The 116,501-nt window shown below is 43.2% G+C and overlaps 2 protein-coding genes, 1 long non-coding RNA gene and 1 pseudogene across 5 annotated transcripts; 3 read left to right on the top strand and 1 right to left on the bottom strand.

Annotated features, from left to right (window-relative positions):
• Positions 1–1,220: 1,220 nt before the first annotated feature.
• LOC113182590 (uncharacterized protein KIAA1143 homolog pseudogene) lies at positions 1,221–1,688 on the top strand (annotated as a pseudogene).
• A 1,434-nt stretch (positions 1,689–3,122) lies between these two features.
• Capn7 (calpain 7) lies at positions 3,123–41,483 on the top strand. 3 transcript variants are annotated; one of them, XM_026388578.2, is made up of 22 exons: positions 3,395–3,455; positions 5,710–5,784; positions 6,758–6,866; positions 11,794–11,951; positions 13,401–13,468; positions 16,406–16,606; positions 18,506–18,592; positions 21,169–21,295; positions 21,767–21,852; positions 23,543–23,636; positions 25,359–25,505; positions 26,442–26,548; positions 27,271–27,391; positions 32,202–32,346; positions 32,672–32,771; positions 33,038–33,173; positions 34,086–34,161; positions 37,787–37,932; positions 38,868–38,930; positions 39,277–39,407; positions 40,123–40,215; positions 40,301–41,481. In XM_026388578.2, exons 3-22 carry the CDS (start codon positions 6,788–6,790, stop codon positions 40,443–40,445), a joined length of 2,310 nt encoding a protein of 769 aa, XP_026244363.1. In that variant the 5' UTR covers positions 3,395–3,455; positions 5,710–5,784; positions 6,758–6,787; the 3' UTR covers positions 40,446–41,481. The 3 variants fall into 3 exon arrangements, with proteins under 3 accessions (XP_026244362.1, XP_077651765.1, XP_026244363.1); XM_026388577.2 differs by lacking the exon at positions 5,710–5,784 and having other exon boundaries at positions 3,123–3,455; XM_077795639.1 differs by lacking the exons at positions 5,710–5,784; positions 33,038–33,173; positions 37,787–37,932 and having other exon boundaries at positions 3,123–3,455; positions 40,301–41,483.
• A 2,976-nt stretch (positions 41,484–44,459) lies between these two features.
• On the bottom strand, positions 44,460–114,725 carry Sh3bp5 (SH3 domain binding protein 5). Its single transcript, XM_026388567.2, has 9 exons — positions 114,350–114,725; positions 112,556–112,618; positions 90,854–90,982; positions 57,508–57,672; positions 50,190–50,320; positions 49,280–49,322; positions 48,394–48,613; positions 45,981–46,241; positions 44,460–45,502 (listed from the first exon to the last, which is right to left on the bottom strand). Exons 1-9 carry the CDS (start codon positions 114,488–114,490, stop codon positions 45,285–45,287), a joined length of 1,371 nt encoding a protein of 456 aa, XP_026244352.2. The 5' UTR covers positions 114,491–114,725; the 3' UTR covers positions 44,460–45,284.
• LOC113182619 (uncharacterized) lies at positions 98,041–100,775 on the top strand. The gene is made up of 3 exons (XR_003300766.1): positions 98,041–98,142; positions 99,450–99,642; positions 100,373–100,775. It is a non-coding gene; the product is annotated as an uncharacterized LOC113182619 (long non-coding RNA).
• Positions 114,726–116,501: the final 1,776 nt, after the last annotated feature.

The raw sequence follows: 116,501 nt of genomic DNA, 5'->3' as shown, positions 1-116,501 counted from the left end.
ACTAAATAGGTGTTCAGTGTTCACTGAATTAGAAATAAGTATTAAAGTTCTTATAGGGAATATATGAAAAAGTATAAGAAAGGGTCACAACTACCTGGGAGTGCTGTAAAAGGCCTGCTTGGAGATGGACTACAAATTCTACAAGGAAAGAGGAACATTAAACACTGAAGTTCTGTTATGAAAAAAACTGCATTCATAGCTTGAGGGTGAGTTTATTCAAGGCAGTGACTAAAACACTGGGAAAATGGCCTGAGCTCACAAACTGAAGGGAATTTTACATTGTACCAAGGAATTTAGATTTCATTCTTCAGAACCAAGAGAGGGAAGATTTAAGTATATATGAGTAGGAGAGTTTACTATTTCAACATTTACAAATGTGTGCAATACTTGCTCTGGACCAAGGCTTGTTCTCAATGTTGGGATCAAACTGGCAAAGACAAAAAACCATCCCTGCTTCAATTATAAAACTGTTCTAGCTAATTCTGAGAACCATGTTAGTGCCAGGTGCAGAGTCAGATTCTTTACCTGTGTTCTTTACCATAGCTTGATGAGACAGTAGTTGTTTTGGTTATTATTAACTTCTGCTTTGCTCTTATTCTGTCTGTGAACAGAGAGTGTTATGGTTTGGATGTGAGGTGTCCCCCACATTTTCATGCGTGAAAATGCAAGAAGGTTCAGAGAAGAAATGATTTGGATAATGAGAGCCTTAGCCCAATCAGTGAGTTAATCACATGATGGGATCAACTGAGTGGTAACTGAAGGCAGGTGGAGTGTGGCTGGAGGGGTGGGGCATCGAGGGCGTGGCTTTGGGGTATATATTTGTATCTGGTAAGTAGTGGTCTTTCTCTCTGCTTCCTGATCATGGTGTGAGCTGCTTCTTCCACCACACCCTTCCACCATGATTTTCTGCCTCTCCTGGAGCCCCAAAGAATGGAGCCAGTCTTCTATGGACTAAGACCTCTGAAATCGTGAGTCCCTAAATAAACTTTTCCTCTTCTACAATTGTTCTGGTTGGGTCCTTTAGTCACAGCAGTGAAAAAGCTAACTAAAACAGAGAGAAATTAAGAAATGAAAATCCAATTTAAATGCAGTCCAAATGACTTAAATTTTTTATTGAGGTATAATTAACAAAAATTAAACTCACATTTAGGTCACCTGTGAACACCGTTGCCTCTGGGCACTGTAAGGGGGCCCTGGAATGGGTTTTTCCCAGATCTACCATGAGCAAGTGGAATCAGGTGTTGTACAGGAGGCCTGCTGAACCCACCTTCCTGTCCTGCTTTAAGGAGCAAGTCTGGTACAGGGAAGGGCCCATCATAGAGACCAAGAGAATCCAGCCTCAGCTCCTGGATGAAGATGTTGATCACAGTGACAGCGATGAACAGCCCCAAGAGGTGGTTTTAAAAAAGGAAGACCTGACAGCTGAAGAAGTCATGAAATTAAAGCAGAAATAAACGCTGCAAAAACAGATGAAGAACCAGCTCCAATTCATAGAAGAATCATGTATCAAAAACCAGTCAAGCGTCTCTCAGATGAAAAATATTCAGGTTTAACAGCAAGCTCAAAAAAGATGACAAATGAAGAAAGTCATTTCTTCAAATAAGCAGGACTCAGTAAAAAAGAACTTACAAAAGCAAATCTAAAACACCTGCCTCCTTTCTTTTGACAATGAAGAGGAAAAGGAGTAGTCTTCTTTGAAAGTATATAAGGTATTTTTTAAAAAAATATTCTCCCCATGTCTTTTAAAATGACTTTTTTTTCCTGTTATACAAGTTCACCATAGAAAATTTAGAAAATACAGAAAAAGCTGGGCATCGTGGTTCACACCTGTAATCCCAGCAGCTTGATAGATTGAGGTAGGAGGATCACAAGTTCAAAGCCAGTGTCAGCAACTTAGTGAGGCCCTAAGCAACATCTCCAGCCATATTTTGTATTTTATTTAGAGACCCTGTCAGGGTCTAAATAAAATACAAAATATGCCTGGAGATGTGGCTCATGGTTGAGTGCCTCTGAGTTCAATCCCCAGTACCTTGCCCCCCCAAAAAATATACAAAAAAAATTTAATAAAACAAAATCTATGTCTATCCATCAATAATCCTGACTGTAAATGTCAACTTTGTAGATATTAACATTTTGTTACTTGCTTGCGTGCATATATGTATGTAAAATAAACCTCACATTTAATATGTAGTTTGACAAGTTTTGACAAATGTAGTTTGACATTTTGACACTGTCATCAAGATATAAAACATTTCTATCATCCCCTAAAGATTCCTTTGTATCCCTTCTCAACCATTAATCTTCTAACATTACAGATTTTGTCTTTTCTAATGTTTCTTATAAATGGAATCATATGGTTTATAATCTTGTCAGGGCTTGCTTCTTTGAATCAGCACAAATTTTTAGATTCATCGAAGTTTGTTTTTATTGCTGAATTCAGGTTTTTAAGGAAGAGAACATATTAATCAAGTAATCACTTAATTGTTTAATTACTGCAACATTAAATTAAAGATAGGTAAATGTCCCCAGCACTGCAAAAACCAAACAACAAAAGCCCACAATTGAGGAAAATAAATCTGGGAAAAATCTGAGCAATTCTTTAAAAAGGAAAATATATCATTTGGTTTGTTGACAATTCAAATACCAGACATAGATCTACAGGGTAATGATCGTGGGGAAAAAAATGTTATCAGTGCAACTCAAAAGAACCTTAAATCCTCATTTTACGTTCCTAACTTCTTTTTAATCTGGTCCTGCAGATAATGGGGAGACGCTCCTTATGGGCTCACTACGTCTACCCTTTACACTTTAAGAATCCGAACAGCGCAGGCTCCTCTCCCGTCCAATGTCAACAGCAACAGCCTGCCCCCTCACTGCCACCTTCACTCAGATGGCGAAGACGCCCAGAGGTCAGATGTGACACCTGCCTACGTTCACCCAATCCCGGGCGACGAGGTGGTCATGTGCGCAGCGACAGGGCATCTCCACGCTAATGGTCAGGCCCCACCCACCGCCCGCGCACGTCCGTGATATCCACACGAGAAGGGACAGCTCTGGAGGTTCGCCAGAGGGTCGGGCTGCGCCTGCGTGCTGCGGCTGGTGGGCGGGGCTAGGGACGCCAAGAGAGGCGGCCCCTAGGGCTGCTAACCCTGTCTGCGCCTAGCTGGCGCGGTGCTACCGCGGGCCCGAGTGGAGAAAGCTGGCTTTCCTTCCTCCACCCCGCAAAGTAAACTCTCCTGCTCCTTCCGCGGCGCCCCGGCCTCCCGGCGTCCTTTCCCCAGCTCCCCGCGGCCCGCGGAGAGTCGTCCTGCGTCAGGGCCCGGTTCCCTCCTCTGGCGCGGGACGCCGGCGCCATGGACGCGACGGCGCTGGAGCGGGACGCCGTGCAGTTCGCTCGGCTGGCGGTGCAGCGCGACCACGAAGGCCGCTACTCCGAGGCGGTGTTTTACTATAAGGTAGGGCCCAGCACTCCGCTCGGGCCCAGTCTCGGAGTCGGGGTCTGGCAGAGCCTGAGGCCGAGGGGCGGGGTCCAGGTGCGGACGCCCAAGCCCCCTGGCTTCGCTTTTCCCACGCCCCCCCTGGGCTCTGGCCTCTGTGCGGAGCCTGAGTCGCCGCGTAGGAGCTAGCCCTTCTCTCCCGCTGCGGTCTTTGCTGGCAAATGCCCACCACTGAGCTGTTTGTGCCGGGAGTAGTTAGGGATGGGAGTCAGTGGCTGTTTATCGCCGTCCCTTGGCTCTGATTAATGGCTGGCAGGAAGTAGTTTGTGATATATACAAAAATAATGCATGGTCGATGAAGAACATATGTTAAAGAATAAACCCATCTTTTATTCTAAGTACGTGATGTGCATCCTTGTGTTTTTTCTATGCACATATGTGTATATATATTTTTTACAAACTTGAGTCGTACTATTTTTTTTTTTTTTTTTTTTTTTGCGGTGCTGGGGATTGACCCCAAGGCCTCTCACGTGCTAGGCAAAAGCTCTACCTTTGAAGCTGCATCCCCAGCCCTAGTATGCTATTTTTTAAACCTCTTCTTATTAGAATGTTTTCCCAAATCACTTTAAAAATAGCTGCATAGTATTTTATGTGTTCATGTATTTTAATTTATTTACAATCTATTAGGCATTTAGTTTCCTTTTGATTTTTCAGCATCTTAACTAGTGGTGCGGTTAATATCCTTGTAACTAAGGCTTTGCACATTTATTAATATTTCTTTTGGATGAATTATTGGAGGCAGAATTGCTAAATTAAAGGTTATGAGCTTCTGTAGTCCATTCTCTGCTCTCCAGTCCTGAGGATTTGCAAACACTTCTCCAGCCCTAGCCAAATGAGGAAGGTAGCTGTATTCTCATGATATTGTCATCCCTTCTAGAAAGAATGTCGGGTTTTGATAATACAGTAGTCTTTTTCTCATAAGCATATGTGCTATCAGTAAAGCATGGTTTGCTTCTAATAATTTATTGCCTTCATTTTATAATTTCATATTTAAAGACTTTTGGTGTGTTTCAGAAACATTCTTTTCCGACTTTTTACAATATCATATGGTGATACTTCTTTAAAAGAAAACTTTTTAGTTTTGTGAAATAACGTTGACAGATTTTTAAAAATATTTTTTAGTTGTAGATGGACTCAGTGCCTTTATTTTATTTTATGTGGTGCTGAGGTTCGAACCCATTGCCTTTCACATGCAAGGTGAGCACTCTATCACTGAGCTATAACTCCAGCCCAAGTTGACAAATATTAATACTTTAAAATAGTGCCATATAAAAAAAGCTTTTTCTTTTCTTTTTTTATTTTTTAGTTGTAGTTGGACACAATACTTTTATTTGTAGGTGGTGCTGAGGATTGAACCCAAGGCCTCGGTGTGCTAGGCCAGCGCTCTACCAAGGAGCCACAACCCCAGCGCAAAATAGCTTTTTCTAAAGAGAAATTCTGCAGTACTTTGTATTTTCCTGTAGAATTAGTACATGGTCACTTAGGAAGAATATTTCATCCTTAAAAAGTACAAAAAAAAAAAAAGTAGTTGTACGTTCAGAAACTGTTTATGAAAACTTGATCAGTTTAGTTTTTTTTTTTGCCCTGATGCTGTTCGCTAAGCAAGTTCTTAGTCACCTTTGAATATAAATGAAATGAGTAAAACAAGATTTGATAAGAACAATTTTAATGTGTATTCTGCATTTTTTTTTTGGTGCAATATTTTATGTTAATCCAGGGTCATTTATCTACAGAGCCACATCCCCAGTCCTTTTTATTTATATTGAGACAGGGTCTCTGCTAAGTTGCTGAAGCTGACTTTGAACTCGTGATCCTTCAACTTGGGAGTCAGTTGGTCTCCCAAGTTGCTGGGATTATATAGTTGTGTGCCACTGAGCTGGGCCTAAAATTTGGCTTTTTTTTAAAAGCAAAATAATTATTTTAAAAAATCAGGATTTACATGCAAGACAACTGAAAGGGTAATATATAATATATAATTTATAGATAAAACAAGTTTATTGAAGTTAGGTTTAACTTTGTATTTAGATAATAATGGTTTATAAGATACAATATTTAATGTTTGCATATAAAGATTTGAAGTTTTTTTTTCCTTCCCCCCTTGAAATTCATGTAAGTTATGAAATCCAAAGAAGTCCTTCTGTTTCTACCCCACAGCCTTTAGGTTGAATTTCCAATAGGGTCAAACCTGCACTTTTCTCATTGATTTCATTAGGTTCAGTGAAACAACGTCTGCTCAAATAACAGGATTAAATAAGTGATGCTCTGAACATGGCTTCTTTGGAAGCAGGTATGAGGCCCCATGAAGTATAGTATCTGCTTGGGTAATTGCAGAAAAGGTGCTGTGACTAGAGAAACTGTCTGCTCTTTCTAGGTGGTAGCATTGGTAGCTTTCCTGGGACAGTGATGGGGAGATTGGAAACTCTTTCTCATAACCATAGCATAACTAGTTGTGAAGGTTATGAAATAATTGGAAGAAAAGTTGAGGTTTTCTTAATTAAAAGTTTATTTCATATAAGTGAAATCTGCTTTTGACAGTATTTTCTATGGAGAAAAATATTTTGTTCTTCTGAGATATTTAACCTTTATAATTTTTTGCAATCTCTTTTTGACATTTAATTTTATTTTGGTGGTTATTGTTCAGATGCTTTTGTTTTGACTTTGGCAGTGTTAGGGATTGAACCCAGGGCCTCACACATGTTAGGCAAGCATTCTGCCAAAGGTACATCCCCAACCTTTGTGTAATGCTTTTAAGGTTTATATCTTTTCCAGGTATATAATTTTAAATATGATCTATGCATAAGGAAAATATAAAACATGTGAACCACAGCTATTCTAAAAAAAGTTTGTCGTAAATCCCTCATACTTGAGTTCTTAAATTTTTAATAGTCAAGACAGTCACAGTGGCACATGCCTGTAATCCCAGCACCTTGGGAGGCTGAGGCAGGAAGATCATGAGTTCAAAACAACACAGCATTGAGCAACTTAGTGAGAGCCTATCTCCAAATAAAAATACAAAATAGGACTGGGGATGTGGCTCAGTGGTCCAGTGCCCCTGAGCTCAATCCCCAGTACCACCCCCCCACCCCCCCAATTTTAATAATATATGAAAATTGTGAGAGCACTGAAGCTGGTAGAAAAGGTATTTTAGAGGATTATGTAAATTGTTTTATTGAAAAATAATGAATTAGAAAGTAATGGTGGAAATTGAAATTGTAATGCATCTGTTAGATTCCTTTGGATTTTTATTTTTTTATTTTTAGGAAGCTGCACAAGCCTTAATTTATGCTGAGATGGCAGGATCAAGCCTAGAACATATTCAAGAAAAAATAAATGAGTATCTGGAAAGAGTTCAGGCTCTACATTCAGCAGGTTAGTAAAAGACTACTAAACTTGTTACTGCTTTTTTTTTTTTTTTCCTTCTCTGCCACTACATCTATTCTTCCTGTATTTCTCTCCTGTTCTTCATCTATGGATCTTGGTCTTCATACTCTTTTTGCTCATTCCTCTTGAAAAATTATAATATGTAAATAAATGATAGATCTATAAGAGAAGCCTTAAAGATAATAAACTCCAGTCTCCCAACTTGCTAGATGTGCAGAGATAGTGGATTATCTACTTTCAAACAATTTGTCATTGGCAAAGTTAGATGGGGTCCTGTTAGAATTTGGCTTTTTAAATCTCTGACATATGCCCTCTTTTGATATTAAAATTAAGTGACTAATCTTAAGTGTTTAAATATTTCAGCAATATATATAGTCTCTATCATTGTTTTCTACCACCAATCCTTGGCTGAAGTTTAAAAAAAAAATCATAACTTGGAAAAGTGACATATAAGCAGAGATCTAGAATAGCTCGTGCGTTAATCAGCTTTTTGTTGCTGTGACCAAAATACCTTACAAGAACAATTTGGAAGAGGGAAGGTTTATTTTGACTCACAGTTCCAGAGGTTTAGTTCATGGTCAGCCTAGTCTATTGCTATGGGACCAAGGTGAGATAGAACATCATGGCTGAAGAGTGTGGTGAAGGAGCGCTGCTCTGTTCATAGCAGCCAGGAAGCAGAGAGAAGGAAGGGGTAAGTAGTTGCAGGGAAAAATGAACCTCCAGGACATGCCCCCCATGACCACCTCCATTCATGTCCCACCTGCCTACATTTACCACCCAGGCAGTCCATTCAAACTAGAATGGACTGATCAGATTACAGTTCTTTTAATCTAGTCATTTTGCTTGGGAATATTCATGTGTTAACACAGGAGGTTTTCGGAGGGCTATCTCCTATCCAAACCATAGTAGCTTTTATTTATTTTTGTAAACAGCATGGCAAGTGCTCTGATAGAAGTACACATAGACTTAATGACCGTGGTTTTGTTAGAGATAAGGGGTTGATTCTTGTCAAAATCTGCTGTTCACATGAGTGGAAAAGAAAATACTTTCTTTTTGACATTTTGTTTTAGTATGCATTAATCTCTCTGGGGAAATTTTTAAATTATTTTTTCTGTTGCTGAATAATAAATACACAGGCAGACAAATCTTTACCGTGATGAACTTTGTATTACTTTCTGCTACTCATTTTGAATAGAATGAACAGTTATAAGCATATGATTAGGATAAAGTAGAATTGATCTACTTTTGATTCCATTACAACCTTTGTTATAGATTACTTTAAGACAGTGCCCAGAAATCTCATGTATTGAAAAGTGGATTGCCTGTGTATTAGGCTTCACTTTATAGAAAGTTATACTGATTCTTGTGTTCAGAATATTTTATGTGGATTGGGGGTGTAGCTCAATGGTAGAGCTCTTGTCTAGGATGTGCAAGGACCTTGGTCCATCCCCAATACTTCAAAAACAACTACAACAATAATAATAATACAGTGTGATTGAGAGTAATTTCATTTTCCTAACCAAGTAAATGAAATTCTTGATTTAATGGCTTGGTTTAATGGCTTGGTTTCATGAATAGCACACCTTATTTCATAACCTGTTTTCAAATAAAATTACCTTTAAAGTTGAGAAATCAATCTTTCATGTCTACTTCCACGATATTCCTGTTTTTTCCATAGATATTTTCTTATTTCAACAAACATTTATCAAGTGAATGTTTGGGCTATATGGTAAGCACTGGGTGGTAGATGAACCCTTAGGAAGCCCTCAGTCAGGTGTGGAGAGAAATGTATAAACATTGCATTATAATGGCATTCCCTTTCAGAAATATGTGTGACTAAATGATAAAGAAGACATACTCTATAAGGGAAAAATTATATGATGGCTATGCCACTGGCATCTAAGGTAGAGACATGGGATATTGTTAAAAATTCACAATACACAGGACATTTCTCCACAACAATGAATTATTCAGCTCAAAATGTCAATAATGCCAAGGCTGAGATATACTGGCTATGTAGTTTAATAGTTTTGAGCTTTGATGTCTTTATTTTATGAATGGGATTAGCACATATGTCAGATATTAATGAAGGTCAAAGTTTAAAAACATCAGCACATACCCTTAAGAAACTAACAAAGCTGGGCACAATGGCACACGCCTGTAATCCCAGTGTCTCAGGAGGCTGAGGCAGGAGGACAAGTTCAAGGCCAACCTCAATGATTCAGCAAGGCCCTAAGCAATTTATCAAGAACTTGTCTCAAAATCACAAATAAAAAGGGACCCTGGATTTAACTTCATAGTAAAGCACCCCTGGGTTCAATCCCCTATGCCAAACCAAGCAAAACAAAAAAACTAAGAAAAATATTAAAAACTTAAAAAAATGGGTTTATTGAGATATAATTAGTATACCATAAAGTTCATCTTTAAATGATAAAATTCATTGATTTTTAGTGTATTTCCAGAGTTGTTTAAGCATCACCACTATTTAATTTTAGAACATTTTGTAACCTTAAAAGGAATTCCATATCCTTTATAGTTAGTTACTCCCCATTCCTTCAACCCTTCACCCCTAGCAACCACTAATCTACTTCCTGTCTCTCTAGGTTTGCCTCTTCAGGATTTTTTCATATAAATGGATTTGTGCAATACGGAATCATTTAATCTCTTTTGTTGTCTGGCTTCTTTCACTTAGTTTAATATTTGTAATGTTTATCAGTGTTGTAGAATATGGCAGGCCTTCATTCTTTTTTATGGATGAATTGTATTTCATTGTATTGATTTACTACATTTTGTTTATCTATTCATCAATTGATAGGTATTTGGGGGTCCCCCCCCACCTTTTGGCTATTATGAATAATACTATTATAATCATTTTTATACAGGTTTTTGTGTGGAAGTGTGCTGCTTTCAGTTCTCTTAGATATATACCCAGGAATGGAATTGCTGAGTAATAGGATTACTCTAAGATTAACTGCTACATTGTTTTCCAAAGCTGCTAACAGATTTTATAGTTCTACCAGAAGCATAGAAGGATTCTAGTTCCTTAACATCTTCATGGATAGTTGTTATTGTCTTTTTTATTTTAGCCATGCTGATAGGTACAAAGCATCTCATTGTGGTTTTGATTTGCATTTGTTTGATGGATGATGATGATAAACATCTTCTCATGTGCTACTTAGTTATTTGCATGTCTTCATTGGAGAGATGTCTATTGAGATACTTTGTCCACTTTTTAATTGGGTTGTCTCTTTGTTTTTGTAGCAGATCTTTATTTTTTCTGGTTATAAATTTCTTATAGAGACATATCTTTCCATTACAAACAAATGGAAGAGGGAAATATTGGAATGAAATGGAGAAAACTGTTATATGCATTTATGAATATGTCAGAATGAACCCCACTGTTACAATAATGCACTAAAAATAAGAAATAAACAGTAAACACTAAACCAGAACAAAACAAATGGAAAGGAGCTGGGGGTGTGGTTCAATAGCAGAGCACTTACTTGCCTTGCATGCACAAGGCCCTAGGTTCAATTCCCAGTACTGCAAAATAAATAAATACAAATGGATATAATTGTTTCAAAGAGCAGTAAGACTATATGGTAGTTTATTTTGGACTCAAATGAATAGAAAAGCAGAAACTTTGTCATTAGGGCCTAACATATCATATTATACAAATATTGTCCATATTGAAAAAAATTTAATTGCCTTAAAATATAATGGGGTTTCTTAAGATGTAGTATTTTCCAGGTTCTTGTTTTGTTTTTAGGATGGGAGGGGAATGTGAAGACGACTAATATTTTATTTTGTAGATGAAGGAAGTGCTGTAGGGAGACAAATTCAGGGAAAATGGTTTTTTGATAAAAGGTTTTTAATTTTTCTGGTTTCTGGTGTCTATCATGTGATGAATCAAATAGCTGCATCTCCCTTCATCCTCCAATGCTTTGTTTTGTTTGCCCTAAAATTAAGATTATAAAGAGAGCCTGGCACAGTGGCACACACCATAATTCCAGCGGCTCTGGAGTCTGAGGCAGGAGGATCACGAATTCAAAGCCAGCCTCAGCAAAAGCACAGCACTAAGCAACTCATTGAGACCCTGTCACTGAGTTGTGGCTTAGTGATCAAGTGCCCCTGCATTCAGTCCCTGGTATCCCAGCAACAACAACAACAACAAAAGATTAAAAAGGGGCTGTGGCTGTGGCTCACTGGTAGAGTGCTTGCTAGCACGTGTGAGGCACTGGGTTTGATCCTCAGCACCACATAAAAGATAGTAGAGGATAGGAAAGGTAGCAGAATACAACAGTTACTAATAGGGCATTATGTAAAAATGTGGATGCGTAACAGATGTGATTCTGCAATCTGTATTTGGGGTAAAAATGGGAGTTCATAACTAACTTGAATCTAATGTATGAAACATGATATGTCAAGAGCTTTGTAATGTTTTGAACAACCAATAAAAATAAAAAAAAAGATAAACAAAAAAAGGTATTGTGTTCATTAAAAAAAAAAAAAAAAAAAAAAAGATTAAAAAGAGAAAGGCCTATAATCCCAGAAGTTTGGGAGGCTGAGACAAGGAGATCGCAAATTCAAGGCCAGCCTCAGCAACTTAGCAAGGCTTTAAGCAACTTAACAAAGCCCCATCTCAAAAATAAAATAAAGGGCTGAGGATATAGTTCAGTGGTATTATAAGTGCCTCTGAGTCAAATCACTAATACCAAGAAAAGGGATAAGTGGGGATTAGTACTTTTTTAAGGATTTTTTAAAAATACCTTGTTAAGCTTTTTAAATGAAAGAGTGTAGTGTGTTGGTAAAGAACATCAAATGAATTAAAATGGTATTTTGTCCTCTGTCTATATTTAAGTAATATTTCTTATTTACATATGTTTTCTCCCCCCCCCACGCCTCATCATCCTAGTTCAGTCAAAGAGTGCTGATCCTTTGAAATCAAAACATCAGTTGGACCTAGAGCGTGCCCATTTCCTCGTTACACAAGCTTTTGATGAAGATGAGAAAGGGAATGTTGAAGATGCTATAGAATTGTATACAGAAGCTGTGGATCTCTGTCTGAAAACTGTATGTATAGCTTCAAGTTAAACTTGTAGAATTATGTTCAGAAATTTCTTCCTTTATTGCTGAGCACATACCTGTAATCCTAGCCACTCAGGAGGGTGAAGCAGGAGGATCACAAGTTAGAGGCCAGCCTCAGCAACTTAGGAAGACCCTGTCTGAAATACAAAATGAAAAGGGATGTGGTGTCATGTACATGTAATTTCCAAGATTCAGGAGGCTAAGGCAGGAAGATTCTAAGTTCCATGTCAGCCTCAGCAACTTAGTGAGGCCCTTAGCAGCTTAATGAGACCCTGTCTTAAAATAAAACCTAAAAAGGGTTGGGGATGTAGCTCAGTGGTAAAGCAGCCTGGGTTTAATTCCAGTAACAAAAAAAGGAAAGAAGAAATTTCTTCCTTTACTAATGAGTTCTGGTTAATTCCTCAAAGAAAAGAATTTTTCCATCATTATAAATGGAACTAAATTAAATTAATCATCTAAAAGATGATGAAGAATAGAAAGTTAGAAATGGGTTTTTACACAGCTTGCTATAATTTTTACTATTAAGATTGAGTCACTTAGGCAATTGCTTTATAAATTACAGGTACTATTTTTTTTTACCTTTATTTTTGTTTGTTTTCATTTTATGTGGTGTGGGGATTGAACCCAGTGCCTCACGCATGGGAGGTAAGCGCTCCACCACTGAGCCATAATCTCGGTCCCCCCGGGTACTATTTTTTTAAATGTTTATACTCTAGTAGTTAACTTAATATAGGAAGAATTCATCACAAATCTATGATTTGGAATAAACTCTTATTTTTTTCAATTTTATGCAGTAAAAAATAAGGTAGTGGTTTGGGAGCATTTTACTAATTTTTAATGTCAAATGTATATGCTTGGGTGGTTTTTATTGTTCCCTAGAGAGCCTTGGTTCGGGCTCTGCTTCAGGGGGCATGTGGTGCTTAAGAGTACAGTGTATTTGGAAGGAAGAGGTAAAGTGGTAAAGACTAGTGTTCAGTGTCTTACACAGTGCCAGCTTTTCAGTAAGTGTTCAGAGAAACCATCTAGCCTGATTTCTGTAAGTGTTTGAGACCATAGGTAAGAATTCTAAGTTTCCTATCACTCAGCCTTTCATGGCACAGTGGTTGTACAATTATGGTCTATTTAGCACTTGTCCACATTCAGTATTTTTAAATTTTTTTTGTGATGCTGGGGATTGAACCAAGGGCCTTGTGCATGCAAGGCAAGCACTCTACCAACTGAGCTATAGCCCCAGCTCACATTCAGTCGTTTTTAAGTTCACCTCAGTGACAAATTTCAACACTTTTTAAAATCATAATTTTTAAAGAGAAAACTAAAAATGTCATTTTTCCTCAATTTCAAGAACTATAATGTGCATTGCATTTTTTTGCATAGAAATATGGGTCAATTAAAAATTAATTAAGCTTTAAAATGTTTCTTTTTTCTCCTCTTAAGTCTTATGAAACTGCTGATAAAACCTTGCAAAATAAACTGAAACAGTTGGCTCGACAAGCACTAGATAGGTGAGTTTTGATCTCTCAAGTTCTTATCCTAGATAGAATGTGATGTTACTTATTACATAAAATATTTATCTTAATGAATGGTAGAGATCATAGTAAAAAAAACCTTTGTTTAAACTGAGATCCAGATGTCCTATCTTATTCCTCTAGTTCTTTGCTTTAAACTCAAGAAATAACCAGTTAATCAGTCAAGAAGTGTTTTTGATTTTTTATATACAGAGTACAGAAATGACTGATACTTACAATGAGAAACTTCCAAAGAGGAAAACTTTCAGAAAACCTTCTAGAGCTACTGAGAAATATAGGTTGAGAACAATCCTGCTTTTAGCCATACTCATTCCCCAAATTATGCCATATATGTAGCTCTTTCACCTCGAGCTCAAATATCAACTTTTCAGTGAGGCCAGCACTATCTATTGTATTTAAAACCAAATCTTCCCCAGCACTTTATCCGGCTTATTCTCTTCAAAAATTCTTTCCCACAGCTCTTTCTAAACTGAAATACACAAGTTTATCCTATTTGTTACTAATGTATATGTCTCTTTGAATGCTTATTCCCTAAATGTAAGTTCAGTGCTATCACTAAGCACCTCACCCGACACATAGTGTGTGCTTATTAGATACCTGTTGAAAGAATGAGTAGATTTGCACAAGATAATTATACCTTTTGAAAGAGGGTTGTAGATAAAGGAAAAGGATGGAGATTGCTTTTATGAATTATTAAACTATTTCCTTTTGAACTCTGAATAGCTATATAATTTTCAGTTTTTTTAATTGAGGTATATCAGTCATTCCTATTTTCCTCATCACCATCAACCTTTAGTTTGTTTCCATAAATTCTTGAAAATGAGCATTTGACACATAGTTGTCTTTTCCATCTTGACTTATTTCACCAGTCAGAATCTTAGCCTACTTTTATTACCTGTATATGCCGTGACCATCGCTGCCAAACTAACAGGTGCGGCGAGGGGTGATGGGAGATTGGAAAAAATAAAGAGTCACACATGCAGATCTTGAAGATAAAAAAGCTGGGATCAGGTGGAGCACTGCTCTCTGATGGAGAAGCAGGTCTAAAGAATGACACCAGCTATCTTTGTTATATATGTCTCATTAATCAGATTAAAGACTATGCAAGCATTATTCTTTGTGTTCATGAAAGTTACAGAGTTAGCAATAGTAAGCAGCTATTTCCTCAGTTACATTCAACAGTTGCAATGTGCAATGTTAGGAGCATTGTGCAGCTCTCAAAGTCCTAATTTGCAGGCAGATGCAAGAGCAGCATAACTGGTGAAACATTGTGGTTATCTTAGCAAGGCAGCTCCTTCATTCCCAGGACCTGTGTGCCTGATAATTAGGTCAAAGCTGATAAGAGTCTTGAACAGAGTCTCTTCACAGAGAGCATTGCCATAGCAACCGGGCATCCAACACCTTTGCATAGAAACTTTCCCAGTCACCAAGCATGCCACAGCCATGAAGTCATAAGGGACCCCAATCTCAGACACTGGTCTCCCAGTTACTGTCACTGCTCTCCACATGTGTAGATAACCCATCATCCAGTATTCCCAAGTGCATCTTCTAAGCAAAGGGTGTGTGTGCGACAGTCATGGGTTCTTTTGAGGATCTGTTGAAAATTATCAGTCCATTTTGTAGGAAAATGTACATAAGCATTTTTTAACATGTAATTTCATAGTATTCACAAGATTATTTTATTTATTTATTTATTTTTAATTTTTTGGTACTGAGGATTGAACCCAGGGGTGCTTAACCACTGAGTACGTCTTCAGCCCATTTTATATTATATTTAGAGACAGGGTCTTGCTAAGTTGCTTAGGGGCTCACTAATTTGCTGAGGCTGGCTTTGAACTTGAAATCCTCCTGCCTCAGCCTCCCAAGCTGCAGGGATCACAGGTGTGCACCTCTGTGCCTGGCTGAGTATTCACAGGATTCTAGAAGTTCATATATGGATTTTAGGTTAAGAACTTTTATTTTTTACCTTGTTCTTTGACAGAAGAAAGTCAAAATTCACTTGCATATCATGTAGGCCTTCTGTAAGCCAAGCCCTGCCTTCCTCTTGTCTCATCACCTGCTGCCTCTCGTTTGTACCTTTTTTAAGGGCTATATCCATTCTCTTGAAATTACCTCAACTCTCTCTGCTATTTCATACTTCTGCATATTTTGTACATGCTCAGTAAGAATGCATTCTTACTGAGTACAGTGGCACATGCATGTTATTCCAGCTACTTGGGAGGCTGAAGGAACACAATTGCAAGTTCAAGGCCAGCCTTGTTAACTTAGTGAGACCCTGTCTCAAAGTAAAAAGGACTGAGGATGTAGCTCAGTTGAGATCATCCCAAAGTTCAATACCCAATACTACCCCCCCCAAAAAAAGGGCAATTTTACTTACTGATGCAGGTAATTTTACTCTTATTAGGTTTGCTGAATTGTTAAAAAAAAAAAAAAAAAAAGCTTACTCCCTAGGTGAATAATTCTGTGGCTCAGGCATTGATTCAAAGCAACCTTCCCTTATTCAGCCTCTCTTCTCAATCAGAAAATCTGTAATTTCTGTTATGCATATAATACTTATTTCTTGGCATCTGTCATTTTGATGCAGTTCTTTTTCTCCTGTGGAAAACCATGAACATCTTTAGGGTAGAGATTGTTTTATACATTCTTGTATACTCCTTACCTTGCATAGTATCTGGTGTAAGTGTTCAATTGATGTTGACAATTTAATAATATTTGCAAAAATATTTACTTAAATATTTACAAGGGATTAGCTTTAGTAGTTAAAATTTGACTACTATGTACAAATTTTATATTCCAGTTTTCCATTGGGGTGCTTGACTATTCTTGGAGTAAATTTTATTTCCTAAAGGCTTAGTTTGAAAAGAAAAACTAGAACTTTTTTTTTTTGTATGTGTATGTGCACCTCTGTTATAGAGCAGAAGCATTGAGTGAGCCTTTGACAAAACCATTTTGCAAGATCAAGTCCACAAGTAATAAACCAAAGCCACCACCAGTGAGAACACATTTTCCATTAGGACCTAATCCATTCCTTGAAAAACCTCAGCCATTCATAAGTCAACAGTCATGTGATGCACAAGGACAGAGATACACAGCGGAAGAAATAGAAGTGCTCAGGTAAATCCATTTATACTTCATTGCAATGAAGAATTTTGTTAACATCTCGATGCAGGCAATTTTACTCTCATTAGGTTTGCTGAATTGTATTCAGACTTTTGTTATATGTTGTAATATAAATGTAAATTAGAGTCACAACTTGAAATTATTAAAATTTATTGATTCTAATATATCTTTGTATTTAATATTTTTTTTAGTAGACATAATGTGTTTTTCTGTAAGTCCTGGTATTTTGCAAAATTGAATCTTAAAGGTTAAGGAGCAAAACAGACCTATGGCAGAGTATGATAGTCTGTGTAACTTTGTAACTAAAGCCCTAATGGGGGAAAAATGTTATGTTGAAATAGCACTCTAGACCAGCAAATAGAAGTCTTGAGCTATGAATAGTTTTTCAGTTCTTTTTTTCTTTTTAAGAAAATGAAACAGAAGAATATGTTTGACAGAAACCACAAAACCTACATTGTATTCCATCCAGCCCTTTACAAAAAGCATTTCCATACCTCTGGTCTAGATAGACAGCTCAGTGTCCCTGAAAGCAGACTCAGGGCATATTAAAAGTGTGAAACACAGTAATGTGGAAACCCTGGACTGCCTGCTGAAGCAGTGTAAGTTAGATAAATCTTTGAGCCATTGTGGTTATTCTCAAAGGAGACACAGGAAGTACATAGTTAACATATGCAAACATGTATGTATACAAAACAAGGAGAAAATATGCAAAGCTACTCAAACCTTCTTTGTCAACAGACCATACCTGATACCTGTAACACTTTCTTCTAACACTACCTGTTCCACATTCCCATAACCAGAAAATGAGGAGAGCATATTTTTTTTTCAGAATTGTAAATGCTATCTATATTTTTTAGATTTCAAAATAACTTTGGGCTCAGTATAGAATTAGCTCTATGTCCTGTTAAGGGACAAAAAGGAGACTTTCATCACCTCTAGAAAGGCCTATCTTGACACTGGTTTTGTGAGGTTTTTGTTTTATTTTGTTTTTGTTTTGGTAAAGGGGTTGAACCCAGGGGTGCTTAACCACTGAGCCACATCCTTAGCCCTTTTTAATTTTTGAGACAGGGTCTCACTGAGTTGCTGAGGCTGGCCTGGAACTTGTAAGCCTCCTACCTCAGCCTCCCAAATTTCTAGGATTACAGGAGTGTTCCACTGTGCCTACTTGACACTGAAGTTTTGTTGTGAAGGATGTTGAGTCTTTTTTTAGAGCGCTCCCGTAGCATGTGTGAGATGCTGGGTTCGATCCTCAGCACCACATAAAAAATAAATAAATAAAGTTATTAAAATATTTGTAGTTGTAGATGGACACAGTACCTTTATTTTATTAATTTATTTTTATGTGGTGCTGGGGAACAAACCCAGTGGGATGTTAAGTCTGTTTTTTAATGTTTTAGTTGTAGATGAACAATACCTTTATTCATCTTTATGTGGTGCTGAGGCTTGAACCCAGTGCCTCACACATGCTAGGCTAGTGCTTTCCCACTGAGCCACAACCCCAGCCCCGGGATGTTAAGTCTTTAAAGAAAACTCTCATTAAATTTAATTGCATTATTTTTTTGGGTGATATTTAATTATTTTATGAAAATTTTGTCCAAATATATTTAACAACATGAGGTGTCAGTTTAATTTCAATGTAGTACTATACCTTGTCATTTAAATTTTAGAGAGTTTAAGATTATGATTAAGGGGGCTGGGGATGTGGCTCAAGCAGTAGCGCACTCGCCTGGCATGCGTGAGGCCCGGGTTCGATCCTCAGCACCACATACAAACAAAGATGTTGTGTCCACTGAAAACTAAAAAATAATAAATATAAAATTCTTTAAAAAAAAAAGATTATGATTAAGGTAGACTTGAACATTTACCTTGGATTTTTTTTATTGTGTTTTATAGGACAACATCAAAAATAAATGGTATAGAATATGTTCCTTTCATGAGTGTTGATCTGAGGGAACGTTTTGCTTACCCAATGCCTTTTTGGTAAGTAAGCACTGTTGTAATTTTTACTTTCAAGGCCATTTTTAAAAATGTCAGTACTGTATTAGTTCTCTGAAATTTGATTTAATTCATAGGCTTGTAACTAAAATTTTTAATAAGGAAAATTGTTGGGCGATGTGTCTGTGGGAAAGAGGTGAGATAACAGTAGGAGCCCTTTGTTTTCAGTTCCCTTGTCATGGCTTATGTTGACTTCCTTTGACCTAACAAACATACTCATAGTGACTAGTACAGGTCTGGCACAAAGTAAGTACTCAGTAACAGTTGTCCCGTTGGCTGATTGAATCACAACAGAAATACAAGCCAGTAAAATAATTGAATGGAAAAGTGGCACAGAATAACGGTATCATTGTTTACTAAAAGGATCCAACTTAAGGAAGAATTATAAAAGGTATTAAATTGACACAGCCTTTCAGAAAGGACAATGGCAGTTTGTCAAGAACCTTAAAAATATTGCTCCGTTCAGGACTCCCCAGCTTCTGGTCCTAATGAAATCAATATTCAGTTCAAAGGTGTATGTAGTAAGAGCATTCATTAAAGAATCTTTTTTTAAAACTTGGTGCATTATAATTATACATAATAGTAGGATTTGTCATTACATATTGGTGCATGCATACCAGCGGTAAGTTTTGTTTCCAAGTGTCTCGCCTTTCCTTCTCTTCCTCTATCCTCCTGACCCCCTTCCTCTACTCTCCTCATCTTCCTTCTGTTTTCATGAGATTCCCCAATCTACATACCAGTCTTTCCTTTTTTCTCACTTGCTTCAACAGTATGAGAGAAAACATAAGACCCTTACAAAAGCGTCTGTTAGAGCAAAAAAATTATTGAGACAAAATATTTAGGGCTATGGCAATAATTCAATAATGGTACATCCATACAATATATATGCTACCCAAATAAAAAGTCTTTTTAAAAATATAGGAAAAATGCTTACATTATTATAAATTAAAAAAATAGAACAATAGGGCTGCTTTTCATTTTCCAGTGTTTTGCTATTCTTAAATGGCCAAGAATTAGATATCTGACTGCTAATAAGTCAACCTAATTTTTTCCCTCTGGCAATCAACTGTGAGATTCTAGTAATAATTGGAGTCTAAGGAATCCTTATATCTTAGAAACTTTAATAGCTTTGATGTTAAGAGCACAGATTTTAGAGACAAATGTTCCAGTTTGAATTCCTGAGATGCTGGATAAGTTAAATCTCTGTTTTCTCATCTATAAAAATTGAGGATAATAATAGAACCTACCTCATGGATACTGTGATGATTAAAAGAGTTACTAAAATACGGAGCACTTACAGTGGTGCTTATTATATAGCAAGCACTGTGTAGGTGTATATAAGGGTTAACTGATAGTACTTATTAAAATAAGTATTTTTCTAAATTATAATAATTTGGCTACATGTTTCAAATATTTTTAAAAAATTTTAAACTTTCATAATTTCACCTAAGAAATCTTCGATTTCTCTATTGTAAGTTTGAAGTAGTCTTAAATTTTCCCCTCAGAATTTATGATGGTGATCTTTAAGCTCCTCTAAATTGAGTTAGATCTCTATTTATAAACAGCTCCTAATATTATACAGGCACCAAGCCTGTAACACCAGAAGTTCTGTGAGATAATGATCAGAAAAGTTTAAGAAATGGTGTATGCCTTATTCAACTCAGAGATTTACAACCAACATTGGCTTATTAAAAGTCTAGATTTGTCCAGCAATGAAGAAAATAATACTTTGGCCAAAAATTTGAAAGTCATACCTGACTCCAAAATCCTTTCTCTTAGTATCTATGAGCATTCTTTGAAAACAGAATGTCATGTTTATTGTAGTTTGCATATCATAGACCTTATATAATCCAGAAATCTTTTGAAATCCAAAGATTTGTCATTCTTCCTCTGGAAAAGGTTTGAGAAAAGGTAAGTTTTTATTTGGTGCTGTATATCAGTTTTGGAGAAATATTACAGCACAGAGCAAGTAGAGGGTAATGGGTAAGAATGGTGGATTTGGCACCAACTTGGTTTAAATGCAGTTGTACTCTTCATTAGCTACATGACCTTGGTGTTAATCACTTTAAGCCTACTTCAGAACTATTTTTAATAGAGTTGTTTCAAGGATGCTTGGCACAGAACTGATACTCAGTAAATTAGCTACTTTCAATTAGCCTTGCAGAGGAGTTTAAGACCTAGGTTAAGGCTTTGTAGCTTCCTAGGGTCTTTTGAATGAATTAGCTTATACTGTTGTCATGGCACCGTTTTATTTCTGAATTTCTTGAACATAAGCATTTCAAACTAAACTTTTAAATTATATTTTTAAAGTACATATAAATAAATTTAATTTAGCTTTGCAGTTATTTATGTATATTTATTTAGTTGAGGATGTTCAGGTTGTCTGGACTCAAGGTAAAGAGCCAGATTGAGACTAGAGAGTTATGTTAGGAAGATATAAGTATAGATATAAAATCACTATACCAAAGAGAAAAAAATATACTCTGTAGGATATTTAATTTTGGCTTTAAGTCATCTTTTTAGGTTTGTTTGTTTGTTTATTTATTTATTTATTATCTCAGTGATAGATTGGGCAAGCTACCGTTATCACCTAAACAAAAAACTACATTTTCCAAATGGGTACGACCAGAAGATCTCACCAACAATCCAACAATGATATATACTGTGTCCAGTTTTAGCATAAAGCAGGTATACATTTGTTTTGTCTACTTTTATGTGCAAGTTAGCATTTTAAGAAAATTTAAATATGGATTTTTTTTCCCTAGATTTTGTATATTCTTATGCATAAGTATAATTGGAACAGTTACTTATTCAATGCATTTAAAGATTGAGATAATTTGTAACTATGAATAAATTTTTGAGCATTTATGGGTGCTCATGTTTGTAGATGAGAAACTTGAGATTCTGAATTTTGCCTTTGATAGGGAATAGATATAAAAGGTTTTTACTACTTAAATATCTAATTATTCTAAATTAACTTTATTGAAATACTTTACTAGGATTTGTGTGATTAGAATTTATGAGTTGGCAACTTGACATTTCTGTAATTTTCCTAACGACACTCAAGAAGAAAAAAATCAAATTTTGGATGCATTGAATAAATATTAAGTTATTGTGATACATGAATGAAAACATATTATACATTGTTCTTGTTAACAGACAATAGTATCAGATTGCTCCTTTGTGGCATCATTGGCTATCAGTGCAGCTTATGAAAGAAGATTTAATAAGAAGTTGATTACCAGGTAAAATTTTGATTTGTCCCTTTTCATATAATTGTTTCTTTTCTTTTTTTTTAATGTTCATATTTTTTTAAAGATAATTTTTTTAAATATTTATATTTTAGTTTTTAGTGGACACAACATCTTTATTTTTATGTGGTGCTGAGGATTGAACCCAGCACCCCGCACATGCCAGGCAAGCACGCTACCACTTGAGCCATATCCCCAGCCCTCATATAATTGTTTCTTAACCAGATATTACAAACTTAGGCCTAGTAAGGCCTATCACAAGAATATTATGACCTTTTTGCAAATGATTCATATAGATGGAAAGATATGCTAAAGCAATCAGTACATGTGCATATGTAGTTAAAAAATATAAATGGAATAAATGTTTTGAAATGAAGTCAAAGTAAAATCACATTATATTTATGACACTTTGTAATTGTACTGTGCAGTAAGGTGGCCACTAGCCACATATGGCTTTTGAATACTTAAATGGGTTAGTCTGAATTAAGATGGGCTACAAGTATAAAATGACTTGAGATTTTGAAATTTTTTTTTTTTTTTTTTAGAGAGGAGAGAGAGAATTTTAATATTTGTTTTTAAGTTTTCGGTGGACACAGCATCTTTATTTTATGTGGTGCTGAGGATCGAATCCAGCGCCCTGCGCATGCCAGGCGAGCGCGTTACCCCTTGAGCCACATCCCCAGCCCAAGGTTTTGAAAATTTAACACAAAAAAAAGGGAAAATTGGAAAATACCTCAAATTTTTGTATAGAGTATGTGATGTAATAATATGTATAGTTTAACAAAGTATAATAAAATCATTAAAGTGGGTATTTTTAATCTTGATACTAGAAAATACAAAATGGCATATTTTTTCTATTGACAAGAACTGTTTCAGAATGTTTCTGAAATACTTTTAGTTTAAATGTTATATTATCTTAAACTCATTCATTGTAAAAATTATTAAGCATAATTTTTTCATCCAGTTTTTTTTTTTTTTTTTTTTTTGGTGGTGCTAGGGATTAGAGCCCAGAGCCTTATACAAATGAGGCAAACACTCTCCAAACTAAGCTATACCCTCAACTTTCATCCAGTTTTTCTTGAGTGGTTTTTGTGTGTTAAATCCCAAAAATACAAAGATAATTAGATAGACTTTAATTTCATCTGTTTGCCATACTAAGTAAATAATTTGCAGTATGAGTGATTTGGCCCAAATTTATTTTAAAAGAAAATTGGTAGAGAGTTTTTAGAAGTATTTTGTGGTATAATTTTATGTAAGCTTATCAGCATTATACTTACTACCTTTGTTATTAGTTGAAATGGTCTTATTTTCTTTACCTCAGTGGTAAAAGATTATTTTAACTGTCTTAAAATATATCCACTTGGTGCTTTATTAAAGTGTATAGTTAAAAATTAAGGATTTTTCAGAATGTTGTAAAATTTATGCCCTATTTTATGATCTTATAAAATACATTCCTAAATTTACTTATAGTAAGTGAGCCCTTCGATTAGAGTGAAATTCTTTGTCTAGGCCTATTATAGGAAAATGTTATATTATAGGAAAATATTATATTTTTATAAAATTTTATAAAATTGGTAAGACAGTAACAGATGTCTGAATGGGATATGTTTAAATGGAATATAATATCTTATAGTAGTTGATATTGAATATTAATATTATTATTTTAATATTTTTCCTTACAAAGCATAATTTATCCCCAGAATAAGGATGGTGAACCAGAGTACAATCCATGCGGAAAGTATATGGTAAAACTTCATCTCAATGGCGTCCCCAGGAAGGTGAATGTCTCTTCCCTTACATACTTTTGAATCTGAGTGGAAGCAATTAAGAAATGTTCTGTGTAAACATTTTTAAAAAGTCAGTTTAGTTGATTTCGAGTCTGTGATTTTTATATATGTTACTCTCAGTAGTGTCACATGCTAATAATGAAAAATAAAATCCATGAAAAATAGTCTGGTGGTTGTTTTGAGATAGGGTCTCACTATGATGCCCACGCTGGTGTCAGACTCCTGGACTCATATATTCTTCATATATGCCTGCCTCAGCTTGTCTTATAGTTGTACCCACCCCCACCACACACACACTCTTTTTTAAAAAGTGGTTCTAAGAAAATTTATGCAAAGTTCCAGTAAGTAACATTGAACTCTAAAGATCATTAATACTTAAAATAAACTTTGAGAGTTTGTAATTTTTTGAATAAAAGGGAATCAGACAAGCTAAGTCTGTTAGGTGAGGAAGAGTTTGTAACCATAAGATGATAGAAGAAGTTTCTAAATTTTCTTTTGTGAAATATGCATAACTTAAGGGCCTTGCATTGTCATGATTTTCTAGCATCAACCTCAGCATTAACTGGGAGCTTGGTAGAATTGCAGAATTTCAAGCCTCACCTCAAACCTACTGAATGAGAATCTACATTTTAATGAGATTCCCTGGTGAATCCGGTCTGAAAGTCATTACTCCAGCTCAGTAATTCTCAAATTTTAGTGTGCACAGAATCACCTGGAGTGCTTATTAAAATATAGATTGCTGGGCCCTACACCTAGAGTTCTTGATTCAGTAGATCTGGGTTGAGACCAGAATTTGCATTTAACAAGTTCCTTGTGATGCTGATGCTGTGTCTGGGAGCACCCATAAAGAGCCACTCTAGCAGATTACTTAAAAACAATTTTTTTTTTTGAGAATGTTTTTCTGAGCTGTATTTCTTAAATTAACCTCATGTTTGAAAAATCTTTCAAAGTGGAGTCGTAGGGCTGGAGATATAGCTCCGTGTTAGCACTTACCTAACGGCAGCAGCAGCAGCAGCAGCTCCACCACCACAAGAACAACAAACTGGTTTACCTCTTCATGTCAGTGTAATTTCTAAAATTGTACCTTATTCAAAATGCAGTGCATAATCTTCTCTGTTAGTCTTCAATCAAAATTCTTCTTATCCCCTTGTCTTCTAAACTTAATAAGAATTACATACTGTATCTTTGTGGTGTTTATTTCCTGTTATTTATACATACTTTTTAGCTGTACTTTTCTACTTTTACAACTATGTAAGATAATAGTCTTTTTACAGGTTTAGAATAAAATGGCAGATAACAGTGTTACTTATCTTAATGGTGGGGTCCTTTTAAAATTATCTAAATATAATTACATTTTAGAATTTCTAATAATTTTATTTGTAGTTTTATGAAATGTTAACCAGTGGCTTACCTGACAGGTTAAGCTTGTAAGACACCATATTAAAATGATCAACATTGCTGGGAATGTAGCTCAGTGATAGAACACTCACCTAGATACTAAGGTCCTAGATTCAATCCCCAGCATCTCCCCTCACCAAACAACAACAAAAACCCAACATTTTAAAATTGACTAGGATTTTAGAAGCCTGAAACTGTCATCATCCTAATAATAGACAGACTGTGCCTTTTATCTATATTGAAAGTTTTTTTTTCCTTGACAGGATTTTCAGATATTTTGTTTCACCTAAGAAAGTTAATGTTTTTTTTTTATAGGTAATAATTGATGACCAGTTACCTGTTGACCATAAGGGAGAATTGTTGTGCTCTTATTCCAACAACAAAAGTGAATTATGGGTGTCTCTTATAGAAAAAGCATACATGAAAGTTATGGGAGGATATGACTTCCCAGGATCCAACTCGGTAAGTAATACTATGATCCAAGCACAGATTTATTTTGTCTAATATGACTATTTTAAACTTGAAAAGTTATAGATGTTTTTGTTTATGGGAAAAGAGAAAGCAGAGTATAAGCCCCTGAGAAATGTTGATGAGCCTCCTTATTATGGGGATATATATGTTCTTGTGTAGGGGTAGCACATTGTGTAAATTAAGGTTCAGGGTGTTGATTTTCTCTAACTTTAATATAACTGTAATGTTGAGCTGTGTGTTACTATCCTTTAGTTGTAGGAGATAAACTAACAAACTTTAGCCAAAAATTGGATTGATGTGACTTTAAATTTTGACACTAACCAGTTTATGACTTTGGAAAAGGTGTTTGCCTTTCTTAGCCTCTTTGTGTGTCTGTCATATAAGGATTATATTCCCCTCTCAGGGTTTGTAAAGACGAAATCAAGTGATACATGAAAATCGCCCATTACTTGTACTCGATTGGTTTTCCTGCCTAATACCAGGCCTCCTTCACTCTTGAGGATTTTATAATGCTAGGTGGAGAATGTAAAAGTCATAGTAGTTTTTCTTCCTTGTCTGTTGCTCTGTCCTTCAGATACTTTTTAGTTTAGTCTTCTAATTCATTGCCTGTTAATTTACCCAGTGCAGCTTGAGAGAAAGAAGGGGGATGTATGTAAACCAGTAGAAATGACTGTCTTCCTGCAACCATGTACTCGGTGGTGGATGACATCATCAAAGCATTTTTTTCTGTTATGTATTTTGCGTTTTTATCAGATTTACCAGTTAAGACAGTTCTGTTACACTCAGAGCAGAAAACAGCTTTTAATTATTTTCTGATTATCCCTATCAGAGTCATTATACCAAATCAATGAGATTTAACAGTTGCCTTCAGAATTTATTTAAGAGTTTAAAAACATTTGACAATCCCTTATTGTGTTTATATTGCAGAATATTGATCTTCATGCATTGACTGGGTGGATACCAGAAAGAATAGCTATGCATTCAGATAGCCAAACGTTCAGCAAGGATAATTCTTTCAGAATGCTTTATCAAAGGTAAACTTTTTTTCTTTTTGGTATTAAAAGAGGCTGTCTTAATTTAGAATAGAGATTGTAGAAGCTGTCACTTTTAGTTAACAGGGAAATTGTCTTTAAAATAGACTTCACTTTATGTGCTTGCTACAGTCTGTCCTCAGTTATCCTCAGTGATAATCACAGTTAATCCCAAATTGTAGATAATCCAAAATTTTTGAATCTGGAGATATATAACTTGGAAAAAATATTTTGCACTTAGTAAATACTTACCAATTCAAGGAAAGATGGGAAAAGAGAAGTCTGAGAATTTAAGTTATAAGTGGATAATCCACATGTAGGGACTGGAGCATTATCCAAATAATAATACACATTCAGTAGCAAACTAGACAGCTCCATGATTTGATAAATAGTATCTGTTGTGAAGAAGTGCATTTGGTATTTCACAACTTCATCCTTATTTATAAACTAAAAATTTAGCATTTGCTTTTCTTTATTGTTAGGTGTCTGCCTAAAAATTGTCGTCTTGAAAATAAAGAAATATAATTTATAATATAATGACTTAAAAATATCTTCTTGTTGAAGTTTCTTTAGGGGTGATAGGGATAGCCCATTTTTTAAAAAGAGTTCTACAAAAACATTTGTAGAAATTTCCATGCTAGCCACTAAACTAAAAGGAAAGATGGTGTGATCTGAAATTCTAAATGTGTTATCCTTTAATTTCTGTCTTTTTGGGGTCATTCTAGATTTCACAAGGGTGATGTCCTCATTACTGCATCAACTGGAATGATGACTGAAGCTGAAGGAGAGAAGTGGGGCCTGGTTCCCACACATGCATATGCTGTTTTGGATATTAGAGAGTTCAAGGTTTTGCCTTAAAATTTTTTCTCTTATTTTCTTATTTGGTAAGACATTGTAAGGATCCCAGTGATCATCAGACTTTTGGAAACTGACAAATCATGGTTTAGATGGAATTTTTAAACCATTCTATGTATTAACTTGACCATTGGGAATTATGGAATTAAAGGTGGGAAATGAGAGTTGACAACACAGATATTGATGTTAGGATAGACACAAAGAAGCCCCCACGGTTCCAGACTGCACGTTGGTGTTGAGGTCAGTTGCAGTGATAAGCTAGAGCTGAGTAGACACCAAGTAACTATTTGTGAAAGGAGGAAAAATAGGAAGATGCTTGGGAAAAGGACACCTGGCAGTGGGTTCGTTTGTGTGAGCAAGCGTTTGTCTTCCTTGGGGTCCTTGTATGCTGTCAGGCCTTTCAGACCCTTTGTCAGTATATACTGGGGCTTAGGTGTTCAGATGTGACTTTGTTTGTTCTTAGGTTGTTATTTTTAACTGAAAATTTGATCAGTTGTATGCACTGGAAAAATTATGAAGGAAGTGTTCATTAATAATAGAAAGTATAGTAATCAGATCAGTCAACAATAACAGAGTGCCCCTGTGTGTTAGACTGCTATTTTTAATGGAAAATTACCATCATAACTTACTTAAGGATGAGAGATACAATCTGATAAATTTGTTGTTAGATGATATCATTGTTATGCAAATATCATTGTACACAAACCTAGATGGTATTGCTTACTTGACACCAGGCTATATTGTACTTGTGTGCTTGTGTCTTATAGCTTATAGTTCCTAGGGCCATGATGAACAAAACACTGTATTAATTTAATTTGAGAGAATGTGATGTCCTTGAGATATGAGGTAAATATGAGATGCATGAGGCTACTGCAACCTAACACAGCATAAACTTTTTAAAAAAATTTTTTTAGTTGTAGATGGACACAGTATCTTTATTTATTTTTATGTGGTGCTGAGGATCAGTGCCTAACATGTGCTAGACAAGTGTTTACCACTTAGCCATAACCCCACCCCAGCATAAACTTTTTTTTAATAAGTAGAAGTACAGGGCTGGGGATGTGGCTCAAGCGGTAGCGCGCTCGCCTGGCATGCGTGCGGCCCGGGTTCGATCCTCAGCACCACATACCAACAAAGATGTTGTGTCTGCCGAGAACTAAAAAATAAATATTAAAAAAAAAAAGTAGAAGTACACTGTAAAATGATAGAAATACAGTAAATACACTAATCAGTAACGTAATCCTTTATTTTCAAGTATCATACTGTACTATACTTTTATACAGTTGGCAGCACAGAGGTTTGTCTACAGTGGCATTGCAATTTTAAAGATATATATATATACATACAGCCTGAAGGTGATAGCTGTATATACAGTATTTTGGTTAACACAAACCTTTCATCTTTCTTAGTTGCAAACAAATGAGCAGTGAATTGCACCTTGATATTGTGTTGGCTAGACATCACTAGGCAACAGAAATTTTTCAGTTCCATTATAAAAATTATGTATTTCATTAAAATTGGCTAAGAATATCAAATTTTATGTGATACTAAATAAGCTGAGAGGTTTGTGCATTTCTTAAAATTGTAATTCCCACAAATGCCAGTTAAATATTGTGAATAACAGTTGTTATTGTTCAGTACTATCGTGTGTCTTTTGTTAGAACATACCGTGAGATAAGTAGGTATTAGTGAATGTGACCAATAGTGAGATAATGGCAAGTAAATTTTAAGTTTAGATAATGAAACAATCAATGGGAAAGTAAGTTTGAATTTGAGGAAGATTCCTGTGAAAGATATATCATTTACTTTGAATAATAGGATTTATTCTGATTGTCCAAAGTAAACTAGGTAATATGTTTATGAGAAAAATAGGAACCTGTGGTTTGACCTGAAAACAGAACAGTTTGTGAAAAAAAAAAAAAAAACTGCTGAATGCCAGTAATGTAGGAATGTCCATGAATTGCCTTTCTAGTTAAAAACAAGTTTTGCTACTTAGTGTCTCAATTCCTTGTTTTAGTGATTCTGTAAAGATTGTGGCATTGTACTAGAGCACTTGCATGTGGAACAAACTGTGGTCCCGGGACAGGTTTCTTCACTCTAATAATGCCCACGTTTATACTGCAGTGTTGTGAATGTTACTGATTAAAAACATTAACCAGCTTGAGCAGGTATCCTTCACTGTGGAGTTGGCCCCAATTTCCTTTTGTTTATGTGAGCCCTTTGTATAGTCAGGGTTAATTTTTGCCTTAAAACATTCTTCATGTGTATTAAAATTTGAGGGTTTTTCCCAGTATTCTTTCATTGGGTATATATTTGAAGAGTTTCCTGGAGTTCTCTCTCTTCTCCCACCCAGTATTGGGTATTGAACCAGGAGCTTGGCACATGGCTAAGCTACCGCTCTTCCACTGAGCTACACTCTCAGCCCCTTTTCAATTTTAATTTGAAACAGAGTTTCTCATAACTTTGCCTGGACTGACCTCGAACTTGTGATCTTCTTGCTTCAGCCTCTTGATCTTTTTAGATGTTTTTTGGCTGATTTTTTTTGTCTTTATGTTGAGACATTGATTTAATTCTGATTTCTACTTTAAAATATTTCCATGTTGGCTTGGTGTGGTGGCACATACCTGTAATTGTAGCTACTCAGGAGGCTGAGGCTGGAGGATCACAAGTTTTGAGGCCAGCCTGGGCAACTTAGTGGGACCCTATCACAAAACAAAATTATAAAAGGTCTGGGATGTAGCTCAGTGGTAGAGTACCACTGGATTAAATCCTCAATATCAAAGTCTGTGTCTGTCTCATACAGATATCATCAAATGTTTATCTCTACAATCTCATTTTTGTAGGTAGACTTAGTCTTGGACTAAAGCTACCCATGATCATTTGTGACTTTCTTAATAAGATTTTTCTTAATAATATTTATTAATATTTCCATAAAGTTATAACCCCTTTTGTTTGCTTTTAACATGCTTACATATTCTGAGATCTTGTCTTCATTTTAGTCTCAGCTGTTCTTCTCTTGGGTCATTTTTGTGTCTCTTCCTGGAGATAATGTTCCATAAATAGTTGTCTGTGGAGGTACATCTCTGGTTCAGACTGCTGCCTTTCAGTCCAGACATGTCTCATCATGGGATTTCTGATATCTTCCAAGGCTTTTCTATTTCTGCTATTTGGAAATAACCCATGGAAATGGGATGTTTCAACATAAACCATATTTTTTAAAAAAGATTTTTTAGCAATTCTTTCCCTATTTCGGACCCTTTGAATTGCTGGTTCTCTATTTAGCATTAAAAATCTACAGCTATTAAATCCTTGAATGTACCTGATACCTGGGAGCTGTCTCTGAAAAGCTTAGTAGAAGTCTCTTTTTCTTTGTGTTCCTCTTTCAGAAATTGATAAGAGTCCTGAAATAATGGAGATTTCCTGCTTATGCAGAATGAGGCTTATGAAAGAAGAGTTAGAAATAAGTGTCTGTTGACCGATGTGTAGTGAGGCACAGGTGGTGGTGAAGAAATTGAGAAAATAATTGTATTATTGAAGCTTCTAGGGAATATAGCCTGAGAAAAATGAGTATCACTCATGTCTGGAAATCATATCTACTCCAAGCCACAATTTACCATCATTTAGAATAATAAAGAAATGTTTTTTCTTCTTCTTTTTTTAAATTTTAAATATCCCCCAACCAGTTTGATTTAGGACATTATCATATAAAAGTGCATGATATTCCTAGTGGACTGCTTGAAGTAAGACAAGTATACTTTTGGAATTATCAGCTCTGTTATTTTTTAGTGTTATCAATTCTGTAGATAAATCCAGTATTTATGGAACATTTATCATACCTGAAAACTGTGCCATAAACTCAGTGGAAACTTCTGATAAAGGATAATAGGGGCTGAAGGTGTAGCTCAGTGGTTAAGTGCCCCTGAGTTCAATCCCCAGTACCAAAAAAAAAAAAAAAAAATAGTGTCACCACTTCAGAATTTATGATCTCATTGATCATATGTCCATTTGTACAAGTAGAAAGCAATATAAGGCACTATTTTAAATTAATATAATATAGATTATCAGCACTAGAAAGTTCAGAGGAACAATAATAAAAGGAAACTACTAAGTGCCAGATAGTTTGCATTATTATCACCTTTAATCCTCCCAAAAGTCTTATAGGAACACATCATAATCCTCATTTTACATATGAGTAAATACATGCTTGGAATGTAAGTGACCTATACACCTGTAGAATTGGCATTTGGTCCCATTTTATTCTACTTTTCTGCTGCTCATCTTCACTGAGAGAAGGTGACATGGAAAAGGCCTTCATCAAAGGAAAACAGCATGGACTAATGCCTTTGGAGGCAAATTTACAATTTTTTATGGGTTTAGAGGAAAAACTGGAGAACAAAAGGGGGCCAGAATAGAGAAGGCTTTGAAAAGGCAGGAAATGATGCTCTAAGGCATCACTTTCAGATGAAATGTCCTACAGTGATGGGAATTTTCTCTATTTATACTGTCTAGTGCCTGAGCTTCTATACACATAGTCATTGAACGTTTGAAATGTGGTTAATTTTTAAGGAACTTAATTTTAAATGTTACTTAATTTAAATAACACCATGTCTGGTTAGTGACTATAATATAGCTCTAGGAAGTTAATAATTTACAATTTTGATCAGATATGTGATATGGTGAAAGTGTTAATTTGAAGGGAAAAAATTAATACTCAAAATTCATCCTATTAAGAGAATGCAAAACAAGTTTAGAATATTATTGGTTTTACCAATTTAATGTTATCCCCTTTTTTAAAATACAGGGACTTCGATTTATTCAATTGAAAAATCCTTGGAGTCATTTACGTTGGAAAGGAAGATACAGTGAAAATGATATAAAAAACTGGACTCCAGAGTTGCAAAAGTATTTGAACTTTGATCCCCGAACAGCTCAGAAAATAGATAATGGTAAATATGTCTTACTTTTTATTTATATTTATTAAAAAATTATTTTTCAGTACTGTGGATCTAACGCAGGGCATCATGCATGCTAGGCAAGTACTGTACCACTGAGCTATACCCCAGCCCTTTTTATTTTTTATTTTTTTGAGACAGGGTCTTACTAAGTTGCTGAGGTTGGCTTTGAATTTGTGGTTCTCCTGAGTAGCTGAGATTCAGGTGTGAACCACCCTGCTTGGCTGATATCATGTTTTAATAAGGTGAAATGTTCTTAACTGATTTAAGTCATATATCATTAATATATTTTTAGATTAACAAAGACATTAATTTTCAGGAATATTTTGGATTTCCTGGGATGATCTCTGCCAGTATTATGATGTGATTTATTTGAGTTGGAATCCAGGGCTTTTTAAAGAATCAACATGTATTCACAGGTAACTTTTACATATTTTAGAGCATTCTACACCATTTAAATTTGAAATGTAATTGTTAATTCAGGAGGAATAGCATTCTCTTATTTTTGTCATGTCCACAGATGAGCACCTTATAATAGTTGTTTTATTTCTTGGTTATGCCAAAAAATTGTAAAGAAGAATAAAACCAAAGAATCTGATAGCTTAATTGTATTTTAAACACAATACTTTTTAGCTCTGTGATAAATTGAATCACTATTTTCTTCTTTGTTTACTTTATCTTTTAGTACCTGGGATGCTAAGCAAGGACCTGTGAAAGACGCCTATAGCCTAGCTAACAATCCCCAATACAAACTGGAGGTGCAATGTCCACAAGGGGGTGCTGCAGTTTGGGTTTTGCTTAGCAGACACATAACAGACAAGGTACTGATATCCTTCAACTGACACCCCATACTGAAATTCTTCTAAATAGAATTGGACCATTAATACATAATTTGATTATCAGCCTGTTTAATTTATATTGGTGCCCTGAAATTGTGTCTTCTAAGATAAATGAATATTTTCCTTTGAGGGAAGTTACACATTATAATCATACACTTAAGATCTTGTTCAAAAATCATTTCTGAAGCTGGGTGTGGTGACGCATGCCTGTAATCCCAGTAGCTCAGGAGGCTGAGAAAGGAGGATCACAAATTCAGAGCCAGCCTCAGCAACTTAATGTGGCACTAAGCAACTTAGTGAGACCTGTCTGTAAATAAAATAAAAATAGGGTTGGGGATATGGCTCAGTGGCTGAGTGCCCCTGAGTTCAATCCCCAGTACCAAAAAAAGAAAGAAAAAAAATCATCTCTGCAGAAAAAATATGAAAAGAAATCTTATGTGAGGATTTGGGGTTGATCATACATACTTTAGATCTTATAAATGTTCTCCTACAAATGTGTTAAAGGGGGTTTGGAAATGTTGAATCATTGGTTCTGATTCTAAAATGGCTAACTATAATCAATATCTTAGAATTTTACCAAATACTTCATGTTGTATGGTGTTTTATTAAAATGACAGTTTAATTTAGAAACATCATGCTTTTTATGAACAGTTCAGAGAAATGCTTTTAAATGATACTTTTCCTTTATTATTTAATTTTTAGTTGTAGATGAACACAATACCTTTATTTTATTTATTTTTTATGTGGTGCTGAGGATTGAACTCAGTGCCTCGTGCATGCTAGGTGAGTGCTTTACCATTGAGCCACAACCCCAGCCTCTTTTTTCCTTTTTTAAATGTTAAGAACATTTTTGAGCCCAGTTTCCTAACACACTGAATTTTTTTAAAATTTTAGGATGATTTTGCTAATAATCGAGAATTTATCACAATGGTTGTATACAAGACTGATGGGAAAAAAGTTTATTACCCAGGTATGTGTACTAGTTAAACATTTTATTTACATGATTAAGATGAAAAATGACAAGTTTATGTTGATGATATGTAGAAATTAGAGACCCCCCAGATTTGAGACTTGTATTTTTGCATATTGCTATCAGGCTTTTGTAGCTGATACTTAAAATCATGTCTTTAACCAAAAGTTCTGTGGTTTTCCATGAATTCTGGTATATAAGCCTGAGCTCTTCAGCATGGTTTATAAGGCTTTTTATATCCTGGCCTTAATGTGTCTGTCATATATATTTCCTGCCCAGCCTTTCAATGTCCTCACTTGAAGGTACTTGCTACTCCTGAATACATCATGCCCTTGCTTCACCATTCTACCAGTGTCTTCTCTAATTATCACTCCTCCCTGCTCTCTGCCCACATGCTCCTTTAACAGCTATTCTGCTTGGTGAACATAGTTAAGATCCCACCCCAGTGTCATTTTGTTGATAACTTTTCCCACTTGCCAGGCAAAAGGCATTTTCCTACAAAGGGCTTCTGAGGCATTGCACATACTGCATAAAACCACTTTTAATAATTATTAAGTGACAAAAAGGAACAGTTATAAGGCCATAAGCAGCACTGGTGAAACTTGAATTTATATTGTAGTAGGGGAAATAGGTAATAAGAAAAAGAATCAGGTACTTGTGGTTAGGTTAAAGAACTAAATGTGTTAGTAACTGATTGGTTCCTTTAGTCGGGTGGTCATGCAGGGTCTCTTTGAAAAGGGATAAGAGGAATTCTGAACAACAGAAAGGAATCGGTCATGCAGAGGCTTGGAAAAGCATTACAAGCAGAGGGAACAGTAAGTGCAAAAGGACTTATTGGCATGATTTAGGAGCAGGGCAAAAGCATGGGTAGGTGTGGTATCAGGTCAGAAGGGTATGCAGAGTTCAAATCATATGAGGTTCTGTAATGCCACAGAAAAGTGATTGGAGGGTCTTAATCAGGAAAATGACATGATCTGATTTTTTTCAAAAGAACATTCTTATCCTTTATATTGGAAAAAGGCAAAAAATGGCAGCAGAGAAATCAATTAGGCAGTTTTATTTATGTGAGAAATGATGGTGGTTTGAGCTTGGAATGGGGGTGGTAAGTGTAGCGAAGAAGAGTGGACAGATTTGAATTTCAGTAGCATTGTCAGGACCTGAGTTGATTTGTGGAGCAAAGAGGAATCAAGGATGACTGCACTTTTTTGTTAAATTTGAGATATGTATTAGATATCCAAGCAAAGATGCCCAGGGGAACAGTTGGATTTTTGAGGTATAAGGTTGGGATGAGAGGTACAGATTGAGGAGTCAGGGGCATATAAATGACCTTTGAAGACAGGACTACATAATAAACCATTTTTGGAGACAACTGTAAATAGAGTTGAACATCCAGGACCTGACCCTTGGATTCTCATACATCTTGAGGTTGAACAAAGTAACAGTTGTCTATAAAAGAATTTGAACAGAGTGCCTGATGAAACAGAGAGGTTTGATATAACCCAAGCAAAAAAAATATTTCAAAAGGAAGAGTGGACAGCTGCATCTTTCCCTGTTTGAGAGGTCAAATAACATTAGGTTGGAGAAGAGATTTGGCATCCTGGCAGTCATTGTTGACCTTGACAAGAACAGGTGCTGTTGAGTGGATTGGTTTAAGAAGAGAATGTGATCTAAGGAAGCAATTGTTGACAGTTCTTTCAAGGTGAAGTATGCAAAGGTATAGTGTTTTGTTTAATTATGGGAAAATATAGCAATTTTCTCCATTACACTGTGTTGAAGGAAGGCAGTCTTCTTAGTCAATATTCCCTAGGTTCTGGAGTGGTTATGGCACATAGTAGGCCCAGTGAAAAATACCAAGTTAAACTAGCTATTTTTCATATGTCGGTCATTATAAAAGAAATATCATGCATGTGTTTCTAGTATAAAAATATTATATGGCTTTTCAGTTTCCAATATGCTTGTTATTTTTTTTACTTTTATTTTAAAAGTAAAGATAATTCGATATTTTTAAAACAGTGCACCCTCTTTTAATTATAGTGATTTTACTCTTCAGATTTACAGTTTTATTTTCATCACAACACCTTAAGGTATATAAGAGAAGCCTTGTTCCCCAGTGACAGAAGAGTGAACTGAGACATAGGTTAAAAACCTTGCTCAAGATCACAGATGTGCCATTCTTTCTCTTCTCACTAGATTACACCACCTTTAAGCATTAGAGACTTGAGATACTAAAATGTTTAGTTTTTTGAATACAGCATATTATAAATATTCACTGTTCCCTCTAACTAAGTGATATACAGCATTGATATTAAGTGATATATAATAATTGATATGCCTAATTATAATTCCTAAAATGATTTATCAGGCTTGATTAATGATACTAGCAAAGAATGTACCATTTGGCATTGTTTGTAATAACATTGAAAACAAATCTGAATATCCAGATTTTCTTAATATGGTACCAGTTAATGTTTCATATTCATATGATGGAATACTATATGGGCAGTTAGAAGTAATAAATGCTGTATAGAACAATTCAGATCTTAAAACACATTTTTAAAATGTAAGATAAAACAAAACATATATAGGTCTAATATCATTTAATCGAGAATTCTAGGGACCAGAAGTGTTGATTTTGTAATAACCCTAATCAGAAAATCTGAAATCCTCTGAAGTCCATAGCATTTGGGGATTAGGGATGCTCAAGATGTACTTACACAGAAAACAATTGTTCATTCATTTTAGGATAGTATATATGTATTAAAATCTGAAAAGTGACCACCAAATCCATCAGCAGAAGGAGTTTAACAGTGGCGGTTAAAAGTAATTATTTAATAAAGCAGCCAATATGACTTCCCAAAATTTTAATTTAATTCTCAGTCATGGGGAATGATAGGTATTTTTTATGTACTTTTTTTGTATCTTTAATTTTTTTTCCACCCCAAAATAAAAAAAAACTAATGCTGAGTTTAAAATCCTCTACTGGACCACGGGTTGTGGTGGTGCATGCCTAGTAATCCCAGTGACTCAGGCTGAGGCAGGAGTATCACAAGTACAAGACCAGCCTAACAACTTAGTGAGGCCCTAGGCACTTTGCAAGACCCTGTCTCAAAAACAAAATTTTTTTTCACATTTTTTTTTAGTTGTAGATGGACACAATACTTTTACTTAATTTATTTATATATGGTGCTGAGGATCGAACCCAATGCCTCAACCATGCTGGGCAAGCACCCTACCACTGAGTCACAACCCCAGTCCCTCAAATACAAATTTTAAAAAAGGGTTGGGATGTAGCTTAGTAGTAAAGTGTCACTGGGCTCATTCTCTAGTACCAAAAAATAAAATCCTCTACTGGAGAAAAATGAACTGAGCATGTAGTAGGGATTATTGAAATTCAAGACAAACCAAATAGCAAGGATTATTATGCCTCCTAGAACATATTCTGAAAGATTGCTTTTGCATGTTAGAAACTAAAGTTTTAAATTGGAATCATACTTCACTAATATCAATAAAAACTGAATTCAGGGGATGTCTGTCCATGTACTTACTTTTCCTACTACCAGTCATACAGTTGCAAAAAGTAAAAGAAAAAAGTATCCTGTTCTGTAAACCTCCTGTCTGTTTGCAGCTGACCCACCTCCATACATTGATGGAATTCGAATTAACAGTCCTCATTATTTGACTAAGATAAAGCTGACCACGCCTGGCACTCATACCTTTACATTAGTGGTTTCTCAATATGAAAAGCAGAATACTATCCATTACACAGTGCGGGTAAGTAAAACCAACATGCAATGACAAAACCCAATAAAAGTTACATAATGTGTTCTGCTTTGTAAATGGGATTATTTGAAGAAAATTTTTTTCTGAAAATTCATTTTTTTCTATTTTTGTGTTTATCGATTAATTTATTATGATGCATCCTGTATAAAACAGTTTTTGAGAAGCAGTGTTTTATACTTGGAAGATTTTCACAGTTAATAGTTTAGTCCTGAGATAATAGGTGTATTGAACTAATAAATTCAGTTTTAAAGCATGAAATAAAAACTTCTAGTTTACGTAATACTTTTAAAAAGACAACTTTGAACCTTTATAATGACCTTTAGATTTGTTTGGCATATGTAAGTAAAAGAATTGAATTTGAATAGATTTTTTAGTTTGAAGGACACTGGGAAGGCTACCACTCCTTCATTCTTCAGATGCAAAAGCCAAGGCCTAGAAAGATTTTGTCCCTGCATCACTCAGTGGCAGAGAAAGCTAAGATCCCTAGCTTCCCAGTTCATTAAACCTCACATGAACCCAGACTGCCTATAGATTAATGATTTGTTAATGGCAACAAACTTTCTAGCCTTAGAATATTCTATATATTATATATGTATGCATATATATTCATATATATACATATTTTAAGTACAACAAAGCTTTAGGAAAAGGATGCACTCAATAGTGAGGGGGAAAGGGTGACCAATTACTCTTCTGTTTTCCATTTTTGTTGCATTACCTAATATGTGTATTTTTAAAACAGCATCTGCACTAAATGTACATTTTTTTTTAGTTGTAGATGGACACAGTGCCTTATGTGTGTAGGCAAGCACTTTACTACTGAGTGACAAACTCAGCCCCTAATATATTCTTTTTATCCCCTTGATCTTTTCATAAGTATAAAGTTTCTCAATATAATTTTTTAACACTATATTTTTCTAATCTAGGTATATTCAGCTTGCAGCTTTACGTTTTCAAAGATTCCCTCACCATACACTTTATCAAAACGGGTAAGAAAATTCTTTCAGAATTCCCTTTCCCATTTTATTCTTCACAATTTATTATGAAATAAATATTTGGTAGGAATATAAGGGAAACACTGTAGCATCCAGAACATAAGATCTTCATTGATCAGCATTAGGTGTCTCTGTGGATAGAAACCAAGTGGTTCAAAGAAAAAAGATTAACATAAACCCTGGTTGTTAGAAAAGTTCATGTGGATGAACATTTAAAGCAGAATTTGAGAATAACTTTGCAGATGGGGTGGAGACACAAAGTGGAATTTTTTTAAGGTAGAGTTTTGTCTTTAACAGAACTTCAACCATTCTATTTTAATGCAGAAACTTTTTTTAATAGATTAATGGAAAGTGGAGTGGTCAGAGTGCTGGAGGTTGTGGAAATTTTCCAGAGACTCACAAAAATAATCCCATCTACCAATTCCACATAGAAAAGACTGGGCCGGTATTGATTGAACTAAGAGGACCGAGGTTTGTGATGAGTGGCTTTGCAAATTGATATTAAAAATGAACTGAAACAAAGTTTAGAAACAACCTATGTATATGTGGACATTTGATTCATGATAGTGATGGCATTTAGAGGAAGGGGGAAAGGACTGTCTTCAACAAATGGTATGGAATAGCTGAGTATCCATATATTAAGCGGTGATTAGATCCCCATCTTATATCAAAATTCCAGCTGGATTAGACAAACGTGAAAGGCAAAACAGTGCAAGCTTCTAGGAAACAAATTTATTGACCTTAAATACAATAATTCTCTACAATTTTGTCACCTCATCTAAATTATTCCTTTAATTACTAATTTGGAATGTTATGTCTATCATCTGCTAATTATTTTTTTTATAAACCTAGATTTTATTCCATTACTTTCCTGCTCCATAGGCTTTTCTGCCTATTAGAGTAGCTGTCATTCAAATTTAAAACATGAAATACTGTGTTCTTTTATTCCCTGGGGAACCTTTTTTTTTTTTCAAAGTAATCTTAGTATTTATAGCTTCAAATAAAACATAAAATGGTACTTTATATAATTGAGTAAAAATAGCATACATGGTTTCAGAATACTGTTTACTCCTATTGAAGCTTGAGAAAGCATATATTTTATGATAGTAAATCTGCACTTTACATATGATTAAATGATGTATTTACAGCAATTTGCTAATACAGTAATGTTCATTTTTAACACTAGGCAATACAGTGTTGGATTTGAGGTTGTAACAGTTTCTATGGCGGGTGATCCTGGTCCCCATGGCTTTTCGAGAAAATCTAGTGGTGATTATAGGTAATGTTGGCATTTTGATTTATTCAATTTATAGTTTTTTTGTGGCATTTTCTTCTATAAACCCTATTCTATCCCCTGAATATAGGTGTGGATTTTGCTACCTGGAAATAGAAAATATACCTGCTGGGATCTTCAACATCATTCCCAGTACTTTTTTGCCTAAACAAGAAGGACCTTTTTTCTTGGACTTCAACAGTGTCATCCCTATCAAGACAACACAACTTCAGTGATGGAGAATTCTCAGCAGTTATTGGATTTTAGACTTACCAACATGAGCTTTTCAAACATCTTCAGGATGATAAACAGAATGGAATTAAATGTAACGTGTTACAGTAGAATCTGGTGCTTGTCATGGTGTTTGGTAAGAATTGTATATAGCTGGGATTGATTACCTTAATCACCTAGAAGTACTGTTTACAAGGTTTTGTATATAGAGAGGTGGCTTGCATTTAGGGACTACTTTGTATAAAAATGTGCATCTGATTAAAGATTAGACTCAGTCATCACTGTGAGATGCCTTTGCTAAGAGAACAAGGGAACCAGATGAGGAAAGCGAGGGACAGATTCATTGAGTGGAAATGGCTGGCAGGCTGTTTTTTTAATATTTTGAAATATTTACATGTTTCCCTTTTACAGAGCATGTTGTAAGTTAAATCTGGTCGTGTTGACCCCACTGTACATCTCAGGCCACTGATTACCAAGTGAATCATGTCACTATAACCAATTTTAATTTTGCATTTATGATTTTAAATGTTTGTTTTCCCGAATGTTATAAAATAAAGCTTTAAGAAGTACTAATTAGCTTAGCGTGAAGATGCTTAGGCTGAAGAATGAAGGCTGTTGTTAGTTCTCTAGTTCAATGGCAGATGGGTATCTGAGGTATATTTCACTGTTTTATCAGGTTGATAAAAGTACATCTAAGATTGAAGACATTACAATTTAGTTTGTAGAGTCTTTGAAAATTGCTCTATAGTTCAGTATTCTTGTGATAACAGCACTTTGAAGAAAGTGAGAATTTAGTAGGTGGTAATTGGGTTACATAGTATAGAAAAGTGAATTACCAAGAACTAGTGTTGTATGAATTTCCAGGTGTTTACATAAAAATCCATCAGAATACTTGATTTTAAAGGTCTGAAAATTAGTAGGGTGGGATTTTTCATTGTCTCTACTTTATAATTATCAAAACTTATTTTGTATTTCTATTGCCTTTAATTGAAATAAAATGTTTATACATATGGAAACTGCATAGTTTAGAGAGCTTGACTAATTTAGTAACAAAGAGGTTATTTGCATGAAAATGACTTCAAAATTTTCAGTGGCAGATAATTACATTGTGCTTTTTAGCACTCCCCCCCCCCCCAAAAAAAAAATACTGGATCACACTCAGGACCTTACTTGTGCTGGGCACGTGCTCTACCACTGAGCTACATTCTCAGCCCTTTACTTTGAGACAGGGTCTGGCAACATTGCCCTGGCTGGCCTAGAACCTACAGTCCTCCTGCCACAGTGCTTGTCGCTGGCATGTAAGCTAGATTAGACACTGATTTGACCCTCATGTGTGAAAGATCCTGTGCAGCATGCATATATAAGACCTAATCCCTACCTTCAAGTCTGTAGAGATCTACAGTGTGAACAGTTTAATATATTACAATGTTAAATTCCATAACAGCTCTATTTTTTTTTTTATTTTTCCATAACAGCTCTAAATAGAGCTCTGTGGTATAAAGGAAAAAGTAATTCTGCCAGGATCATTGTAAAAAAATCTTGAAGAGTTACTTGAAGAGTTATTTTAACTTGAACCTTGAAGGTAAAGCCTCAAGAGGCAGATTAACTGCTGGCTACATTTTTATAATCTTCCAGCTCTTAGGCTTAACTATATATACTTAATTGCCGATGGACATTTATTTTGTATGTTTATATTTGGTGCTGAGAATCAAACCCAGTGCCTCACACATGCTAGGCAAGCCCTCTACTACTGAGCCACCACCCCGAGCTTAAAGATCTTACCCCAGGTTCACAAGCTGTCTATCCAGAGTCCCAACTCTGCACCTCTGCCCCTTTTCATCTGGGCAGCAGGCTGTAATTAAAGCAGATGGACACAGACCTATTTGTAGGAAGGTAACTGCCTTGAATGAGTTGGAGATAAAATTGAAGGGCCTGGGTATGATCCCTAAATCACAACAGTGGGACAGATTTGAAACAGGAAGAACTAGTCAGGAATTGCTAAAGGGAGGTGGAAGATGACTCAGGTTTCTAATTTCAGTATGTGTACAGATGCTCGGAATCAGAGAAGATACTTTTTAAAGTAAATTTGTCCAGAAAAATTCAAATCTGGAATTGGCGTGTGCTCCACTTAAAAAAAAAAATCAGAAGTTAAATGTGAATTCAATATGGCTAAGAACCAATTTAGGGGAACTGTGTTTTTAGAAGTGATAAATGCAAAGACTCAACAAGGCGACAAGGATCGTGGGGAAAGTGAAGTCGAACAGGAAATTCTAACTAAGGGTCAGATATTGCAAAGAGAAAGTTAAAAGGCAGGAGCTACATGAAGTGGTCACCTGACTTTAACCTGGAAATGTGAAAACAACATGAGGGTGATAACGTGAAAGGTCAAAGGGTGGTCTGCATCCCCTTCCTGGTGCAGGAGACAAACAAGTGGGAAAGGGGAACAGACAGGAAACCAGATTATTAAGTCCCGCCACCCCAGTAAGGGATACAGCACTGTACCTTGGTTTTCTAGGCTTTGTCTTCTTAAAGACAAGGGAAAGAATAGAAGATTCCGTCCAATTTTCATTCTCTGCAAGAAGTACTTAGAGAAATACACACATATGGTACAGCACTCTGGGTAACAGAGCCAGAAATTCACCACCCATTAGATTCAGAACATTAGACTATACAACTTGTCTCCCAGAAACATTGTAGGAACTTTTAAGTCATCCCAGTTTTGGCAGCTTTTCCAAATGTTTTTTTCCCCCCTTTCCTTTAGAAAGGGGGATAGAAATGAGCAGTGCCTCAATTTCAGGAAATGGGTTCTGCTAACAGTTACTCAAGAAAGTCTCCATCTCTCTATTAGAATCCATGGTGCAAGGAGATTATGAGAAAGGACTGGGAAGATAGGATCATCATAACTCAAGTACACGGCTTAGTACACAGTCGTGCATGCCTGTAATCAACTCAGGAGATGGAGGCAGGAGGATCCTCAGTTTGAAGCTATCCTCAGCAACTTGCTGAGACTCTCTCAAAAAAGGACTTGCGGCGTAAGAGTGCCTTGGGTTCTATCCCCAGTATTGGAAACAGAAACTAGAAAACCCACAAATACAGTAAAAGGGACTTGGATGAACTTTGAAATGAAGTAGGTAAAGTACCTTAACACCCTCATGATTACCGTGTTACCCGGCACTTTTCCCACTGCATGCCTTTAAGTTGAAAAGCACACATTGAAAGTGGGCAGATTAACAGCCCAGCATAACAGTGGCACCGATCCTTTCCCCAATCAGAAAAGTACTTTACAACCACTTGGAGAGCTTTTGAAAGTGCAACACCAAGTGCACCATAGGCCAGTTAAACTGTCTCTGGGAACAAGACAATAGCCGAGAGCCTCTCCTTGGCACCACCACCAGTATGTTTCCTCACTGCTCTGCATCAGCAGGAGTGGGATTTTAATTCAAACTTTGGCCTTAATTATAATTCATGACCTCAACTGATGACGAGAAAGACGACCACTGCATTCCATGCTCTTCCTACTGCAAGAGGCAGCCACTGCTGGGATTTGATGTCTCTCTCACACATACACACACAGAAAAAAAAAGAAAAGTTTTCTTAAGCAGTTTTTATTACACTCAAAGGTCTTAAGACAAGTACAAAATAACCTTGTAATCAGGATACTGTATCAGTCAATAAAAAAGGAGAAACCACTACAGTATGAAGATATACAAATGACTAAAGTATACAGTTCTGACAGTTAACAGACAACTTGAAATGGGGAGAGCTTTCTTTCAGAAATGCTAAATTTTCTTGAAACAGGACAAATAAAATATAGTGCTCTAAATATGCATAATCATGAAAACAAAGAGCAGTCTTAACACTTATACTATTAGCATAGCAGACTCCATTGCGTCTATTAAACAGCCTTAGCCAACACATGCCTACTCCCTTTTCTAGCTTTAAGGACAGTTTCCTCTAAGGAATACTAGTGCAGCATGACCTTAAATAATTTATTTTTAAAGTTACAATCTACAGAGAAATTAACACCTTGTCAATCTAGATATAACAATGGCAACCATTCTTCACATGCACTTCTCTTAGAATAAATCCCCTTGGCTGTCAGGATAAGGTTATGCTACAGAACCTTCTCCCCAAAGCCACAAATCCCCTCTATCACCTGTCCCTGCTACCCTCATCCCCCCTTCCCCACACTGACATTCACCTTCCCCCTCCCCCCCCAGAAAAGTGCAGTTCATGGTAGCCTTCCTAGAAATGGTTTTGATGAATGTCCCAGCATACATGCTTTTTTTTTTTTAAAGTCACCTCTGAACACCAGAGGTAATAAAAATGAATTGTGTTCTTGCATTTCATTTTAAGCCTTCACTAGGTCAAAAAGGTGTGCTCTGAGTATTTGAGTTTTTTGTTGTGTGGGGTTTTTTAAAAAAATATTTAGATGCTCTGGGATATAATGGGAGAGAACATCTCAGTTTCCCCAAACAAACTGAGGGTCAGAAGGGAAAGAGATGCACACTGGGGCCCCCAGTTTGGCTAAGCTTCCAGCCTTCTTTCCTGGCTCGTTTTCTTTCACAGGAACTAATTATTGCTTCCTCAGCACTGAAACAGGGACTGCTCTGCAAAGGCTGTGACTCTGGTCATAGTCCACCTATAACAACCCTGCTCTGTAAAACAAGCCCAAGAGCTCTTACCAGACGGAAATTCTTCAGCCCTCAAGGTCACTGAAACTTCGTTAGTGCAGTTTAGAGTAGATGCTTAAGATTTGGCATATATTAAATGATTATTGGCACAACGTTCTCCAGTTTCATGTATAAATATTGATTTGCACATGGGCCATAGCCCTGGATGCGTCAGCCAATCTGCACCATTTTTAGGTCAGCAATAATCCCATCTCTTCCCTTCGAGCACTGGAGGGAAAGCTGCTTCATCCGGGTCTCCAAGGCCTGGCCCTCCAGGGAGGTGTTGCTTTGGCTCTTGCCCCTGCTACCACCACCACTGCGGTTGCTGAGACCTTGATTGTTGTTGGCTTTGTCACTGGTTTTATTCTCTGCCCCTTCTGCCCTGTCTCCTGTAGAGATTACAAAAGTTACCAAGTGGGTATTGACAGAAAATTCCACGTTCCTCGGTCACGAGCCAATTAGCTAACTCGGCCCTCTAGAATTCCCAGCATGGCCCACAGTGCATATCAGGTTCCCTAGCACATGATTGCTAACAGCTTTTATTCCTCAGTGTTTTATACATCCCTTTCATTAGTGATGAATTTGTCATTTTCATTTTGTATCTAGGAAACAAACCTCTCTAGCAGGTGCTTGCCAAGGGGACTGTTCTGAGGAGAGGACATAGGTACTACTTTATTAAGGCCGGTGAGGAAAATCCAGAAACCCCCCAGAACAGCCCTTGGAAACAATCCCAGTGATCAAGGCCAACAGGATATTCATAGACCCAGGAGGGCACTGCTGGGAACCCCGAGAGCTGGCAGAAGTCTGTAGCAGTACACAGGCCAGGCAGCAGGTCATCTAGGATGGGACGAGAAGGCTGTGACTCACCTCGTTCTCCCTCACATTCGGGGGAGGAGGCCCCGCTGCATTCACTTCGAGGACCCAGCACTGGGAACATCAGCCCAAATTCTGATAGGGACACTGGGCTGGGCAGATCCAGGCTGCCAGGCCTTGTGACTGCAGGGAACTGGTCAGGTATCTCAGATGGGCTCGTTGGTCCTGAACTAAAGCTGGACACAGACTGGGTTTCTGAGTCATCTTCAGACACAAAGTTGCTACAGTTGTCATCTTCAAAGGCCTCCGAGGCCACTGGGGATGAGAGAGAGAACACCAGTCACATGGAATCTCATAGGTAGTAGTAACCGAGTTCCTTCAACACTCACAGAAGTGCTTGCTGCTGACAGTGACACACAGCACAGGGACTGCAGAATCTGTCCATGAGGTGCCTAACAGGCGAGTGTGACCCCGAGCCTGTCTCTTTGCAGTGTCCAAAGCAGCACGAAGCAAAGCAGCTGGATCCTTTGGATTGTCAGTGTCCCTAGAGTAATCTCAACCCCTGCCCTAGAAATCAGGATTACCAGACTCTGCAGAGGGAGGAAGATGAATTCAGCCACAGATCAGGACCTCTTCTCCACCTCAGTTACCCCCAAAACAGACCCACACATATACAGGAAGAGGTGCTAGCCCACTGGAATGGATCCCAAACAGAGCCAGTCTTTCCAAGAAGACTGAAGAGGGTTGGGGCTGTGGCTCAGTGATAGAGCACTTGCCTCACATGTACAGAGCACTGAGTTCGATCCTCAGCACAACATAAATAAATAAAGGTATTGTGTCCATTCACAACTAAAAGAAAAAGACTTGAGAATTTTCTCATTAGGCCAAAAAAGCAAAAGCTGCTGAAAGCAGCAGCCTCCCATGGAATATCCATCTGTGGGGACTTCTGTTTCCTTCCAGGTAACTTCTGATCTTGTAAAAGACACACTGGGTGCAGTGGCATACACCTAAAATTTCAGTGATTCAGGAGGCTGAGGAGGAGGAACACAGGTTTGATGCCAGCCTCAGCGACTTGGTGAGACCCTGTCTCAGAAGGACCAGGGATGTAGCTCAGTGGCAGGGCACTTTGGGCTCAGTCTCCACTACCAAAAATTGAAAACAAAACAAAATCCACCTAGACCACTATTTGCTGCAAAGAACAACTCTTACAGTGTTCTGTACCTTGGTTTGTGGACCAGAATAACCAAGGCCCAGTTCATGTTTTTTCCCTGAGTTTCAGAGCCTTTTAGCTGTAACTAATGTTCCTTTCAGCCCGCATACAGCTCCACTTCTTTTGTCTTTCCAACTCCTCATCCTTCATTCTTTAAAAATAGCCTTGTAGCATCTATACGGGACTGTTACAAATGATAAGTGCTGTAATGTGGGGCACAGAAAATGGGCTCAGACCTCAATTCATATTCTAACTCCATTTCTTGCTGTGTGGCTTTGTCAAGTTATTTAACATCTCTGAGCTTCACGATCCCCTCCATACAGGGTTTATGAGCTGATATATACTAAAGTAACTCGCAGTCATTGTTTAAATTTCAAATTATAGTTTCCTTTACCTTGGACCTGACATTTAAGCTTTTTATTGATGGAATTAAAGAATTCCTGATGAAGGGCAAAGAGCCAACAGGGATTATTCCAAAGAAAAGGAAAAGAAATGAAGTGCTTAAAGACAGTGTTGGAGAGGCTTTCCTGTTTAACATAACAGAAGCCAAATCACACTCTATCAGAAAAAAGGTGTCCATGGTCAGACATCAGTGAGTGCCTGCTGAGTGCTTACCGGGTGCCAAGCATTATTTCATATACTCTTGACCACCAACCTACATCACAAAAAGTAGTAGATGCTATCATACTCTCCATTTTATAGGCAAAAAACAAATATCAGGTCACCTCTTGACTACATTGTGAAGGCCAGGATGTGGATCAAATGTGATTCCAAAGTCCCTATTCTTTTTGGGAGGTGGGGGCCCTGGGGATTGAACTTGGGGGCACTCGACCACTGAGCCACACCCCCAGCCCTATTTTGTAATTTACTTTAGAATCAGGGTCTCACTGAGTTGTTTTGAACCCACGATCCTCTTGCCTCAGCCTCCTGAGCCACTGGGATTACAGGCATGCACCACTGTGCCCAGCCCAGAGTCCCTATTCTTAGACAACTCTTCCCTGCAGGACTTCTCAGAACCTTGAATGTTCTAAAGTATGTCAGAGTGGGATGAAGGTGTAACATTTTCCAAACTTCTATGAGCGCATTTAGCATTTCACTGAACACAGTAGTCCACCAAACCTAGGAAGCCACCAGAAAGAGCCTGCAGGGCTGCCAACTCTGACATCCTCTGGCATGGGCATAAAGGGCGGGGATCCTGGGACAAGACAGCCCTGGAAGTGGATCACATAAGCCACATGGCCTTATTGCCCAGCTCACCTGAAACAGCATCTGGCTCAGGCTGGCCACCCACCAGGTCCTCCACAGACGTGCTGCTGCCCTCTGCCCCGACGCCACAGCCCCGAGGGCCCATGGCACTGGAACGCCGCCGCTCGTGGATCTCGTCCGAGATCCTCTCCAGGTTCTTCAGGGCCGTCTTGTACTCGCCCTTTGCCAGGGTCAATTTGGCCTGCAGGTCGTCCACTGTCTTCTTCAGTTGCTGGTCAGGAAGACGGGAGATTCAATCAATGAGCACTGCCCGCGCTGGCCCTAAGACACTTGTTGAAGTGCAGGTTCAAGAACATTTTCTGCACTTCAAAGAATTTCCCAAGATGTGACTCAGAGCCCAATTACTCATCACAGCCACCCACTCACCAGATAGAAAACTCAGCCACCAACCCCTCTGTGCTCCCATCCAGGTGACAAGCTATGATATCCGGAAACTCTCACTGGTGGATTACAGCCCGTCAGGGAAGGAACACATGGAAGTCCCACAGTCTAGCCATCTGGTCCCTAGTACATTGGTTTTCAAACTTGTATCAGAATTCCCTGGAAGGCTGCTGAAGACTCAGAGCTCTGGCCACACGCCCAGAGGTTCAGATCTAGCAGGTGGAGGGTGAGGCCTGGGAACCAGCAAGTTGCCAGGTGGTACAGGTCTTAGGAGCAAGGGTAAAACATAGTACAGTTACTAAATGGCAGAGTTAGCTTCAGACGCCATGAGAGACCCATCAGGACCATTTTCAGATCTAAAAACTCAGTCAAGGATCTCTCTCTACTCTCCCCTTGAAACAGCGAATGGGTCACTTGAAAGCCCGCTACCACATCAAAGTGGCGTTTTGAGTGCAGAAAAAAACCCAAAAGGGACAAATCCCAAGGCAATACTTACCTCAAGCTGCACGTAGTACTTTCCCTTGAGTTCAAAATAAGGTCTGTGGAAGACAGGAAGGAAAATCGTAAGAGTAATAAGACACAATGACCACGATAAACCTCACGAGATGCATCCAAGACATTAGTTGCAGCAGGACAGGGTTTAGTGAACTCTGACAAGGCCAAGAGAAGAAGGCAACATTCCCAGCCTCAGGGCCCTAGTGACAGACACGTGACAGACACCTGACAGAGGTGGTGGGCCTCACCCCAGGGCTTGGTGATAGGAGGCTCATTCCTGGACACTGGGGACCCTGCATTTGGTTTACTTTCCTTTTGGTGGTGATAGGGGGCTGTTCAAGGCCACACAGCGGTACCCGGCAGCAATGCTGCTGTGGATCTGCTTTCCAAGGATGATTGACAGATGAGGCTGCTTAAACCACCTCTTCTGCTGGGCGAGAACAGCCCTCACTGGGCTTGGCGGGGCCACCACAAACTGGGGGCTCTAGTTGATCCTTCAGGACGGTGGCCAGAGCTAGAGTAGGGCAGTTGGCAGAATCAACCAGGTCACAAGCAAGAGAAAGGACAAGAAATGTCAGCTTTCTCCCAGTCCCTTGGATTCAGAGTCAGCCAGAAGAACATGGCTCTTTAGGACCTGTGACGTCAACACTAGAGCTGACCCATGAAGCTCCCATGTCCCCCACTGCTAGCATGCAGAGGACAAGGGCATTGTAGGATGCCTTGGGCGAGTATGGAAAATCTCTTGCATCTTCCAAGTGGGTCATGCCTACAGCAGCCCACCCCCCAGCATCCCCTGCCTCTGGAGGGTCACAGAGAACACTGAGGACCAGGAGGCCTGGGCAGGGGGCTCTGGTGAGAGGATGTGGAAGATGTCAACCCTGCAGCCCGGTGAAGGCTGCTCCCAGACTCACTTGGACTTGTTGATGGCCCTCTTGAGTTTCTTCTCCAGCTGTCGCATGCGGCCTATGGCGGCATTGTACCTGGCTGCAGTCTCCTTGTGCACCAGCTCACTCCTCGTCTTGGTCTGCTCCGCCTCCATGACCTTCCAACAACAGCAGAGGTCAGCTCAGTCAAGCCCAGAACAGCTCCCGGTCGGGGTATCACTTATATCACCTTGTGAGAAGGTTCTTGGAGGAAATTAGGAGTCAGACTCTCAGATTGAACCAACTTTCCAATTAAACGGGATTTTCTTTCCCATGGGTCTATTTTGAAAGAGCCTTGCCAGGTAAGATTAAATGGCCAAGTTTATGGGAAAGAAAAAGGAAAAATTAGAGAAAATTTTGGAATATTCAGACTCAACCAATTTCCTCTGCTCAGGCCTCCTGGCCGTCAAGGAGCCATCTTGAGCTCCTCTTACTACCCTCTTGGGGCAGGAGCTGAAGGGCAGATAAATGGCCAAGTAGCGTGAGTGGGAACTTAAGAGGCATCAGGAAGCTGGGTCCATGCCTGTAATCCCAGCAATTTGGGAGGCTAAGGAAGAAGATCACACGTTTGAAGCTGGCTTGGGCGACTTAGTGACGCCTGTCTCAAAAAAAGAGAGCCCCTGGGCTCCACCCCAGTATTTTTTTTTTTTTGTGTGTGTGTGTGTGTGTGTGTGTGTGTCTCCTTCCCCAAATATCCTGAATTCATTGGCTGAGCACAGGAAAAAAATCGAGGATCCAGAAAGGTCAAATTTTACATTAAGTAATGAAAATGACAACCATGTCATTCATATCAGATCTTGAAGTTTGTTTAAAAAAATCCACTCAGGAGATAAGTCCAAGTTCTGGTGGGAAATTCTAGAGGGAATATTTTGTTAAGCCTGTTAATATATTTATTTATTTATTTTTTTTTTAAGGATCCTTGAGGGACAAAAATCAAGGCAATTCAGACAGGCTCAATCATTCTTTCTTCACATTCCATCAGGACAATGTCTGCCCTGAGGGAAGAGGAAGGCAGCCCAGGGCAGGCCCACCCACAGCACAGCTGGTCATTTCTTCCCCTCTCTGCAGGAGCACAGTTAAGCTAAAGGGATTTTTGGTACTGGGGATTGAACCCAGGGGCACTTTACCACTGAACCACATCCCCAGCCCTTTTCTCAGACAGGGTCTCGCTAAATTCCGTAGGGCCTTGCTAAATTGCTGAGGCTGGCTTCAAACTTGCCATCCTCCCGCCTCAGTCTCTGGAGTTGCTGGGATTACAAGGTGTACCACACCTGGCTTAAAGGGTCATTCTATATTTACCTAAGGAACATCAGAGAGAAGCTCAAAGGACGCTTGGTCATTGGCCCACCTACTTGGACCCCAGCAGGACAATTTTTAGAGGGTCCACACTGCCTGTAACTTGAGATTCAAAGAGAAGCTCACAGAAGGGTTATACCCTTTCCTCCAGGCAACAGCTGCAGTCAGTCGTGGCTCATTTATTCAATAATTACAATTTATTCAATTACTTACAATAATGATGTTTAATGGTGCTAGGGAAAATTGTGAATGCCTTCTATATAACAGTGATTTTTTAAATTCAATTCCTATATGTCTAAAAAGAATAATTAAAAAAAAAATCACTGATGTCCTATTTTAGGGACCCTCCTCCGTTATATTTGACTTTGTCTTAGAGCTACTTTACAATCTTGTGAGTTGTTGAACAGTGATAGTAATAGAGATGATTCTCATCCAGAGAAATGAAGCTGAACTATATCCTATTGAAGATGAATTGGTTATCAGTTGCCCTCTAAGTAATGACCAATTTTGTATTTGTAAGTCTACTTCAGCATTCCTGATTTTCTATGAGTGTTTTTTTTCCCCATTCTCTGTTAAATACTTCAAGAACTGTTATAACATCTTATATATCAGTTCCCTCCATCAGTTAAAGTCTTTGCCAGGACAACATTTTTATTTGTATCAATTTACACTTTCACGTTATTAAAAACATGTATCTTTTAACAAAGGCTTGAGGTAATTTTTAAAATAGTCATCAAATGCCGGGTGCAATGGATTATAGGCCTGTTATCCTAGCGGCTGTGGAAGCTGAGGCAGGAGGATCACAAGTTCAAATCCAGCCTCGGCAACTTAGCGAGGCCCTAAGCAACTCAGTGATACCCTGTCTCTAAATAAAATATTAAAAAGGGCTGGGGATGTGGCTCAGTGATTAAGTACCCTGGGATCCCTGGTAGCCCCCTTCCGCGGAAAAAAAAACCCCACCAAGTCAGAGAAGGGAAATGAGCTAAGTGGGCAGGGGGTGACTAAAATGACTTCTCAACCAAGATCAAAGGGTTAAGAGGACCTTTCCCTCTTGCTTCTAACACCCACTATTTCTCAAGGAAACAAAATACACTAAAAATATTGTGCTTGACATTTGCGGGAACCTCAGGAATGTTTCAGCTTTGCCTTAAACCTTGAACTCTCAGGATTGACTGGAGTAACCTTTATGAATACCCCAAACCCCAAGCTTATCAACAAAGACAAAATACTGGGAGATTCGTTTCTTTCCAAAAGGATCTGGAGGCAGGGCTCACCTGTGAGGAGTGGTCTGAATGCGTATTAAACAGACTGAATTCCAAAAGCTGTAATTCAGGCTACTGAACAGAAAGAGTCCCCTGCAAGATGCCAGGTGCTCACCAGCACACAGACCCTCCGTCTCCCTCAGTCCCCAGGCTGCAAACAGAAGCAAAGCCTTTCTAAAATTAAACATGCACTTGGAGACACTGCCAGTAAAGACTGAAGGGTACAAATACATCCTACTTCATCCTTAACAGGCCTCCTCTACCGGGTCCTGTCTGAATCCCCCCTCCCTACACACACCCACAATCCCCAGCTCTCCAAAGAAAACACACAGCTTCCTGCCTTGAAGGGGAGAGGGGGCCACCAAGCTTGTCACCTGGTACATCTCCTAGGTAACCAAGGAGCTCCTCCATCTGCCGCCTAGGATCTGGCCTGAGGTGTGTGGTGATGGAAGGAAGGGAGGGAGGGTAAGGGAGGAAGAGGGCAGCCCAGGGACAGGGGCTGTGCCTGCAAGGTTGAAGCAGCAGGGGACAGAGGCAGAGCCACAGAGGAAAGCCATAATGAATGCCTCAAGGTAGCTGGGACCAGCCTGAGCAATCAGACCAGTGCTTGAACCTCGGTCCCAGAGCAGCCTCGTCCCCCTCAAAGCCTGCACGAACCAGGTATTGTGGTCTGGACTCCAAGAATTCTCCTCCCGTCTGCAAAGTCTTTCATTTTACCGCCATCACCGAGTCAGAGCTGCATGTGGTGATTGAACACCTACTGCATACAAGGCACTGCGCAGGACACAGTCAACTAAACTCTGGGCCGACAGCCTTGTTGGCGTGGACACTCCCAGCAGCAGTGACCATCGTTCAAGGCAGTGGGGGATCCAGGGGGCCTTGAACAGGTGTGGAATCTGAGGTGATGGATGAGGAGGAGGAGGAGGACACACTTCTGACATAGGCCATGGTTTTTCCTGGCTTCTACTCACAGGTCCCTGAGGCCTATCTGCCATTTCCATAGGACGATCACATGGGGGACACAAAGGAAAACAGGGCACAAAGCTCAGCTTTCTGCCTCATTTCCCTGAGCTGGAAGGCTCCAGGTGAACTTAGCGGAAGGAGACAACTGTCCAACGTGAAGGTGGTCTTCACTTCCCTCCAGATGGTTCAGAACTTTCTCACCAGAGTGGGCTCCGTCCTGGGGACCATCCATCCACAGGCTCTGATAGCTTCAGAGTGTCCACTGTAGCCTTCAGGACTAAGAAGTCAGGCCACCCTGAGGTTCCCCAAACCTGCAGAGATGCGCTCCTGCCCCTCAGACCTACTCCAAATGCTCAAGAGTGGACCACCCACTGGTGCCCACTGTCTCCCAGCAGACCCAGGCAGCTGGAGCTGGCACTGCACCCAGGCCCAAGCAGGCAAGCAAAGAGGCCCTGCAGAAGGTCTGCCAGTACGAGGGTGCTGTGGGAACCACAGACCTCTGCCTCTCCTCTTCCCGGGCCATCAGGACAAAGTCAGCCTGCTGCACTCCCCGAAGCACCAGAGCAGCTGGGGCCTAAAGGTCCAGGGACCATGGAGCTACTGCTCAACAGCAGCCCCTGCTCATGGTAAGCCCACAGAAGAGTCCAGACAGCTGTGCCTTTCTGCCGATGGGCACCAAACAGGTGTGCCAGCCTGGCGAGGCATAGCCTCCTTGCTGGGTCCCACCAGAGAACAACCTGAAGTCACCTGCAGCGTGGCGCTCAGCCTCCCAACATGGCTTTCTAAACTGTTCCCAACCTGAGGTTCCTCCGCCCTCAGGTCTACTCGGAACCTCATTCAGCATCTTCTGAGCATGTTTCTTCTTGCATCCCTGTTCCAAGAGGATCCCAGAGGTGGCTCTTCATGCCATGTGAGAGACTTATGGTTCGGGGCCATTCGTAGCAGGGCAGCTGTCCTCAGCAGCTTGTCTGCCATCCCGGGCCTCATGTTCACTGCGGACCAGGGAGCAGAGGCTGGCGACTCAGAGGATAAAAAGCCATCACTTTCCCATGAAGGCTGTCTCAAGGCCAGAGCATCCAGGGGTAGCGGGGACTGTTGCCCAAACCTCTCTCGAGAGCAGAGGGATTCGGAGCCCTGTGCCCCAAGGGAGGTTGCTCACCAGCAGCCTCCGTGGGTCTGACTGAAACTCCTCGCTGTTCCTGTGGCCCCGTCTGTGGTGTGACCTGTGGCCTGATAGAGAGCACCTGGGCTCCTCACATGCCCCAGGCTGCTGGCTTCAATTGTGGCTCCACGGCTGGCCACGGAATGTCACCATAGCAAATCTAAGGGGAATGGGAGGGGACACGAGGATGACCTTAGGTGAGGCGTGTGTGGAGATGAGGAAGAACAGGCGATAGGAAGAACCAGCTTCCTGGTGTATCCAGAAGCAAGACCAAGTGGCAGATGCTTTCTGGAGCCTTGTATTTTATTGAGAGAGAGGTTCTCAATGAGTTTCTTTAGCACCTCGCTGTTTCGGAGGCTGGCTTTGAACTTGCAATCCTCCTGCCTCAGCCTCGTGAGCCGCTGGGATTACAGGCCTGCACTACGGCCATCTATTTCGTTCTTTTTTAAGGAACAGAGTCAATGGTTTCTGAAATCGTTTCTTAAAGGCTGGCGTGGATCTTCAGCTGGGCGTCAGGGGTACTAAAAAGAAAGGTGAACCTGCAGCTAAGTTCGAATTTCCTTTAGTGTTTTGTCCTTTTATACCTAGCAGGCTTTGTCTAGATCACCAACCTCCCCTTTGTTTTTTTTTCCAGGAGCTGATGCAGGGAAACAATTCCCTCCTATGTTTAGCTCTATGAGCATCATGACCACTAGGGGGCAGGCGACTCAAGGCCACAGAAGCCAGGCAAGGCCAGAGTGCCTCAGGCTTCCAGGGGAGGTGGCATAAAGTCAACGCAGATTTGAGTCTCCAAGTGATTTGTGTGTCAGGCTTTCTATTTAAGGACGCTCAAGGCCATCTTTAATTATTAGATACCCCAGGACTTGAGCAGCTGTGGCAGGTGATGTTGAAAAGGGAGAAGCCGTTGGCATGGACCCCTGACTTTTCTATTCCAGTCCCACAGGCAGCTCTCAGGGAGACACCAGACTACAGAGTTGCAACCCCCACTCCTCCACATGTCACTTCAGCCTCATCAGCAAGGTATTGGTGGGAGTGGCTGCAGCCATTAAAGTGACACTCAAGCACTTGTCTACCCTGTAGCAACCCTCTGGCCTCGCTTCTACGTTCTTTTTCTGGCTCTTGTGTTCTCAACCTAGAATGGGACAGAATGTGCACGACCAGACCGAGGCTACTGCCAAGGGATGCCAAGAACACAGGCCAGGACATCCCAGGAGCAGCTCAGGAGCCAGGCCTGGAAGAGAAGAGCGGTATCCAGAACATGCTGTAAGACCCCTGGTAAGCTCCGCAGAGTTAGCAAGTGTCACCGAGCCAAGCAACTGTCGTCCCTGCTTGTTATGATCTGAAAGTTTGCATCCACCAAAATTCATGTTATAACCCAATCCCCCGAGGTGACGATATTAGGACCCAGGCTTTGGAGGTGATAAGGTCATGAGGGTGGGATTAGGACCCTTATAAAAAGGGGCCTAAGAGCTAGTTTACCTCTCCATGGAGTGAGGAGACAGCCCTCTAATGAACCAGGAAACAGATCCCTGCCAGATGCATCCTCCGGAACTTTCATCTTGGACTTCCCCTTCTCCAGAATCATGAGAAATACACATCTGATATTTATAAGCCACCCAGTTTGTGGCACTCTATGGTAGCAGCCCAAATAAACCAAGACAGTACCACTTCTGATTCTGAGCAGGGTGACCAAAGAGGTCTTGGGATCTGCTAAAGAGACAACAGATAACGGCCTAAATCCCAGTGAGTCTAATACTAGAAAAAGGTCATCCACTGTCCACTTCCTACTCTAGGCAGGGTCCCTGAATCCCAGCCTCACCCTGGAAAGCCAGGCCCAAGCGCCTGCTTCATTCTGGTCTTACCCACCATGATCCCCCACTTTCCACCACCAGCATATGCACACCCTAAATGAACACTCACCATGGCTTCACACTTTGTGTGTGTCTGGTGGGTAACCAGGGATTACACTCAGGGGCACTCAGCCACTGAGCCACATCCCCAGCCCTATTCTGTATTTTATTCAGAGACAGGATCTCACTGAGCTGCTGAGTGCCTTACTTTTGTTGAGGCTGGATTTGAACTTGCAATCCTCCTGCCTCAGACTTCTAAGCCGCTGGGATTACACAGACACTTTTTTTCCCTTTTTCTTTTTTTTTAAGATAGGGTCTAAGGTTCCCAGGCTGGCCTCAAACTTGTGATCTTCCTGCCTCAGCCTCCCAGGTGGCTGGGATCACAGACACACTACCACTGTGCCTAGCAGAGACTATTCATCAAGAGCCTCCCTCTGGCATTCAAAACCCAGACAGCCCTGGAAACAACACGGCTCCCGTGGGAAGCCCAAGTCCACTGTCAAGACCTTCAGGGATGATCTAACTCAGACGAACTTAAACAGCAGAGGGAAAGGGCAGCCCCACTGTCACTGGGTGACTGTCATCCCAGAGTACGACTTAGGGCCAGGCCCAGCCAAGAGACCACAAGGAGAAGTTAACCTGTGGCTTTTAGAATGTTTTTAGGCAAAACTGGGAGTCTGTTAACTATGCTTGGGGGAAACCACTGCACACACACGAACACAGACCCAGACCAGACACACACACACACACAGACACGGGGCTATGAGTCCTACCCTCTGGGTGGCGTGATTCAGCATCTCCTGCCAGGCGGAGTCGAACTGCCGCTTGTCATCCTCCAGCAGCCGCTGCTCGGCCAGGGAGATGGTCTCTTTGGCAGCACGAAGCACCTCGGTGGCCCTCTGGAAGTCCTGTGTGGCTTTCTGAGCCTCCAGCTGAGCCTGTGCAAGAAAGAACCCTCGTGAGGCCTCAGGCAATCTTGGCAGGGACCCCAGGGTCCATACCCTCCAAATGCTGAGCTGCCCAGGCCCAAGACACACCCCGTCCAGCTCTGCTGCTCAGCTGGGGGCACAGGTTGGCACCTCCAGGCCTCACTGATAAGGCCAAGGTTAACAAGGAAGACCCCAACACCTTCCTTGTCCAGATCCAAGACTCAACTGATGACATGTCAGAACCAGATAGCATCCCCTGGCTTTGTTCTGTGGATGGGGAGTCATGGCTGTGGGTACACAGGCTTCCCAAAGCTGGCTGGAAGCAGGGCTGTGACCAGGTTGCCAGTAGTGTAAGCCCTGACCCAGTTCTGTCACCACTAGTTGGTCCCCCACTCAATCCACACTGACACCAGTGATGGGGCAGGAACAGCACCAGCCAGGCAACGGGAAGGACCTCATCGTAAAAGAGTCACTGCTTCCAAGGGACATCGAGTGGGGCAAGCAACCTCTGGTATAGCTGACCATACATCCAAAGCCGTCACATATGGCCCTTGAGCACCTGAACTGTGATTATTCCACACTGAGTGCAAAACACCCCTAAGTTTAAAGACTTAGTACAAAAGACAAGACAGTTATACATTAAATTTTCTATTGGCCAGTTATAGTGGAACATGCCTGTAATCCCAGAGACTTGGGAGGCTGAGACAGGAGGATCACAAGTTCAAGGCCAACCTCAGCAACTTAGCAGGGCCCTATCTCAAAAGAAAAAAATAAAAAATACCAGGGCTGTAGCCCAGTGATAGAGTGCTCCCCAGTACCACCAAAAGTAAATAAATGATAATAATAAAATAAAAATATAAATGAGATAGAATAAGGGGACCAGAGGGAGGGAGGAGAGGGAAAGGGAAGGAACTGGGGAGTGAAACTGATCAAATTATACTGTTTTGTGTGCGTGTATGAATATATTATAACAAATCCCACTGTTACGTACATTACAATGCACCAATAAAAAGGAAAAAAAAATTATGTAGAAATAATGCAAATATGGTCACAAACTAAAATATTTTTAAAAATGTGAATCAGCCAGAGGTGGTGGCATGCTGGGAATCCCAGGGGCTGAAGAAGCTGAGGCAGGAGTATATTGAGGTCAAACCCAGCCTCAGCAAGTTAGGGAGACTGTCTCTAAATATAAAAGGACTGGGGATGTGGCTCAGTGGTTAAGCGCTCCTAAATTCAATCCCCAGTACCCCCCCCCCAAAAAAAAATTTAAAATCATATGATGAAATAACATTTGGGATCTACCAGGCTCAATTATATTAAAATTTGAAATCAATTTAAAAATGATTAATTTTAAGTTATTAAAATTATTTCCACCACGGCTACCAGGACATCTTTCGGACAGCAGACACCCCTACCCCGAGAGTGGTCCACAGGACTAATTGTGCCGCAGCATAGGAAATGGGCAGAGAAACGGGCCAGCTGCCATTTTCTATAGGCCTGCCGTGAATTCCCCACCAGAGCTCAGGACGTCGCTGCGGCGCCCACCCACCTCCACCCTTGGTTAACCAGGTCCCCAAGTCATTTTACTTGAGCCTTGAAGGGACACCCAAGGGACAACCCCCGGGACTCAAGACTGGGGAAGGCCAGGGGCCTCGCCCTTCCCCAGAGTAATTCTCACATGACCTGGAGGAACTTTTCAGAAACCACAGGCTGAGGACACTAAGGGAAAAAGTAGACCTCAGAGGCTGGAGCTCCCCAGCCCCCGGGGCAAGAAGCAATCCTTGGGAGCCCTGGTTACCGCCCTGCCACACCCCCAGCCCTCCAGGGGTGAAATCAGCATGGAAGAGACCAGAGGTTGGTAGAGAATGCAGAGTCGCCCAGGAGAGCGTCCCAGGACAGAGGGAAACACCTGTGGGGAATGTGAAGGAAAAATGATTCTCAGTAGATGGAATGGAGGAGGACTTCCTCAGGAAGAAGGACTGAAGGACACAGATCACTTCCAACAGCAGGGTCACGGCAGGCCAGGAGGAAGCACCTGAGGCTCTGAAGACCTATTATAAAACCTAGTATCTATAGGAGATTTGTCAAAAAGCCTGAGAATGATTTTTTAGGGGTACTGGGGATTGAACCAGAGGTGCTTCACCACTGAGCCACATCCCCAGCCCTAATTTTTATATTTTATTTAGAGACAGGCCCTCTCTAAGTTGCTTAGGGCTTCACTAAGTTGCCGAGGCTGGGTTTGAACTCCCCTCGGGCCTCAGCCTCCTGAGCCGCTGGGATTACAGGGGTGCACCACCACACCTGGTGAGAGTGAATTTTTGAAAAGGAATCGACTAGAAATCTTGAATGAATGCCAGGCTAACCCTTCCAAAATGGCTGGCAGTATCTACCTGCTGTAGAGATCCAGGACCAGGCAGGCACCTACATTCACTCAGGTGAACCTCAGCTACACAGCAGTATTAAAAGGTGCTCACTTTACTAGAACTGAGTGACCTGCTAAGAAACAGATGGCATCATGCCCTCTCAGTAGGTCTCGGCCTTCCAGCTGGGCCTCCAGTCCACCCTTGGTTGTTCCAGGTGAGACAGCCCCAGGCCTAGGTCTGCCCAGACAGGCTGCAGGCAAGGCTGAGGCCCGGCTCCTTCCTCCACCTACAGACTACCTATAGCTACAAACCAACTCCACGTGATAGTGATTCATCCCATGGGCTCCTAGCACTTTCTAGAATGGAATCTTATTTGTTTTTTTATTTCTAGGAAATCTTAGAATTCCCATTCAGCTCCACTTAAGAGTAGACTCTCCTCCCCCAGTTCTCCTGCTTGCATATAAAGAAAAGGGACACCTTCATGGGGACCTTCTGAAACAGCTGCTATACCTCAGCCCGCACTTCTTCACACCGTTGCCACACAAATAAGGGAACCACACCTCCTACATAGAGGGGACAGGAAGCCCGTTTGATGTGGCCTTTGAAAACACGCTCTCTGGCAAATTCCCAGCAAGTTTCTGAAGTTTCTGCAAGATTCGTTCTCTCCTGTACTGTGACATCACAAGAAGCACACCAACCTTGTCATGTCACTTATCACAGTCCAACTAAGGGCAGGGCTCAGTCTATATGCAACCCAGACACCAGGTGGCATGTCTCCATCAGCTGCCCACTTACTAGTCCATTCATTCAAGTTGATGCTGGGCGTCTGGTCCACACCCACTGCCTGTTCCCTCGAGTCCCTTGAGAGCAGAGGCTTCGAGGATCAGGATAAGGCGATGTGCCCCTGTGACTAATTTGCAGCTAACATGGAGTGGACCTGCAGGAGGGCTCCTGTCACAGATTAAATGTTTGTGTCCCCTACCATATCTACACGGAGAAGCCCCAGCCCCCAATTTCACTGTCTTGGGAGGTGAAGGAAGAAGTTAGGGTTAGATGTGGTCATGACAGTGACGCCCTCGTGACAGGGTTAGTACCATCATAAGAACTGGGACTCCTTCACTGACAGGGACCAAGAAAGGGGATGTGAGCACACAAGGCAATGGCGGCCTTCTATAGGCCTGGAGAGAACCCATGCCAGACAGTGAAGTTGCTGGTACCTTCATCTTGGAACTCGCCAACCTCCAGAATTAACAGTCAGAACTAAATGTCTACACACCCAGGCTACGGTACTGTTTTGCAGCAGTCTGAGCAGACTAAGACAGCTGAGGGTATCCAAAGGGCACTGCTACTGGGCGCAGTGGCACATACCTCTAATCCCAGTGGCTCAGGAGGCTGAGGCAGGAGGATCACAAATTCAAAGGCAGCCTCAGCAACTCAGCAAGACCCTGTTCCTAAATAAAATATAAAAAGGGCTGGGGATGTGCTTGGTGGATTGAGTGCCTCTGAGTTTAATTCCCCATTAAAAAAAAAAAAAAAGGGCATTGCTTTAACAAATACCTAAAAATGTAGAAAAAGCTTTAAACTGGGAAGTTTTGAGGTACATGCTAGAGATCACATTTCCCTTTTTTTGAGGTGGGGACTGAACACAGGGGCACTGAATCACTGAGACATATCTCCAACCACACCACACTACTCCCTTTTAAAAAAATATTTTACTTAGAGACAGGGTCTGACTAAATTGCTTAGGGCCTCGCTAAGTTGCTGAGGCTGGCTTTGAACTGGTGATCCTGCTGCCACAGCCACCTGAGCCACTGGGATTATAGGTGTGTGCCACCAGCCAGATCAGATTTCATAATACTACAAAAAAAAAGAAAAGAAAAATTAAGAATTGAACCCAAGAGTGCTCTACTACCAAGCAACTCCCCCAGCCCTTTTTAATTTTTTTTTTTTTTAAATTCTGACAGAGTCTCATTAGGTTGCTCAAGCTAACCTCAAACTTATGATCCTCCTGCTTCAGCCTCTGAGCAGCTGGGATCACGGTATGCATCATCACTGTGCCTGGCCCAGAAAAATACATCTCTAAAACCACACACCCAAGGAAAGCACCAGGCAGGAGCCCCAGAGGAGGGCGAGTACCCTATTGCTCGTCACTAGCAGAACAGTCCATTCAACATTTATTAAGTCCCTCTGGTGGCTCAGCTCTGGAAGGGCTAAACCCACATCTAAACAAGGGACTCCAATTCAGTTCATTAGGAACCCTAAAACAAGGCTGGCCTTGACGAGACACAGAGGTGTAAAATACCATGGGAATATAAGGAAGGGAGAGAGTATGTGAAAGGTCTCACAGGGAAGGTCCCTCAGGGGAGAAGGGGTCAGCCATCGGGCCAGGCCACATCTCAGAGTTTCCACACGCAGCTCCCAGAGGCGGCTGCACCCAAGGCTGCTTTCCAGTGTCATCATGGGACCTGTGACCTCCAGAGTCAGAAGCAAATTTAGCACTCCCAGAGGGCACTGGCTATTTAGTGCTCACACTAGACATGAAAGAGGACGCCTATTAGTCTTTGGCACCTCCAATCCAGTTTAACCTTCAGACCCTCACAGAGGACCCAGGCCCTGGTTTTAGTGCGTAATTGGAATAAGGACCGTCACCCACAGGCTCCCTCACGTGAACAAGTGGCACGATGATTCACTCCCAAAGGACAAAGGCAGGAGGGGAGCCAGGCTTATAATAGAAACGAGGAGGAAAACGTTCGCAGGGCTCAGTCTGAGCTGTAGGATGCGACATGGGGAAATGTTAACTACCTTCCTGACTCAGATCCTGACAGCTTTCAGGGAAACAGCTCCACGGGGAGAATTTTAAAAGGCTGCTCATGAATGGACGCGATAAGTGACCTTCATTACACGCTGTCCCAAGCATGACCGGGAAGCACTTGGAAATGCACAGGCGTCCCACGAAGTGTCATCAGCAAAGAGGGCTGCCATTGTCCAGTGAGAAGGGAGATGGTCATGACCGTGACTCACGTCCACACCAGCCCAGAACTGCTCTCAGAACAAGAGCATCCAGACATTTGCACTGGCTGTGACAGAGGTACAGGGTGGAAGGAAGTTAAGTCCCTCGTTTTTCTTTCTTTTTTTTTTTTGGTACCTGGGATTGAACTTGGGGGTACTTGACCACTGAGCCACATCCCCCGCCCTTTTTTTGTATTTTGTTTAGAGACACCTAGTTGCTGAGGGCCTCACTAAGTTGCTGAGGCTGGCTTTGAACCCACAATCTTCCTGCCTCAGCCTCCTGAGCTTCTGGGATTACAGGCATGTGCCACCATGCCTGGTGAGCCCCTCATTTTCCTAAGGAGAGCCCAGAGTTGCAAGGGAACTTGCCGATACCACACGGCTCTCACGGCCAGCCAGAGCCAGGAACCCAGAGCCCCAGCTGCTGGTCTGAGGCTATTTCTGCTGGGTAGTTCTGACACTTGACTAACTGTTACCACTGGTGAGTCTACCTGTCAGCAAGGAGATCAGCAGAGGGGCAGAGGATGGGAACACAGACCACACATGACTCGCCACTTCCTAGATGGGGTTCCTGTCCTCACACAGATCTCACGAACACACCAGCCAGTTAGCTCTGAAAACTGGAAAAGGGGTGGACGAGGTGGTGCACACTTGTAAACCCAGTGGCTTGGGAGGCTGAGGCAGGAAGATCACGGGTTCAAAGCCAGCCTCAGGAACTTGGTGAAGCCCTAAAGCAACTCAGCAAGACCTCACCTCTAAATAAAGTATGAAAAAGGGCTGGGGATGTGGCTCAGTGGTTAAGCGTCCCTGGGTTCAATCCCTGTTACCAAAAAAAAAGAAAAAGTAAAAGTGAGAGACTTCCAGAACCCTTGGATGCCTGAGCAGACCTTGGGAGGAGTGTGGGGGAGGGGACTTTTTTCCAAAGACTAGTAAGACAGTGGCCTGGTGGGACCTTAGTGGGCAGTAAGCACTACACAGGGAGGAGGAGGAGGAACTGGCTTCTCCTCCTCCTGAGTGGCTGGACTGGGATGAACCGGCTGCCACAAGGCCAGAAAAAAGTCCAGGGGCTTTCTGTCCCTGTTTTTATGTTTCAATATGATACAATTCTGTCCTTGCCTCTCTACGGAGGAGGTTGTACACGGGGCTGGAACGAATCCTCCCCCAGCCAGAAGTTCATGAAGAAGTCTCAGATCCCTTTCCAAGCTATCTGAGGAAGATCAAACCGCTTTGAAAACCTGTTCCAAACCCCCTGTGAGCCTCTGCATCAAAGTGGAAGAAGAGGCGACATCTTTTGTCAATTTTACTAAAGCTGTGATTTCTACCTATTTTCTGGGGGAATCCTAGGGATCAGCTGTTGATAGACTGCCCCGAGTCTTTCCATCTTAGAAAGTTCCTCCTATTCCCCTTTCAGACTTCTTTGAAAGGTTAAGTGGCAAGCAGCCAGAGATGGGTACTAGCCATTTCTGGTACATTTTGCGCCCGAGGTCATTTTGGATAAAAACATGATAATCAGAATCATCCCCAGCCAAGCCTGTTGGTGTGATCCCAACAACTCAGGGAGCTGAAGCAAAGAGGATTGCAGGTTCGAGGACAGCCTCAGCCACTTGGATCCTGTCTCACAATTTTAAAAAAGGGTATGGACACATCAGCTCATGCCTGTAATCCCAGTTTCCATTCAAAATCGTTTCCTTTGGAGAATTCCATTTAGTTCATTTGATTCCTTGATTGTAACAGCCGGTGTTCCTAATTTTTTCACTTTTATTATTTAGTCAAATTTACTAGGAACAATCCATTTCTACTTCAAAATGGCAGATTTGATCTAGTGAATAGTTTCATCCATATCACACTTTACTAACTTATCTCAGAGGTTTTCCACTATTTCCATCTAACTACGTTTTCCTGCATCTATTGCCACTGTTCTGTCTTGCAGTACTGAGGACAGAAACCAGTGCCTTATGTGTGCTAGGCAAGTGCATTTTTTTTTTTTTTTTTTTTTGGTAGCAGGGATTGAACCCAGGGGCACTTAACCACTCAACCTCCTGGGTTGCTGGTATTATAGGAGTGTGCCACCACACCCAGCCGGCAAGTGCACTCTTAAATTTTGTTTTTCCTTCTATTTTCCTTCAAAGCTGGAATTGAATAAAACCTATTGTCCTGCCAGTTTGATCCTGAATATATCTGGAACAGCAAGTGTTTACAGCCCAGCCTCACTTCCCCCATATTAGTGCCACTGGCTAACACCACCACTAAACTGTACCCCAACTCAGTGCTTTATAGATCTGAAAATTCAAACTTATCTGGGCATCAATTCTACTCAGACTCAAAGGTTACCACGTACAGTCTGAGCCATTACTACACTGGAGATTATTTCCAACAATGTATTATAAAATATATATGTCGGGGGAGAGGGGCATGGTGGTGCACACCTGTAATCCCAGCAGCTCAGGAGGCTAAAGCAGGAGGATTGCAAGTTTAAAGCCAGCTTCAGCAACTTAGCAAGCCCCTAAGCAACTCAGTGAGACCCTATCTCCAAATAAAATGTAAAAAGGGCTGGGGACATGGTTCAGGGGTTAAGTGCTCCTGGGTTCAATTCCTAGTACCAAAAACAAACAAAATTTTATATATATGTATGTGTGTGTGTGTGTGTGTGTGTGTGTGTGTGTGTGTGTATCTACATTTGCTACAAACTAAATAAAAGATCTTTAGTCTGAATTCATCCTTAGAGAAATATGAGGAAACAGTGATTTGAATAGCCACAGGGCCAGCAGCCTTATCAGTGGATGGCCACACAGCTGTTAATATATCATCTGTCCAAGGGGCCCCAAGGGGTTAGAAAAACAAAGGTCAAACAGTTTTGCTCTGTCCTGGGGTTAAAGATGAATTACTTAAAAGTAAAAATTAAACAGCTATGACTTGCTTCAAAACCTAGTTACAAACAAGAACAAAGAGGTGGGAGATTCGTGCAGAGGAAATAAGATCAGCTAGTGGTTCACTGGAGAAGGTGAATGATTCACAGGGGCCCACTATATTCTTTTCTCTACTTGTATATATTGATTTTTTTTTTTTTTGGTAGGGGCGTTTCCAGGGATTGAATCCAAGGACATTTGACCACTGAGCCTCATTCCCAGCCCTTTTTTTGTATTTTATTTTGAGACTGGGTCTCACTGAGTTGCTTAGCACCTCACTAAGGCTGGCTTTGAAGTTGCAATCCTCCTGCCTCAGCCTCCTGAGCTGCTGGGATAGATTTGAAATTTCTGACCCAGTTTCTGCAGAATGATCCCAATTCCCGAGTCACCTAGGGTCTCAGACTGGCCAGAGTGTTTGACTCAAAGGTTTCAGCTGGGGACACTGGGGAGGGTCCCCCAGGATTGAGTCCACCTCTGTTCATATTCCTTCAGTGCTGGACATGAGCCTGCAACTTGCCTCTCAACACAGAATGTGCATCCCAACTGTGCAAAAGGGCCTCCTATTCCACTCGGGCAGCATTTGTCCCTTTGCCTCAGGTTGGCACCATTTATGGCCCTACAGAGTCCCCCTAACTCATCTAAAACTTACCAACAGGAAGGGATCCCTAGCCTTGGGTATTCCAGGACACAGAATGCTACTTAGCCCAATCAGTGTGTGGAAGCTGGTCAGCCAGCTCATTCCCAGGATTCCTTCCCACATTTCTATCCCCTTCACCATGACTGGCAACTTAAATGGTTTGCCAGCCATGCAGAGTGGGTCCTCCGAGAGTAATGCATCCCAAATCAGATCCTTCGGGGACATCACAGATGCCGTGCTCTTCCTGCCCACACTTGGAAGAAGGGTGCACCTACATTCTTTCCTGGGCTTCTTGCTCATACTGTCTGAACTGGAGCAGTGTCCACCTGCTGAACTACAGACTGGCAACTGGGTGCCATGGCACACGCCTGTAATCACAGTGGCTCCAGAGGCTGAGGCAGGAGGATCGCGAGTTCAAAGCCAGCCTCAGCAACTTAGTGAGGCCCTAAGCAACTCAGTGAAACCCTGTCTCTAAATTAAATACAAAAAAAGGCTGGGGATGTGGCTCAGTGGTTGAGTGGCCCTGGGTTCAAACCCTGTTACCAAAAATTTAAAAAAAAAAAAAAAAGAACTATAGGCTGACAAGAGTCAGAGGCCAGGCCAGGCGGGAGGCACCAGCCAGTTCCAAGGACTAGACAGCAGGGCCCAAGATCCAGATGTCCCAATAGCTCTCCAGGGAGGCACCACCATACACAGACCCCTGGCCCACAGAACCAAACCACAGGGTCTCTAAGAGCAAGAAGTCAGAAATGATACAGACCAACCATTTCTTCTTATGGATTAAAATTCAAGAGTCCAACAAGTCAAATGGCCTGTTTAAAGGGACAAGACTGTATATTCTACCAACCCCAATCCAGGTGATCTTCCCTTCTCCCATGTCAGCCACACATACATTCCCTCTGCCCCACGACGCACATGCCACATACCCTTCCTCCAAGTTGTTCAAAAGTGCACTAAATCAGAGTTCCTGTGCTACGGTGGGCTCCCCATGGCCAGCAAGGCTATTTGTACCTCCCTGCCCTTCTGCATCGGCCTCAGCCTCCTGCACTCAGTCCACACATCTGCAACTCCTCATCCCAAGGTCTAAAAGACACACACACATACACACACACACCTGTCGAGAGAGCCATTGCACCGGGCACTGTGGTGCACATATGTAATCCCAGTGGCTCAGGAGGCTGAGGCAGGAGGATGGTTGAGTTCAAAGCCAGCTGCAGAAACTTAGGGAGAGCCCTAAGCAATTCAGTGAGACCCGTCTCTAAAAAAAAAAAAAAACAAAACAAAACAAAAAAGGACTGGGGATGTGACTCAGGGGTTAAGTGGCCCTAGGTTCAATTCCTAGTATTAAAAAAAAAAAAAAGAGCCATTTCACCCTTCTACTGGGGTCATAATATTAATATGACCAGGCATAATAAGCCTGGTCATCATCAGCTGACGGGAGTGACAGTGATGCTTTAAGCCACAGGGCAGGGAAGAACTGGGAGGAGTCCATGTGCTCTGTAATTATGCCACATGACAGTCCTTTGTAGCTAATTCATAGGTACTGGTCTTTGACGGGAAGGATGAAGCACAGGAGCAGAGAGATGGGTGGATAAGGAACTGGGATGCTGGGCCTGGGAGTAGTGTCTGACTGAGGTGTCAGATGCCCTCTGCAAAGCTTTGATCCTGAACCCTCCCCTCCCTCCCCTCCAGCAGAGGAGGAACCAGGTGGCCAGCTGCTCCCCGTGTCCTTGTTTTGCAGAGCTGCCCATACTTCCCATCAATGCCACATGGGCAAAGAGGCCCCTGTGGCTCTCTAATCTCCAGGGACCCAGCTCTCACCGCACCAGAACGCTAACAAAAGACACATTCCAATGTCTTGCACAGAACTGGCATTGATCGGCCAGGACAATCGGGCCACTATGAGACCGCAAACTGTCCAGAGAACCGGGAGGCACAGGGCACATTCCTGGCACCAATAATGACCATTGTTTTGGGCCTACAACCTTGAATAAGTCACTGGACTTCCCGGATCAGAACGCCAAGGCCTCTGATAACACCCAGGAAGCCCTAGTTACAGTACTGAAAATACACGGTCCCCACCGGGGCGCACGGTACGGCACTCTGTAAAGCAGTGTCTGCCGGAGACAGGAGCAGGTGGGAGTCAGCAGGATGGGGCCCCAAAGGGCTATTTTGTTATCTTCCTTATTATTGGACCTTTGCAATTTTTTCCATTAGAAGTTTATAAAATTGCTCTTTGATACAAATTTAAAACTTGTTTCTTAGTCAAGAATTGCTCTGCTATTTACCTACCACACAGTTCTTTCTTTAAACTCAAAACTATGTTGCCGGGTACAGCACCAGCCTAATGAAGGAAGAGGGATGGTCCACACTTTTATCAAATCAAAAAATAACTGCTGTAGCCTAGCATTATGGTGCATGCCTATGATCCTAGCGGCTCCGGAAGCTGAGGCAGGAGGATCTCAGGTTCAAACCCAGTCTCAGCAATTTAGTGAGGCACTAAGAAACTCAACAAGACCCTGTCTCTAAATAAAATACAAAATAGGGCTGGGGATGGGGCTCAGTGGTTAAGTGGCCCTGGGTTCAATCCCCAGTACCAAAAAAAAAAAAAAACAACAAAAAAAAAACTATTACATGCAAAGATGTGATCTTTATTTTTTGTGGTGCGCTGAGGATCAAACCCAGGGCCTTGCATGTACTAGGCGAGTGTTCTACCACTGAGCCACAGTCCCAGCCCTGAAGATGTGATCTTTTAAAGGTTCTTCTGTTAGAGAAATAAGTATTTAGGGTTGAAATGATATGGTATCTGTGAACAACTTTAAATAGCCAAGAAAGCCAGCCAGAGCAGGTGAGGAGATGGGACATGACCAGCAAGATGTTCTCAGCTGTTGGGGGGTGCTGGCGATGATACGTAGAGGTTCATTCATTATTCTTGTGACTGTCATGTATACTTGAGGAATTCCATCAGAGGAAGCGGTCAATAGTGTGGAAGCCTTTGGTTCAGTGGATGCTCTTGATATTTCCCTGCTACACAATCAAATTCAAGAAACTGCTACTCAAAAACTGGGAAACCAAAAAAAAAAGGGGGGGGGGCACATTTTAAAATAACAAATGAATCAAAGAAACCAAAAAACAATGAGATGCCTGTGAGACTGGCAATGAGAGAACACAAGAATTCAACTGTTGCCTGGGTAAGACAAGAGAGCCAAAATCCTAAGTGCAGGTGCTGGGGTGAGCCTGCCCCTCCCTGCACCCCACTTCCACTGCCCTGGTGGAAGGAGCATAAAAGGAGCCAGGGCAGGGTGTTTATTAAACCCCCCCTGTGTTACCAGCCTATAGTCCTGCTGGTAAGTACTACTGGGCCTGGTATCACACCCAAGGGCACATGGAAACACAGGAAAGAGTCTGGCACTCAGATCCAGGCCTCCTGGCTCTGACCACTGTAGAGAAAAAAATACAAACATGGACCTGCGCATGTCACTCTACTCCACTATTGGTGAGACTTACGATACGGATGACAGAAAAGCCACATTCAGTGGTCACATGATCCTAGGTTCCATCCCTGGTAACAAAACAAAAGCCATAGCTGGGCACAGTGGGCACGAATGTAATCCCAGGGGCTTGGGAGGCTGAGGCAGGAGGATCTCAAATTTAAGGCCTGACTCAGCAATTTAGTGAGGCCTGAAGCCACTTAGTGAGATCCCGTCTCAAAATAAAAAATAAAATACAATGGGCTGGGGATGTGGCTCAATGGTTAAGCACCCCTGGGTTCAATCCCCAGTACCAAAACCAAAACACAGAACCCATTGGGCCACCCTTAGATTAGTGAGCTGCACACCTGCACCTACACCTCCCCTTTGCCTAGGGCTCTGGCCAAGATTATTCAATCCCTTCTCACCCGCAAGTATAACAAGCGAGTCCTAAGGAAACCTCAGCAGATGGGCCCAGCATCAGTTCTTAGCTGGATTACTATTAAAGCTTTGTTAACCGGTCTCCCTCTTGCAATCTCACATGGCCAACGTGGGTGTGAAACTGGGATCAGAAGGACTTACCAGCACGACTACAGGCCGGACTCCCTCTGTGAGCACCTGGCACATGGTGGGGAGCTAACACCCTGCCCTGGCTTCTTTTATCCTCCCCCCAACAATTTAAACACCACATGGGTAAAAATTCAGTCCCACATAATTGCATGGAGGATAGCTGGTACTCTTTCTAATAGGCGTATCTGGTGGTATGGCTCACCACCTATCAATCAACGCTGCCCACACCAAAAAGAGGGCACCACACAGATTCTCACTCCTCCTCTACTCGGAGAGGCCCACGACTCACTCCTGGCTCTTACACATACCTGCACCCTCCTCCCCACCGAGGGGACTCCTATTCTTCATTCATTCATTTTTTTGGTTTTGGGGACTGAACCCAGGGGCGCTTAACCACTGAGACACATCCCCAGCCCTTTTTATTTTGAGACAAGGTCTTAGTTGCTTAGGGCCTTGCTAACTTGAGCTTGTGATCCTCCTGCCTCAGCCTCCCTAGCTGCTGGGATTACGGGCATGCACCACTACACCCAGCTCCAACTGATTCTTCAAAACCCATTTCGAATGTCCCATTTTCTGTGCTTTCTTGTTGTACTACAGCATGCTGAACTCATGTCAAATAATCATATCTTCTTTCTTCTGACACTTAAAAAAAAAAAAAAAAAGCTCTTGGCCTCCCTCAGCCTCCTTTTCATAGTCAACAGTCCTGTTCTTCCGGGCTTACTGGTTTCCCTTCCTTTTGAACTCCTAACTGTATTACTCAGCTTTACACTGCTGTGACCAAAATACCTAACAACAACAATTTAGAGAAGGGAAAGTTTATTTTGACTCACAGTTTCAGCGATTGAGTGCATGGTGAGCTGACTCCACTGCTCCTGGCTCAAGGTGAGGCAGCACATCATGGCGTCAGGGAGTGGTGGAGGAGTGTGGCTCTGTTCATGATGGCCAGAAAGTGGAGGGGTTGGTGAAGCCCTCCAGGACACACCTCCAGCGACCCGAGTGCCATCAGCCACACCCCACCTGCCTCCAGTTACCACCCAGCCAGTCCATTCAAACTAGGAGGGACTGACTGGGTCACAGCTCTCACCATCCAATTATTTTACCTCCCAAATTCCTGCATCAATACCAGAGTTTTGGGGGAGACACATCTACACCATTAAGGCCTACTGAGCTTCGATTTCCCAGCATTGGATCGATAATTCATTCAAAGGTAGACTGCACTGCCTGACAGCCCAGCTGAGCACATGAACTTGCAGAGCAAGAGCTTTGTAAGAGGATGAAGGGCACCATCACCACATACTAGAGACCAACTCCTGTCCCTCCAAAGCCAGTCTCCCAGGTACTATTTTTTTCCTCTTTTTAAATTTGTTGTTTAGACACACATGATCGAGTGTATTTTGACATATCATACAAGCATGGAGTATAACTTAATCTAATCAGAATCCCATTCTTGAGGTTGGACATGATGTGGAGTTTCACTGGTCATGTATTCACATATGGTGAACATAGGAAAGTTATGTCTCATTCATTCCACTGTCTTTCCTATTCCTACCCCTCCTCCCTTCCCTTCCTTCCCCTTTGTCTAATCCAATGAACTTCTATTCTCCCCACCCACCACCCCCTTTTTGTGTGTTAGCATCCACATATCAGAGGGAACACTCAGCCTTTGGTTTGGGGGGATTAGCTTATTTCACTTAGCATGATAGTCTCTAGTTCCATCCATTTACTGGCAAAAGCCATAATTTCATTCTTCTTTATGGCTGACTAACACTCCATTGAGTATATGTACCACATTTTCTGTATCCATTCATCTATTGAAGGGCACCTAGGTTGGTTCCACAGCTTAGCTATTGTGAGTTGAGCTGCTATAAACATTGATGTGGCTGCATCACTGTAGTATGCTCACTTTAGGCCCTTTGGGTATAGACTGAGGACAGGGATAACTGGGTCTCCCTCCTGTCAGCACCTCAACACCTTGGGAGTTCCCTGGCTTCACCTCTATGGGACTGCCATCAGCAGAGGCCAGTTTTCCCTTCCAGTACTTTCATTAAGTCCTCTATCTCTACCCATTACCCAGGTCTGGAAGGAATAATCCCTAGGTCCTATGTGTGCTTTTTTCTAAGGAAGGTCAAGATCATACTCTGTTGACATAAAACTGATTGCTGAGTTCCATGAACCACCACCACCATTCCCAAGACGACAGTGACCCCAAATTTCCCCAAATCACTCAGACCACTAAGAAACAGATCTAAAGTCATGAAGACAACCAATCACTAAGAGGCATCATTCAACTTGTCACCAGGAGGTTAACTCCTGGATTCAGAGGAAAGAGGCAGCTGGGACAGGCTCAAATGTCCATCTGTCCTCACTACCAGCACCATGGGATGGATGTCCTCATGCCACACGCCTGAGCCGATCCCGGGCCCCACTCACCTCCACTGGGAGTCTGCTTTCCAACAGGACTGAAATAAGGAGGTTCAAAGTCATTAACATTCCTCAGGCCTGAGACAAGACATTTTCAAAACAACAGAAGGAGTAACAGTGGGTGTGGCCCCTTTCCTGCCAGGTCAGCATCTACCAAAGAAAGCCTCTAAACATGGGGGCCTCTCTATGTTGGCCAGGACTGACCGGTCTCCCTCCTGTCAGCACCTCAAACACCTTGGGAGTTCCCTGGCTTCAGTTCTATGGGACTACCATCAGCAGAGGCAGAGGACACACCCGTTCTAAACAAAGGGACTTACATTAACACCAACTCCTTGCAACCTGGAAGCTCTGAGTGTTCTTCCTACTGGGAGAGACCCAGGCCGGGGATGAGGGGGAGATGAGGAGCAGAAGAAACAGGACCAACTCAAACCCAGGAAAACCAACATGTGTTCAATGACCAGACCCTTCTGGTCAGTCCCCAGACCCAAGACCCTGGAGGCCAAAGTGCTGTAGCACCTTCAGGCATTTGTGATTCTTTTTTTCTTCCCTCCCATGGCTCACACAAGTAGATAAATGTCTCCGCGTACATCGATCCTTGGAAATAGCCGTTAGCCATGATGTAAAAACTAACCTGAAGCTGGGAGTGATGGCGCATGCCTGTCATCCCAGCAGCTCAGGAGGCAGGGGGATTGTGAGTTCAAAGCCAGCCCCAGCAACTCAGCAAGGCCCTAAGCAACTCAGTGAGATCCTCTTTCTAAACAAAATATTTTTATAAAAGGGCAGAGGGTATGGCTCAGTGGTTAAGTGCCCCTGGGTTCAATCCCTGGTATCCCCTACCCCCAAACTAACCCAAAACAACAACTCACCTGAAAAGCCCCAAATTGATGTACTAAGTCATGGCATGTGACCGCCTTTGTGTCAAGATCTGGCTAGTTCCCATCCACTCTACCTCACCTCCTGCAAGCTGAATGCTGCATAATCCAGGCGTGGAGGAAATTTTGCCTTCTGTGGATTTACAGGACTAAATTCCTCTACTCGTTTTAGCAGCATGCCGTATCATAAGATAGTGTATGTGGAAAAAACACACTGCAAACTCCCCCACACTATAAACATACCCACTACACATCTCTCACCAAGACTGCAAACTCTTTGAAGGCATTGTGAGTCCCCATCAAGGGGATATTGGGGAATCTATGCTTTTTTTTTTTTTTTTTTTTTTGCAGTGCTGGGGATTAAACCCAGGGCCTCATGCATGCGAGGCAAGCACTCTACCACTGATCCACACCTCCAGCCCTGGAATCTGCACTTAGGTGCCTTTCCTACTCCTTCATCATCCAGAGACACCAGCTCCTCTACTCCCATCTTCTCCAGGTCTTACACTTCGGGGTGGGGTGGGGCAGGCATGCGCCACCATGCCTGGCTTCGGCTTAAGGTTGAGTATCCCTTATCTGAAATGCTTGGAACCGGAAGTGTTTCTGATCTTGGAATTTTCTTTTTGTTTTGTTTTAGAATATTTGCATAGACTTTACTGGTTGAGCATCTCTAATCCCAAATCCCCAAATCCAAAAATGTTATGAAATCCAAAACTTTCTGAGTAACCACCTGACATATACAAACACATCCGTTTCTGTCAGCTATGCTCCAACCTGCACCACCCACCAGAGGAGCTTCAAAAGAGCCCAAAGTTGAACCAGGCTCGTTGGTGTACACCTGTACTCCCAGTTCTGTACTGCAAGTTCAAAGCCAGCCTCAGCAACTTAGCAAGGCCCGAAGCAACTCAGCAAGACCCTGTCTCTAAGTAAAATATAAAAAGGGCTGGGATGTGGCTCAGTGGTTCAGCACCCCTGGGTTCAATCCCTAGTACCAAAAAACAAACAAACAACAACAAAAAAACAAGGTTGAGGGACACAGATCACCAAAGAAATGTGTGGACAAGACAGGAATAACCTTGTGATGGGGTCAGGGCAGCCCTGGGTCTCCCGCCTGGGAAGGTTAGGCCAGCATGAGCTCTGGGAGCCACGACTCCTGGCAGATTACCCCCTTCCCACCTGGTATCGGCAAACAGAGCAGGTCTGAGCAGCTGAGGACTTTTCCCCTAAAGGGTTAGGAACAAATCACAGGCAGGAGAAGCTGGTGGCAGTGGCTCATGTCTATAATCCCAGTGACTGGGGACCCGAGGCAGGAGGGTCCCTCCACCCCCAAAATCCCAGGCAATGGAATGAAGAAAAGGAATAAGGTATCATACAGAAGAACCCCAACGTCTCTGAGCTGCGATGATTACGCCTCTGGCCTTTATTAACTCTTCTCAATTCCAAGTATCCCTTCTTACTGCAAGCACCTTTACCCAGCATCCACCAGGCATCAGAGAACTGCAGAAAGGACAAGATGCAATTTCTTCACTCAAGGAGCTCCTGCTCCAAGCCAGGGTTGTGTTTTGCTTTTTGGTACTGAGGATTGACCCCAGGGGCACTTAATCACTGAACTACATCCCTGGTCCTTTTTATTTATTCTTTTATTTTTGAGAAGAGGTCTCACTAAGTCACTCCGAGCCTCACTAAGTTGCTGGAGACTCAGCAACTTAGTAAGGCCCTAAGTAACTTAGATTTAGATTTGAACTTGCGATCCTCCTGCCTCAGCCTCCCAAGCTGCTGGGGATTACAGTCATGTACCACGGTGCCCAGCTCAGGGAAGAGTTTTTAATCCATGTCTTTTAGAGGCTAAGGACACAGATCAGGACCCCTGTGGCCAGGCCACTCATTAGCTATGTGACTCTGAACACTTTATTACAACAGGCATGCAGTAAGCAGCCCAAAAGTGTCAGCTGTGATATAAGCAAGCACTATACGGCATGAGCTTTCACAGCACACAGGTGACATTTGAAGGAAGCTGACCCACACTTTGAAGTTTATAATTTAGGCACTCAGGTGCATATGTCTGTTTTCTGAGCTCCTTAACTTTTACCAAGTTCTCAAAGAAGCAGAGTTGCATGAAAGCTTAGAAAGGGGATAGGCAGGAAGAATTCATAAAAGTCACTCCTACCTGAGCTTTCTTTTTTTGTGCGGTGGGGGCTACTGGGGATTGAACCCGGGGTACTGAGCCACTGAGCCACTGAGCCACATCCCGAGCCCTTTTTATATTTTATTTAGAGACAGGGTCTCACTGAGTTGCCAAGGCTGGCTTTGAACGCGCAATCCTCCTGCCTCAGCTTCCCAAGCCACTGGGATCACACATGCGTCACCACCCAGGGCTGTGCCTTCCTTTTAATCACGCAAAGGTCACAGCTAAGCAGCTCTCTCTGTCCATTGAACTTTTTGTAATGATGAAAATATTCTGACCCTGCAATGTCCCCCAAATAGAGGCCATCAGCACGTGTGGCTACTGAGCACTTCAAACATGGTGAATGAGACGGAGGCACCAAATACATAATTCCATTTAATGTTAATTTATATTTAAGTCACCATGTGCGGCTAATGGCTACTGTCACAGAACTAGTCCGTCTGGGGAGGAAAACATTGCAGGAAGAGCCAAACACGCAGCAATGCAAAATACTCCATGATTACTCAGAAATTGTAAAACACAGTGTTCCCAGCAAATGCGAGTACTGACAGAAGGGGGAGGGTACATGCTCAAGTACAGCACAGAGAGGCACAGATGCCAGGAGAGGAGAGGACAGACGGCAAACACCGGCCGTGGGGTGCTTAGCTTTGGGCTCAACGCTGGGAACAGAAGAAACGTGCTGTATTAGAAAGGAACAGAATCAACAGAACATGTATGGAGAGAGATCTAGTTTAAAGAATTGGCTCCTACCATCCCAGAGGCTGGCAAGACCCAGGAAAGAATTGATGCCACAGTTCAAGCCCGAGGTATCTCGTGCAGAATCTCCTCGTGGGGGTAGGTAGGTCACTCTGTTCCATTCAGCCATCAATTGAACAGAACACACACGTTATGAAGGGCAATCTGCTTCGAGTCCACCAAGTTCAATGTCCCTATCATCCAAAAACACCCTGGCAGACCCCTAGAATAGTTTGACCACATACCTAGGTACCATGACTCAGCCAACTGGACACATGTGCTAGTTTCGAGCCAGGCTTTCAGAAGAAATCATTTAGATGGGAGGACTAGTGCCAGGTTTCTGTTCTCAAGACTAAAAGGCTCAGGGGTCACTCCAATTAAACTGGGCTAACTGGGCTACACGAAATAACCACACAAGAGACACAAATACCTTTTTCTTTGGGGTGGCTGTGACGGCTCCTCTGATCTTAAGGGTCCGCAGAAAGAGAGCAAGAGCATGCGCTGACCCCTTTTATTGAGGAGAAGCCATTCAAATAAGGCAAGGGGTCAGGTTTCAGGGGGCTGAGTCTATCTTCATGATGTCCACTGTCAGCAGGTTGACTGACACCTGGGTAGGCCACACCCAAGGGCCCAGTAAGAGAAGGGGACACACACAAGGCACTTCCATGGAAGATTCTATCCTAAACAGGGCAAGGGGTTATATTACAAAGGAACAGGTGAGCATAGCTTCACCCATGGGGCTGGAGCAAGACACCCATGCACGAGACACTGACCCTCGAACCCAAGAAGGGGGGGGAAAGCTCTGCCACATTTCTGCGACTGAGCACCTCAGCACCCAGCTGGGGAGTGTGACTCAGTCACGTGCAAGGCTGGTCTCCCACAAACCGGGGCAAAATAGCGGCAGAAGGAGGTGAAGGGGGACCTCACAGTCCAAGCGAAACATGAACACTTGCACCAAAGATGTGGCAATGGGAGAGGAGGCAGTTAATTCATGTTTTCAAAAGAAAGTTTGAGCCAGGTGCCGTGGTGCATGCCTGTAATCCCAATAGCCTGGGAGGCTGAGGCAGGAGGATCCAAAGTTCAAAGGCAGGCTCAGTGAGACCCTGTCTCTAACTAGAATATTAAAAAGAGCTGGGGGTGTGGCTCAGTGGTTAAAGGTACCTGGGTTCCATCCCCAGAACGTGCCCCCCCCACCAAAAAAAAAAACCCAAAACTCCTGCCCCATGATAAATTGATCATTGATCATCACGGGGCTGGAGTTAAGGGAATACTTCTAAATCAGAACTTGAAAAGTCCAGAGAGACTGTCAATCACTCCAACCATTTACTTTTCAGAATAAACTTGCTAGGTTCTATGGACAGATGTTCACATGAGGGAACGGGAGAAATCAAATCACAACTGAGGAGTGGGGAGAAGGAAGCAAAGCAGGAGTACCCACGGTCAGGAAATGGAACAGAAACGTGCTCCCGAGTGCTGAAGAGGAACAGTCACCATCTGTCCAGGGCCCCCAAATCCTGTTGCCTAGCAACACAGAAGGGCCAAGCTGTGTTGACAAAACTTGCAGCAGAAATACACTTAAACTCCGATTTTCTTCAACTGAAGAATTAGTCACCCCGCCACGCTTTCCGGGGAATGCCTGTGGTTTGCAGAGAGGGAAGGGAGGGAGACCGTCCTTGTCAATATCGTGGTTTTATTTAGAAGACAGATTAAAAAGAAACATCCAAGGAGCCCCACGATTTGATAGCACAGAACTCTACATCCTGCTTCCCCCCACAAACCTCTACACTGTGGTGACAAACCACATCTGTTAGCTTCAGAAAGCACGGCACCCGCCCAGCAGCAGCACTCCCTTGGGAACCAGCCACACCTTAATGAAAAGCCAGGGGGGACAAGGAAAGATAAACTGTCCAGAGCAAAGCTCCCAAGTGACAGAAATGGAAGGGTCTCCTCCAGCTTCACACTGTCTGGCTGTGACCTGGCTTGCAATCAGCTCCTTAGACAGCCCAGCTTCCTGCCACTTGCCAGGCAAGAAAGGGTCAAATGCAAGTAAGTGGCTCAGCATGCCACCAGAAGAGAGATCGAGATTAGCAACCCCCTACTTGCATCAGCCCAGCCCAGGATGCCCAAGGTAGCACCAGCCATGCAGGAGGCAAAGGCTGCTCCAAGGGTTGAAGGCTTCTGTCCCTAGCAAAGATCCGCTATGTCAGGGCCTTCCGCCCAGTGCAGAAGCTGCCACTTGTCTCCTTCCTGACCCCATCCTAGTTCAAGATTATAGGCATCCAGCCAGGAGCAGAAGCGCACACCTGTAATCCCAGCGGTCTGGGAGGCTGAGGCAGGAGGACTGCAAGTTCAAAGTCAACCTAAGGCCTTAGCAACTTAGCTAGTGAGGCCCTAAGCAACTTAGTGAGGCCCTATCTCTAAATAAAAAATATATATATATAAAGGGCTGGGGATGTGGCTCAGTGTCAAGCAGAACTGGGTTCAATCCCTATACAAAAGAAGAAGAAAAGATTATAGGCTTCCATGACGCAGCTGTCCCTTCCCAGCCTAGACTGACCAGTCTTCCAGGCAAGCGAGAGTTAACCATCCATCCTCCTTCCTTCCCATGACTCTCTCTGCTTGGGTGCAAAGGGTCCATCACTCTGCCACTTGCTTTTACCCCCGGGCAGCAGGGATGACGTAATCCCCAGGACCTGGCTTGGAGCCACCAAGAATGTGAACAGGGCCACAAGGACTGACGTCACCAAGCTAGACCTCCTCACCCAAGTCCCATGGTGAGAACTGCTGCTGGCCAGGCTGGCCAGGCAGAAATGGAAGTGACCAGGAAGAAGGGGGGCACGACAAAGCCATACTGAAGTCCCAGGAGGGCTGGACAGAGCGCCAGGAGGGGAAGAAGTTTCCAAGGGCCCCAGAGCAAGAGCCCCTGGGCCAAGCAAGAGCAGGCGGTGGGGGCACACGGGGAAATGACTGCTCAGGTGAGCTCAGGATCTGCCATTCTGTCAGTCACGCCTTGTCCTGTATTCCTCAGGAATGTCATTTGGGACCCCATATAGCCACCAAGCGTCTTCTATGTGCCAGACACCAGGCAGCAGCCAGAACTAGGCAGGCCTGGATTTAAACTCTGCTGCTCCCCCTACAGAGCCTGCCTCCTGTCACCTCAGTTATCATAACACCACCTTGTCACCTTGGTGTAAAGGATGTGACTCCGCTTCTGGGCACATCCTCAGTACATCAGGCTGTGGGAAGCCCCACCCAGAACTCAATCTCAGAGAGCCTCAGGTTCTTCTGAGAAGAACTTAAAAAAAAAAAATCCCTCAAGCACATAAAACGCCCAAATCATTCTCCTCTTCCTCATCCCCTCTCTTTCCTTCATCTCTGCCTCTCAGCTCTCCACGTTGCTCATTGCTCTTCCAGTAAACCTTCTCCAGAAGCTGGTGCTCCTGCCCAAGGGTGGGGCTCTCACTCTCTGGCCTCTTCCTATTAGCTAGTCAGAGAGTAACAGTCTTGACCATGAACTAACCATTAAATTACAGGGGAGAGGTTTCATCTCACCCCAGTCAGAATGGCCATCATCAAGAATACAAGTGACAATAAATCTTGGTGAGAATATGGTAAAAACAGTACACTCATACATTGCTGGTGGGACTGCAATTTGGTACAACCATCTGGAAAGCAGTATGGAGATTCCACAGAAAACCTGGAATGGAACCACCATTTGACCCAGTTATCCCACTCCTGAGTTTATACCCAAAGGACTTAAAATCAGCAGATTACAGCAATGCAGCCACATCGATGTTGATAGCAGCTCAACTCACAATAGCTAAACTATGGAACCAACCTAGATGCCTATCAACAGATGAATGGATAAAGAAAATGTGGTACATATACACAATGGAGTATTACTTCAGCCATAAAGAAGAATAAAATTATGGCATTTGCTGATAAATGGATGGAACTGGAGATTATCATGCTAACCAAAATAAGCCAATCCCAAAAAACCGAAGGCTGAAATGTTCTCTCCGATACGTGGATGCTAACACACAATAAGGAAAGAATAGAAGTTCATTGAATTAGACAAAGGGGAATGAAGAAAAGGGAGGGGATGGGAATAGGAAAGACAGTAGGATGAATCAGACATCACTTTCCTATGTTCACATATGAATACCCGACTAGCGAAACTCCACATCAAGTACAACCACAAGAACGGGAAGTCACACTCCATGGGTGTATGGTCTGTCAAAATACATTCCACTGTCAAATATAACCAAAAAGAACAAATTTTTTTTTCAAATAAAAAAATGAATTGCTGTACAGACTCCCAGCTTCAGTTCTCTCAGAGTAGGCCCCCAAACCAGAAAGGTTTATGTAAAGGACCAAAGAGTGGTTTTTGGACTTCAAGGCCACTTTCCTCCTATCTGTAAAACGGAGGCAGAAAGGGGAAGAGAAATGATACTCCCTACCCAGGGCGATAGGCAGGGCCCCTAACACACTGTTAGCACTCAAAAGTGGTGACAAGACATCTGACGTCAATGCCTGATCAACCTCTCAAAGACGACATAAGACACTCACTCAGAGCCCCCCATGGCCACTTTGCCAAGTCTGAAGGCCAGATCGACACCATTCCTTCCCTGCCTGGACCTTCGGCTCCCCTAAGCTCCCCTCCCCGAGCCCTGGAGCTGACGTACTTTCCTACTGAGTTCACGTCCACAGACTCTGCCCTCACATCTCCTCCTCTGTCCTCTCCACCAGCCTCCCTCTTGGCCTTCAGGACTCAGGTGTGCCTTCCTCCCTGACTTTCCTGGTGGGCAGTGTCCCTCTCATCCCAGACCTTACCTACCCCTCTCTAGTGCCATGTGGATAAGCACGCAAACACCTGATCCCCTCCATTTGGCCATTTATTGGGCAAATACGATCAGTCCTCATCGTTCACGGATTCCATATTCCCAAGGTGACCTATTTGTTAAACTTTTCTTGTCACCCCACCAGCTTGGGGTTTTGTGGTTACTCACAGATATGCACAGAGGAGCAAAAATCTCAAGTTACACTCCTTCCCAGCTGAGGGGACTCTGCCTTCTTTCAACTATCATACTGTAAACAGGGTCCTGACCACATTTTTATTTATTTATTATTTTTGGTACTGCTTAATCACTGAGTCACATCCCCAGCCCTTTTAATATTTATATTTAGAGACAGGGTTTTTGCCGAGTTGCTTAGGCGGGTCTCAAACTTGCAATCCTGTCTCAGCCTCTCTCCACAATTTCAGCGCCACATTTTTGACATGTTTGTGCTTTGGGTTGATTTGAATGTTCCAATTACCCGTCTCCCCCCACCCAGGCCCAGTGTAGTGATGAAGAGCTTCTCCGCGCTGTCCAGCAAGAAGCCGTGATGTGCCTCGAGGAGAAAAATCCACCTGTTAGGTGAGCTTCATTCAGGCGTGAGCCATGGTGCGGTTCAGTGATAAGGAGTCAAAATGGGCTAAATTTGTGGACTCTAGCTTCAGGGCAGGAGAGATCGCAAGAGATTGGACAGCAACAGCATCACTAAGAGGATGAAAAAGTCAGAGATTTACAGTCCCGACACCCAGGGTCAGGAAAATGCTCAACCCTTCCTGGCTGGTGTTTTATTATAAAGAAATATTCCACAAAACCCATCAGAACGTGTAGATTAAATAAGGTGTCTTCAAACAGAAACAAAATTATATACTGACGGGTTGACAAAAATGTAGTGACCAGGTAGCACATGCCATGTAAAATATATATATATATTTAAAAAAAAAAAAAAAAAACGGGCTGGGGATGTGGCTCAGTGGTTAAGGGCCCCTGGGTTTAATCCCCAGTAACCGCCCCCCCCCCCAAAAAAAAAAAGTACCAGCCAGGCATGGTGGTGCACACCTATAATCCCAGCAGCTTGGGAGGCTAAGGTGGGAGGATCACAAGTTCAAAGCCAGCCTTAGCAACTAAGCAAAGGCCCTAAGCAACTTAGTGAGACCCTGTCTCTAAATTAAAAAATAAAAAGGGCTGGAGAGGGTCTGTGGTCAGTGGCACTTGCCACTGAGTTCAATCCCTGGTACAAAAAAAAAAAAAATGTGACCAGAGCCTGCCAGGACCCTAACTCTCCTTTTTTTCTAAGAACATTGCTGCAGTACTCCCTAATTCAGTATTCACAGCTACAGAGTAGTGCGGTTACCACAAATAGAGAATCAGTGATCGTACCTATCACCTGCAGCTACAACCTGGCTTCTGCATGCAGCTGGGACACCTGAGGGGTGCAGACCACACCTTGAGCTCCACAATAGCAAGTGGAGGCATAGGAGAGAGGCTTAGGAAATGCTCAGAGAACTTTCCTTTCCAATCTCCTAGCTCATGAGACCCTCTCCATCCTGTTCCATCTCCAGTGGAAAAAGCACACCCATGCTTCAATTCAGATCAGTAACAAAGATGGTACTTTTCCTCAAACATACTTCTTAATATTCCACGTGCTGGTCCCAGAAGATAGGGTCTTTGTTTTGTTCTTGGAATATCCTGTGCATCTACTAGGTGCACAGGATAACTACTGATAACTACTGAAAGAAAATAATCGCTTAGAACAACAACAACAAAACCTCCCTGGACAAGAAAGTAAAAACCCACAAGTGGCATATCCTTGAGTTTATGTCCCATTCTGGCCACAGTCTTGGCCACTATTCTCCACTCCCAGAGAATCTTCTGCAAACAAAGCCAACAGTCTAGATCCTCCGGCAAAGCAAGATGGCAACACTCTGTGCCTCTGGGATTAACATAAGAATTTGGAAGATTAGGGCTGGAAAAGAAGTGGCTTGGTAGAAAAGCACTTTCTGGAATGACTGAGGACCTGGGTTCTGTCTCAAGCACAAGAAAATAAATAAAAATTCATAGGATTATGGGATGGTCTGGGGCTGTTCATTGAGTTCTCCATCCATTTAGAGCCCTTACCACATTATCCCTTGGGGCTTTGAGAACTTTGGATCATGCAAAAGCTAAATCAGCTTCTCTCTCCTCATTTTTGACCCTCATTACAGTCGGTCTTTGGAAACACCTTAGTATGTGCCTGGCCTGCCTGGGTCCATTCTTCTATGATCTCTATGTCTTACCTATCTCCCTCCTGACCAGCAGAAGTCTGTTTCTTATTCTATTCCTAGGAATTTTTTGTTATGGTTGTCTTTTAAAAAAAATTTAAAGCAGCAAATATACAGTATTTGAAACAAAAACAAAAACTGAGCATTATGGCGCACACCTGTAATCCCAGCAGCTCAGGAGGCTGAGGCAGGAGGATGACAAGTTCAAAGCCAGCCTCGGCAAATTAGTGAGGCCCTAAGGAACTCAGTGAGATCCCATCTTAAAAAGGGGTGGGGGTGTGCTGGGAATGTGGCACATTGGTTAAGTATTCCTGGATTCAATCCCCATTACCAAACAACAAAAACATCTGGGGACATAAGTAGAACATCTGCCTAGCATTCATGATGCCCTAGGTTTCATCTCTAGCACTTGGGGAGAGAGGAGTGAGGAAAAAAAAAATTGCAATACCTGACATTTCTCTGATCCAAATGCTTTAAATGTACTAATTCAATCACTATAGTAAATTTCAATGATGTGCACATTATCTCTCCCCCCATCGGGACTGGCCATGTGACTTACTATGGCTCCCAGGATGTCAACACATGTGAAACTCAGACACTTGGGAAGAGCATGCCCTTTGTGTTCCTGGAATCCACATGCCATGTGAAAAGGACCAGGCTGGCCTGTTTGATGACAAACACATGTGGCCCAGTCACCCCTGCTAGCCTAGCTGACAACCAACCACTTGACAGATGAGGCCAGCCGAGATCAGCCAGCCCCCAGCCAAACCTCCAGCTGATTGTGTACGCATGAGATCAGCAAAGCCCAAGGTCAGAAAGACTGCCCAGCACAATCATGACTACAGGAAAGTGTTAACCACTCACTTTTGTGGTGGTTTGGTTTGTAGCAAAAGTTAACTGATACCAGAGACTCGGGAGGCTAAGGCAGGAAGATCAGGAGGCTAAGGCAGGAAGATGGCCAAGTTCAAGGCCAGCCTATGCAATTTGACAAGACTCTTGTCTCAAAATAAAAAATGAAAAAGGCTGGGGCTGCCGTTCCACGGGGGAGTATCCCTGGGTTCAATCCCCAGTACAATAAACAAAAACTGATTAATCCCAGTGGCTCGGGAGGCTGAGGCAAGAGGCTTGCGAGTTCAAAGCCAGCCTTGGCAGTCTTAGGGAGGCCCTAAGCAACTCAGTGAGACCCCATCTCTAAATAAAATATGTAAAAAGGGCTGGGGATGTGGCTCAGTGGTTAAGCACCCCTGGGTTCAATCCCCAGTACCAAAACCAGAAACTGACATACAAATTCATTTTGTGGATGAAGAAATTGAGGCACAGAGGTGAAGTGACCTACCCAAGGTCCCAGGGCTGTTAAGTGCAGTGGGATTTGAAGCCAGGAGGCCTGGCTCCAGAGGCCAAGCTCTGCCAGCTGTCCTACAGCTAAGTCACTCCACACGATTCCAACGTTTCCCTGCTCACCTACTTTCCTAAAGCAGGTTAAAGGTAGACCATGGCCTTAGGTGGCCTTCTAAGCGCCCCAACAGGCAATGTGGAACTCTGAATGACCTTTGCCATTTTGCATTCTCACTGCTCTTCAGGTCTGCAAAGTGCTCTGCTCTCTTCTGACTCATTTCCACCAAATAAAATTAACAAAGCTGCCCAACACCCAAGGATGAATGAACAAAATGGTAAATACAAAAGTCTCCTGTCTTTAAAAAAAATTCTGATGCATGGTACAATATAGATTTACTTTTTTTTTTTTTCTTGATACCAGCAATTGAACCCAGGGGTCCCTTAACCACTGAGCCACATCCTCAGCTTTTTTTTTTTAATTTTGAGACAGGGTCTCCTAAGTTGCTTAGGGCCTTGCTAAGTTGCTGAGGTTGGCCTTGAACTTGCATCAGCCTGCCTCAGCCTCCTGAGCCTCTGAATGGATGAATATTTTGAAGACATTCTGTTAAGTCAAATGAGCCAGTCACAAAAAGAAAAACTGTATGATACCTCAAGACTTAAGATACAGCTACATCAATGTTTATAGCAGCTCAACTCACAAGAGCTAAGCTATGGAACCAACCTAGGTGCCCTTCAATAGATGAATGGTTAAAGAAAATGTGATATATATATTATATATATATATATATATATATATATATATATATATATATATATATATATATAATATATATACACACACACACAATGGAATATTATTTGGCCATAAAAAGAATGACTTTATGACATTTGCCAATAAATGGATGAATCTGGAGGCTATCATACTAAGTGAAATAAGCCAATCCCAAAAATCTAAATGCCAAATGTTCTGATATATGGTTGCTGGCACACAACAGGTTGGGGTAGGGAATAGAAGTTCACTGGATTAGACAAAGGAGAGTGAAGGGAAGAGAGGGGGATGGGAATAGGAAAGACAGTGGAGGGAATGGAACATCACTTTCCCATGTTCATATATGAACACACGCCCAGTGAAACTCCACGTCAGGTCAACCACAAGAATGGGAAATTATACTCCATGTATGTGTGATATGCCAAAACACTTTAGTGTCATGTATATCTAAAAATAATAAATTTTTAAAAGCAAATTAATCTTTGAAAAATTAAAGACTCAGATGAGCTCACCTAGAGTAGTCAAACTCAAAAATAGAAAGCAGAAGAAGGGTTTCCCGGGGCTGTGGGAAGGGAGGAAACAGGAGTTAGAATGATACAGAATTTCAATTTGGGAAGATGAAAAGTTAGAGAGATGGACGGTAGTCAGGGCTGCACAGGAACGTGAATGTACTTAATGCCACAGAACTATGCACTCTAGCTGGGCACACTGTCATCCCAGTGGCTCAGGGGGCTGAGGCAGGAGGACTGCAAGTTCAAAGCCAGCCTCAGAAACTTAGCAAGGCCCTAAGCAACTCAGTGAGACCCTGTTGCTAAATAAAATATAAAGAGGGCTGGGATGTGGCTCAGTGGTTAAGCTCCCCTGGATTCAACCCCCACTACAAAACACCACCACCAACAATGAACTATTACACTCTAAAAAGGTTAGAGTGGCCAGGCACAGTGGTGCACAACTGTAACTCCAACAATGAGGGAGGCTGAGGCAGGAGGGTCTCAGGGTTTGAGGCCAGCGTTAGCAACTCAGGGAGGCCCTGTCCCAAAATAAAATGAAAAGCAAAAGGGCCGGTGACGTAGCTCAAGAGCAAAGCATTTTCCTAGCATATGCAAAGTCCTGGATTTAATCCTTAGTACCAGTTACATACACACATAAATAATGGGCATGATGGTAAATTTTATGATGATTTACAATACTTTTAAAACAGGAAAACAAAAACAAAGGTTGGACCTGCAGGGATAAAATGCCAGATACAAGGTCACTGTGAGATCAGTTAGTCCCCAGAGAGCAACCAAAGCAAAAGACCACTTGGTGCTCCCGAGTCACAGGGGCCCTGACCCTGTTCTGACCTCTCCCACCGCAGCCCGACAGTCAGATGGGCTAGCAGATGTGTCAAAGCAGCTTTGAGCACAATCTCAGGCCTGGTCTAAGTTGTCCGGGATGGTCTCAAACTTGTGATCCTCCCATTTCAGTCTCCCAAGTAACTGGAATCAAGCGTAGGAGCCACCAAGCTGGTTTTTTTTTTTTTTTTTTTTTAAGCAAAGCTGAAATTCAATCTCATTCAAGAACTCCATTATCAGACACATTATCTGAGTCCCGAGAACAATGCTGGTCCCTTGGCCATCTGCATTTCATGGATGAGGACAGATATTTGAAAGGAGCCTCTTTGAAGGCATCTCTCAGGCACCAACCCTGCTGGGCAGTTCAGTTTGTAAACATAAAAAGGAAGAGGGTTGGAGAGGAGGCCGAAGGAAGAAAACAGGAAGCCGCACTTGGCAGCACCTGGAGGTGGAAGTGACCTTGCACCATCAGGAAGGTCAGAGGAACCTTCACAACAACTGGCACAAACCCAGGTGAGCCCCCGTCCAGAGAGGAAATGCACCATCTGTGCCAGCCTCCTCTGCCCGCCTCGGCCCCTCAAACACCCTTCAGGTTCCCAGTTAGAGATCAGCAAGGTCCCTTGGGCTGAGGGCTGGGGACCACCTCACCGTCTTTACCCTCATTCCTCCCTCCACAGGGAGGGCTTGCAGGCACAGAGCTGGGCAGGATTCCCTCAGGGTTCATCTTGGCCTCTTGCGACCAGGAATGCGTCAGTCACCTCCAAGGACCTGATCAGACCCGATGACTCATGACTATTGTCCTTACTGGGCAAAAGGAGGGATGAGGAGGAGGAAAAGCTGGGCCCAATGGCACACTCCTGTAATCCCAGTGGCTCAGGAGGATGAGGCAGGAGGATCGAAAGTTCAAACCCAGCCTGGGTAAAAGCGAGGCCCTAAGCAACTCAGCAAGACCCTGTCTCTAAATAAAATAGAAAATAGGGCTGAGGATGTGGCTCAGTGGTTGAGCACCCCTGGGTTCAATCCCTGGTACCAAAAAAAAAAAAAAAAAAAAAAAAAGTAACCAGAGAAGGCCTCATTTTTCAAAATTTCACTTAAGCAGAAACTAAAAGACAGGGGAGTAGGGCAATGCCAGAGAGAACAGCCAAGTTTAAAAATCCATAAGCAGAGGGCAGGTTTGACATCAGCACAGCCAAAGCAGGACGCCATCCATCAGATGGGGCAGAGGCCCTGGACACAAAGGTCGCTGACATTTCCAAGGCCTGAACTCAGGGGATCAGGCAGGGAAACTTCAGGCAGGGAAGCCACTACTGCATCTCAAAAGGAATGCTTTCAGACTTTTCTTGGATCCTTTCTCCTCCAAAAAAACTTCATGGCCTGCTTTTAGCTGAATATCCCTATCCAAGATGCTTGGGCCCAGAGGCATTCATTTCATTTTCCCCCCACCCCCCCGATTTCTGAATATTTGTATGTACTTAATGAGACATCCTGGGAAGGGGACCCAAGTCAAGACAGGAAATTCATTTACGTTTCGTATATACCTTATAAGCACAGCCTAAAGGTAACTTCATATGATATTTTGATTAATTTTGTGCACAAAACTAAGTTTCGTGGTGTGTGATTTCCTACTTCTGGCACGCTGGAACTCGGAGTTTTGGATTTTGGAGTGTTTCAGATTTCGGATGTTTGGATTAGCAAAGCTTAACCTGTAGCTACTTACAGGCTAAGAATCGGCAGAAAATAGATTCAAGTGTTAAAGACTCTTCGTGATCTCCTTGGTATTCTTTCAATGTTTCCATGGAATGATCCGAAATTTCTATTCAAGCCTAACCTGAACCCTTCCCACTTCAATCTTAGGTCCCAGGGGCAAGGGGGATGGGGCTCTGAACACGACCTTTGAAGGGACAATGCTTGAGGGTTTTGGAACCTGTGGGGATGGAAAGTGTCCTCTGAGAAGGATTTCTTCTCCCTGGAACACAGGAGACCTGGGCAGGTCCCAGAGGGAGGTGGAAAGAGGGGGCTCAGTGCAGACCAATCAGTAATCGGGACTTGATTGTCCAGCCCAGTTTATCCAGCCAGGAAGAAAGGGATCCCTCCAGAGAGCCATTCTGTGTAGGAATCAAGGCAACATATATGTCATGGCAAGGTCCAACATGAGACCTCAGTTCAGGGATCAGAGTACTAAACCCTAATGCAGAGACAGGGTCTCAGCCAGGTGCGGTGGTGCACGCCTGTCATCCCAGTGGCTCCAGAGGCTGAGGCAGGAGGATCTCGAGTTCAAAGCTAAGCCTCAGCAACTTAGGCCCTAAGCAATTTATGGAGACCCCGTCTCTAAATAAAATACTTTAAAAAGGGTTGGGGATGTGGCTCAGGGGTTAAGTGCTTCTGAGTTCAACTCCTGGTACCAAAAACAAAAAAACAAAATGAGAAGACAGGGTCTCAGTGGAATGGCCAAAGCAACAAGGAGATCCCTCAATGAGAAATCAGAGAGATGCTCAAGAGCAGGGAATAAAGAATGATTACATCTTGGTCCCTCATGCTCCATGGGTCCGATTGTATTGTTCCTAGATTTGTGGGACTTAGCTTCCTGTACTGAAATCTCTCCCCGAACTGTGTCCCAAATATTCTGTGCACGCGCACACACACACACACACACAGTGGGTTCTCAAACATTTTTTGTAGTTGCTCACTAAATAAATATTTTCTTTCAAGCAAAGACTATCAGAGACTGTGTCCTCTGTCACAGAATACGAGAGGGATGGCACCTGGTCATTTGTTACTGAAGTACAAATTGGACCAAATGCTTCTGGAGGAAATCTAAACGCTCATCTCAAGACACCACGGGGCTGGTGTTTCTTGCTGGCGAGTCCACGGAGGACATCAAGGGGGCTAAGGCAGGTGAAAAGCCCCAGCCCAGAGCCTGGCACTCAGCAGGCACCAGGAACTCTGTGGGGCTCTTTTCCTTCCCTGTTCACAGGGCCCAAGAGAGGTGACCGAGTAGACAGTAGCATACCGTATCACATCCGTGGTGAGCCAAGCACACCAGGAAACCAGAGCCAGTTTCCACATGGCCCCCACAAATCACCCTATGATAGCTGTCCCCACCCCACTGCTTCGTTGGGTCCTCAGGACAAAGAACCAGCGTCTCCAGGGAGTGCTCTTCCTGCTGCCTCCAGACAGTGCCAGGAGGAGGAGGAATGTCTGGTGCTTTGCACGTGTCCATAGAGGACCTAGCTGCCCAACTCAGGGGACCTGGGTACCAACCCCGCCCACTCGTAGGATCATTCATATGCCAGCAGCCACATCCCGTGAACAGGGCTGAGAGCTATCAGTAGGAATGACTCAGATCAGAGGAGGGAGTAGAGGCCGATTTCCAGTGCAGCCGTGTCCACGGTCACAGCACGTCTAACCTTCAACAGGTGACAGGGAAACCAAAAGGTGTCCCCCTACACACGCAGCTGCGGTGGCGGGTACTGGAAGGGGCAACGGCTTACCTGCCTCGCCACCCTCCGCGCCTCCCAGTAGGGCTTGGAGTCCTCCACAGCTTTGCCAATCTTCTTCACCATTTCGTCCAGTTTCACCGTTGCCTCCACCAGGACAGAGCGGAACTTTTGACGAGCATCCTGCAGCCAGGGGCAGTGGGGGAGAGACAGGTCAGGCACGAGCCGGCTCCACCAGACCAGGAACACCCGGGGCTCTTCCCACCATACGAACCCCCCCATTAACACCCGCACACGACAGTGTCTAGATCAGCACCAAAGAGCTGTCTGCCATGGTGTAAATGACCTGGAATTGGAGCTGGGTGCGGTGGAGCCCACCTGTCATCCCAGCAGCTCAGGAGGCTGAGGCAGGAGGATCACAAGTTCAAAGCCAGCCTCAGCAACTTAGTGAGGCCCTAAGCAACTCAGTGAGACCCTGTGTCTAAACAAAATACAAAATAGGTCTGAGGATGTGGTTCAGTGGTTAAGTGCCACTGGATTCAATCATCTTATACAAAAAGGACCTAGAATCGGCCTTGTCTGAGGTGGTCACTGGTAGCCACCTGTGGCTATTGATCACTTGAAACTGGCCACTATTAGACTTAAGGAAATAAGTGTACAATTTATTTTTTTTAAAAAAAGAGAGAGTGAGAGAGGAGAGAGAGAGAGACAGAGAGAAATTTTTTAATATTTTTTAGTTCTCAGCGGACACAACATCTTTGTTGGTATGTGGTGCTGAGGATCGAACCCGGGTCGCACGCATGCCAGGCGAGCGCGCTACTGCTCGAGCCACAACCCCAGCCCAAGTGTACAATTTAATTACTTGAATTTTAAAAATGAGTGTGGCCAGGGACCCACTATACCATGGTATAGTGGTATATTGGACAATACAGTGTCAGTTCTGTGGCCTGGTGTGGTGGCAGCACACCTGTGATCCCAGTGACTCAGGAGGCTTCCAAATTGGAGGCCAGCCTCCAAAACTTAGCGAGGCCCTAAGCAACTTGGCAAGACCCTCTCTCTAAATAAAAAGTAAGAAGGGCTGGGGATGTGGCTCAGTGGTAGAGTTCCCCCAGGTTCAATTTCCAGGACCATAAATCCCCCCCCACACACACACACATTCTGTGCAGGCCCTCAGTTGTGCCAGTTGCCCTCTCAGTCCTATATGACTGTGCCATATCCCACACTCCCTCGAAGCCCTCGACCTCCCGACTCGGTCAACCCTCAACTCTGGGTGCAAATCAATTGCAGACCAGACCATGTGCTGGGACAAGGTATGGTCCTGCGCTCACGGCACTTCCAATCTGGTGGATGAGGCAGGTGTTACAGCCCATTCTGGAAACGCCAGGGCTACAGTGGGAATAGACTGGGTGTCACGGATCCCAGCTGTAGTGAATCTGGCCAGCCTGGGTATTAGAGGGAGACTCATGGAAAACCTCCAGAGTCGTAGGATCCACACAGACGCTTGAAGCACTGAAGGTGATGTGGGGAAGGAAGCAGAAATACCGGGTCCCAAGCAGGCAGCAGAGCCCATGCTCAGCCAAGATGGGGCAGGCAGTGGCATGGCATCTGCAAGAGACCACATTCTGAAATGTGGAAAATGGCAAGAGATAAGGGCGGCCACTCATCCTGGAGACAGCAACTAGCAACCCGATTCCCAGTGCGGAAATTGGCGCACGCCTGTAATCCCAGTAGCCTGGGAGGCTGAGGCAGGAGGATCGTGAGTTCAAAGCCAGCCTCGGCAACTTAGCAAGGCTGCAGACAACTCAGTGAGACCCTGTGTCTAAATAAAATATTAAAAAGGGCTGGGGATGTGGCTCAGTGGTTAAGTACCCGATACCAAAAAATAAAATAAAAATAGAATTAAAAAAAGAGGAAGGAAAGTAATGGTGCCAGCCTTAATCACATCATAAAAGTTCAGAAACCCGGCCCAGAAGATACAAGGAGGGGAAGAAATGAAGAAATCTAGTCCCAGGTTTAGGAGGACATACTGGGGAATTAGGTCAGTACTTTCTACTCCTTTTCCTTTGGCATTTGCTTGACAGAGTGACACCACACTTGGGTGTGTGTGTGTGTGTGTGTGTGTGTGTGTGTGTGTATGTGTGTGTGCATGCACCCACGTACACACACGCATATGTGAGCACACAGGAGTTTGAGAGGGGAAATGAATGCCCGGAGAGGAACAACGCATGACCCAGGGGCTTCCCCGAGACTGAACAGTCCCTCCTTCTTCACAATTAACGACCTGAAGATCCAACTCTACGTATGGAATTGACTGGGGCCCCTGGGACTGAAGGAGTCCGATTCTTCCAGTTCACCTCTGAGATGTCAAGCTGTGGGCTTCCTACATGGGTCTGGAAATGAAATGTTGCTAGCTGTTACGGTTCACATGTGAGGTGTCCCCCAAAAGCTCATGTGGGAAACAATGCAAGCAGGAGAGAGGTGAGATGATTAGATTAGGAGAGCCTCAACCCAATCAGCAGAGTGACCCCCCAATGGGATTCACCAAGTGGTGGCTAAAGGTGGGTGGGGTGTGGCTGGAGGAGGTGGATCCCTGGGGGCGTGGCTTTGGGGTATATATTTTGTCCCTGGAGAGCGGAGTCTCTCTCTGCTTCCTGGGTGCCAGGTCCCCAGCTGCTTTCCTCTGCCACACCCTGCTGCCTCACCTTCAGGCTCCCCCAAATGGAGTCAGCCATCTATAGACTAAGACCTCTGAAACCACGAGTCCCCCCAAATGAACTTTTCCTCCTCAAAATTGTTCTTGTCGGGCTTTTTGGTCACAGAGGCGAAAAAGACGACACTGGGATTCCAGGGTATGAGGCTATGACCTTGGCCTCCCCTGGGAGTCCCCACTTCTGACACAGGTTCTGTCCCCAGGGCTGTGCCACCATCAGCATCCTGATCTTCTCTGCCTTCTTTCCTATCAGGTCAGGCCTGAAATCACCTGCTACAGCCTCTGAAGGCAGAGAACAAGATGAGATTTGTTCTCCAGGGGAAGGGCTGCAGATGTCTCACGAGAGCCCAGGGAACAGCAAAGCCCCACAGACCTTCTGCCAGACTGAGCTTTGAAAAAAGTGGGCGGTAGTTTATTTCAAGGCCCAGGATTTTAATCAGAGACGGATTCTTTGGGGGCCTATGAACCACCTGTATCACCTATAAAACTGTTACTTTCCATCTTCTAGAGAGAGCTGTTAGAAGAATGAAAGGGGAAATACAAACATAGGACACTTAATAGGCTGGACGCGGTGGTGCATGCCTGGAATCCCAGCGGCTCGGGAGACTGAGGCAGGAGGATCGTGAGTTCAAAGCCAGCCTCAGCAACTTAGCAAGGCCCTAAGCAACTCAGCAAGACCCTGCCTCTAAATAATATATAAAAAGGGATGGGGATGGGGCTCAGTGGTTAAGCGCCCCTGGGTTCAATTCCTGGTACGACCAACCAACCAACCTAACAGTACCAGGGCCAGAGGAGACGCTCAACACTTGCACACATGGTATACAGACAGACCCATGAAACTATTAACACCTAGGAGAGGTGGCAAAGGGTAGCTGACATGATGGGCATAATAACCTGTTACACTATGAAGACAGAAGCTTTGCAAAAATGCAAGCACACGCAGGACTGAATCCTCAAGTCAGTGCTGAGTGTAGGCAGTGTCATCCCTATCCACGTTCAAATCAAAGTGAGGAAACTGGGTGCAGTGGCACACATCTATGATCCCAGCAACTGGGAGGCTGAGACAGGAGGAATGCAAATTTAAAGCCAGCTTCAGCAACTTAGTGAGGCCCTATGCATCTCAGGGAGACCTTGTCTCTAAATAAAATGTATTTAAAGGGTAGAGGGCTGGGGATGTGGTTCGGTGGTTAAGCATCTCTGGGTTCAAACACACACACACACACACACACACACACACACACACACACAGGGCTGAGCAAGGAAGGCATTTGAACTTTATCCCAAGCACAATAGGGAGTCACAGTGTTTTTTTGTGGGGGGGGGCAGGGGGTAGGCAAGGGAGATTATTGTTTGCTTATATTCTTTCTGGTTCATGACTGAGATTCTATCTCCCTTCCTGTACTAGACTCCTTCCCACTTCTCTTCTTTCGGTCCTAAATCATTTCATAATCCAACCTTTTAACCTGGATCGACGTGATTGGGTTTCTTCCAAATGTACATCTCATATTATTTCCCATGCACCCTCGTGAGAAATAACTGAAGACGGCACGCTGCCACAAAAAAGAGAAAATCCTTTTACTGGATTTTCTCAATGGTGCAGAGCAGTCACAGAGCCGTGATAAGGTAATCGCTCAATGCCAACCACAGTGTAATTCTGTTGGGAGGACAGGGGATGGGAAAAGTGGGTATGTGGTAGAGACAGAGGGAAGAGATGAAAATCTCATTTTCCATGGCCAGGGTATCAGCAATAACTCAAACTGGAAACCAAGAAGTTGTCACCCAAGACATAATGTTTAGTCACAGAGGTAAACATGTCAATAATCAGTTGAAATACATTAAACAGATACAGTAAAGTACCTCTTGGGAAAGAAGTGGGGATGAGGGGTTGGGATCCTATTGGGATTCTAGTACATCTCTTTTGCGTATAGTGCAGGGGGAGGTATTGGAGATCCCAGAAGTGGTCATGTGACCCAGTCTGGGCATGCAGACTCCTGGCCACTCCTGACCCAGGGCATTCTATTACTAAGCTATACCCCAAGCCCTTTTTATTTCGAGTCAAGGTCTGGCTAAGTAGCTGAAGCTAGCCTCAAACTTGTAATCCTCCTGCCTCAGCCTCCCGAGTTGCTGAAATCACAGGTGTACACCTCCTTGTTTTTTTTTTTTTTTTGGGGGGGGTACTTGGTATTGAACTCAGGGATCCTTTACCACTGAGCCACATCCCCAGCCCTTTTTATTTTTGAGTCAGGGTCTCACTGAGTTGCTCGGGGCCTTGCTAAGTTTCTGAGGCTGGCTTTAAACTTTTGATTCTCCTGCCTCAGCCACGTTAGCTGCTGGGATTACAGGTGTGCACCTCCATGCTGGGTAACACCTTGTTTTTAATTGTAGTAAGATTGCATGAAGGATTTTTATAAACAGGAATACGACCTGATCAGGTTTGCTTGGTACCCAGCTGCAGGTATTTAAAGATTCTTCAGGTGATTCTTCAGGGCCTTCCAGACTGGATAACACCCATTTGCAACTATTTGTATTAAGTATGTGACCAAAGGATTCTGACCCCAAGAGACTGATTGGAAACCAGTATCTCTTTGTGAAAGTATGGTTGTGCACCCAGGCTGATGGCCATCCAGAGACAGGCTTCTTCATCCAAGATGCTAAAGCTAAATACATGCGCGCGCGCGCGCGCATTACACACACACACACACACACACACACACACACCCCAAACTAAAAAAAAAAAAAAAAGCTGAACACAAAGCCAGTCTTCCCCAATAGGACCCAGCAAACCCAGGCCTTTCACTTTCCCAGGGGAGCACAGTTAATCAAACAACAATTCTCCAGAAGTGCTGTGATATAGTAGCCCACAAACCAAAATCTTTCCTGCCTGACCAACCCAATATCCCTGATCTTCCCTGGGCCTCCTCCCCACTTCTCAGTCCCTGATGAAGCAACTCTGGTCCCAGAAGTGGTCATGTGACCCAGTCTGGACATGCAGACTCCTGGCCACCATGACTAGAGCTGGGGAGAAACAGGATTCCTCTGAATCGATGAGACTGCATTCTGGGACTTCTCTGAAACTGTCAGAAACAGGGAGGCTTCCCCACTCAGATGGCTGAAAGGAAGGAGAGGAAGGCATTTTATTTTTACTTTTATTTATTTATTTTTTTTGGGGGGGGGGGTACTGGGGATTGAACCCAGAGGCACTTAACCACAGAGCCACATCCCCAGCCCTTTGTTTATATTTTATTTTGAGTCAGGGTCTCACTGAGTTGCTTAGGGCCTAAGTTGCTGAGGCTGGCTTTGAACTCGCGATCCTCCTGCCTCAACCTCCTGAGCCGTTGGATTACAGGCGTGGGCCATCAGGCCCGGCAGAGACCAATGACCCTTGAGCCCATACTCCTCCTGCCTCAGTCACTGCCTGCCCCTTTGCTTTTTGTTTTATTCAAGTGAGTTGGAATCGGGTTTCCATCACTTGGCATTGAATTAAGCCTTTAGAACACATGCAACTGAAAAACAGACCTTCAGGTAAGTCATACTAAGGTAGCTAGGGAGGCAAGGGCCCATCTACATTCCACACATGGCAGGGCACTGTAATTAAATACAGTTCACTGCTGGAGGCCTCTGTCCCTGTCAATAAAACCATGTTTATAAGAAGCAGAGTGGGTGGAATTTAACTCAACCTAACTTTGTAAAGATTCCTTTCAATCCATCTTAATAACAGCCTGCCACATCTTAAAACCAGCTAACCACAATGGGACTTGGGTGCTTTTCTTGGGGGGGGGGGTGCGTTTTCTAGTTCAAGAAAAGGCTTGACCATGATCCCTGGTCTCCTATTATGACAGGCAAATGTGATCTCCAAGATCAGAGGCGGGGAAGCTGTTTTCCCTGTAGGAAAGAACCCATGGAGGAGTTGTTCAGGACCAACTCCTCTCTGGGAGAAGTAGCAGAACTTTTACCAGCCAAGAAAAGGATCCCTTGGCCACCCCAGGGCTGTTTAGCAGCTATCTGACTCTACCATTGCCCCCACGAAATTTTAACATGGTCCCCCCTCTGCTGGGATGAGGTCTCAGATCTTCCCAGCCGAAAACCAAGTCTCACTGGCTAGGTGACTCAGAGGGAGGGCAATTTATTCAAGCAAAGAATTGCTGACGGTGGCGGCTGCGCAGTCTCTGTTTCAATGTGTCAAAAACACAGTCCCATATCAGATAAGAACTGTGGCTGAACCAAGCCAGCCAGAGCCAGTGTGTGCCTTGGAAAAAGAGTCCCTGTTTTCTGGCCAATACGTTGACCTAAGCCTCAATCAACTGGCTTGTAAACTGAGAAGGATGGCCTTTCCCTTCACAACCGTGTCCCCAGAACCAAGAGAGATTAAGATGGGATGATGGTTAGTTTGTGTGTGTGTGTTTTTTTTTTAAATAACTGTCCTACATAGTACAGATGACACACACTTCAAAGGCTCCTTAGTAATGCCATTTATAAATATGCCGCTTCAGCGTGTGCAGAGAGATTTCACAGGCCTGAGCTGAGCCTCACAATGACCCTGAAAGACAGGCTCAGCAAGAATCATCACCCCCATGTGCAGATAAGAACCCTGGAGCCTGAGCACAGGGTGGCTCTGCCCGAGTTTGCACGGCAGGTAAGTGGCGGACTCACCCTGCAGCAGTTCACCTCAAGAGTGGTCTTGTTTTGGTGGTGGTGGGGAGGGGTCCCGGGGATTGAACTCGGGAGCACTCAACATTGAGCCACATCACTCAGTGAGACCCTGTCTCTAAATAAAATACAAAATAGCTGGGGGTGTGTCTCTGTGGTTAAGTGCCCCTGGGTTCAATCCCTGGTACCAAAAAAAAAAAAAAAGAAAAATGTCTTTTCCTTCTAGAATTTTCCATTCATAAAGTTTGCTTTTTGGACAAACTGAAGTAAAAATGTGAATCGACTTAAAGAAGACTATGGAATAAGGAGTAGAAAATGATAAAAGCAGCAAAGGACTAGAGTTAGGAAAATGCCACTCCAGAGCAATGACCCCGACCCTTTGGCAGGAACTTTCTAGAATCAGGATAAATGGCATCAAACATTCTCTGACTCATCACTGATGGGTGATGAGGTGCCTCCACGGTTTCTATATTGACTAGAAACCATGCTTTCTAAACCCTTCCAATCTGTTCTCAAGAGCACTTGGGGCAGCTACTAAAATACACAAAGAAACCTCTTCAAACGGGGCTTGGGAGGAATGGGGAGGATAAGCCCTCTCCACGCTGGAACTTCCTTTATCTGCCATCCAATAACAAAGCTCTAGCCTCGGGTGGTTAATGAACACTCCATGTGACTCTCACTACAGCGATATTTTACTTCATTTTGATGAGTTTCCATAATTTAAAAAGCTGCATGTGGCCATCAGCTGCCACACTGGGCAGCTCAGGCCTAGCCCTGGAGCCTTCACTTTGGGATGGTGCCATGCTCTTCCAGCCCACCTCGATGCCTGCCTTCCTTCCTTCCTTCCTTGCTGGTCAATCTTCTCTCACCCCAGTTCCCACAGGGAGGAGCTCTCCCAGCCCAGTGAGAAGGGGAGCTGGAGCAATCTGATTCTACCTTAGGAATCCTGCAGCAGAGCGGAAGCCCAGACTGCCAGGGGAGGGCAGCCTGCCAAGGGAGAGAAACCAGAGGGTGCAGGAGCCAGGGCCCAGGCAGAGGTGGAGGAGTCGGGGGAGGCTGAAGACCTCCAGGGAGCTGGAGCCAGAGCCAGCCACTCCAAGGGCCAACCTCCCAGTCACCCTGCAGGCCCCACTCCATGAGGCGAGGAAGAACTTGGTGAAAACAGCCCCACAATGACTGAAAAATGAATGGAAAGAAAGAGGACGACGGTGTGGGGGGGGACCAGGAGGGACTTCAGGGCCCTGCTGGGGGCCAGTGACCCAATCCCGGACTCCTTTCTTCTCCCATCTCAAGCCCTGACCTGGCCATTGGGAGGGTCTGCCAAACCCACTGCCTTCTGTGAGGACCGTCACCCACACAACGGGGGAGTCTCGATGCCATGTTTCTGATACACGCCTCTCTCCTGGGGATCAGGACGGGAGCCAGAAGAGGGAGGAACAGTGAAAGAGATGAGAGAAAAGAAAATGAACGTAGAGAAAACCAGGAGGTAAGCTGGGTGCAGTGGCACACACCTGTAGTCCCAGAGGTTTGGGAGGCTGAGGCAGGAGGATGGCGAGTTCAAAGCCAGCCTGAGCAACTTAGCGAGACCCTAAGCAATTTAGCTGTCTCAGAATATAAAAATGGGCTGAGCATGTGGCTCAGTGGCTAAGTGCCCCTGGGTTTAATCCCTGGTACCACAATACCAAAACAAAACAAACCAAACCAAACCAAAGAACAGTAGGTCACAGAGAAGGGGTGTGTGATTATCTGGGGTCCCAGTTATGATCATGCAATAACAAGGTCATCTAATTTATCATCAAACCAGGAGGCACTCAAAAGGGGCACTGTTAACAACTATGCTGGGACCACAGGCCTAAACCAAGACTGTCAAGGCGAACAAGAACACACGGTGTCCCCAGGCACGAGAGGTGGGGATGCTTGGCTCCCTTGGGTTCCATGAGACTCCTCTGAAGTTTGAGGGCTAGGGGACAAAGCACAGGGGCATCTAACCAGAGTGTGAGCCTGGCACAGCTCCCAGGCTGTGGGTGCCCCCCCCACTGCCCTCAAACACACACACAGCTTTGGTGACACACTGCCCATCCTGATTCTGAACGAGCAAGAGAAAAGAAAGAAAAGATGGAGGGTCACCACGAGTTCGTCCCTACAATTGCCCCCCTCTGAAGTTAACGAAGGGTTTGGATCCTTTTTAGGCCTCTGTATAACCGATTCCCTCCTAGGCAGGAAGGCACTGCTTTAGAAGTCTGATTTAACGACAATGTTCCGGAGCAAGTCGGGGAGCACCCAGTCCAACCTCCCAAACATCGAAGCCTTCCTCTGCATCTCTGGCCAACGTCCAGACGGCACTGCCAAAGGGAGGAGGTGACATCTGGAGGCTGAGTTATGAGAGGTGTTAGGTCTGGGAATGGGGGAAAAATGACTTTTCATTTTAAAATAATTTCAGACTTGGGAAAAAAAAATGAAGGTAAGACAAAAATACAAATGTCTTTACCCAGAATATCTAGATGCATATTTTCTAAAGATAAGGCCATTTCTTTATATAACAGAGTAGAAAGATCAAAATCAGAAAATTAGTATTGATGCAATGCTATTAATCTGATCTATGAGTTTATCCAAATTGTAATCGACTATTCCACTAATTTTTCCCTTTACTTGTTTTACAGTAAAGGGAAAAAAATGTTTTTTCCAGTCTAGGATCCAATCCAGGATTTGCACATTATGCTTATCTGTCCTTTCTCTCTAATGTCTCTAATGTCCTTTAATCTGAAACAACTCTTTGGTCTTAGTCTTTCATGGCATGCATATATATGTAATAATACGGGGCAATTATTTTGTAGAATGTGTTAATTTGGAACATTCAATTTCAATTAATCTTAATTTATTTATGTACCAAGGAATGAACTCAGGGGCACTTAACCACTGAGCCACATCCCCAGCCCTTTGCTGTATTTTATTTAGAGACAGGATCTTACTGAGTTGCATAGGGCCTCGCTAAATTGCTGAGGCTGACTTTGATCTTCCTGCCTCAGCCTCCCAAACTGCTGGGATTACAGAAATGCACCACTGCACCCAACTTCAATTCATCTTTTTGTTGATGTTACATGGGCACAAAAGTACCAGAAAGCAATCAAGCCATTACAAAAAGCAAAGTTTAAGAAGCCCAAGGTGCAAAGCACCACAAATAAGGGGAGACATTCATGAGCCCCACAAGGCCCCCCAAGAAGCGCAAGGTTTACGTAATAACCCTGTGCATGCAGGCTAGCACACCCAGCTAGAAAGACTGATAGGACCCAAAGCTTTATCAGTTGTGACCACACGTTTTTAAACCCGCAGGATTCTTTGAGTAAGAGGCAGAATTGCTAAAACCACACGCTGCTCCAAATTCAACAAGTGAGCTATCTCCATGTTTATGCCAAGAGGCTTTAACATAGTTCTTTAAGACTCACTCCCCACTCCCAAAAGTTGAGTTATTAGATTTCAGAAGGATTTTACAACTGATATGTGCAATTATCAGGATGGTGTTTCAGCCACCAGCCAAGTTGTTATGAAATACACAGCCCTCGTTAGCATAAGATTGAGAATCGGCGCAATATGGCGAGTTCACAGCCCAGCCTTGGAATGTTCTAGAGATCATTCAGTGGGGCCTTCATTAGAAGCAGGAGTCTACTGACCACAGCATCCAAGCAAGTCAGCTGTCTCACTTCTGGCTTTTGGACAACCTCCTCCTAACCACAGTTAATGGTCTTGGAAAGAGAGGAAAGACACAGGATGCAGAAGGGCCACAGTCAAAGTTCACTGCTGTAATTTTACAGACCCAGAAGAAACAGTGTCAAAATGGTTGCTTCTTGGAGTAGAACTGGGAATGGGGAGGGGTGAAGCAGAGGACTTTCATTTTTCATTATAATTTCTCAGGGCTTTTTTTTTTTTTTTTTAAATTCTGCTCCAGGTGTGGGGCGCATGCCTGTAATCCCAGCAGCTGGGGAGGCTGAGGCAGGAGGATCACGAGTTCAAAGCCAGTCTCAGTAAAAGCAAGGCCCTAAGCAACTCAATGAGACCCTGTCTCTAAATAAAATATAAAACAGGGCTGGGGTTGTGGCTCAGTGGTCAAGTGCCCCCGAGTTCAATTCCCTGGTACCCAAAAAGAATAAAATAAAAAGGGCTGAGGATGTGACTCAGTGGTTAAGCACACCTGGGTTCAATCCCTGGTACAAATAAATAAATAAATAAATATTCGGCACAAGTATTGTTTCAATAAAAATAAAAGTCAGACTACTATGGCACAGATAGATGACAAAGCTTTTGTATTTCAAGACTGAGGATGCTTCATAATGTATTCAGCATGTGGCTGGATTAAAATCCAGAGCTTCAGAGTATCAGGGCTGGAAATGAGTTTGAGCATCATTTAGCTCAGATGCTCCCATTTCACAGATTGAGTAAAGTTCCTCTTTCAAGTTCCTCTTTCGGGTTCTATACCTGATTGACAACGTGGTTCTCCAATTGCAGGCCTGTGCTCTTTCATTTCACTAACTTTAGTGGAGTCCCAAAATGCTTCTGTGCCCCAAACACACACTATTTAAAAATATCTTGTCTCCAAGCCTCATATTCCCGGATTTAAACCCAAGTTCTACCTCCATTGGCTGTGTGACATGGAAGAAATGACTCAGCCTCTCTTTGCTTGTGTGCTCATCAACATCCTTGAGCTCTTGAATGAACAAGATCAACTCTACAAACTGCTCTACACAATACTTAGCACAGAAAAAGCTTTTGCTAAATAATTACACAGGTACCATCAGTGACAGGGTGGGAACGACAGGACCAGCACTGGTTGAACATTACCCACCCGGGATCATGCCAGGCATTCTACAAACGCCACCTTATTTAATCTTTAATCTCCAACATCCCTGCCAAGATAGGTATTGCCCTTTGCTTTTTTAAGAAGGAAGGAAATGAAAACCCAGAGGAGCTACAAAACAAAACCAACATGCCAAAACTTACTGCAAGGCGGACAAAGAATTCAAACCCAGCTTTGCTGCACTCCAAACCCATGGCTTTTAGCATCACAAGCCATGCAGTTTAGTTTCTATCGGCTAAAGCCAAAAGAAAAAAAAAAATCGTCAGGCACGGTGGCACACACCTGTAATCCCAGCAGCTAGGGAGGCTGAGGCAGGAGGATCATGAGTTCAAAGCCAGCCTCAGCAACTCAGTGAGGCCCTAAGCAACTTGGAAGGCCCCGTCTCTAAACAAAATATTAAAAATAGCTGGTGATGTGGCTCAGTGGTTAAGTGCCCGGGGGGTTCAATCCGTGGTACCCAAAACAAAAACAAAACAAAACTACAAACTGTTCCTTCTGACTTTGGTATGGCTGGCTTATCTTGGGACACTAGGAGTGCTAACCAAAGTCCTTTGCTTTGCTGCCTGGTTAACCATTAAAACACCTTGAGAGAACACTGGGAAATGAGGTTGTCTCTGCAGTCTGCCCAGGAAAGGAGGAAAGCCTATATCCTCGGGTCTCAAAATGAGCCTGGTCTTCACATCACCATGCCGAGAGTGGCAGTTTTCAAACACGTCCCAGGGTTTCCTGGTGCTGCAGCCCCCCCTCCCCCCATCAGGAGGAAGTTCCAAGGCTCAGAGAGAAAAAGTCATGAAGCTTCCACATGGTTGTCTTGGGACCCTATCTCTGGGGGAAGCCACACGACATAAGGAGATCAGAGTACCTAGACCACCATGCTGGAAAAGTCACTCTCAACACTCTGGTCAATGCCAGCTGAGCTCCCATCCAAGGGCCAGCATGCACTGTTGGACCCATCAGTGGGCTCTTGTGGATGTCCAGCCAAGCTCTCAGATGACCACAGTCCGGGCTGCAAATGCATGAGGCTCTGGACTAAGTCTCCCTGAACTCCTGACTCACGGGCAGAACAGTTGCTTCAAGCTAGTAAGGTTTGGAGAGCGTTGTTATGCAGAAATTATAACCAGAACAAAGAGGAAAATCAACAGCCCCATTTCCTCTTTCTCCCAAGACAGTCAAAAAGCAAGGGCCAGATGCACACCTGGAATCCCAGCTGCTCAGGAGGCTGAGGCAGGAGGGTCACAAGGTTCAAAGCCAGGCTCAGGAATTTAGCGAGTCCCTAAGTGACTCAGTGAGACCCTGTCTCTAAGTAAAATACAAAGAAGGGCTAGGGATGTGGCTCAGTGGTTAAATGCCCCTGGAGTCAATCCCTGGTACCAAAAAAAAAAAAAAAAAAGAAAAAAGAAAAAAAAGAAAGAAACCAAGGCTGGGAACACAATCTGTGCATTTCAAATCTATGGAAATGTATCGGAATCCTTTGACAGGAGGGCAACCAAAGGGCGGGGTGGAAGAAGACAAGCTAACCCCATTCATCATGCTTTGGTTGAGTTTGATGCCAAACAATAAAAGTGCTTATATTAAGTGGGCTTGGCTGTGGTTAGAATAAACAGCGGATATTCCTTTCATTGTCTCCCCACGGCAGTTAATTTTGGTCAATGCAAACATTAATATCTCTTAGATAATCTGGCAAAACACAGCAAAAGAAAACTCAGGCAAGAATAGACCCGATTTTTTTTTTCTATCTTCCTTTAAGGAAATGAAAGGGGCTGGTTCACTGAACTCTCTAAGAGCTACTTTGCAAGTACCGTGGTGCTCTTGGTTAAAATCCACTGCAAAAAAAAAAAAAGAAGAAGCAGCCACATCTTCTTTACTGTTTGTTAGAAACATCTATGTGGCCATAGGCAAATTAAGGAACTCTCAAAGAGGAGGGCTGAGCAAAGATACTGGGACGGCTGCCAAAGGATGGGGGTGACTAGATGTTTCATTCATCCAGCCAAAACACACACACACCCCACTGCATTAAAAGCCCCTATGATGAATGCTGAGACGGAAAAATAACAGCTCAATATTAAAAGGCTGCAGTCTACAGGGACCAGAGCTCTCTGTCAAGCTGGGATTTGAAGATTCTTATCTACCACAGAGATGGCAACAAATCTGTCAACCTCCATAGCCTGTCTTTTTCTGAGGCAGGGACACACCGTGCATACGTGACTCAGAGGGAAGGCACCTTGGATATATACCTAGGAATACAGTCACAGCCTGCAGGAAAATCAGCTTGTACTACAACAGCAAGCACCCCCATCATGGTCCTTATCCAGGACCACCTGCACATCTTCTTATGGGTGTTTACAAATTAAAAGACTTGGAATTTTTTTTAAGGCAATAGTCAATTTCAATATTAGATAGCTGCTGGGCGCAGTGGCGCATGCCTGTAATCCTAGCAGCTTGGGAGGCTGAGGCAGGAGGGTTTTGAGTTCAAAGCTAGCCTCAGCAACTTAGCGAGACCCTGTCTCTGAATTTAAAAAAAGGGAGGGGGGTGGGCGCTGAGGATGTGGCTCAGTGGTTAAGTACCCCTGGGTTCAATCCCTGGTACCTCCCCGGGGGAAAAAAAAAACAACATTAGATAGCTGTTTCTACGTCCTGGTCAATAACCCCACTAGTATCATTTTGCTAATGCATGAGACTATATAAGACCTGAACCAAGTCTTTGCCCACCTAGAAATTATGTAAACACTCCCATACAGTCAGGAACTAAGTTTGAAGACCTAAATATTCTTGATGTCTGGAGTGTCTTCCACTATTGCATCTTGGTGATTTTTAAAAATATTTTATAAATAAGTGCATACATGAGGGCTTCTTGACTGAAGACCATCCAAAAAAACACCTTTAAAGTACTTTTCATTCCTCCATGAATTATCACAAAGAGAGCTCAACAATGCAGGAATCACTAAGCAAGCCCACCACCATTGGGGGTTATCTACAATCAAGGCAGGAACTGTCAATCTGAAGTTCTTCCCTGTAGTCTTCAGCGCTCCTAAAATTCCTTCCACCGAAATGCATTTCTTTAGCTTATAAAGCACTTTTTTTGTAATAAGCTTCATATACAGAAGTTATAAAATATGGTCATTATAAATAATTCGGAAAACACCAAAAGACAAAATATTAAAATCGCCAGCATTCTTAGAGCAAGAACCACCGTGGGGCCAGGTGCAGTGGCACACGCCTGTCATCCCAGTGGCTCAGGAGGCGGCTGAGGCAGGAGGTTGGAAAGTTCAAAGCCAGCCTCAGCAACTCAGTGAGGGTATAAGCAACTTAGAGAGACCCTGTCTCTAAATAAAAAAAAATAAAGTGTTTGGGATATGGCCCAGTGGTTAAGTGCCCTTGGATTCAATTCCTAGTATTTAAAAAAAAATTAAAAATGCTCTCCCTTTTCAATATTCTTCAAGCTGCAGGTGACCTAATAGCTCTCTTCCTTTGCCACATGGAGGTGTCTGTGGGATATTCACTTTAGATGACCTATGCTCTCCAGATCTCCACTCTGATGACCCCCATCCCAACAAAGCCTTGGTGGCCCCCAGAAGAGCCCTGGGGGACCTCTCCTGGCATCTCTGGCTCCGTTATAAAAGCACACTTAGACCCAGAGGACGGCAAGCTCCATGGTGGCAGGGACATGTCTGATGTTTTGTTGACCAACCAGCATCCCCAGAGCTCCACACTGGACTCGGCCTCTTTTGGTGCTCAGCGCCTGTTGGATTAAGTCCTCGGGGACTATGTTTAGCCAGCGACTTTAAACAGATGGCACCTGTGATCAAGGTGGGGCCTCTCCCAGCCCAGCCCACAGTCTGCCAGGTCTAGAATTTGCTGCCAGCCTCAAGAAACAGTTACCACTTCCCCTGTGCCACTTACTGCTTTGAACACTGCCTACCACTTTCTTCTGAGCATGACTGACCTCTCTGATCTTCTTCCTGTAAACACGTGCACCCTCAAAGGTCCTGGAGGAGCAAGCACCGGGCCATGACAACACTATTCTTTCATAAAAGAATTCTTCCCTTCCGACTTGTGCTCATTCATTACAGAGAGAATTCCCCACCCCCACCCCCACCTTCCCCCTCCTACCTGACTTCCCAACCTTCAAACAGGGATATTTTCATTTCTGTTCTGTTTTTGTTTGGGTAAGAGAAAATGTTTGCTGGTTTCTGGAATGTAGCAGGTGGGGAGGCCGAGTTCTGGGTGCAGCAGGCCTTAGGCGGAGGGGGATAGAGATACCCAGAATCACGTCCAACCACCATGCAAGACTGCTCCAAAAACTGTTCCCTCCTGAGTAGTGAGGAAATAACACGAATATGTGCAATTAACTGCTCTGTCTCCTGGGGAAGGGAAGGCTGGAGAAGTCAGCTTTTGATCACGTGGAGCTGTAAATGGCAACCAGGTCCTGCTGTGTCCTTCCCTCACCCCATATCACCGGCCTCAAATAGCCTACCTTCTAGCAAGCAAGGGAAAACGAGAGCACTATGCACAGCTGACAGTGGCGCACGCCTGTCATCCCAGAGCTCAGGAGGCTGAGGCAGGAGGATCTCGAGTTCACAGCCAGCCTTAGCAAGGCCCCAAGCAACTCAGTGAGACTGTCTCTAAATAAAATATAAAAAGGGCTGGGGATGTGGCTCAGTGATTAAGCACCTTAGATTCAAAAACTAAAAACACCCCACTGTACATATAAACATACAAGTATATATGTTCACATCAAAAAATATATATTCATATTGGCATGGAATATTGCAAATCTTGATTCTAATTAGATTTAGAAAGTTTCTGTGCAGCATCTTTTAATAAACACTTGAAAGAAGATGGCTGCACATCCCATGTGTTTTTAAATTCCTTCAGCATATTGTCTTATTATTCACCGGGGCATGGCTGCTACACATCTATGATCCACTTATTTCTGTCTCCACCTCCTCTGTCCTTTACTCACGCCATCAGGACAAGGCCCCCTGCTGGCCCTCGGCCATGCCTGGCCATGGTCTCAAGGTGGCACTGGCCTTTCTAGCTGGAATGTTCTTCCCCACGTGACCCTGAGGCTTGTTCTCTCCAGACAGACATCAAGGTCAGGCCCAGATGTTTAATCTCCCTCCCTCCCCTTGCCCAAGATTCCCTTAAGCCATCCTACACTGGCTTTTTCTTCTTAGCATAAATCACCATGGAACCTACTATGACTTATCGGTTTTTCCCATTTCCTCTCCCTTTTAAACTTCAAGGAGACCAGGAATTCTGTCCATTCTCTTCACTGTTCTCTCCCCCTCACTGAAAACTGTCCCTAGAACACAGTAGATATTTAATGAATACTTAGTGAAATGCTGGGTGCAGTGGCACATGTTAGCCATCCCAGCGGCTCAGGAGGCCGAGGCAGGAGGATGGCGAGTTCAAAGCCAGCCTCAGCAACTTAGTGAGGCCCTAAAGCAACACGGTGAGACTCTTTCTCTAAATAAAATATAAAAAATGGTTGGGGATATGGCTCAGTGGTTAAGCACCCCTGGGTTCAATCTCAGGCACCAAAAAGAAAAAAAAAAAAAAAAAAGACATAGCCAATCCTCTTTATTCGCAGATTCCATGTGTGAACCCGTCTACTCACTCAAGTTTATATGTAACCCCCCAGAAATAATACTTGTGTTTTCCGGTTCATTCACAGACACACAGAGACTAGTGGAAAATTTGAGTCTCTTGACAGACACCTTCCTGGCCAAGGTCAAAGCAAGGAACGCTCTGCCTTCTAGTGTCAGAGCTCATCAACAAGTATCCTTGTAGTGGTCTATTTAGTACCATGTTTCTATACTTGTGGGGTTTTGGGGTGATCCTGTTTAAAAAAAATGACGCTTAAAGGGCTGGGGATGTGGCTCAGAGCCCTGGGTTCAATATCTGGTGCCAAAAAAAAAAGTAAAGTAACCAGAGGCTCAGAAGAACCTAACTCTAGATTTCCCCTGGAATCAGTATTTGCCAATTCAGGAGTCACCCCAGCTGCTCACTCCATGGGCTGGCCACTCTTTGCACATGGACGCTCTCCTGCCACAGGTTTCAGGTGTCTCCATGACCTCACTCTCCTCCTCTAGTTATGACGGTCATTACCACCCACCTCTCTGTTCCCCACTCCAACTCCTTATGAGCAAAGCCTTTATCTTATTCACCCAAGCATCTGAGGTGGCTAAAAAGGTGCCTAACACAAATGTTGGTATCCAGCGCTTGACTGAAAGAATACAGCCCATGACTAAGGCTCAGATACAGACAGCCCTCTCCTCCAGACTCCGGCAGCATGACTGAGTTTGACAAGAAACACCAGTTAGACAGGTGCTGCCCAGGGCCATGAGTGGCTACCGAGTTGTCAAAAGTGGCCAGTCCCAACGGAAATGTGCTCTAAGTATAAACTACGCACAGTTCTTGAAGACTCAGTAAGAAAACATTAACATACTACCACCGCTTGACACGCCAGTCCTCAATTTTTTATATTGATTCCATGTTGAAATTACACCGTCTTGGTCTTCCAGGTTGAACAAAATTAAAATTGGGGGCTGGGGTTGTAGGTCAGTGGTACAGCATTTGCCTAGCATGTGTGAGGCACTGAGTTCAATCCCCAGCACCACATAAAAATGAACAAAGAAAATAAAGCTACTGTGTCCACCTACAACTAAAAAAAAAATTTTTTTAATTAAAATTAATTTCAGCCTCTGCCCTTACACACATACTTTTTAATGTGTCTACTAAGGAGTCTCCTTCTATGGCCTTGTATTGTAGTTCTCCAAGTCAGTCTTGGTTATAATAACACAAGGCAGCCAGCCAGCCACACAACCAAGCCCTGTCCACCCTCCAGCTCACCCCACATGGGACTCCCCATGCTCTCCGGAGCCGGGCAGGAAACACCTGTCCAGTGGCTTCCTGTGACACAAATACCTAAGTATATTCACAAATGGAATTCGGAAATCAGGGCTAAAAAAGAGTTTAACAAATGAACCGATTTCACCCCCAAAAGGTAAGCACCATGAGGACTGAGATATGGGGCCATCTTGATCAATACCTAGAAGAACAGTGGCCAGAACGCAGTAGAGAAACAAACCAAATTCCTTGTTTTAGAAAAAAAACGACGACTATTATTTCAAACTTGTTTACTTATATTTGAGAGCAGAATAGAAGAGCTAAAGGGGATCTGAAGAATGCAAAATGTTGGGGTCTGGGATAGGATTCTGGGCTCTTCCACATCATTAAATCATGACCTCGTCACTCCAGGTCAATGGAACTTTCTATGACGATGCCAGAGTTCTCTGTTCTGCCCAATACAGTGGCTTCTGAGCTTTTAAGATCTGGCTGACAAACTTTTTTTTTTTTTTTTTTTTTTTTGGTGGGGGTACTGGGGATTGAACTCAGGGGCACTCAACCACTGAGCCACATCCAGCCCTATTTTGTATTTTATTTATAGAGACAAGTTCTTGTTGAGTTACTTAGGGCCTCGATAAATTGTTGAGGCTGGCTGTGAACTGTGATCCTCCTGCCTCAGCCTGCTGAGCTGCTGGGATTATGGGATTACAAACGTGAAGCATCACACCCAGCTGGAACTGAACATTTAATCTTATTTAACTTTAACCTAACTAGTAATGGGATACACATGGTACCATACTGAACTGCAGAGCTCTGGGCTGTTGTAACAGGACGAGAGAAAGCTTGGAAACAAACAACAACAACAACAAAAAAACATTTAACAACAATAACAAAAAAACATTTTGTAAGTCTGGGTGTGGTGGTCCATGCTTATAACCCTAGTGACTTGGTAGTCCAGGGCAGGAGGATCTCAAATTAAAAGCCAGTTTCAGCAATTTAGCAAGACTCTCAGCAACCCGGCAAGACTATGTCTCAAATAAATAAATAAATAAATAAATAAAAGGGCTGAGGATTTAGCTCAGTGATAGAACTGGGGATTGAACTCAGGTGTGCTCTACAAAAAGAAAAAAGATTACTCTGAAACATTTTATAAATGCTAATATCCTATAGGAAAGGTAGGGACTTTGTTGTTTAATAAAGTATTAGAAATCAAGATCAAGGGCTGGAGTTGTGGCTCCAGTACTTACGAGGCACTGGGTTTGGTTCTCAGCACCACAAAAAAAATAGATATTGTGTCGCTGGGTGCAGTGGTGGACGCCTGTAAGCCCAGCAGCTTGGGAGGCCGAGACAGGAGAATTGGGGGGTTCAAAGCCAGCCTCAGCAACAGTGAGGCGTTAAGCAACTCAGTGAGACCCTGTCTCTAAGTAAAATATAAAATAAGGCTGGGGATGTGGCTCAATGATTGGTCCCCGAGTTCAATCCCCAAGACCACCCCGACACACACACACACACAAAAAAAAGATATTGTGTCCATCTACAACTAAAGATATAAAAAAGAAATCTGAGATTGAGAAGCTTTAATTGTCCAAGTTCACAAAAACTCAACTTAGCAAAAGTTGGGCGGAAATGAAATAAACATGTTTTACTTTACTTGAAGGGTAGGTAGGGTCGATGAATTCCTAAGATCAATTGGAATGAGGGGTCAGTGACAGATAAGCCATCACATAGCTCAAAGCAACAAGCCTTTTAATTCACACTGCCACAGGCAGATCTGGAACCTCTAGGGCTACACAGGCCATCAGAAATCACAGCTGCCAGTGAATTCCTGATAGATTATATTCCTATTTCCCCACACCCTCACTCTGGAGACCCAGATGTTTCTTGCCCTTTCTGCTGACCTTTATTGCTGGCTCTCCTACTACAGAAATAGGTTGTTGCAACACCTCCCTGCTCCCCCTCAGTCCTGACATTCACTCACAGGCACCAGGCTATCAACAGAAGTTGTTCACATTTGCTGATAGACAGTAAAAAGCAACCTTTCTGCAAAGGGGTGGAGGCTAATTGGTAGCTGGGAAGAATGCAAACTTGTTTACACTCAGGTTGGAAAACGTTCATGAAATTCAAATCAAGCTCTTGTCTCCCAAGATTTTTTCCCAGCAGGAAAGCCCTTCCCAGTCCAAACATCTTTTCATTACCATTAAGATAATTATAACCTGCACACAATCAGACAATCAAGAAATGAGCAGGGAAGTGGAAAGAGGGGTGAATTGTTAGGACAGGAAATGTAAAAATCTCATAGGAGACTGAGGAACACTTCCAAGTGCGAATAGAAGGAACTGCCCTAAAATATTCAAGGGATTTTTGTGACCTCATTCATTCTTCTCTACTAAAGAGTTCCACTGATTTCCCCCTCAGTCCTTTGAAGCTTTTCAGACACTGAAATCTGGGGCTTAAGCAGTTGTGTAAGTTCTGCACAGCCCTTGGGTTTGGCCCCATGGAGCTTCCATAATGAAAACCATGTGAAATTGGATCCACATGCGTTCCTCCCACAGACTGGTGTATTTTATTCTGTCAGACTGCACACTCTGCTGTTGCTCAACTCCCAAGGAGTGGACTCCAGCCATCACCCTCCAGCTATTAGAACAAACCCGCGTGATTGACAGGACTTCACCCAAAACAGGGACCCAGCTCTCTGTACCTCAAGTTCAGTCTCTCGTCTGTTGATATCATCCGTAGATTGGTTTAACTTCTCCAGTTCTCCCTAGCAAAGAAAACAGAAAAGAGATTGAAGGGATCGGCTTTTGTTTCTCTACTGAGTCCACCCCCGACTAATTTGCAAGACCAGGGAAAAGTCAGTTATGCTAAAGGAAAATAGTGGAGGCTCCATGGGAAGAGCAAGTTGTCAACATTTCTAAAAACTTCTCGATGGTGGCGTCCTTTCTGACAACGGCTTAAGGTCCTAGGAATTTGTCTTTCCTTGGAAGGTCAAATATCTATTGCAGGTATGTGCCTTCAGGTAAACTCACTGGTTATAAATAGTTTAGCAACACATAATAGCAGCATCATATGCCTTAAGGCAAGAACTTGGCAATTACCAAAAAAAAAAAAAAAAAAAAAGCAAGCCAAGCCAAAAGTATAAACCCAGTAAAATCATTTAAATCAAGGAACAGCCTTCTAGTATCAACTCAGTGGTCAAATATTTTCCTATAACAAAAATTTAAAAAATGTTAACAGCCAAATATTCAAATTAACTACTTAAAAAAAAACCTTGCTTCAATCGGTTCTTCTCAATAAACATGTTACAAAATGTCAGTTTGTAACAAGTTCCAAACATGAAGTTAACTCATCTTTACTGTGCAAACAAAGGATTTTGCGAACCGAATTCTTCACTAAGAACACAAGATTTAGTCGTCCAAACCAATGATTGTAATTAACAGAATCATTCCTAACACGAAGATTGTTTCCACCTGATCTTCATCTTGTAAATCTGCCAAAACAATTCATTTAAACCCCAACCACTGAGTTAAGCGAGCTTTCAATTGACCTGTACTAATAAGAATCAATTAGGGGTTCGGAGAGTATGGTTTAAAGCAGTATTTTTTAAGAATATTATTTATGGCAAAGGTAGAAAAACGAGTCTTGCAAAGGAATTTGCTGTGCTTTTTTGCTCAGGGGGGTGAAGAGGTTAAGCTGTCACTCCACGATTTCGGCTTGGCAATTGTTTTTTAATTATCTCTCCTGGAAATGGAGGCAAAGAAAGCCAGGCTATTCCCCTCGCCGCCTCCACGCGTCAGCTTTGCGCATCAGCTGTCCCCGATTTCTGTTCCTACCCGATCTAACAAGGAAAAGCTGGGTTTTAAACCATTTCAGGCCGAGAGGAAGGTGGACAATAAACCCCTCCGGGTATTAACAATGAATCAAAGGAGAATGAGCGCTCAGGCCCAGCACCCCGGCCAGGTGAGGGCTCAAGGGGCCCAGGGCACCGGTGCCAACCCACGCTGCAGGGGCGGGCAACGCCCACCCGGTGCGGTCCCCGGCCCGCCCACGGTGCCCGCCGCCCACGCGGGCTGAACAAGGTCGCTCTTGGTGCCAGGAGGCTGGGCAGTGCCAGGGGCGCCGCGAGCCTGGCCCGGCGTACCCCGAAATCCTCGCTTCTCGGGCCCCCGCCCCCCTTTTCCCTTTGTTGCACATCCACCAGAACCTCTGGCACGCTGCAGCGACCCCCGAGTCCCGCCGAGGGTTTGCGGGGCGGGTTGCGGGGGGGGGGGGAGGTTCCCGCAGGATAATCGGGCCGCGTCCACGCAGGCACTGCAGCCGCCGATTGCGGGAGACCGGGCAAGGTGGGTATCTAGACCCTGGCTTCTCGCTCCTGGCCCTACGCAGCCTCTATCCGCGGACGCTGGAGGGCTGCGAAGCGGGTTTACGTGTAGACGCCGACCTCCGCGGCAGCCCTGGCGGAGACGGGATGCGGGGTGCTCCGCGCGCTCCCTACCTGTATCCGGGGGTCCACCTCTTCCTCCTCTTCCAGCCCCTGCTCCATCCCTTCTTCCTCCTCCTCCTCCTCCGCGTCCCGGGCTGGCGGTAGGAGCTCTGCCGGCTCCTCCGCGCGGCTCCGCTTCAGCGCCGCGTCCATGCGGGCAGCCCGCAAGCTCCGCAGCCGGGATGCCCCGCGGCCGGCGCGCCAATCGCTCAGTGGCTCGGAGCCGCCCCGCGAAGGGTCGCGGCTGCCGCAGGCTCTGCTGGAGCCGCCTCGCCACAGCCGGGCACGGTCGGGGAGCCACCGCGGCTGGCACCCGGGAGGCGCCGCTGGCCGATGCGGATCCCTCCGGCCCCGGCGGAGTGGCGCGGAGGAAATGGGCGCGGCTGCCCCCTTTCTGCCGCGGCTGTCAGCGCAGCTGCGCCCCGCTCCGCCCCCGTCCGGCCCGGGCGGCCCAGCCCTCCGCCAGCCCCAATTACCCAGGGCTCCGTCACAAAAAGCCCAGCTAGCTGAAAATCACCAGGGTGCCGCCACCTCGTTGTAAATGAGCAGCATGAATGTATCACGCACTACGCAGCCCGGGGCCGCCTGCTTCATGGGTTTCCTCCCTCCTTCCTCCCTGGGACCAATTGAGCGTATAGAAAGAAAGTTTGGGGTATTTCCACTCTCTGAAATCACCTTTAGAAGCCAGAACTCAGTGACTCTGGACAAGATCCAAGCCTTGCTCAAAGACCTGAACCCAAAAGCACGTTTGTTCCCTTGGGTATACCTGAGGAATCACAAACTTGAAGTTTTTTTCCAGAAAAGGAAACTTAAATATATGCTCACATAGACATGAGTACGAAAAGAGCCAGCGCTGTGGTGCACACCTGTAATCCCAGCAATTTGGGAGGCTGAGCCAGGAGGATGGCAAGTCTGAGGCCAGCCTAGTAACTTAGCAAGACCATGTCTTAAAATTTAAAAAAAAAAAAAAAATACACAGAGTTGGGGATGTGGCTCAGTGGCAAAGAGCCTCTGGGTTCAATCTCCAGTATGGATACTACTACTACAAAGAGGAGAGCCAGCTGCTGTTCCATGCATGGAGTCATTGTCCAAAGACTGGTACTCCATTGGGCACAGCTGCATACCCAAACGCGTATGCTTTCACAAGTGTGGAATGGTCCTACCTGGATAGCCAGGAAGCATCCAGAACCCATTGGGCTGGGAACTGGGTGAGTTGATGTGGCCTTTTCAAAGACGTGCCAAGTGCAATGCCTGTTGATGGGCACACTCTGGCCAAGGATTTATGGACTGATGAGGTTTTTGCCCACTCTCAACAAGTAGGGAACCAGAGTTTGCCTGGCTAACTCAGCATCACAAAAGGCCAAGCAGTGAAGGGGCCTGCCTGTGCTGTTACAAAATGTCAGGGCCACTGTGATGTCAGGGAATGCAAGGTTAGATGACCTTGGCAAAGCAGGTGGGGACATTGGTGCTGGTGGCTGCAAATGTCTCCACTACAGAAATGCAGAATGTCCAGCGGCTCTGGAGGCTGAGGCAGGAGGATTGCGAGTTCAAAGCCAGCCTCAGCAAAAGTGGGGCACTAAGCAACTGAGACCCTGTCTCTAAATAAAATACAAAAAAGGGCTGAGGATGTGTCTTCAGTGGTTGAGTGTCCCTGAATTCAATCCCCAGCAACCTCCCACCCCACCCCCACCCCAAAAAAGAAATGTAGAATGTGACCACTTTCTATAGAGGCTGAAGCCTGGAACTCTATGAATCAGGAGAAGCATGGTTCAGAAAGAAGCTTCTTTTTGAGGGAAGCTGTTTCTATGGTTTTCTCAAAAGTTGGGCTAGGGGGTTACTTCTAAGGCAAAGTCCCACCCTGAACATACTGTCGCTATGATGTGTTAAAGGAGGTTTGTCCTATCCAGGAGATAGTGCGGGTACATGCCATCAGTTTATTTCTATAAAGGCCACACCTGTTCATTGCCCCTCAATTCGAGGGTGAGTTGTCCATTTTGTGAGAGAGATTTTGAAGCTCCTTGACAAGGACACACATTTCTTTTAGTTTCCCGGTGATAGATGAAGGCAGGGACAAGATGGCCATTAAGGGTCACTTTGGCCACCGGAGTTTCTCTTAATGGCTTTGAATTGAGTTTATAAGTGAGCAGGTTTGTGTTTTTTCAGT

Source organism: Urocitellus parryii, chromosome 3, assembly GCF_045843805.1.
Source record: "Urocitellus parryii isolate mUroPar1 chromosome 3, mUroPar1.hap1, whole genome shotgun sequence".
In the NCBI taxonomy this organism is placed as follows: Eukaryota; Metazoa; Chordata; class Mammalia; order Rodentia; family Sciuridae; genus Urocitellus; species Urocitellus parryii.
Note: the sequence above shows the minus strand (reverse complement) of the source record. Positions and strands in the feature narration are given on the sequence as shown.

What these genes read in the sequence shown, in the direction of transcription:
- Capn7 (XM_026388577.2), top strand. Translation starts at nt 3,354, where the DNA reads ATGGACGCGACGGCGCTGGAGCGGGACGCCGTGCAGTTCGCTCGGCTG. An exon ending in AGCTCAGAAAATAGATAATG is followed by an intron (nt 32,347 to 32,671) that starts GTAAATATGTCT and finishes ATTAATTTTCAG; the next exon opens with GAATATTTTGGATTTCCTGG. An exon ending in CTATCCATTACACAGTGCGG is followed by an intron (nt 37,933 to 38,867) that starts GTAAGTAAAACC and finishes TTTCTAATCTAG; the next exon opens with GTATATTCAGCTTGCAGCTT.
- Sh3bp5 (XM_026388567.2), bottom strand. Translation starts at nt 114,490, where the DNA reads ATGGACGCGGCGCTGAAGCGGAGCCGCGCGGAGGAGCCGGCAGAGCTC. An exon ending in GACGAGAGACTGAACTTGAG is followed by an intron (nt 90,983 to 112,555) that starts GTACAGAGAGCT and finishes CCCTGGCTGCAG; the next exon opens with GATGCTCGTCAAAAGTTCCG. An exon ending in TGAATCACGCCACCCAGAGG is followed by an intron (nt 50,321 to 57,507) that starts GTAGGACTCATA and finishes TGTTGTTGGAAG; the next exon opens with GTCATGGAGGCGGAGCAGAC.